The sequence below is a fragment of the Macrotis lagotis genome, chromosome 2 (genome assembly GCF_037893015.1).
Source record: "Macrotis lagotis isolate mMagLag1 chromosome 2, bilby.v1.9.chrom.fasta, whole genome shotgun sequence".
Classification (NCBI taxonomy): domain Eukaryota; kingdom Metazoa; phylum Chordata; class Mammalia; order Peramelemorphia; family Peramelidae; genus Macrotis; species Macrotis lagotis.
In genome coordinates this window covers 245,602,903-245,747,081 of record NC_133659.1, presented here as the reverse complement: position 1 = coordinate 245,747,081, position 144,179 = coordinate 245,602,903, and the positions used below count along the sequence as shown (strand labels likewise).

The 144,179-nt window shown below is 36.5% G+C and overlaps 1 long non-coding RNA gene and 3 pseudogenes across 1 annotated transcript; 3 read left to right on the top strand and 1 right to left on the bottom strand.

Annotated features, from left to right (window-relative positions):
- Nucleotides 1-20,928: 20,928 nt before the first annotated feature.
- Nucleotides 20,929-22,824, top strand: LOC141511536 (sorting nexin-29 pseudogene; annotated as a pseudogene).
- Nucleotides 22,825-61,723: 38,899 nt separating this feature from the next.
- LOC141511535 (uncharacterized) lies at nucleotides 61,724-81,987 on the bottom strand. Its single transcript, XR_012475351.1, has 5 exons — nucleotides 81,909-81,987; nucleotides 81,109-81,202; nucleotides 64,989-65,085; nucleotides 64,300-64,397; nucleotides 61,724-62,910 (listed from the first exon to the last, which is right to left on the bottom strand). It is a non-coding gene; the product is annotated as an uncharacterized LOC141511535 (long non-coding RNA).
- Nucleotides 77,764-78,286, top strand: LOC141511534 (adenylate kinase isoenzyme 6 pseudogene; annotated as a pseudogene).
- An 18,225-nt stretch (nucleotides 81,988-100,212) lies between the features above and the next one.
- Nucleotides 100,213-111,591, top strand: LOC141512153 (nucleus accumbens-associated protein 1-like; annotated as a pseudogene).
- Nucleotides 111,592-144,179: the final 32,588 nt, after the last annotated feature.

The following is a 144,179-nucleotide window of genomic DNA, read 5'->3' as shown; positions in this document are numbered from 1 at the left end:
AATATGAAAAGAAATGACCTGGAAAGAAAGCAGTACATGTACAAATGTATGTGTACATGTACAGTACATGTACGTGTACAAATACACAACAAATATTTTATCCTCTAGTCCAAATGCTGTAACCGACTTTCCCCCTCCCCCTCCCTCCCCCTCTCCCTCTTCTCCCTCTCCCTCTCCTCTTTCCTCTCCTTTCCAGTCAGCAACACAAGAGAAGGTCACTATCTTGGTAATGTGAAGAATCATGCTTCCAATAAGCTCCAAAACAAAACTTGATGATGCCAGCAACAGACACTACAATAAAAGAGCAATGGCTCCTATTAGTTTTGGTCTCTGAGGCTCAATGAGGGCAGAGGCTGGGTCTAGACATTCTGGGTCCCTCTCCTTCCATCTCCTGATCCTTTCTTGCCCTGGCTTCCAACCTTCACCACTCACACACTAAATTATACATTTAAGAATACTTATTCTATTTCCAGGCTTGAACTTGCTTCATTCAGTTTCTAGACATTTTCCTTTCTGACATGACAAATTTTCCTCTGGTCAAGGAGTCTGCACTTATCCTCCATGGTACCTCCCTCTACATTAGACACAACAGGCATACTTGGTCTGTCTAAGCTCTGCTGCCTAGAGTATCTCTCTCTCCCTCACCTGTGGTCTCAGTTTGTACAACCTATGGAGATAAACTGCACATGAAGTTTCTCCCATCAAGACAGAAACAGACAATGTCTAAAAGCTTTTTTGCTGAGCTTTGCTATTCTTGGCTTGCCACATTATTTCCCATGTCCTTTTTAAAAAAGTTTTACAAGTAGTTTCCATGAGATACAGAAAGATATTTTGAAAAGGCTCCCTTTGACCACAATGAAATAGAAAGTTCAGTTTCTAGTAGGATGACTTTTTCACTCATTACCCTGATCAATCCTACCTTTCTGTCAATGAACTGCCCATTACATCTACTCTTCTCTCTTTTCTCTGTAGAAACTTGGAAAAGATGTCAAAGGGCAGATTTGGGCATATTCCCTTATTTCTGACACCCTCACGTGGTCTCATCTTTTTTGGAGACATCAAGCTTACATCAAATTGAAGCTTGCAACTTCACATCTTCCTTCCTCTTCTAAGGACCCACAATGCCTTGATTTTTTCCTTCTCTTTCTCATTTTCATTCTAACCTTCTCCTACATGTGGTCATCAATTCCCATGCTTCCTTATTTGGTGCTTTTTGCTAGGTTAGTCCTTTCCCAGGTCCTCTGTCCTAATCTTTTTATTTTTTAAGGTTTTTGCAAGGCAAATGGGGTTAAGTGGCTTGCCCAAGGCCACATAGCTAGGCAATTATTAAGTGTCTATGCTTGTATTTGAACTCAGATACTCCTGACTCCAGGGCCAGTGCTCTATCCACTGCACCACCTAGCTGCCCTCCTAATAATCTTCTTAACCCCATCTTGTTCTTTTTCTGATCTCTGCACAACCGCACCTCCTCCTCCAGGCTTCCTTAAAGAACCTGCTCATTCATTTCCTCTGCTTCCTCTGCATGACTTCTCAGGTTTTACTTTTATTTTGCCTTCATTTGATTTCGTCTGTCACCTAGGCCCCAAACTCCAGTTCTCCCGCTAAATCAAGTCAATCACTGGCCTTGCCCACAATCTCAAATTTCTCCAGTTTCCTTTTTGACACCTCCTGACTTCTGCAGCATTACTTCAACAACTGCTTGTCCTACAGCAAATGCCAGAGGAGCCTGGCTGTCAGTGCAGCTCCCTGATAAAATTGTTTATTCTGAACCTGCTGTTGGCTCTTGATTTACCTCATTAAAGGACACAAGGGATTGATTGCTTCTGCCTTAAGTTCAGCTGACACAAAAGGCATTCCATGCCTGGTCTTGTGGTCTCTCTGCCTAAAAATTTCTTAAGTATTAGCTTCAGGTGACAATGTTTTGCCATTAGAAAAGACACTTTAGCCATCATCTTTGATTTTGAATGTGATTAAACAGGCTTAGAGAGCTCAACTTCTTCCAGGATAATAAAGATTATTTTTGAGCACAGTTTTGATTTAAATTCAAATCTTTTGACACATCCCTTGCTCTTTTTCATTAACCTATAATAGCTTTTAAAGCTATATAACATAAATGAGTCTTGTATTTTAACTAGTTTCTAAGATTGGAATTCATTCTAAATCAATTTCAGCTTCTAACGTTTTTATATTTTGTTCTATTCATGATTGAGTAATATATACACTATATATAAATATATCTAAATATATATACAATATAAAAGTCAAAATTTTTAAAAATTGCTGATTTACTGAAGAAACTTAGCAGCAGTCATGAAAATATTCAAAATCACAAATGGTAGGTGATATTAAATTAAAGCAACTCTTAGGTTCCTACTCATAGGTATCAGAATGACAATGATTATTATAGATGAAAATATTAGTTTTTTTGTGACTGTTGGAACTCCGGCACACAAATGTCCCATTTGCTGAGCTGTGAATTAGTACAACTTTCTGAAAAATGTATCCCAAAATTCACTCAACCATATAAAACCTTTACTGACTCCATCATAGTTAACAATAAAGGGAAAAGTTTTATAAAAAAAAAAAATCTAGCAAAGAATTAGAAATAAAATGTCTATCTATCAAATAGGAAAAGACTGAACAAATTCTGGTATATGAACCTAATGAAAAATTAGTGTGTCCTTAAAACAATTAGGAGATTTCATAGAAAGTTAGAAGACTTGTGTGAAGTGACATAGAGTTAAAAGAAAAGAATGAGAATAGTTTACACAATAATATAAACAAAAGAAAAAAACTTTGAAATACTAAAGAACCAAAAAACATAATAATGTGAGCAATCAAGCAGTAAAAGACTGTTGAGGTATGTCTACTAGTAAATGTCATAGAATGAGATGAATTTTTATGCTTAATGTACTTTTTGCATCGATTCTATTTGTTTGTTTCAGGTATGATGTTGTAGGAGATTAAGGTAGTACTGGTGAAAGAAAAAATGTAAGAAAAATAAGGGAGGAAAAGGAATTAAAAAGGGGAAGACAGGAAGAAGGAAGGAAAAGTGAGGAGCAAAAGGAAGGCAAGAAAGCATTATGAGCATTTGTTGTGGAAATTATATATATGCTAGCTAGGTACTTGACTAAACACTGGAGATAAGTACAAAAAAATCGATTCCTCTAGAGTTTAAATTTTCCTTTTAGAAATTTAAAAAATTTATTAAGAACTGAAGACCAAATATAATATCTTCATTTATATAGTATAAGAGAAAGAATTGAACCACATTCACATTTTAATCTTTTATTCTTTGTTTTTTGAAATGTTTGCTTTGTCAGTGCATGATAAAAATTAAATTCATGTAAAAGTGCTTATTTGGGGGCAGAGCCAAGATGGGGACAATTGCAGATCCTATCTCCGCTGCTCTCTCATAAATCTTTGAAACTAAGGACTCCAATTAAATTTTCGAGAGACAGAACCCACAGAGGGGCCCAATGAGAAAGTTCTACTACTCAAGGTAACCTGGAAAAGAGCAGAAAGGTTCTGCTCCCCAGGGTCGGAGGGGCGGCCCGCCAGAGGGGTGGACTGCCAGAGCAAAAGAACTTCAGCCTCTGGGGGGCAGCCCCAGGGTGCTGGGAGCCAGCTCACAGCAGCAGGGGAGTTTCCTGACCTACATCCTGGGAACACCAAGCACAAATTGGGGGAACAGCGGGGGACCTCTGCCAGAGCTAGCAAGTGAAGCCCAGCCCTCAGGGCACACAGCCAGCTGCTTGGCCACTGCATTCCAGATCCAGGAAACAGAAGTAGGCAGAGCTGGTAAGCAGGAGCCCCCAGGGCATGAGCCCATTGAACCTAGGGAGGGGAGAGAAGAGAGAGAGAGACTGCCGAGCTCTGTCCTCTGCCCCTGGAACAGGACTCTGGGGCTCTGACCACATTCAGATCCTGATCGCAGTCTAGGCCCCCCCATAGAACAACAGGGCCACCCCCAACCTGAGCCCCAATGGCAGAGTGGGGGAGCTTGTGGTCATTTACAGACCAGGCGGGAAGACAGAGCCTCACATACTGAGATCCTTGTGGGAGTGTCCCTAAAGCTCAGGAAACACCTCAAAACAGGCTTAGACTGGGAAAATGAACAAGCAGAGAAACAAGAGAAACACCATTGAGAAATACATTATCTATGAACCCAAGAAGGATCAATATACTCGGTCTGAAGATGAAAAAGCACCAGCTCCTACATCTAAAGACTCCAAGAAAAATAGAAATTGGGCTTAGGCTATGACAGAGCTCAAAAAAAGACTTTGAAAATCAAACAAGGGAGTTAGAAGAAAAACTGGGGAAAAGAAAGGAGAGAGATACAGGAAAAACATGAAAATGAAGTCAGCAGCCTAGTCAAGGAAATCCAAAAAAAAATGCTGAAGAAAATAGCATGCTAAAAACCAGCTTAGGTCAAATGTATAGAACAGTTCAAAAAGTTATTGAGGAGAAGAATGCTTTAAAAAGCAAAATTGGCCAGACGGAAAAAGATAAGAAAACTCTCTGAGGAAAACAAATCCTTCAGACAAAGAATAGAATTCAGGGAGATTGATGAATTTACCAGAAATCAGGAATCAATACTTCAAAACCAAAAAAAATGAAAAATTAGAAGAAAATGTGAAATAGCAGTTTGGAGCAATATGTTTGGAATAGAATAGTGCAAAATTCAAAAAAATGAAGTTAGTTTCCATGGGCTGTGTAGTCAAAGCAGTACAAACTGAGACCACAGGTAGCAGAGCAAGTCAGGCAGGAGAGCAAGTCAGGAGAGAGGTGTCATGAAAGCTAAGTGCAGGCTCCTTGACCCAGAAAGGAGAATTTCTCAGGTGCAGAAATGAAAATGTCAAATAACTGAATAAAACCAATTCAAGCCTGGGAGTAGGAAAAGATCACTAAGGGTTCATTGCTTATGGTGTGAGTGGAAAGAAATGAAAGCCAGGTCCCTAAGATGATCAGGAAATGAAAGGAGAGGGGTGCAGAGTTGGACCCAACCTCTGCCCTCCTTGAGACCCAGGAGTCAAAAATAATAGGACCCATCACTCTACTCTGGGACTCTACCTGGCACCATCAGGTTTTGTTGTGGTGATTACTGGTAACAGAATAAGAGGAGTGTTAAGGGCTAAGATTCTGAGGATTATCATGGCATTGGCCTTCTGTTATGTTGCTGCTGGAGTGGAGTGGAGTAGAGAGTGGGTGTCTTTATCCTGACTGTGGGAGGAGTGGTTTTGATATATTTTATTCCATATTGCTGAGCTGGGCTCATAGGAGCCATTTGTGACCAAGGAAGAAAATGCTATTTTCTTTCTGTTTGTTTCTTTTCATGTAGGCCATCATTTAAGCTAATTCTTTATTTTTTTCCATTTCTCCAAGCCATAGCTACCCTGCCTTGATCAGTTGCTTGGAAATGTGGGTGACCCTATCTGGTGACTTAGTCTTCATATCACCAAAGCTTAATTGACCAATCTGGGCACTGAAGTCGAGTCTTGCTCAGATAGATGATAAGTGAAAGTCCCCAGAAGCAAATGAACTATATATGCCTAGAAAGATACAAATCTAAAGTTTGTCAGCTTCAAAGAACTAACTTCTAATTTGGGTATCAACAGCCTAACACAATAGGCTAGAGTTGGGAGAGTCAGGAATGACAATGTGAGGGAACTAACTGGAATACAAATATTGAAATGAGTCACATAAACCAGTGCCAACCTCTGGTGGAGGACCCCAGTCAGTGTAGGGAAATATCTGTCCTTATACCAATGGTTATAGTGAGTTGTAGACTTGACAATGAGGGATCACAGCAACAATGAAGAAAGTTGAATTCACAATAGGTCCTCATCAACAGTAACTAGTCTGAGCTTGCACTGAGCTTGTTCCAGTTCAGAAAACAGCTGATACTGGGAAAAGTAATGCAATCATCTTGGAATTTTGCCAGAGGCTGAAGAGCTAATTCTTCTTGTTATGTCAAGTTTAGGTACAATTCTCTTGCTGGATCTTAGTTCAGGAAAATAGGGTGCCTCCTCAAACTTTGAAACTTTCCCCTTTGGGCAAAGAGAGGATTCTGAAAGAATCTCTATATTTCTGGCATATTTAAGGCAGAGGCAGGTGGAACTAACATATCAGGAGAGGATCTTGGGGCAAGAGGAACATCCTCCCTGGGGGGTTAAGATGATCATTCAATGAAATAGGGAACATTTAAACTTTCCTGATGAAATGACAAGTTGAAAAGAAAATTTGATCTTCAATTAAAAGACTCAAGGGAAACATAAAAAGATAAATAGGAAAGGCAAATAATAAGGGACTCAATGATGATGAATTTTTATACTCCTGCATGGGAAGATGATATTGATAACTCTAACTCCTTAAGGTAGTTAAATGGAGCACAAGGCACAGGTGGGAATTGAATTTGAAGGGATAATATATTAAAAAGATGGAGTTTATAGGTGATAGAAGAATGTTCTGAGAGAAAGGGAAAAGTGTCATGAGAATGGGTCTACTTCACTTAGGAGAATCAAGAAAAAACTTTTACTGGAGTGGAAGAGGAGATAGGTGGAGGGGGCACTTGTGGATGGATGGCAGCCTTACATCAGAATTGGCTTAGAGAGGAAGTAATATACATACTCAAATGGATATTGAAATCTATCATACCCAGAGGAAAGTAAAGATAGGAAAGAGATGGAAAAAAAGCCAACAGGGTGGGGTAGATTGTGGGAGGAGCAGTCATCTGCAAAACACTTTTGAAGATGGAATCAGTGAAAGTAGAAAATAGAATAAATAGGGTGGGAGGAATAGGATGGAGGGACATAGAGTTAATAATAGTGTGGGAAAAATATGGAAACAAATTTCTCTGATAAAAATGTCATTTCTCAAACATAGAAAAGAGTCAAATTTATAAAGAATAAGAATCATTCCCAAACTGATAAATGATCAAATGATAGATATAAGAATTTTTCAGATGAGGCTATCAATATGATCTTATTTAAATCATTTTTTAAAAATTTTAATAGCTCACTGTTGATAAGAGAAATGCAGACTGGAAGAATTCTGAGGTACTACCCCTATACCTAGGGGATTGACTAATAGGACAGAAAAAGAAAATGACAAATGCTGGAAGGAATGTAGGGGAAATGAGATATTAATGTACTTTTGGAGTTGTGAAAGAATTCAACATTTCCATAGAGCAATTTGGAACTATGCCCAAAGGGTTATAAAACCATGCCCACCCTTTGACCTAGCAATGCCACCTAGGGCTATATTCCAAAGGAAATGAAAAACAGGATGGAACAGAACCTATGAGAAACTTTATAGTAGCTCTTTTCTTGTGGCAAGGAAATGGAGATTGAGGGGATTCCATCAGTTGGGGGATGGATGAAAAAAATTGTAGTATCTGGTTATGATGAAATGCTATTCTGTTAAAAGAACTGATGAGCAGGATGCTCTCAGTAAAAAACAGTATATGAACAGATGCAATGGGACATGTACTATATAAAAAGTAACAGCAATGTTGCAGGGTGATCAGCTTTGAAGAACTTAACAATATTTTGATCCAAGAGAACTCTGAAAGACTTTTGCTGAAGAATACTATTTATTCCTAAGACAGAGCTGATGCATACTTTTTTTTTTACTTTATTTTTCTTGAGGTTTCTCTTTTGGGGGGGCGGTTATGTTTACTTTTGCAATAGACTATTATGGTAATGTTTTTCATGACTACACAACCTATATCAAATTATTTGTCTCTTTGAAAGGGGAGTACAATGGGAGGAAGGGGGGGAAATTTGGAATTCAAGATTTTAAAAGTAAATATTGAAACTTTTTTGCTTGTAATAATTATAAAAATAAAACATGATAAATATACATAAAAAAAGATTTCTGCTGATGCATTTGCTTTTTGTGTTTGTAAATTTGGACTATTCAGAATTGACTTTTGTGTTTTTCTTAGGATGTTTTCACTTTATGACTTTGGTAGCCTGAATGCTTTGGAAATGTGTCATACTTGCTTGGATTACATTCTTAGGAAATTGGTCCTCATGTACTTTCACTGATTCTGCCTTCAAAGGAGTGTTGAGAAAATGATTATTATCTCTTTCACAAATCTTTCCAGATGGAAAAAAGTCATCATTAGAACTTAAGTTCAGAATAATCTTAGTGTATAGATTTAAAAATTCTAGATGTGATTTTCTATAGAAGGATATTTTAAACTATAGATCTTCAACAAAATCAATGAAAATTGATCAGTACTAAGGAAAGGCAAAAGAATTTTAGAAATACCTCTTTTATTTCTATACACACACATATACTCACATATCCAAAAGAGGAAAGTATATAGTTTTCTCCTACAATAGAACATATATGTCTAGAATAAAAAAAAAAAGGACTGTTGTAGAAATAGTGATGACAGTGCAAAATGGTAAAGGGGGTACATAAGACAACAAATAACTTAATATGATATATTTAAATGAATGGAATCAAATATACTTTATTCCCTTAACTATATTAAAAGAAGAATTGGGATAGAAACCAAGACTCATGGTGTGCAAGTCAGTATGCTCCCCACTTAGAACACATATATGGTTGGGTTTGGGGGGGTCCTCTCTATTTGTACTCAAATAGAGACTTGCAACAAAAGCAGCCTGAGAAATAAAGTTCAGAAGTTTCTGAATGAAATCAAAGAGATATATATATATTCCTGTTGATAGCTTGGATTCATGGATAAAATTATTTTCCATTTTCTTCCCCACAAGAATTTAGCTAGGTCCCATTTTTGTACAATCTCCAGAACATTGGGGATATAGTGGAGACAATGTAAGAAAGGCATGAATGCAGTTTTCTGAGCTTAGGAAATGCAAATATTTTGTAGGGAATCCCCAAACTTAAAATTCATTGTTTTCACAGAGAAGCAATGCTTCTCAACTGTTTGTTGGAATTTCTAATGTTGGGAAGAATTTTCTTTTTCATCATTATAATGTTAAACTTTTCAACTGGCAGTAATGACATCAATTTGTCATAAGTTCCAAAGGGATTATTACTTAAAACAAATCACTCTTCTTAGCTTCAGCAATTTGAAACACTAGTAAATTTCATGAAATTTATCACATCAATTATTTTGAGGGAGGAAGTGGTTTATAAAGTTTATTAATGTTATATATTCATAAGCTAGTCATTCTCAGATTCAAGACCACACTTATATTATTCAGCAGATCTCTGTAATACAAAGATACATGCAGAACTTTACACACAAACATTACAAGCATATACCTGCATAATATAAGTAAAGAGTTTAACAAAACCAGTCAACATAACTGCATTTGGTTTTTTTTTTCATTTTTTTTCTATTACATGCAAAAATAGTTTTCAACATTTATCCTTTTGAAAACTTTCTAGTTCTACATTTTTCTGCTACCCTCTCATCCTTCCCCCACCCCATGACAGCAAACAATCTGATATAGGTCACATGTGTACAATCATGTTTAACATCTTTCCATAGAAAGAAAGTTTCTTGTGTTGGGGGAAAGGTCCACTCACAGACTTCCTCAGATCTCCAACACTTTTTCTGGCTTAGTCATGGAGGTGACACAGAAGTTCTAGGGCTCACAATTTGCCCAAGGCAATGGTGTTGGAACCATCACCACTGTCCTGAGGTGCCACTGGCCTGCTGAGGCAGGACTCAGAGAATTTGATTCCTGATTTTTGCTGTGACTAAGAGCTTCCAGCTCTTCTCCTCCACCCCTGTTTGCACTCATCTCTGCTTCCTGCACTGGACTTTGCTCCTTGGACCAGGCTCTCTTCTGCCTTCTAGCCCAAGCTCCCCCTTCACTAGAATGAGACAGCCATTTCCTGATGTCCTATCAAGGACTCTTAATGCTAAAAAATCTTCCATTCTGTCTTTTTGTGACTTTGGTTGTTCCAAAATCCATTTCAAGGTATGATTAATGTTGTTTCTGAGAGAAGCTGAGAAGAGCTTAAGGAAGTTCTTGGTTTCTTTTCTGCATCTTGGCTGAAGCCACTATAACAACTTTCAAAACCATGAGTTTGATTTATATACCATGGGTTTGATGGATATGATTTAGTCTCTAGGTTTTCTTTGTTTCTTTGATTTTTTTCTTTGATTCTTCTTTCTTCCTTTTCTTTATTTTAATATTAAAATTATTTATTTTTCAAATTACATATACTGGTAGTTTTCAACAGTGATTGTTTTGGCAAGGTTATGAGTTTTCCATTTTTCTCCTTTCCTCCCCCTTCTCCATGACAGAAAGCAATATAATATAGGTTAAACATGTATAAAAATTTTTAACCAATATTATATATATACAAATAACCTATATATATAAACCTATATTATATAACCTACATACATAAATGCTTAACATATATTCATATTAATCTTCTTTTGAAAGAAAAATAAAATCAAAACAGGAAATTTTTTTTTAAATTGTATATAAGACAACTTTTAAAAATTGAAGATTTTTATGCTTAGATCTGCATTTAAACTCAGTTCCTTTTCTGCATTATGAATAAGTTTTCATCAAAAGTTTTTTAGATTTTTCTTAGATTATTATACAACTGAAATGAACAAGCTCATCATATTTCATCAAAGATGAATGTTACTCTAAGTGTGTACACTGTTTTTTTGTGTGTTCACTCAGCATTAGTTCATGCAGGCCATTCTGACATCCTGTCCCTCATCATTTCTTACAGAACAATAGTACTCCATCACATTCAAAAATCGCAATTTGTTCAGGCATTCCCTAAATAATAAGCATTCCTTCAATTTCTTTAAAACTATAAAAGAAGTTGCTAAAATATTTTAGTACAATCATGTTTTTGCCCTTTTAGGGGATCTCTTTGGGGATACAGTCCTAGCAGAGTTATAATTAGGTCAAAAGGTATACACAGTTTTATTGCCCTTTGGACATAATTCAAAATTGTTCTCCAGAGAGCCTGGATCTGCTCACAACTCTACCAACATTACATTAATATCCCAGTTTTCCTATATCCCCTCCAACATTGATCATTTTCCTTTGAAGTAATATTTGCATTTCTCTAATCATTAATGACATGATTATAGATAGTATAGATAGCTTAAATTTCTTCCACTGAGAATGGCCTTTTCGTATGCTTTAACCATTTATCAAGTAGGGAATGACTTGTATTCTTATAAATTTGATTCAGCTCTCCATATATTTTACAAATGAGTTCTTCATCAGAAACATTAAATTGTTTCCCAATTTAGGACTCCCTTGGTTGCATTGGTTTTATTTGGGCAAACACTTTTCAATGTAGTTATAATTTTCCATTTTGCATTTTATAATACTTTGACTCTTTTGGGGGTATAAATTGTTCCCCTCTTCATAGATCTCACAGGCAAACTTTTTCTTGTTTTCCTAACTAACTTGGGATATCACCTTTTATTTCTAAATCCTGTACCCCTTTCAACCTTAAGTTTGTATTGGGTGTGAGATGCTGATCTATGTCTACTTTCTACCATATTATCTTCTAGTTTTCCCAGCAGTTTTTATCAAAAAGTGAGTTCTTTTCCCAGGAGTCCTTGGTTTATGAAATAGTTACATCATATCATATTTATTATATTATAAATATGATGATATATGTTATATTATCATATTATATTACCCATGGCCAAATGACATATTTGATCTGATTTTATTGTGTATGAAAAATATTTTATAGCTTTTTATATAGTTCCTGAGTTTGACTAAAGCAGACTCCCAAGTATTTTATGTTATCTAGTTACTTTAAATTGAATTTCTCTTGCTATCCCTTGCTACTGTGCCTTGTCAGTTATTTATAGAAATGCTAATGACTTCTGTGGATTTATTTTATATCCTGCAACACTGCCAAAGTTGTTAATTGCTTCAAATACTTTTTTAGATGTTTTCTAGAATTTTCCAAATATTCTATTATAACATATGCAAAGTTTTTTTTTATTTTATGAATTGTTTTTTCATTACCTATTCTAATTCCTTCAATTTCTTTTTCTTCCCTTGTTGCTAAAGCTAACATTTCTAATACAACACTGAATAATAGTGGTCATAATGGACATCCTAGTTTCAACCTTGATCTTTTTGGGAATGCCTCTAGCTTATCCCCTTTATGTATAATGCTTGTGGATGGTTTTAGATAGATGCTGCTTATCATTTTAAGGAACATTACATTTATTCCTAAGCTCTCTAGTGTTTGCAGTAGTACTGCATGCTGTATTTTATCAAAAGCTTTTTCAGAATCTTTTGAGATAATCAAATGATTTCTGTTAGGTTTGTTATTGATATGGTCAATTATGCTGATAATTTATTTATGCAACTCTAATACTGAAACAATATTTTCTAATACTGATGATGATTCTTGCTCCAAATTCTACTTGATCATAGTATATTATCCTAGTGGCAACTTTCTGTAATGCGTTTGCTAATATTTTATTTAAAATTTTTGCCTCAGCACTGCTGGGGCATAGCCAAGATGGTGGTTGAAGCTATCATGCTCCCAGAGATTTACCCTACACAACACTAGATGAAACCTCTGGTAAAAAAAAAAGACAAGATCAAGAGGAGTTTTCAACAGTAGACATCAGGTCTGTCACTTTGAGAGAAAAGGAGAGGTAAAGCCCAACTAGGCAGGAGAGCAGAAAAGTCAGTGGGAAGTTTTCAGCTACAGTCCAGTACAGGACCTGACAGCTTGACAATCACATAGGTCCCAGCAGCTATATAGCAAGCCACCAGGGAGGGTCCCAACCCCAAATAAAGTTTGACCCTGAGAACATGGGGGCAAAAGCCAGGACTGCATTTGGAACAAAACACTGCATAGGCAGAACTTGGACATAAAGGAGGATAGAAACCTCTGCATAGACAAAGCCTGGGCTACATAGGCAACATCTTGTCCAACAACATCAAGCCAGGAATCAGAGCCCAGACCCAGAATAAGGATCTGTGGTCTATACTCCCTATAGACCAGCACCATAGCTCAAACGATCAAGATGAGCAAAAAGGCTAAAACAATAATGACCATGGAGAGCTACTATGTAGATAAAGATGATAATAATGCCCCCTCAAAAGAAGAAAGGGATGAAAGATTGCCTATAGGGGAAGTCTCAAAAGAGTCTATGATTGGACTCATATCCAAAAATTTTGAAAAATTGACAAAGAAATCAATTCCTTTTAAAGTGAAAATAATCAACTGGAGAGGCAGGTAGGTGGTGCAGTGGATAGAGCACCAGTCCTGGAGTCAAAAGGACCTGAGTTCAAATGCAGCCTCAGATACTTAATAATTGCCTAGCTGTGTGACTTTGGACAACTCACTTAACCTCATTGCCTTAAGCTGGAAAAAGAATAAAATTTTTCAAAACATAAAATCTACCAACTAGAAAAGGAATGTAACTCATCTAAAATTCAAATCAACCAGCTAGAAAGGGGATACAACTCAGCAGAGTAAAATTAACCAAGTGGAAAAGGAAACACAAAAGCTTGTCAAAGAAAATAAAAACCTAAAAATTAGAACTGGACAAATAGAAACAAATGAATCAATGAGACTACAAAATCCTTTCAAAGTCAAAAAGCTGAAAGAAATTGAAGAAAATGTAAAGTACCTTTTAGGTAAAATAAGCAATCCAGAAGATAGATGTAGGAGAGATAATTTACAAATTATTGGACTACTAGAAAACCTAGATCCAAAAAAGAAATTGGAAAATAACTTTCAGTAAATTTTGGGGGAAAACTGTCCAAATTTTTTAGAGCAAGAAGACAAAACAGCCATTGAAAGAATACACAGGGGAGGGGGGGAAGGAAGGGGAGGGAAATTGTAAAATTCAAAACCTTACAAAAAAGATAGGTAGAAATTGCTATTATATATAACTGGAAAATATATATATATATATATATATATATATATATATATAAAGAATCAGAGTAGGAAGTGACTTTAGACATAATCTTATTCTATTTTCTACTCTTACATAAGGGCATATTGAGGCTAAGTAATAATTATATTGACTTATTTTTTGCATGATTCTATAGTTGATCATAACTTAAAGCTTCTGTCCTTTCATCTTTGTCTTTTTGTTGTAATCATCATAATCCTTCTCCTTATAAGTCAGAATAGTTCATAGTCATAGAATTTGGTTCCCTGAAAAATTAAAAAAAAATAAAGTCTTAGTACTATTAGAAGACCAGATAGACAGATCTATAAACTTTGATTTTCTACCTTTAATTAATTCTCTGTCCATATCTTTTATGATAAAAGGCATACACATTTGTACAATTTGTGTTTTATCCTGGAAATAGCATAATGCTCAAAGGTTTGATGGAATCCATGATTTTATATCTTTATTAAACTTCATGAGAGATACCTTTTGATTCACTCTAGTTCACATCAGTTCTCTATTCTCTGTCAAAATATCAGTCTCTAATCACACCCTTTTGTGGTCCTATTTCTTGTAATCTTATTTCACTCTACTCTCCTTCACTTACTTAAATGCTTCAACCCAACTAAACCAGTGGGCTTTGATTATCTCCATCTTCCTTCAAGGCTTATTTCAGATGCCACTCCTTTAGAGGAAGACAGGGTTGCATTCAGGCACTCATGGGAATACCAGATATATTTGTGTAATTGGTATAGCATACAAATCTATTCTCAGGTCAGACCATTTACCCTTTGGGAAATCAGGAAACTTTCACAGTAACATTTAATGAAGACTTCCTGATAATAGTCAGGCCATGCTTTATACTTAGCCTCCATGTTTAATATAAAGTGTGATTTTTTTAGCTTATACATTATGGAAAATCAGAGAAGTGCCTAAAGGATAGGAAAAGAGCTTGGGAGAAAGATGGAAAAATATATTTTTTTAAAAAAGTACTAAAAGGGGAAAGTAAAAAAAATGGAGAGATTATTTTATTCATCATCCTCTCTGGTCCATTGCTCTGTCCTTATCAACCATCTCCCACATAAATTCACATTTCACTTTCAACAGTTTTGTCTACTACCCTGTTAATGTTTCTTTATGCATGACTTAGATGTAAATCAATCTCTAATTAGTATAAGCAGTACTTAGGCTCCTGGATGTCTCACCTTGCAATTCACTTCACTTTGTTTTAGTTCAATTTGATGTCATTATATAAGTGATTATTCAGGACTAACTACATGAAAATTTATCAAGCTTATCAATTCACAATTTTTTTTGTTAATGTGTTCAGTGTTCTCTTGGTTCTACTCTCTTCACTCAGCATTGTATCCTGTAATTGATTCCATGCTTCTCTAGAATCTGATCATTTATAATTTCTTATAGAACAATAGTATTCTATAATGTTCATATACTTTTACTTGTTCAACCACTCCCCAATTGATGGGCATCCCCTCAATTTCTAATTCTTTGCCATTACAATAAGACTTGCTTTGAATATTTTGGAACATGTGGAATATTTCCTATTTTTCATGATTTCTCCTATGGATAGAGGACTAGTATTAGAATTACTGAGTCAAAGGGTATGATCACTTTTATTGTTCTTTGGCCATAATTCCATATTGTTCTCCAGAATGGTTGAAACAGTTCACAACTGCACCAACAATGCATTAATATCTCAATCTCCCCAACATTAATCATTTTCCCTTTTTGTCATCTCAGCCATTCTGATAGGTATGAGGTGATCACATTATACCAGAGCATACTATTTTCACTTTTTCTAAATTTTTTTTTGTTTTTTTTCCTTTCTGATGTTTTTTTTCCTCTTTTGTTCTGATTCCTCTTTAACAACTTGACTTATATGGAAATAAGGGTAATATGATTGTGCATGTCTAACCTATATCTGATAACTTGCTGGGTTGTGTTCAATGAAGACTAGTACCTTTGTGTGTGGGCTCCCAAGCCATCTTCAGGGCTCCTTTCCACCTTTGATGTCCACCTGAGCCACCTAAATCTCACCTGTGGCTCCAAGAAACTGGTATGGATAGCAGCTACACCCTGGTAAACCATTTCGGCAGGTGGGATAAAACAGGCAGTGGGTAAACAAGGGAGTCTCAAACTTATTGGTAAGTAGTGACAGGTGTCTATCCCAAACATGTGAAATCTTCCCCTCGTGGAATGGACTGAGGAGAACAATTTGTTCTAATGGACATGAAGCCAGCTGAAATAGGTGCTGTGGAGTGCTTAGAGTTTGGTTAGACATTGAAAATGCCAAGGTCATCCACTGCATCTAAAGCCATCACCAATTGTCTTGTCTTTGTCTTGCTATGCTGGATGATGACTTTGGGAGAGAGAGAGAGTGAGGCAGCTGATTTCATGCACCTCTCTCTTAAATCCAATTTATGTGCACAACAAAAGACATCATTCATATCTATTCCTCAGAGTCCCATGATGCCAGCCAAGTGAGGAAGCAGCAGGTCTACTAGGAGCTGTAGTCACAACCCTGCACAAAGGTGGCCTAGGGCCTTTGGGTCATTTCTCCATTGAAAGCAGCAGTGGGATTCGACAGCCCCCTGGGTGACTGAGCAGCCCTTTTAAGGATGTGAACTGCTCACCTCTTGATGTGAAGAATGGACTAGAAAAGGTGCCCTAAAAATTGTCTGCTTACCCAACCCCTGACCTGATTGCCACAGCAGTCAGAGAATCTCACAGTGTGGTTAAGACAAAAATTTCTACAAAAACTTCTTCAAGATTCCACTCACCATAGGTGAATGCAATGTACCCACTCACAGACAACGCAATAGATCTAAAAGAACAACTTACTTCTACAGAACTCAGTACGTATGGTATGCAAATAGTAGCCCTGAAACAAGATTGGCAAATGAAAAATCAGCTTACTGAAATCTGAGCTGGATACATGTTTTTTTCTGAAGTGGTTGAACTGGAAAGGAATGCTGTGATGCTGGAGTAGGTTTTGCAATCAAAATTAATCTATTCCACATTTTTTGAATGACTTCCAAAAGGAGTGAATCACAGGATCATGACAAAGAGATTGCCACTTCCATGAAAATGCCATGCTACCGTCATCAGTGTCTATGCTCCCCATCATGATGAATACTGATGAAGTTAAAGAAAACTTTTATACAGACCTGGAGACCTTGATGATAAATCAAGGTACCAAAAGTGGACAAGCTTATAATTCTGGGTGACTTTAATGCTAGAGTAGGTTCACATTACCAGATATGGCACTGTCTTCCATTTACCTAAATGCAATAAAACTTCGTGAATGCAAACTGGTAGCAACTATTAGACTATGTGGCTATAAAAAGACAGGATGTGAGAGTGATAAAGGTAATGTGTGGTGCAGAGTGTTGGACTGATTACAGACTCATTTTCTCTAAGCTAAATGTTCACATTCAACCAAGGCAAAATGAATACTAGAAGAATTAAAATCAAGAGATTAGATTGTCTCTCTGAGCGAGAGCAGTTTGTTTCTAACTTGGAGGGAAAACTGAGCCAACACACATATGGCAACAGTGGAGCAGAAAAGGAGTGGACAACTTTCAGAGATCTGGTGTACAGCAATGCATTTGATCCTCTGGTCCAGAACACTCTCACATACCAAGACTAGTTTGATGAAAATAGTGGGGAAATACAGAAGCTACAAAATGAAAATGAGAACTCCACAGGGTTTAACAGCAGGATAGTTCATCCATTTCTAAGAATGAATCATTTAATTCCATTAAAAGTCTAATGAAGCTGAGAGAAATGCAGGATTCTTAGTTCAATAAAAAGGTAGATGAAATTCAATTGTATACAGACAGTAACAAAAAAAATGCTTTTATGATGCCCTGAAAGCTGTTTATGGGCCAAAAACATATCGTGAATCTCAAATACTCACTGCTGATGGAGCCATATTGTTTAACAATAGAGACTTGATACTAGAAAGACAGGCTGAACATTTCTGTAGGATCCCACTTCTGGACTCCCTTATCTTTCCCAGGCAAGCATTGGAGGGGCAGGAGACAAGGAAACCAAAGCAAACAAGTTTCTCCCTCAAGTACTCCAAGTGCTCCATTTATTCACCACAATAAAAGTGCTTAAATACCTTTCCAGTCTCTAATCCACCCCCACTCCTATGGTACTTAGCAAAACACAGTTCTGATATTCAAAGGTATCAGGTGATGATAATTTACAGTATTCCCATACACAATGGTTCCCTGCACATTTCCATAGTGTTAACATTTCTTAACAATCAATGCAGAAGCCATTGACTTCTTACCTCAAGTTGAAGTTTATCATCCCTAGCTGAAGTTTCAATTGAAGAAGAGGTTTTGAATGCCATTAGGCTCCTATCAAGTGGCAAAGCAACCTGGTGCTGATTCTATTCCAATTGAGATCTACAAGGTGGTGGTGGGGGGTTCATCCAAGATAAATCTCTATAAAGGTAAATGGAAAAGATTGTCTTATGACAATCACAGGGGTATTTCTCTTTTAGTCATTGTTAGTAAGATTCTTGTCAGAGTCTTCAATAGGTTGATCCTTCACCTGGAAGTTGGTTATCTTCCCAAGAGCCAATGTGACCTCAGAAAGGATAGAAGAACCGTCAATATGGTGTTTGCTACCCTACAACTCCAGGAAAAATGCCAGGAACAGAACAAAAGTCTGCGTACAACATTTGTAGAGCTGACCAAGGCCTTTTATACCATCAGTCACTAGGGCTTATGGAAAATTATGTCAAAGTTTGTTTGCCCAGGGGCATAGGTGGCATAGTGGATAGAGCACCAGGTGGCCTTGGAGTCAGGAGTACCTGAGTTCAAATCTGACCTCGGACACTTACTAATTACCTAGCTGTGTGGCCTTGGGCAAGCCACTTAACTCCACTGCCTTGCAAAAACTAAAGTTTGTTTGCCCAGAGAAGATCATTAGTATTGTACATCAATTTCATGATGGCATGCATGCCTGGTTTCTAGATACTGGATGATGCCCTAACCCAGTCAATAATGAAGTAAAACAAAGATTTGTCCTTGTTCCCATACTTTTTAGCACAATGTTTTCAGCCATGTTATCAAATGCCTTCAATGAGGATTAACATGGACCTCAAAGTCAGCTATGGCACTGATGGCAAATTCTTTAATTTGAAAAGACCAATTTAAGACCAAGGTGGAGTGAATGATCTTCTGTTTGCAGATGACTGTGCACTCAATGCATCCTCTGAAGCTGAGATGCAACAAAGTATTTATTGATTGATTCTCTGCAGTTTGTGCTAATTTTGGTCTAACAATCAGCATCAAGAAAACATAGGTGCTCTATCATCCAGCAACCACACCATCCAAATTACAGCAAATGAAGAAATACCTTGGAAGTGTCATTTCCAAGGAAGTTCACATTGGCAATGAGTTTGACACTAGCATTGCCAGAGCTAACTCAGTATTTGGGAGGCTCAGAAAGAAAGTATGGGAGAGAAGAGATACTAGATTGACTACCAAACTGAAGGTCCACAGAGCCATTATGCTGACCTCATTGCTTTATGCCTGTGAAAACTAGACAGTCTACCAGCACCATGTCAGGAAACTGAATTGTTTCCATTTAAATTGTTTTAGGAAGATTCTGAAACTCACATGGCCGAAGATAACCAAGCTTGAGGTCTTTTTTGAGCTAAACTGCCTAACATTGCAACATTACTAGAGAGTACAACTGCCATGGGCTGGACTTACATTTGCCAAAAAAATACATATTTTATGGAGAACTCACACAAGGCAAGTGCTCACAAGAAGAAGCAATACCAAGTTACCCTGAAAGTGTCATTGCAGAACTTTAGAATTGATTGTGCAGCTTGTGAGACACTGGCACAGGACCTCCCAGAATGGCTTACCCTCTTCAATGAGGGTGCTGCACTCCATGAGGAAGGCAGAATTGAAGCAGCTCAAAAGAAACAGGACAACCATAAGATTAGAGTACCCACCCCAGGTGTTCACATGGATTATTTGTGCCCAATCTGTGGCAGAGCATTCCAAGCTCGTATTGCTCTGATCAGCCACAGTCAGACATACTATAATTTGCCTCAAACATAGTGATGTCATTTTGGTCATCTTCAAAAACAAAGTACAAGATCCAACCAATATACATACTTTTGCACACATACACACACATATATACACACACATATATGTATATAAACCTATACATACATATATATATACATATACACATACACACACATGCCTACATCTATCTATATCTATCTATTATATATATATATATATATATATATATATATATATATATAGAGAGAGAGAGAGAGAGAGAGAGAGAGAGAGAGAGAGAGAGTTTGTAACTATGAGGATGATTTTTATCCTTGGTGGAATTATTTCTATGCTTACCAGAATGCATACAGAAAAGACCTCCAAGGGGTGGTCTTGATGTATAATAATGTTAAAGATAATCCAGGTGATCAGTCCCCATGTTCTGCTCTAGACATAATTGGAAAATGTATTCATTAGTTCCTTGTTTTTTGCATCACTGACAGACATCCTCTAGGTTTGACTTTGCATGGGATGTCATACAAATCATTCAGTATATAAGGGAAATGATCTCCTGCTGCACAGGATCCTCACATGTCTGATCTCTCCCCAGGATCACAAAGCAATGATACCAAAAGACAGTTTCTACTAGAGCGGTTGCTGTATGCTGTTAAACAGTGCCAGATCTGCTTTGGAGGGAGAAAGGAAATAGTGTTAGATGCTGGTAGCAGAGCGATTTGTCTGTGTGCTGAGTTTTACAGCCTGGCTTGAAGAGGAGCTGCGGATTAGCGTTGATGGCAGCAGCAATCAAACAGGCAGCAGGATTCTCCAGACATAGACAGAGCCTGTATTTTGGTACTATGTGAAGTAAGTCCTGAATAAACATGAACTACGGAGCTTCTACTCCCTGAGAAACATCAGCACGGACGTGGGAAGAGGGAGACTTGGCTTCATTGTACCCTCAACAAACACTCCTTGGAGCGCTACATCCACATGCTCCTGGCAGACAGAATTAGATTGAGAATTTTCTATGAGGACTAGGCCTTTGCAATGAAGAATGGTCTAGTATACTTCCTACCATGGAAGCTGGTCTGAATTCTATACTTTTTGCAATCAACATCGACAACAAGGACCTGAATGGGCAGAGTAAGTCTCCGACCTCCTCAAGGAATGTACTCAAAATATGACCTCTTTGCTAAAGGAATCTACCCAAGGTGTGAGCAGTCTTCTTCAAGAGATCACAGCAACCTCTGGTGTCTCCATTCAAATCAAACCAGACCAGGAATCTGACCCTTTATAGGTTGTTTCCAGGAATGTCAATACTGATGCAAAATGTAAAAAAGATAGGAAAAAGAAGAAGGTGACCAATATAACTTTATTTGATGATGAAGAAGATGAGCAAAACTTTGGGGACATTTTTAAAAAGACAACTGGAACAGGAGAAAGCTCAGAAGAGAATTCAGATCAATCATCAGTTAATATCATGTCTACTTTTGAAAGTCCTTTTGGACAAAATTCTAATGGAAGCCAGAGTAGCAACTCTTGGAAAATTGACTCTATATCTTTTCTTGGGAAATTTGAATACCAGAAGCTGGATGTATAGAGTATTGATGATGAAGATATTGAGAAAAATGAAATTGAAGTTTATGGAAAACCACTTGGTCCAAAAAACTTGGAAGATCAGCAGATGCTACCTTAAATAACCTGGAGAATGGCAATGGACCCCAGAGCAACATTCTCACTGGGCCTGAACTTCAATAGAGTTTATAAGCCAGCCCTCCTGTCCAAGGGAGTCCTTTAAGCAACCTCTTGCTTTCCATACCTGTACCAGAATCAATGACAATTAACGAACTGCATCAAGCTATTATGGCCAATGATGAATAGAAAGGATGAATTGAAAGAAGAAAACAGATCATTGTGGAGCCTGCTTGATGGAGAGATGGAACATTCTGCAGTGCTTAGGCAAGAAATTGACAACTTGAAAGGAAAAGTTTCAGAACAGGTGGAATGACATGTAGCAAAGATCCAGGCACTGGCAGGAGAAAATGAAGTGCTGAAAGTGCAACTGAAGAAGTATGTAGGAGCTGTTCAGATGCTGAAAAGAAAAGGACAAACAACTGAAGTTGTGCCAAACCTTTGAAACATTGATGGAGAAGTTACAGTCCCTGAGCAAAAAACCTATAGAAGTCAATGAGGAACTAGCAAGTTCCTATGAAAGAAGGCTCATAGAGGTGGCAGAAATGCATGGAGAACTTGTTGAATTCAATGAGCAACTCCATCAAGCTCTGATTGCTAAGGAAGCTCTTGTATCCCAGATGAGACAGGAACTCATTGATCTTCGAGGATCTGTGCCTGGAGATTTGAGTGAAACATCTGAAGACCAAAGTTTGTCAGATTTTGAAATATCAAACCAAGCTCTGATAAATGTCTGGATTCCCTCTGTTTTTCTTTGGAGGAAGGCTGCTAATGCATGCCATGTATATCAAGTCTATATCAGGATAAAAGATGATGAATGGAATGTATATAGCAGATATGCAGAATTCAGGAGTTTGTATCACAAGTTACAGAACAAATATCCTCAAGTGAGGGCCTATAGTTTCCCACCTAAAAAGGTCATTGGAAATAACGATGTTTGTAGAGGAGAGGAGAAAACAACTATAGAATTATTCAAGGAATGTTATGAACAAAATAATCCAGACTGTTCAAGAGTTTGCAGCCAGGCCCAAAAAAGAGACTCTTATTCAGTTGATGTAGTTTTCATTGACATTACACCTTCTGGAGAATCAGTAAGCAAAGAGTCGGACCAGAGTGGCTTCCCACTTCCCCAAATTATCCCAGAATCATCCAAGAGAGCCATGCAAGGTGGAGCCACAGAGTGGCAACCTCTAATTCTTTTGCAGGCTCCCAGATGCTGGTGCTGTGTACTTTTCAAACTGGTTCAGTGCTTTTGACATGTCTGAGACAGCTGGCTTCTTAGCCTCAGAGGAAAAATCAGTCATGCTACATTAACCCTGGAAAAAGGACACCACCCACACCATGGCTTCTCACTCTGATTAAACAGGTCACCCAGAAGGCAGCACGTGCTCCTTGTCCTAAAGAAAAAGGCTCCTCACCTGGAGATGCAGTAGCATGGTAACTGATTTCCCCTTGGCAGTTGCCTGTTTGATTTCATATTTTCCCAGCTGTGTCTTAAGGCAGTCTGAGATTCACTGCCCTTGGCCTCTTTTCAGGAGAGATGCAGCCAGTGGGGGAGGTGTAAGGAGCACCAGGTCAAGAGATCATATGCCTTTGTTTTTGAGGTGTACAACTGAGATTTTCACTTCACCAGAAAGCTATGATTGAAAACAAGCTCTGACTTTTTCCTTTGGGAAGAAATAGGATGACTGTTATATTGTTTTTCTATGTAATTGTCTTCTACTACCCATAGTCTCCTCACTAGCATTTGGAGGCTCTCTGTTGTGTATGTTAAAAGTACACCATCCAAGTGACCCAAATAGCTTTTTCCAGGCATCCCTTTCCTTATCAGTATGTTTCCTGTAATGCCAAGTAATGCCATTCCTGTAAAGGCCAAGAATTTGTTGGCTTTTTATTTTTAAATCAACTATGTTGTTTTTGCCACTGGAGGTGGGGAGTGGGGTGGGGTGTTAAGGGGGAGGCAGCCATAAATATAGGTCTTTTTTTCCCAAATAAGACTGAAGAGTTTAATAAGAAAGTAATCCAGCCTTGAATGGAATTCTGAGCCTTTTGTGGGGTCCCATGACAGTTTTGTCAACTTGGTTCTTACAGAAATCCTCTATAGAATTAAAACAAGGCTGTTTGGACATTCTTTTGTCATTCAACATATGAAATGGGTTAGAAGTGGCAAGAAAAAATACCTACTAGTCATTGACCTTTGTAGAAAAGGAATGTTTTGTGCCTTAGGATAACTTAAGAGGCTGAAAAATCAGTTAAGGGTCAAAGTTTGCTTGTTATACTGCTCATCTCGCTTGCTATTTTGGATGAGTTCTGACCTAAATATTTTTGACCCTCATTCCCCTTTCTCCCCCACCCCAATCATTTTGAATTTTTATCCCCCTAAATGTATGTGTTTATGGTAGATTTTCCATTATCATATCTTCATTTGGAGAGTCTCCCTATTTCCCCATCATTGGAACATTCAATTAGCCATCAGATTAGGGAGAAGGGACATTAACTCCAGCATGATGTCAGTTACCTGGAACTTGGGAAGAATGTTAAGAATTTCATATATGACCTCAAGAGTTAGGAAAAAGGACTAAAAATCAAGAAAATGTAACCTCCATCAACCAAACCTAACTTTGGGTCATGGTGCTCTGTACTTGTGAGAAAGCTTCACAATGTTGTTGTGTTAATGTGATGCCAAAATACACAAGAAGAAACTCAGTACATCCTAACAAAATCATGAGATGATCCTCCCACTGTCCTCCACAGTCACTGAGATCAGTCTTAAGTAGGAAGTTTCAGAAATTAGAGATGACCCAGGAGAACAGATGGGCTGGAAAACAGATTGTGAAGAATGGTGAATGGGTTTGGGGTACTGTTAGAGAAAACATCAGTAGGAAGCGTAATAATCATGTAAAAATATGGCTGTGATGATTATTAAAAAATTAGCACTGTATTCAGTCTGTAGTGAGTTTGAACTGTAGTCAATCAGTCAATAAACTTTTATCAAGTGTCTCCTATGTGCCAGGAAGTAAGATTAGGAGAAACCTTCACCTTGTTCAAAGAGGCTCTTTCTTTGTATTTCCCAGGGGGCATATTGGGTCTCTTTCCTCCTTAATTAAAAAACAATAGTTATTTGGGATTGCTTTATTATTGCCCTAGATAAAGACAGAGACTGAGATGAAGTAACGATTATAGGAACCCTCCATTTGAGTGATTCACACAGGGATGAATTAAAGTATAGAGAAGAAATTAAAACTTAGATTAGATTTAATTAATATTTCAAAAACACTTGTACTAGTGGATTACTTTACTGTCAGCTTTCTGATTTTAGAACTTGGGAAGAACAGATAGACAAGGAAGAGGAAATGGGCCTTGGCAGGGAGGGAGAAAGAAAGAGAAAGGGAAGAAATAGAAAGCACACCTTTAACCCTGTCCTTGAAACAAAATATTGTCTCAAGTCCCCACCATGTTATCTTTTCTGGCAATATCTGTAGCAGAAGAGCCCCAGGGGCCACTCATCAGCCAAAGTGATCCTGTATCTCTATGCCTTGTTTTTGATTATTTAAAAATTTTTCTCTGTTAAAAATTGAGGTTTTTATTCAGAAACTCTACTTTGAAATATTTAAGAATCAATATCTCAGAAAAGTCCAGTGGCTAAAATACTCATAGAAACCTAAATGTAAAATGACAAATCATTTTTTTCTTGTTTTGGGTGGAATATTGACAAAATTTGTTTACAGTGTGAATCTGTGTTCATCTTCTCCAAACTTCTCACCATAATTCTCCCCCACTAACAAAATCTTATCACCAAGGAGCACAAGGAGCTAAGACAGATAAATGTTAAATGGGTAAAGAATTACGCATGTCGCCTCTATTTTTTAAAACCACTGTTCTTTTTTAGTTCACTAATCACTGGGTGATTTTTTTCCCCTCTCTTCCCATTTTTAAATTTTTTTAAAATCATTCCTATGATGACCCAGAGGAGAACATTAGGGCTCCAAACTGAACTTGCTCTGCCTGTTAGTTTCCAACTTCTTGTTTCAAGACCATGGAGAAATCCTGGAACCATCTTTAGTGTACGGATTGTCCTCTGCTAATTTTAACTCAAAGGCACATATGACACAAAAATTACAGCAACTACACACAGCCTTAACTTCAGAATCATGTATAATGCACTGCAATTATCATTTCACTTAACACTTCATTATTTTCTCACCCATTGCCTCAATTGAGGTTGGGTAAATTGTAAGAAGATGGGGCAGATAGGAATAGAATCAATAGACTGATAAAACAACAAAATTAAAACATAAGTTTATGCATACTGATCACACAGATCATAAGAATGCTCATGGCACCTTGGAACCTGATGTCATAAAACTCGTGTCCTTCCCTCCCCAAAACAATTCCAATATCAGAGCCAATAGGTTTACTGCTTCCCCTGTCACCTTTCTCTGATGCAGGGGTCTATGTTGTAAGTAGCTATTAGTCATGTAACAAAGAAAAAGAAAGGAAGTAAGGAATTGTCCTGTAACATATATAAGGTTCAGATAGGTGTTGGACAGTTCTAAAGACAGAATTAATATTCTTTTTACTAACCATTGCCCCGACCCGCGGGACAGAAAAGTGGGGTGCCGAGGAGGACCCAGCCTGAAAAGGAATGGGTGAGAATAAGGAGAGTGAGACCCAAGGATGGTGGATAAGGTCTGAGTTTATTTGAAAAAAGTACATGCTTATATATTGTAGAGAAGGAACAAGGGAGTTAGCTTAGGGGTGGAGTTGGTATGCCTTGGCCTGAGAGAAGGGATAGTCTGTGGTCAGTTTGTTCTTGATAACGGAGGGTGAGGCCTCTTTCCTTTATCTTGGCCCTTGGTATGCCTGGAATTTTGTTTGCTCGTTTTATCTTATCGGCCATGGGGCTTCTTGGCTCCTGGTATGTCTGGAATTTTGTTAGCTCTTTTTATCTTATGGGGCTTCTTGGCCCCTGGCATGTCCCCCTTTTTTGTATTAAATTTATGGGCAGGATTCCTGTCTTAGGCTGTGCAACTTGTTTTTCATGCTTGGTATCCGTGACCAGGAGGGGACCTTAGCGAGGTCCTTGTTATCTCCAGTAGGATCTGATGTTCCCAAGTCATGGAGTCGCACTAAATCCCGTCATTGGGTATCACTGCAGCCCTTAGGGGGTGCCTTTCCTTGAGCAGATGCACGCATACCAAGGTGGGCGAGGTGTAAGAGCAGCGAACCTCAAGGGTTCCATTTGGAGGTCCTCACAGGACCCTTGGCTTTTCAATTGGTGATATAAAACCGAAACTGGTTTTCCAAGGGCTGAGTCAATTTGGGATTTGATAAAGTTGGTCAGTCTCCTGAAGGCCCATGGTCCAAAAGACATTAGAATTAGGAAGTCAATTAACGGGCCTAGAAGGCTTGGGAGCAGAGTAGAGAGCCAGGGGGATGTGGAAAACCAATTTTTATACCATGCCTCACCTTTCTCTCTCTCCCTTTTTCTTTTTTCCAGGCTATCCTTAACCCTTTGCAGACTGTCTTCTACCAGGCCAAGTTTATCCTTAAAAAAACGGCATTCTTCCTTTAGTGCCACGCAGAGTCCCCCCTGTTGTAAAAATAACAAATCAAGACCACGTCTATTTTGTAATGCTACTTCGGCTAAAGAGGCAACAGAATCTTTTAGGTGTTCTAACCCTGCTTGAAGTTCTGAGAGATCCTTATCAATAGCGGCGCTAAGCTGGGTGTACTGTGCATTGGAGGAGACTAAGGAGGCAATACCTGTACCAGAGCCAACAAACCCAAGTCCAATCAGGACCGCGAGTGTAACTGCTGTCAGGGGTTCTCTTTTGTCTCTGATAAGGGTACCCCTTCCATGTTCCCAAAATTGGAGGAATTCCTCCAGGTAGTGGACAGTTAGGTGAGGAAAAAGGGAGACAAGGACACAATAGTCCTTTTTCTCAAGGAATTGTTTGGTGTCCACAAAGGTGGTTAGTCCTGACGAGCAGGCAAGATAGGTATTAAGAGGGGCTACCGCATATCTATAGGAAGTATTAATAAGGGTACTTTGGTTACATACTGTGTCTAGCTGAGGGGGGGGAGCATTTGTGGGCCAAGGAGACAATTTCCCTGACCGGAGATTTTTGCAAGAGTGAGGCCTTGGGATTCCCCAGTGCCCCATCTGAGATCATCTGTTCTGTTGGAGTGTGTGATGTTCCTGAATTGAGCAATACCTTCATAGAAGGGCGGGGAAGAGGAATAGCAGATCCAGCATTCTTCCAATGAAGAATTCTGTATCTGGGTCAAAGCTTGTACAGAGGCATTAATGAGAGTAAGTATGATATGGGCAGTAGAGGGATCGCTAGCAGGGAGGGTGGGTCTATAAGGGACGGTGTCGAGGGAGACAGGGGTGCTGGGAGTAGGATGGTCCAAGGGTCTGGTATTATAGATGTTAGCATTAGGCCCAATGGCCACTGGTTGGGAGGGTGTGGGGATGGTTTGGGTGAGTTTGATGGTGAATATAGTTCCAGGGTCATATTTAGACTTATATAATCAGAGTCCCCAGGTATATCCCCTTTCCCATCCGCGCGCCTCTTTCCCTTTCGCAGTAAACTGAATTTCTAGGGGGTTGCACCATTGGTTGTTAGTCTGGCAAGAATTCTGAGTGAGGCTATAGTTGGCGGTGACTGTTATAAAGTCTGTTTCTGAGTGTTTTATCCAGTACCCAGTACCTGTTGTTTCACAACCCCACTGTTTGCAGAAATAATCTGCTGGTAGGCCGCAACGTGGGTGGGTCCATGCATATCCGGGGCATACATAGAAGGATAGGCTGGCAAGCTTTCCTCTTCGGTCTTTAGTGAGGCATCCAGTGGGTCCCGCATATGGGCCCCACATCACACTCCATCCTGAATCGTATTGTGAGAGTTGACAAAGGTCAGGGTATAGAGGGGGCCATGGGGCAGTTGAATCTACTTTAGACGTGCTCCAAACACGGGAGCCTCGGGAGTCTTCAACGGACCAGGTATAGTTGAGTAGTCTGTATGAGCAGGATAGCAGTAAGAGCAGGCATAAGATGAAGGCCTTCATGCTGGATCCCTTATCTACAAGAGAGCACAGAGGGAGATTTCTCAGGGGGTTCCCTGGGTGGATTATGTAATTTTACTAGACGCTCAGGTAGCCATCTAGCATTTTGAGCTGATGAATCATAAATACAGGCATGTCCTTTACCCCAGATAAGGACGGGGTCAGGTCCTTGCCATTTGTTGGAGATGGGATCTCTCCACACAGCCTCTGCATAGTTGTGTTCAGTAGTGGGGTGCCAAAGGCGATCTGCTGCAGATTTGGCATTAGCATCAAGGGAGAGGAAATTGAGGACAAAGAGGGCATGGTTAAGAATGGTTTTAGCATTATTAATCTTGGGGTAGAGTGTCTCTGACCCTTTCTGTAATTTAGTAATCATGTTTTTGAGTGTTTGGTGGGCTCTTTCTACAATGCCCTGTCCTTGAGGGTTATAAGGAATTCCTGTAATATGTTTGATACATAAACTCTGACAGAAGTTACGGAAGATGGCGCTTGCATATCTGGGGCCATTGTCTGTTTTAATGATCTTAGGGTTGGGGAGTGTAGCCAAGGCGGCCCGAACATGGTTAATAACATGGCGGGTAGCTTCACCACTCTGGGGGGTGGCAAAAATAAACCCACTGAAGGTGTCGATAGAAACATGGATGTACTTAAGCTTTCCAAAAGGTGCATAGTGGGTGACATCCATCTGCCAGACTTCACCAGGAACCAACCCCAGGAGATTGACGCCGAGGTGTGGCTCTGGGAGCAGGACAAGACACCCTGGGCACTGTTTGACAATTTGTCTTGCTTGTTCCCTGGTTATGCCAAATTTAAGCCTGAGTGTCTGTGAGTTTAGGTGGTGCAGCTTGTGGGCCCGCGTGGCAGCCTCTAGGGAACACAGCAACACAGGCTCATAAGCTACCCCACAGAAACCTGTTCCTTTTCCTAAAAATGGATCTTGAGTTGCCCAATCCACTTGTGCGTTCCCTTCTGTCAGGGGGCCTGGGAGGTCAGAATGGGCATGAATATGACCAATGAAAAAGGGTTGACTTCTGGAAAGTATGAGCGACTGTAACTTGGCAAAGAGAGGGGAGGCATTGGTAGATGGTCGTATATAAGGGACAGTTTCTAAAAGGGGTACCAAGTGGGCAACGTAGGCACTATCTGTGTACAGATTTAAAGGATCAGGGACTGCCTCAAAAGCCCAGATGATTGCAGCAAGCTCTACAAGTTGTGCTGAGGTGTATGGGAAGGTGAGGGAGGTGATCTTCCCATTTACGCTCACTGCGGCTTTCCCAGATGCTGAGCCATCTGTGAAGATGAGATGGGCCTCCTTGGGGGTGTCCTTTTAGTTATTTTGGGGAAGACTACAGGTATTATTTGCAGGAACTGAATAAGTTTGTCAGGGGGGTAGTGATTGTCTATGACCCCCGGGAATGAGATACAGCTCACAGCCCAGTCATCATCATTTAATAGGAGCCAATTTATTTGTGCTGCTGTGTATGGGCAAATGATGCGATCAGGTTCTTTACCAAAGAGTCTTACTGCAGCTTCTCTTCCTCCTTTAAGGAGGTCAGCAGTGAGGTGTGGGTATGATGGGAGAATTTTGGTGGGGGTGGCTGGCATGTGTATCCAGAAAAGTGGATGATTTTGCCAAAGCAGGCCAGTGGGAGAGAGATTTGTGGGAAAGAGCAAAAGCCAGAGAGGCTTTTCAGGGCTATAATATCCTATGTGTTGGTTTTTTATGGCTTGCTCGACTAGCATCAGGGCTGAGCGGGCTTCTGGTGTCAAGGAGCGTGGGGAGGTGGGCTCTGGGTCTCCCTTTAAGATGTCAAATAATGGCTTTAATTCCCCTGTTGTTAGTTTTAAATAGGGTCGGAGCCAATTGATGTCTCCTAGTAATTTCTGAAAATCATTGAGGGAATTCAAATGATCAATATGAATATGGGCTTTCTGGGTCAAGATTTTGTTAGTAAAAAGTTCAAATCCAAGAAATAACTGGGGGGGGTCGGGTCTGAACTTTTTCCGGGGAGATCCGGAGTCCTCTTTTTCCTAGTGCCTCTATAAGTTTCTGAGAGATAGTTACCAATTCTTTTTCCGTAGGTCCCGCAAGGAGAATATCGTCCATATAATGGATGATATAGAGTGAGGGATATTGCATCCTAAAGGGGTCAATAGTCTGGGCTACGTACTTTTGGCAGAGTGTAGGGCTATTGATCATGCCCTGGGGTAAGACTTTCCATTGAAAGCGTGGGAATGGGCCACGGCAATTGGTGATGGGTAGGCTAAAGGCAAAGCGTTTGCAGTCAGCGGGATGGAGAGGGATTGAGAAAAAACAATCTTTGAGGTCAATAACTACCTTGGTAAAACCTTCAGGGATGGCTACAGGCGAGGGAAGACCAGGTTGCATTGCCCCCATGGGGATCATTGTTTTATTAACCGCTCTGAGGTCATGTAAAAGTCGCCAGTTACCTGAACGTTTTCGGATGACAAAAATGGGAGTGTTCCAGGGGGACACAGAAGGTTCGATGTGTCCTGCATCTAATTGTTCCTGCACTAATCTAAAGGCTGCATCCAATTTAGCCTTAGGAAGGGGCCACTGGTCAATCCAGACGGGATGGTCATCTTTCCATGATATTTTTTCTGCCTGTAGTGCAGGGGGACCAGTGGCCCTTATAAAAAATGGTTTTCAAACCCTAATCCCGAGCGCCCTGTTTTTCCTGTAATTTGCAAAGGGAGCGGTTGACCTTGCTTTTCTTTTCCAAGGCCTTGTCCAGGGAGAAATCCTTGAGCAAGCATCTGGCTGGTTACTGTAAAATTAGGGCTGAACATAATGACTCCCATTTGGGAGAGAATGTCTCTTCCCCAGAGATTAACAGGGAGGCCAGGGACTACATAGGGTCGAACAGTACCTACATTTCCTTCCTCATCTTTCCAGGGGAGCCATTGAGAACTTTGTAGGGCATTTTGAGATTGTCCTATTCCTTGTAGGTGGGTCATAGAGGGCTGAAGAGGCCAGGAGGGTGGCCAACTTTCTTTGGAGAGGACTGTGGAGTCCGCCCCAGAATCTAGTATGCCGGAAAAGATCCAGCCCTGAATGGTTAATTTAAGTGTAGGGCGTTCCTGTGAAATGGTTTGAGCCCAAAAAACATCTGAAGACCCTGGGTTGGAAGCTCCCCTCCTTTGTGTAACTGTTGAATATTGGGTTTGCAGGGGGAGCGGGAGTGCTTGGGCAAGGCGTTGTCCTTTCTGAATAGTGATGGAGTTATTAAGAGTGGACGCCATTATTCTAATTTCTCCCGTATAATCATTGTCTACAAGAGAGGGGTGGACAATAAGGTCACCCAAGGTGGAGGAGGCACGGCCAATTATAAGAAAAAGGAATCCCTGGGTGGGGGGGCATAGACGCCAGTGGGGATCATACTGGGACCATCCTCAGGGTTTAATATTGTACAGGAGGAGGAACACAAATCCACCCCTGCACTCCCTTTGGTGGCTCTGCGTAATGGTAGGTGGGCAAGCTGTTCCCCGAGGCTTGCGGGTTGGGGGTTGTTTGAGGGGCCCGGGGCTGGCCCCTCTTGCTGTTTCCCGGAAACGGGACAATGGGTTGGCCTTCAGCGTTGGTGGTGGATCAACAGGTGTTGGCCCAGTGCTTTCCTTTCCTACATCTGGGGCAGAGGGTCTGTGGTTGATTAGGTCTTTGGTAAAAACCTTCTTTGTTGGTGTTGATAATTGGGCATTGGCGGGCAAAGTGGCCTTCCTGGCCACACCTAAAACAGGTCTTAGATTGGTCAGAGTGCTGAAGGGCTGCTCCAACAGCTAAATGAACTGCCTGCGTAAGGGGGTCTATGTCTCTACAGAGTCTTATCATTTCATCTAAGGTTTTGTCTCTCCATTTTCCCCGTAAAATGGAGCGGCAAGTGGCATTGGCATTCTCGTAGGCCAAGCGTCTAACAAGCTGGTCATCAGCCGCTTCCTGCCCTAGGGTCCTCTCTGTGGCTTCCAGGAGCCTGCTTACATATTCTGAGAATTCCTCCTGGTTTCCTTGGACAATTTTATTGAGGGGTGCAAAAGGGGAGCCAGTGTTGGGAAGGGCCCACCAGGCAGAAATGGCAGCACTAGCTGCCTGAGCAAGCAATCCAATCGGGAGATGGGACTGCCGGGTTTCACTAGCGTACTTGCCCTGCCCTGTGAGTTTTTCATAAGCTCCCTTAGAAGTTTTATAGGTAGTTGAAGCAATGGTTTGACAAGGATCAAAAAAATCAGCCTTCCAGGTGAGGAACTGTCCTCATGTAAGTACTGCCTGGACGACCCTGAGCCACTCGGAGGGGAGAAGATATCCCCCACAGGAGATGGCTTCTAGTGCAGAGAGAGTAAAGGGGGCATTAGGCCCATAGGTCTTAACAGCTGTATGTAAGTCTTTCAAACTTTTGAAGTGGATTTTTCTATAATTTAGTGATTTTTGTTCCCCTAGACTATCTGCCTCTTCCCTTTCATCTTCCCTGTTCCTATTCTCCTCTTCCTCTTCTCCTTCGCTATGGGAAGACTCGGGGGGCTCAGCCTCTGCTGCATCGGGGTCACTATCATCTTGGCGGGATCTTGTCATGACAGGGAACGCCATCTGTTTTTTATAATTCATGGCAGCTCCTGCCTTAGAGTGTCTCTGTTTTGTTTTGCTTTCACTTCTGGTTTTTGAATTAAACTGGTTTTTTAAGAGGGGGATTTTAAGGGACCTTTGTAATGAATCCTGTAGGGCAGACAACTCACCGGAGAGCTGCGCATATTGTGTTTGGAGATCTAAAACCTCACGGAGTTCTTTTACTTGCGTGGATAGTTGCTCCCATGCCTTATTGAGTGTGGTCATATTAGGCCCCAGGGGCAGGAAAGCAGGGGCGGTTAGGTATGGAGGGGGAGCGGAGGCTAGGGGCCAGTCTGGGTTATTATATCTAGCAGCCTCTTCCTCAAGTTCTGCCTCATCGCCTGGGTCTGGAGGCTCTGAATCTGGGTCCGTTTCTGGACTGGACCGGAGATTCTTATTTCTTGTAAACACTGGGCAGGTTATGGGCTCCTCTGCTGGTGTTATCTCAGAAGGGAGAGGAGGATAGAGGGATTTGCTTGGGGGGATTTCAATAGCTGCTGAGGGAGATCTAGCTGGAGTTTTAGGGGGTTTCGCTTCCTCTTCTTTCAAAGACTGTACGCGAAAGAGGGCAAAGGCAGGACTCCGCAACTGAAAGAAGCTGTTGTTTTGTGGGGTCCCCGGTGGCGCTTTCCACTATGTCTCTTATAAGACCCCAGTAAGAAAGGGCTGAAACAGGGACGGCATCGGGTCCTTCTATTTTCAATTTCTGATTAAGATCTCTTCCTACTTTCTGCCATTTGCCTGGGTGAGAATAAGGAGAGTGAGACCCAAGGATGGTGGATAAGGTCTGAGTTTATTTGAAAAAAGTACATGCTTATATATTGTAGAGAAGGAACAAGGGAGTTAGCTTAGGGGTGGAGTTGGTATGCCTTGGCCTGAGAGAAGGGATAGTCTGTGGTCAGTTTGTTCTTGATAACAGAGGGTGAGGCCTCTTTCCTTTATCTTGGCCCTTGGTATGCCTGGAATTTTGTTTGCTCGTTTTATCTTATCTGCCATGGGGCTTCTTGGCTCCTGGTATGTCTGGAATTTTGTTTGCTCTTTTTATCTTATGGGGCTTCTTGGCCCCTGGCAAACCATTGTTAGATGGTCATATCTATTCTATTGAACAGATGGACAAAACTAATTCTGAGGACATTTAACATGCCAGAATCTGTAGAATATAAAGACCAGTTACAGTGTCATCTCTTATAAATATCTTAGGGAATTGGGAAGGAGAGAAAATAAATGATTGTTAATTGAAATATAAAATAAAAACAAAAAGTTGCATTTTTTTAAATATAAAGGAACAGTCCTCCACTTCATTTCTCCCAGGTCCTTCAAAGGCAGTCATCTTTACAGTCTTTGTTCAGGACAACAGGGATGAAAAATTATTAATTCTTTAAGGGTTGTTATGGGCAGTGTTATCCAAACTTTTTAAGAACAAATTCCCTGTTGAAAAAGAATATAAGGGGCGGCTAGGTGGCATAGTGGATAAAGCACTGGCCCTGGTTAAAGCACTGGCCCTGGAGTCAGGAGTACCTGGGTTCAAATCTGGTCTCAGACACTTAATAATTACCTAGCTGTGTGGCCTTGGGCAAGCCACTTAACCCCATTTGCCTTGCAAAAAACCTAAAAAAACAAAGAATATAAGTTGGAGATATTCTGCAAAGAGATAGTTAAGGCATATCTTTTGCTCTCTCTACCTTGGGCTCAATAGGAAAAACTGTGAACTCTTCAAGGTTGACCCTCTAGCACATTAATCTTTAATTCAAAGAAATTCAAGAATTTATGGAAAGAATGATAATACTGTACTGAATAGCATATTTTATTCATACTCAATAAGAAAAATATGATTTATGGATTGCCTGATTTAGTAAAAGCAATCAAGGGCATGATTAGGGACAATTATTGTCAATCTTATTCAGTTTTCATTTAATTGAATAAACTACATCACAACATGACCTATGTACCTAAAATTATTAATATTATTATCATCAATATTAGCAGGCCTTCTTGGACACAGTTTCTAAAAATATCATCTATGGGAGATTGTTTTTGTTATTGCCAGGCAAATGTTCTCTGCATCAATATAAAGCAACTCTACTATTTAGGGAAGCGCACACACACACACACACACACACACACACACACACACACACACACAATAGCACCAACTTCATTCACAATAATAATAATAATAATAATAATAAAAAACTGGTAAAGAAGGATTAACTTGACAAAGTTATCAACTTTCTTGTTAAATGGGTTGATAATAACTAGGACAATCAAATTTAAGTTTTTGTTTACAAAAACACGTTGTAAACAAATGTTATCATCTTCTACAGTCTAATAAAAGCATAAATCATGGAGAGAGAATTAATATTGACAAATATTTGGAGCTAAGGCATAATCATAGGAAGCTTGACATAATTCCATAGACTGCAACTTTATTAAAATGAATCCTTATTTATGACCAATTACAATATTGGAGCAAATTTTATTGGAAATTTTTTATTTCTGTTTATGTGTGTGTAGGCACACACACACAGGCATATTGTAAATTAATCCTAATTGGTTTACACAGGTCAAAGTTATAAATATACTATTATTATTATGATTTAGTTATCAGGCCTTGGGACAAGAATAAATATTGTGGACACTGATGAATATTCTCTAACAAAACTGAACAAAACAAAAATGCCTTCCTGAAGAGTCCCATTTCTTTACACAGAAAGGTCATGTAAAAAGCAAAATGGAAGCTTGGGGTTATTCAGATTGTTTGATTCTCCTACTTAGGTACAATTGTCTATCCAGAGAGACCCGAGAATTCAATTTTATTACTTTTGAAATGTCAAAGAAGTGAAAAGTGAGTTCTTCAGTCTTGCTAGCACTGAATTCTGTCTTGAAGGTAGACTTGAGGCTAGACCCAACTAGCTGGTCCCCAAGCTAGCCCCATGAGAATGTCCACATTCTCAAACTTGTGTCAATATTCTCTTCCTCTCAGTTCCTTTGCCCCCAACTATAAAAGTACATATTTCAGGAATTACTTAAAGAATAAAGAAATTCTTCATATAAATTAGCCATATCCTTATAGTAAAGGAACGGTCTTCCAGATTCCTTTCCTTGATTTCTCATTGACCAACAACTTTAGGTGAATTTGCTCAGCTTTTTAATCATTCCTTTTAGCATATGGGTGTAATTCCCTTTCTGTGATATTTTAAAAAGTTACTGTAAACTTATAACCAATAGTAATGGCATGAGCATTATTCCTCTTGGAATTAATTTCAACCCATAGTTGAAACTCCATCTTACCACTCACTCTTTGACAATAATTGGGCCTTTGTTTGGTCACAGAGATGTTGGTATGTACTTTTCAGGTAAGGGGATTTTCTGCCACTGTGTCCACTCTTTCCTCACCTATCATAAAACAAACTCAACTGTTAATGTCAGGCACCTTGGCAATTAGCATATCTAGTCAGAAATCTATGGAAAACCTGTGAAATTGGAACTCAATTTAATGGCTCTTTGAAAATTGACACAAGCAGGGGCAGATAGGTGGTGCAGTGGATAGAGCGTGGGCCCTGGAGTCAGGAGGACCTGAGTTCAAATTCAGCCTCATACACTTAGTAATTACCTAGCTGTGTGGCCTTGGGCAAGCCACTTAGCCCCGTTTGCCTTGCAAAAACTTAAAAAAAGAATTGACACAAGCAGTCTTCTACCAAAGCTTTAATCCCTCAGTTCCACTCATAGGTCTTTGAAAGTTGCTCAGCCCTCCCAGAGCCAAGGAGCTTCCTCATGTTTCACTTTCAATTGTTGCAACTCCTCTCCTATTACTTTCTTCTTCGTGTTTAGATCTTTCAGCCATCATCATGGTCTTGTTCCTCCAGAGCTAGAGAAGCTTCCAGGAAATATACATTTTCATTCTCAACAAAATCTATTGTAATTAACACTTTTCAAAAGTCTTTTCATAAAAAAAAGCCATTAGCCATTACCACGAATAGAAATAGTTGCTTCAGTCTTCTATCAGTGAGGTTTTATACTGCTTTTACCATTTGGCCAATTCTTTTTAAGGTCTTTAATTATTTTGTGTTTGTGCATTTCTGTGCCTCTTTTCTCACAATTTTTTTATAATTTTCTTGACTTGCTCTTATTTCCTTCCCCAGTTTTTCATCTTAATCTTTCTTTATCTCCTCTAATTCTTGATGGGCTTGTGCTCAAGTTATTTTTTTCTTGAGCTTTGCTAGTCACTACTTTTGAGGTTTTCTTTTGGGTTTATGTCTTGATCTTGTCTTTCACCATAGTAATTTATTATGCTCAATCCTTTGTTCTTTTTTTGCTCATTTTTTTTCTGGACTATCTCTTCAGTTTGAACTATTAAGTTGAATGAACTCTTCCTGGGGGAGGATTAACTCTGTCCTAAGCTTTGAGTTTTTTTTTTTCTGCTGCTATTTTCATAACTAGGTCTGGGGGAGTCTGTGAGTTTTGGTGCTTCCAAGGTGATGTGATCTCTTGATCTGCACACTGAACCTTTGTTAGGAAAGGCCCTAATCCTTTGCAGACTTACAAGATGAAACTCCCTAGTGGCCCTGTTATCTGGGAACCAAAAGAACTCCTCTCTTCTCTGGAAGTCAGTATAGGGCATGGAATTGACAAACAACACACAGTCTGTTACCCAGTACTAGCCTAAAGGTCCTCTATAATTTCTTTCTGACCAGGTGCCTGAGCCTCATATAGTCTGACTAAGGCGCTCCCAGAGCTGCTTCTGCTGCAGTTGCTACTCACCAACTCAATGATCCAAGACTGGAATGACTTGCACCTGGGCTCCAGTCAACCCTCAGATCTCTCCTTTCAACCCCATAAGTTATCTTTGACTAGAAAAATGTCTCATGTCAATCTTTTCTTTGTTCTGCCTCTCAAAAATTTAATTAAAATTGTTTGAAAGAGAGTGGTGTAGTGCTTCTTCTACCATCCTGACTCTGTCCTTTGGTTAGTCTTTCCAGTATCCTCTCTGGGGAATGAAACAAGAAATCCTGAGTGTCATGCTGTGAATTGATAGTAGTCTGGTATCCCTATTCAGTTATTTCTTCTGTCATTTATCCACCAATCAACAAGGAAAGAAGGATGGTTTCAGTGCAACAAAATGTACATTTTCATGATGCCAGCAATAAGTTCTAGAGCCTGAGGTGGGGTGGGAGTAGGGGCATCTGTTACACCTGAATCAATAATTTCATTTCCTTTGGTCATAAACATCTTACGCATTCATTTTTGAATTTGACTTATAAATTTATCCTGCATTCACATGTCCTCTTTTACATTTGAGTTTTTGGTTTGATTGTTTTGCCTTTTCCATAAGATGGGCACTTTGAATTTCTCTGAATCCTGTGTTTTGGTACAGCTGCTGTCCTTTCATTAGTACCAAAAGCAATCTAATGGAATTCCTGAGGAAACTATTAAAAGCCATTCATTTCCATTGGGAGGGAGCTAGTAGAACTCTTGACAAGTTTTAAGAAAAAAATATTAAGGTGGAAGCTACAATTTTTTTAAGGATTTCATAATTTACATGTAAAAAAAGGATTTTATAATTTACATGTAAACAATTCCCTTATCCCATCATCATTTATCTGCATTTCTTAAATGTCTCATTTTAGACTCAAATAATCTTCCCTAATTAATGTTACATAATATTTACAATTTTAAAAGTACATGAACTACACCCATAAACATTAGTGCATAAAGTGTTCATTTTAAAATCCCGAGTCTACCACAACACAAACAAAAAAAAAAAAACCTTGCCAATTCATACCTGTTTTGAGGAGGCATTTCTTGACAGCTGGTTCTTTGAATTTATGTGTGTCTCTTTTTTATTTGGGTCTACTTGACCTCCTTCAGGGCTCATCACTCAAATCCTAGTAGAGGATTAGTTGTGAAAATGGTTTGAAATTAGGTTTGAAAAGGGAAGATAGAGGAGCAGAGCCAAGATGGCAACAAGAGCGGATCCAGTCTTAGGCTCTCTCTCATAAAATTTATAAGCTAAGGACTCTAACTAAATTTTCAAGAGACAGAAACCAAAGAGGGACCCAGTGAGGCAGTTCTCCTACTCAAGGTAACCTGGAAAAGAGCAGAATTTCAATATGATGAATACGGTTAATAGTTGAATATACAACTAGTATGATACAGTCTAGAATTACTATTCATTCATCCCAGCCCAACCTTTTGTTACAATTGGAGAAAAATAAGCATCTTTTGGGGAAATTCATTTGTGTTACCATCAGATGCAGGTATAGAATTGTACTTTAAAAAAAATCTATTTGCTTTTGTGCTCATGGATAAGATCAGATCCTTAGTAGGATCTTTTCAGCCTAAGGGACAAAGAGACAACAAAAGTATATAACTAGAATAAATAACTAATTGAAGCATGTGAAAACTTTGAAATTTTCTTGAGAAATTAAGATGGGATAATTATGTATCCATATCTATCTAGTCCCATCCTCTTTAATTCTATATTTCTGAACAAAATTTGGCTTGTCAGCCTCTAATTGGAAATTGTAAGTCAGAATATTAGCCTCTGACCTCCTCAAACTCTGTGTCCCTCCTGTTATGAATCTGAAGACAGGCTCTGTCTGTGTGAAACAGCCTAGTCTCCCTCAAATTACATCTGCAATTAGACTTTTACAGTTGTGTAAATAACTAGAGTAAAAACTATCCAGAGAAGTCAGGAAACTGATCTGGTTATCTCTATAAGAAAGTGAATAAATTCTTATACTTATGACATTTTTGACTTGTGTTGGGTCCTTAGCTATAGGATGAACTGGGCAGAATAGCTTGAACTCAAGAGGTCATGGCTTGATCACACTGTTCTTACTTATTGGCATGTTTATTTAATTTCATTACTATTAACTAACATACCTAGTGTGTTGAGGACGTTTAACAAAATATGATGTATAACCAAGGAGAAGAAAGATATCAAGGAGATTATAGAGTTGGAGTATAAGGAAGAGCTGTAACCCGGAAGCTTCTGGAACAATCCTGGCTCTTGTGGGAAAGGTGGAACTGACTAACAGCATAAAGCTTGTGTTACTGGAACTCTACTGTGCCAAAAGTGGTAGAATGCCAAAAAACTGCAAAGATGAGAAAAAGTCACAAAATCAAATGATTTAAAGATTTGTTGGGAATTTTCAAAGGAAGATTTTGAAAAAAATAGGGATCAAGAGGACCTACTATTACTACATTTCAAAGTCTGTCCTAAAGCATTCTTCATCAAAGTGCTTTGGTCTTAGTTAGAAAAGAAAAATAAGGTAGAAAGACTGGAATTTGAAGGCATTAGAAGCAAGAGAATCCAAAAGTACATGAAACAGTCAAACCTAGAAAAAATGATTAGGAGGAAGATTCCTGGTCCTAGACAGCTGCAAGAAAAACTATAAGTAATTGGTACTAAGTAGATTTATAATGGCATCACACATATGTAAAAATGGGGTACATGATTAACAAATAAATTGTGATGGTAAAAGGCAACAAGGAGACAATGGAATAAGGGCTGAACCACTTGGGAATCAAGGTAGGAGAGCTCCCAAGAGCTCTCCCCTATACCCCTCCAAATATCTTTAAATAATGACTAAACAAATTCTAGAGTGGCAGAACCCCTGTAGAGTGGATGTGAAGCAATTTTCCAGCACAATGCAACTTGGAAGGTAAGCAGGCTAGGTCTGTTGCACTGGCATGAGAGAGAGGACATAGTACAATGGAGATCATGCTTTTGGGGACCAATCCCTGTAATCCAGTAACAGGTAGCAGCATAACTGGGTCAGTGGCAACAGTGACAGTTTGTAGACCTCTCAGTCCAGGAACTGCCAAAGACAACTTTGAAGATCAGCAGTCAAAGTGTGTCCCACCAGTTGGGAATGGAGAACAGTCCAGCTCAAACTCCAACAGCATAGTCTCAGTCCCAGCAGATGTGGAGCAGTCTTTAGGAATCACTAAACCTTCTCTTGGCCCCCCAGACATTAAGGGGATCAGAAAGAGATTGCAGGGATTTCTTTGCTTTCACTGAGACAGCTCTGTTGTTTTTCCATACTTGTATCTGGGTCATAGTCCTGGGACATAGACCCAGGAGGAGGAGGAGGAGGAGGAGGAGGAGGAGGAGGAGGAGGAGGAGGAGGAGGAGGAGGAGGAGGAGGAGGAGGAGGAGGAAAAGAAGCATAATAGAGCTTATTGTCACAAGGGAGAAGGGGGCCTTATCACAGTTCCAGGGCAGATAGAAGTGCTGACCAGGAAAGTAGTTTAAAAAAAATCTCTCCTTAGATCATACCATCTTGGAAGAAGTGAAAATGTGTGGGTTCCTAGAAGTATCTCTGAAAACAGCTACAAATAACCTGAAAAGCACCCTTCACCCTGGAAGCAGAGCCCTACCTTGATTAAGAGTTAGGTGCAAGCCATAGGCTTGGAGAGTAAGCAAACAACAGAAGAAAAACATTTGACCATAGAAATTATTATGGTGATAATGAAGAATAAAACACACACTCAGAAGAGATAGCAAATTCAAGAAAAATTCCATTCCCTGGAAGAACTCAATAAAAATTTTTGTAAATCACATAAGGGAGAGAGAAGAAAAATTGGAAAGAGAAATGAGAGTGATTCAGAAAAATAATGAAAAATGAGTCAGTGGGTTGTTGAAGGAGACCAAAAATATTGAAGAACATAGCATCTTAAAGACCATATTTGTTAAATGGAAAAGGAGGCACATAAACTTCTTGAAGAAAATAATTCCTTAAAATATAGCACTGAGCAAAGGGAAATTGATAACTGTGACAAATCCAGAAACAATAAACCAAAATCAAAAAGGTAAGGCTATCTCAGTGGAAAAACAATTGACCAGGAAAATAGAACTAGGCGAGAGAAGTTAAAGCTTCTTGGACTACCTGAAAGCAATGATCAGAACCTAGACATGATTTTCAAGAAATTAAAAAGGAAAAGTGCACTGATATTCTAGAACCAAAACCAAAGAAATTGAAAGGATCCACTAATCATCTCCTGAAAAAGATCACAAAATGAAAACTCCCAGGAATGTCAGAGGCAGATTTCATAGTCATCCTATCCCAAGTCAGAGAAAATATTACAAGCAGGAATAAAGAAACAACTCAATTACTCTGGAGTCACAATCAGGATAACACAAGATTTAGTATCTTCTATTTTTAAAAGATTATAGGTCGGGGCAGCTAGGTGGTGCAGTGGATAGAGCACTGGCCTTGGAGCCAGGAGTACCTGGGTTCAAATCTAACCTCAGAAACTTAATAATTATCTAGCCGTGTGGCCTTGGGCAAGCCACTTAACCCCATTGCTTTGCAAAATATAAAAGAAAAAAGATTATAGGTCTTGGAATATGATATTTCAGGTGGTGAGGGGAGTTTGGATTATAATAAAGAATCAACTACTCAGGAAAATTGAGCACACTCTTTTATGAGAAAAGATGGAAATTCGGGGGCTGCTAGGTGGCATAGTGGATAGAGTTCCCAAACCTGAAGTCAGGAAGGCCTGAGGTCAAATTAGTTCTCAGACACTTTAGTAATTACCTAGCTGTGTGATCTTGGGCAAGTCACTTAACCCGATTGCCTTGCAAAACCCAAAAAAGAAAAAAAGAAAAGAAAAGATATATATACACACATGTATATGTATTGTATATGTGTATATGTGTATGTGTATATGTATATTTATATTCAATGACACAAGGTACTTTTAACTTTTTTCTGATGAAAAGATGGGCAAAATTGGGCAGAAAATTTGATTTTCACATATAAGACTCAAGTAAAGCTAAATAGGTAAATGAAATCATAAAGGACTTCATGATGTTCAACTGTTTAAAATTCCTACATGAGAAGACGATACTGATAACTTTCAAATTTTCTCATTTTTAGGGCAGTTAGAAGGAGCTTAAATAAAAAGAGCCCAGGTCAAAGTTCAATATAAAGAGATAATATATTGAAATATGTGGAGCTAATTAGTGAGAGAAAAAATATGGAGAAAAGGAGAGTGGGGGGGGAATGGAGTAAATATTTCACATAAAAGATTCAAGAAAAAGTTTTTTTAGTGGAGTAGAAGAGGGGTAAGGTGACAAGGAGTGAGTCTTCCTCTTATCAGTATTGGCTCATAGAGGGAGTAACATATACATTCAACTGGGTATAGAAATCTATTTTATCCTTCAGGAAAGTAGGAGGAAAAAGGGATTAGGGAAAAGTGGTTAGTGATAGAAGGAAGAAGAGACTCTGGGAGGAGGTAGTTAAGAAATAAAACACATTTGAGGAGAGACAGGGTCAAATGAGAGGGAGAGAATAGAACAAAGATGGGTGGACAAATAGATTAGAGGAAAATATAGTTACTAAAGTTCCTGTGAGGGGGAGAAGGTATTGATACAAGTTTCTCTGATAAATGTCTCATTTCTCAAACATAGAGGACTGAGTCAAATTTATTAAATGTCATCAAAAGGTAGAAACAGTTTTCAGAGGAGTTCATCAATTCTATCTATGATCATATTGAGGAAAAATTTGCAAATTCACTATCTTTGGAGAAATGTAAATTAGAACAATTCTGAGGTACTACTTTGTACTTATTGGATTGACTAATAGAACAGAATCAGAAAGGGATAAATATGGGGGATAATGTAGGGGAAATGAGACATTAATGCAATATTAGCTGAGTTGGGAAATGTTTCAACCATTCTTTAGGCCTATTTGGAAGTATGACAAAAGGGCTATGAAATGATGTATATCCTTTGACCTAGCAATGCCACTAGCAGATCTGTTTTCCAGAAGAGATGGAAAAGATTTATATGTATAAGGATATTGATAGCAACTCTTCTGGTGGCAAAGAATTGGAAATCGAAAGGATGCCCAAGAGTTGGAGAATAGCTGAAAAAATTGTGGTTTATGATTGCTATTCTGCTGTAAGAAGGGATGAAATTGGGGTTTGATTTGGGTATAGAGCCTGGTATGGAGCCAAGATGGCAGAGAGAAGCCATAAACTCCTTTAAGCACTCCTGGGAAACAACTTTCTCAGCTTCCCTGAGAAACAACATGAACCAAAACCAGATTCTGGAGTGACAATCTCCATAAAAGAAAAGAGCAAAGTATTTTCCAGTTTAAGCTATCTAGGAACAACTTCAAAAATGGTCAGGGAGTGGAGAGCTGTGCAGGCAGGGTATGGAAGAAGCCAGTTGAGGTTCTCAGTCACAGCAGAGATCTATGGTTGAGGTCTCCAGTATTTCAACAACACAGCAGTTCAACTGGGAGGGCTCTTGCACAGTGATGGATTGAGTACCCAGATTCCATGGGTAACCAGCATAACTGGGCTAGAATCCTACCTCGTGAGCAAGCCTAGAAATCCCAACCAGGAACATTTGTGAGCAAGCCCCTACCCCAGGAGCTTTGGGGGTCACCCCTGAGACCAAGGAGCAGAGCTCAAAATGAATAGGAAAAGTCAGGGAAAAGCCATGATAATAGAAATCTACTATGAAGATAAGGAAGATCACAATATGTGAAGCCCCAGAGGTAATATGAATTGGGTTTCTAATTCAAAAAAGACCTCTTGGAATTGCTCAAAAATGATTTTAAAAGTCAAGTAGAAAAACTGGGAAAACCAATCCAAGAGAAATTCACCATATTAATAAAAGGAAGTGCAACAGTTGCCTGAAGAAAACGACTCCTTTAAACATTCAATTGAGTAAATAGGCAAAGAAAACAACTTTTTTTTAAACCAAAAATATTTATTTTTGAGCTCCATGCAAAGAAAATTTTCAACATTCATTTTTCTGAAAGGTTGGTTGATCCATATTTTTCTTCCTTCCTACATTTCCTTCATCCAATCCTTGACAGCTAGTCATAATTCCATATTAGCCATGTCTCATAATTACCATTTACTTGGATGAAATTGTTGATTCCTTCTAGAATTTGTGGTTTGATCCACTGGACAGCTAATCATATTTCCATATTAGTCATGTCTCATAATTGTCATTTATGTGAAATTGTTGAATACCTTTAGAATTTGCTGTTTGATCCACTCATTCTTTAGAATTGGGTTTCTAGTTTCCAATTATTTTTCATTTACCTTTCTATTGACCTTTAATACATACAAGTTTTATTGCATCATGATCTGAAAAGGATACTTTTAATGTTTGCTTTTCTGCATTTGATAAATATTTATACTCTAATATATGGTCAATTTTTATGTAGGTGCTACATACCACAGTGAAAAATGTGTGTTCCTTTCTATCCTCTTTCAATTTTCTCCAGAGGACTATTTTATATAATATGCAAGATTGTATTCACCTTTTTAATTTTTTTTGTTTATTTTGTGGTTTGGTTCATCTAATTCTTAGAGAGAGAGAGAGCTCCAGAGTCTGCATAAATAGTTTTGCTCTTTATGTCTCCCTGAAACACATTTAGTTTCTCCTCTAAGAATTCGGATGCTATAGTACTTGGTGCATTATATGTTTAATAATGGTATTCTTTCATTGCTTGTGGTACCTTTTAAGGAGATGTAATTTCCTTCCTTATTTCTTTTACTGAGATCTATTTTTCCTTTTACTCCCCCTGGATATATATATATATATATATATATATATATATGTATGTATATATATACATATATATATATGTATATATATATTTTTTTTACTTCTGTTGAAACATATATTTTGCTCCAACCTTTTGCCTCTACCTTGCGAGATTTTCTTGTAACTATATTGTAAGATTCTGGTTTTTATTTCATTCAGCTATCATACACTTCTGATTTATGGTAGAGTTCATTCCATTTACATTTACACTTATTAATTATATTTTTCTCAATGCTATCTTTCCACATTTATCTACTTTTCCTTTCTCTTTATCCCTTCTTCCCAATAGTGTTTCTTATTGCTGCCTCCCTTAATCTTCTCTTCCTTCTATTAGCCCTCTTCTCTTTCCCCTTTGATTTTTTGTATTACTTTAACTTTTAATTTTTAACTTCTTTACTTTTACTTTCCCCCTTTCTTTTATTCAGTTCCTTCTTTCCCTTTCTTTTCCCTCCCCACCCTACTTCCTTCTAGAGTAAGATAAATTTCTAAACCCAATTGGAAATGTAAAGTATTCCCTCTTTAGGTCAAAAGATTTATGATGCTCACATAGCTACCTTCTTTCTATCTACTATGCTATGACATTTGTGCCTCTTCATGTAGCATTATCTTCTAAAGCCTTACCTTCTCCCAGTCCTCTTATCTTTCCTAGTAGAGTATAATTCTTATGGGTTGATTCATTGATTAATTTGTAAGCAGAATTAATTTGTAAGCAGAATCACTTCATAGCCATAGCCTCTGTCCAAGTGCTCTCCTGTTAACTGTCCCATTAAAAATGCAATACTCAAAAGCCATAAGCATCAGCAAACTCTAATTTATTCCCATCCACCCTTTCCAAATGCATTCCTTCCAACTCTTCTCATATTACCACAATCCTCATGAGTTAAATTATCATGTAAGGCATAATCACTTCATTTATACACACATATACCCTTTATACTCCCTACAATTATCCAATTAGAAATACAATATTCATTAGTTAAAATATGAGCTAAAGTACCATCACATTCTTGATCAATTTATGCCCGCAATCACTGTCTAATTAGTATTCTTTGAACAATCCTAAGAGAAATGCAATTCTCAAGAGTTACTAATATTGTCTTCTTGTGTAGAGATGTACACATTTTTCATAAATGGTCAAAGGATATGAACAGACAGTTTTTAGGGGAAAAAAAGGCCAAGCTAATTACAGTTGTGAAAAAATGCTCACATTCTTCATTATAGTAACTCAAATGAAAACAATTGAGGGGTATCTACTACTTCAAAACTATTAAATTGGTTAGTAGGATAAAAAAAGTAAATTATGTATGTTGGAAGGGTTATGGATGTAACTGGAATACTCGTGCACTGCTGCTGGAGCTGTGAACAAACCCAACCATTCTGGAAAGCAACTAAGCTCATTGAGTTATAATATTGTGCATGGCCTTTGATTAAAGATTAAAGAAAAGTTTACTAAACACGTATGATGTGTTAGTCAAAGTACTGAACTCTTTAGAAATAAGAAAGAACAAAATCTGAATTTCCTGTCCTCAAGGAGTTCAATAAGAAAACAATACAACAAATGCTTTATATTGTAGATGTATGGAAAATAAATGGAAAATAATCTCAGAATAAAGGAATTGGAAGTGTGGTAGGGTCAAACAGGGCCAAAGGACTGAGCATCAATAATGAAAGATGACTTCAAAAGGGCTCTTTCAGAAAGTAGAGGGTGGAGGATGCAAAAGTCAAGAGGTGGAGTTGAAAATAGAGAATATTTGAGACAGAGGGAGCAAAGACTAAGAAAGAATGGTTGCGGGAGGATTTTGTTTGGGGTAGAGCAAGGAGCCACAAGTTCTCTGGATCTTTCATTTTTTAATGATATTTTATTTTTCCAAATACATGTTATGAAAGTTTTTCAACATTCATTCATATGCATATTTTTAAGTTACAAAATTTCCTTCTACCCTCCCTTTCCACCCCCTTTTCCTCAGCAGTGAACAATCAGATTAATATTATACACACACATTTGTGTTAAACATGATTAAAAATAAGTCATTTCTGGTATGAGGAATTAGGATTAATGGAAAGCAATTCTTAATATATTTTAAAAGATGAATGTAGTGTTCATCAGATTATGAAGGGTTTTTTGTTTTGTTTTTCTTCATTTTGGTGGGGATAGCATCATCCATAGCCAGTTTAATAGGGTTATCCTATCTCTGAACTATCTGCCACAATGTTATTGTTAAAGTGTATATTGTTCTCTTGGTTCTCCTCCCCTCACTCAGCATCAGATCCTATAAATCATTCCACACTTCTCTATCATCCTACCACCCATGTTTCTTACAGAACAATAGTATCAATAATATTGATATGCCATAACTTCCCATTTGATGGGCACTCCCCTCAATTTCTTATTCTTTGTCACTCTGAAAAGAGCTGCTATGAATATTATGGAACATGTGAACTTTTCCCTTTTATATGAATTTTTTTGGATAAAGACCTAGAAATGGAATTGCTGGGTCAAAGGGTATGAACAGTTGTTCTTTGGGTATAGTTCCACATTATTCTCCTGAATGATTGGACCAGTTCACAACTCAATCAGCAGTGAATTAATGTCCCAATCCTACCACAATCTCTCTAACATTATCATTTTCCCTTTTTGTCATCTTAGACAATCTAGTTGGTGTGAGGTGCCACCTCAAGGATGTTTTAATTTGCATTCTCTAATCAATAATGGTTTGGAGAATTTTTTCATATGATTATATATAACTTTAATTTATCCATTTGAAAATTATCTGTTCATATTTTTTGACCATTTATCTTTGGTAAATAACTTGTAACCTTTTAAATTTCATGTAGTTCTCTCTCTCTCTCTCTCTCTCTCTCTCTCTATATATATATATATATATATATATATGTATATATATATATATATATATATATATATATGTGTATTTATCAGCACTCCTAGTTATGAAGACTGCCAGCTTTCCTTCTAACTTTAACAGCATTGATTTTATTAGTACATAAAACCTTTTTAGGGGTGGCTAGGTGGCGCAGTGGATAGAGCACAGGCCCTGGAGTCAGGAGTACCTGAGTTCAAATCCGGCCTCAGACACTTAATAATTACCTAGCTGTGTGGTCTTGGGCAAGCCACTTAACCCCCTTTGCCTTGCAAAAACCTAAAAAAAACCCCAAAACCTTTTTAATTATAGTCAAAATCATTCAATTTTGCATTTTATAATGTACTCTAATTCTTGTTTGGTCATAAATTTATGCCCTTTCCATAGAGTATTTATTGTCTATTAATTTATCTATGGTGTTGCCCTGTATGACTAAATTTTGTACCCATTTTGACCTTATTTTGGTATAGGTTTTAAGATGTGGCTCTTTGCCAAGTTTTTGCCATACTATTTTCCAGTTTTCCCAATAATTTTTGTCAGATGGTTAAGTTCTCATCCCAGAAGCTAATGTCTTTGGTTTTGTCAAATGGTGTATAACTGTAGTCATTTACTATTTTTTTTTTAGGATTTTGCAAGGCAAATGGAGTTAAGTGGCTTTCCCAAGGCCAAACAGCTAGGTAATTATTAAGTGTCTGAGCCAGGATTTGAACTCTGGTACTCCTGACTCCAGGGCCGGTGCTCTATCCACTGCGCCACCTAGCTGCCCCAAATTTACTATTTTTTTAACTTATCTTAATACACTGATCCATTACTCTATTTCATAAGTACCACCAGGTAGTTTTGATGATTACTGCTTTATAGGATAGTTTTGGATCTGGTAGAGCTAGTCTACCTTCCTTTACCAATCAATTCCCTTGCTATTCTTGACCATTTCTTGCTCCAGATGAATTTTGTGGCTATTTTTCCTAGTTCAGTAAAATAATTGTTTGGTAGTTTGATTGGAATGGTTCTGAAAATTTAATTTGAGTAGAATTGTCATTTTTATTATATTAATTTGACCTAACTTTGAGCAATTGACATGTTTCCAATTATTTAGATCTGATTTTATTGGGGTGAGATGTGCTTTGTAACTGTGTTCATACAGTTTCTGGGTTTGTCTTGGGAGGTAGATTCCCAAGTATTTAATGTCTACTTTTATATTATATGCAGTTTTTCTCTCTATCTCTTGCTCTTGTGCTTTGTTGTACATATATAGAAATGCTGATGATTTCTCTGGGTTTATTTTATATCCTGCTACTTTGTTGAATTTGTTAATTGTTTCGAAGAGTTTTTTTTAGATGATTTTCTTTGGTTCTCTCAGTGTATAATCATATCAACTGCACAGAGTGAAAACTTTGCTTCCTCATTACCTGTTCTGATTCCTTCAATTTCTTTTTCTTCTCTTGTTAAAGCTAGAATTTCTGATACTATATTGACTATTAATGGTGATAATGGGCTTCCTTGTTTTACCCTGATCTTATTGGAAATGTTCTGAGTTTATTACCTATTACATATAATATTTATTGATGGTTTTGTTTTAAATAGTTAGTACTTAGTATTTTAAGGAAAACTTCATTTATTCCTAAACTTTCTACAATTTTTAATAGGAAAGGATGTAAAAAAGCAAGTTACAAATGTGTAGCCTTCCAAAACACTACAATAGTTATGTAAAAGTAAACATACAAACACACTCATACACACACACACATACACACACACACACACACACACACACACACAGAGAGAGAGAGAGAGAGAGAACTCAGGAAAAATAAAGTGAAAGAAAAAGTCTGTATTAAGACATAATCAGTTCTGTCTTTGGGATGGGTGGCATACTTTATCATAAATCCTTCAGAATTCACTTGGGTCAAAGTACTGCTAGAAAAAGTAGGGCATTCACAGATGATTATCCTGCAGTATTGTTGCTACTTTCTGTAATGTGCATTTCCCATTGAATCTGTTCATGTAAGTTTTTTTTTTTTTACTGAGAGTATCCTGTTCATCATTTCCCATAAAAGAACAGCATTTCATCTCAATCACATATCACAATTTGTTCAGACACTCCCCAACTGCTGGGTGTGCCCTCAATCTCTAGCTCCCTGTCACCAGAAGAGGACAGATATATATCTTCATTTACATAAAGATTCTTTTCCTCCCATATCTCTTCTGGAATATAGATAAAGTAGAGGCACTGCTATGCCAAAGAGAAGACATGGTTTTATAGCACATTGAGCATAATTCCAAATTGCTCTACAGAATTGTTGGGTCATTTCCCAACTTTTCGAACAATGCATCAATGTCTCAATTTCCCTACATCCCTCTCAACATTTGACATTTTCTCCTTCTGTCCTATTAGCCAATCCAATACTGAGATAGGACATGTTTAAATAAAATATTTATTTAGATTTCATTGATAACCTCATCTGAAAACTGTTCATAGTGCTTGATCATTTATCAATTGGGGAATGGCTCTTACTTTTTTAATTTAACTCAGCCCTGTACCTCAGTTCTGAGGTCTTCTTGTATTTTCTTCCATTCTTCCATTTCTTCCATTCCACCCCTCCCCATTTATTCTATTCTGGTTCTCCTTTTACCCCGTCTCTCCTCAAAAGTGTGCTGCATCTGACTACCCTCCCCCACAATCTTCCTTTCTCCCATTCCTTTCCTCTTCTCTTTTCCTCTAGGGTTAGATATCTATACCCAAATGAGTGTCTATGTTATTCCCTCTCTGAGCCACTTCTGATGAGAATAAAGACTCACTCACTCCCCCTCACCTTCCCCTTATTCTATTCCACTGCAAAAGATTTGTCTTTCCTCTTTTATGTGAAATAACTTAATCCATTTTATGTCTCCTTTCCCTTTCTACCAGTACATTCCTTTCTCCTCCAATAACTCCATTCATTTAATATACCTTCAAATTCAACTCCCACCTGTGCCTTGTCTCCCACCTGTGCCTTATGCTCCTTCTAATAGCCCTGATAAATGAGAAGGCTCATATGAGTTATCAGTTCCATCTTCCCATGCAGGAATATAAGCAGTTCAACATTATTAGGTCCCTCATGACTTCTTCCTGTCCACACATTCTGTGCTTCAACCGAACTTTCTTTTTTTTCTTTTTTTTATTAAAGATATTATTTGAGTTTTACAATTTTTCCCCCAATCTTGCTTCCCTCCCCCACCCCCACCCCACAGATAGCACTCTGTCAGTCTTTACTTTGTTTCCATGTTGTACCTTGATCCAAATTGGGTGTGATGAGAGAGAAATCATATCCTTAAAGAGAACAGAATTCTCAGAGGTAACCGGATCAGACAATAAGATATCTGGGTTTTTTTTTCCAAATTAAAGGGAATACTTCTTGTACTTTGTTCAAACTCCACAGCTCCTTATCTGGATACAGATGGTACTTGCCTTTGCAGACAGCCCAAAATTGTTCCCATTGTTGCACTGATGGAATGAGCAAGTCCTTCAAGGTTGAACATCACTCCCATGTTGCTGTTAGGGTATACAGTGTTTTTCTGGTTCTGCTCATCTCACTCAGCATCAGTTCATGCAAATCCCTCCAGGTTTCCCTGAAATCCCATCCCTCCTGGTTTCTAATAGAACAATAGTGTTCCATGACATATACCACAGTTTGCTAAGCCATTCCCCAATTGAAGGACATTTACTGGATTTCCAATTCTTTGCCACCACAAACAGGGCTGCTCTAAATATTTTTGTACAAGTAATGTTTTTACCCTTTTTCTTCATCTCTTCAGGGTATAGACCCAGTAGTGGTATTGCTGGGTCAAAGGGTATGCACATTTTTGTTGCCCTTTGGGCATAGTTCCAAATAGCTCTCCAGAAGGGTTGGATGAGTTCACAGCTCCACCAACAGTGTAATAGTGTCCCAGATTTCCCACATCCCTTCCAACAATGATCATTATCCTCCTGGTCATACTGGCTAATGTGAGAGGTGTGAAGTGGTACCTCAGAGAAGCTTTAATTTGCATTTCTCTAATAATTAATGATTTAGAGCATTTTTTCATATGGCTATGGATTGCTTTGATCTCCTCATCTGTAAATTGCCTTTGCATATCCTTTGACCATTTGTCAATTGGGGAATGGCTTTTTGTATTTAAAATATGACTCAGTTCTCTGTATATTTTAGAAATGAGTCCTTTGTCAGAATCATTAGTTGTAAAGATTGTTTCCCAATTTACTACTTTTCTTCTGATCTTGATTACATTGGTTTTATCTGTGCAAAAGCTTTTTAATTTAATGTAATCGAAATCATCTAATTGGTTTTTAGTGATGTTCTCTAACTCTTCCTTAGTCATAAACTGTTCCCCTTTCCATAGATCTGACAGGTAGACTAGTCCTTGATCTTCTAATTTGCTTATAGTATTGTTTTTTTATGTCTATGTCCTGTAACCATTTGGATCTTATCTTGGTAAAGGGTGTGAGGTGTTGGTCTAATCGAAGTTTCTTCCATACTAACTTCCAATTATCCCAGCAGTTTTTATCAAAGAGGGAGTTTTTATCCCAGTGGCCGGACTCTTTGGGTTTATCAAACAGCAGATTACTATAATCCTCTCCTGCTTTTACACCTAGTCTATTCCACTGGTCCACCACTCTATTTCTTAGCCAATACCAAACAGTTTTGATGACTGATGCTTTATAATATAATTTTAGATCGGGTAGTGCTAAGCCACCTTCGTTTGCATTTTTTTTTCATTAAACTCCTGGCAATTCTTGACTTTTTATTTCTCCATATGAATTTACTTACAATTTTTTCTAACTCATTAAAGTAATTTTTTGGAATTTTGATTGGTAGGGCACTAAACAGATAGTTTAGTTTTGGTAGAATTGTCATTTTTATTATATTAGCTCTCCCTATCCATGAGCAGTTGATATTTGCCCAGTTATTTAAATCTGATTTAATTTGTGTGAGAAGTGTTTTATAATTGTTTTCAACAAGATTCTGAGTCTGTCTTGGCAAACAGACTCCCAAATATTTTACATTGTCTAAGGTTACTTTGAATGGGATTTCTCTTTCTAGCTCTTCCTGCTGTTTCTTGCTAGACATATATAGAAAAGTTGAGGATTTATGGGGGTTTATTTTATAACCTGCAACTTTGCTAAAATTACTAATTGTTTCTCAACTGAACTTTCTGTTCAGCTCTGGTCAGTTCATGAGGAAAGTTTGAATGACCCCTTTTCCCCTGGGGTGGTTAATTCTTGGTTATCATTCAATATTTTTGCCTTCTAGAATATCATATTCTAAGCCTTATGATGCCTTAATGTTGAATTTGCTAATCTTGTGGTATCCTGACTATAGCTCCAAGTTATTTGAATTGATTCACAATATTTTCTCCTTGACTTGGGAGTTCTGTACTTTGGCTATAATATTCATGGAAGCTTTCATTTTGAGATCTCATTCATTTAACAGTTGGAGGCTACCTCCTATTCTTATTAATTTGATTCAGTTCACTATTTCAAAATGAGTCCTTTAGAAGGAACACTAGTAGTAAAATTTATTTCTCATCATTTTTCATTTGTTCTAATTGTGCTTGTACTGGTTTTACTTGTGCAAAAATTTCTTAATTTAATACATTTTAAATAATCAGTTCTGAAATTTATTATATGCTCTATCTCTTCTTTAGTCTAACTCTTCTTTCCATTCTATAGACTTGACAGATCGACTATTCCTTTTTCTCCTTATTATATCACCCGTTAAAAATCCAAATCTTGACCCATTTCAGAATTGGTGTAGGGTGTGAGAGGGTAGTTTGTTCCTAGCTTTAGCTGTACTATTTTCCAATTTTCCCAGCAGTTTTTGTCAAATAGTGAGTTTATTTTTATCCCAGAAGCTAATCTTTGGGTTTCTCAAAAAAAGTAGATTACTATAGTCAAGAAGCAGTAGCTAATCTATTCTATGTTCTGCTTTTCTATTTTTTAGTCAGTTACATATAGTTGTGATGACTGACACTTCATAAATATAGTTTAGGCTACCTTTCTTTACATTTTTTTATTGATTCCCTGGATATTCTTGAGCTCCAGTATAAGTTGTTTTATTTAGGTAGAATTTGGCAGGACTCCTTCACCTTTTTTTTTCAATATGTTTACATGGAATTGGTGTCAATTCCTCTTTAAATGTTTGATAGAATTTACTTGTCACTCCATCTGCTCCTGGAGATTTTTCTTCTCTATTTTATTTCCTCTTCTGTCAATCTGGGCAATTTATATTTTTGTAAATTTACATCTATTTTAATTTGATCATCAAATTTATTGGCATCCAATTGGGCAAAATAACACTGAATTATTTGGCATCCAATTGGGCAAAATAGCACTGAATTATTTAATTTCCTTCTCATTGGTGGTGATTTAACCCTTTACACTTTTGATACTAGTAATTTTGTTTTTTTTAAAACCAATCTTTAGTTTTATTTATTAGTTCAATAGTTTTCTTAGTTTCAATTTTATTAATTATTCCCTTGATTTTTAGAATTTTTTCTTAGCTATTTAATTGCAGACTTTTAATAAAATTCTTTGAGATTTTTAGCATCATGCATGAATTTATATTCGTTGATCTCTTATTTTATTTATATAAGCTTGTAAAGATATAAAATGTTCCCTAATAATTACACATTATCTGATTTTTCTAATTTATTTTCTTTTTCCTCTCTCTTTTTTCAAAATAAAGCCTGTGATGCTCTCTAAGAGGGATGTGGTACAAGAGATAAAGTTGCAAAATTTTTTAGAATCTCTAATCAAAACAAAAGAAAACTACATGATTCCAAAAGTCTAGACAAGAGGTGATAGGAAACTGAAATCAGGGAAAGTTGTCTTCTAGTGAGTAGAGAGAAAAAAAATAAATGCAATAGAGGAAGATGTGACAAGATTTCAAAACTAATATGATGACATATAGAAAGAAGTGAGAAAGAGTTAAGAGATAGATATGACTATGAGTGCATGAGTATTGAATGAAAGGACAGAAGACAAGAGTCTCTAATAGAAGTGATAACATTTTATGGAGTGGCAAGGTTCTGGGAGAAGAAAATTTGGATATGTTGAACATGGTTAATAACTGAATATGCAACACATTAGATACAATCTAGAACAATTATGCATATACCCCAGCACAGTCTTTTGTTACAATTGGAGAAAAAGAAGCATCTTTTGGGCAAATTCCTTTATGTTGCCATCAAACTTAGGCATAGAAGTCTATTTTTTAAAGAGTGAAGTTACCTTTTGTGTTCATGGATATGATTAGATCCCTAGTAGCATCTTGTCTGCTTGGGGGGGGGGGGGAGACAAAGGGACAACAAGAGTGCATAACTGGAGTGAATAACTAAATATGTCATGTGAAAAGTTTGAAATTTTCTTGAGAAAATAAGTTGATTACATATGCATATTACATTGCATATATCTAGTCTATGTTATTCACTTTAACTCTATATTTCTGATGAAAAATCAGTTTATCAACCTCTTATTGGGGAAGGCAGTTTCTGTTTGCATGAAACAGACTATTCCCCCTGTAACTGCACCTGCAATTTGACTTTCAAAGTTATATAAACAATCAGAGTAAAGACCTGAGGAGGCAGAAAATCAACCTGGTTATCTCTATAAGAAAGTGAATAAATTTTTATACTTATGACATTTTGGAAAGGGAGAAATACCAATGTTTTATATTTATATATCATATCTGATAAAAACATAAAATATCAAGCCAAAAGAGGAGACAGTACTCCTGTTGCAAATTGGATCTTTGCCAGTACTCACATGGAACAGACTTGAAGGATGGGTTAGAGAATGTAATCAATGACACCTTTATGTACTATTGTGTAACCTGATTGGTTAGCTGCCAAAACTGTGTAATCCTTTCTGAGATTTCTATAAATAGTGTTTCCTCATTAAGTTCTCTGGATATGTTGAATATGGTTAATAACTGGATATGCAACACATTTGATACAATCTGGAATAATTATTCACACACCCCATCCATTCATGGGGTTGGTAAGATCTTAAGAAAATAAAATTTCATGGATAAAACTTTTTTATTATTTCATTTTTAGACTAAGAAAATTGTGGTTAATTGTGAGAAATTATTGTGTTAAGCAATTCTACTTCCACAGATATTACCATATTGCTGTATTAAGCAAAGTCTGCACATAGAACTGCAAAATAAGGAACATAATCTTGAAGAATGCTGTACTAAGTAGATGAACATATTCTGTGTCCCATGTTGGGCCCCTAGTTACAGGATGAGATGGGCAGAATAGCTTGAACTCAAGAGGTCATGCCCTGCTTAACTAACTACATTACTATTAAGGGATACTTCTCATATGGTGACAAAAGATAATTAACATAACAATAGATGCATTCCTGGGAAGGTGGAACATATCAAGTGGTTATGGGGTGGGAGTATAAGGAAGAACTGAAAGCCAGGAGTCTGGACTAATCCTGCTGCTGGTGGGAGGAGTAGGGCTGAACTAAAAATATAAAGCTTGCTCTCACTTCTGTACTGAGTGTGGGTTCCCTCCAGGGTACCACACTTCCTTCTCATGAGAACCATAAGAATGTGTTCTCTTTTATTCATTTCTAGGACACATCAGGACTCTGATCAGCTTGCAAATGGGGAATCAATGAGCTGTGGATGCATGTTTAGGCTGACTCTGCAATCTTGCTGAGTGGGTTCCTTTCTTAGTTTTCCACTAATGGGGGCTCCTCTAGAATCCTTGGGACTCCTAGGTGGTCCCAGGGAGCAGAACCCCAGAAAGAATCCTCCTGGCCTCTCCTGGGGGCCCTCAGGGTCTAGAGACTCCAGTCTTTGCTGAGAGAAGTGAGTGAACAAATACAGGCAGGACAACAGTGATGGTAGTAGACCACACAAGATAATCTATCAGACTGGGTAGGAAAAGTAACGTTTAGAGTACTGCCTTGTTGGTCTGGTTTTATATCTTAGATGGACCAGTCCTTACCAGGACCCTCAGAAAATCCTCAAGATGGGGAATTCAAGCTCTAAGAAGAAGGATCTGGGGAGGGAGAGATACTTCCAGATATTCCCTAAAACAATGCATTGGGGATGGTGTTAATTAATTGGGGTATCCACGCACCCCAGGACATTTTGCAGGAGTTGAGGGACCGTGAGTATAGGACACCTTCTAGCAAGGGCTTGGATAATGACAGCCAATTAAATATTTGGTTTTACTGTTTGGAACCACACTACTGGGAGTCAAGTGATGAAATAGCAACATAGGGAAATAAGGGAAATTCCAGATAATTGCACAGGTACTAGGAGTAAGGATAAAAAAAAAAACGTTCCAAAGATGAATGGCAGAGATGTATTTGTATATGTGTTTAAATTGTGTCTTTGTCCTGTCTTTGTCTGTACTCTGACCAATTTTAGCTGTCTAGTTTTCTGACTCCCAGGATAGGGAACTCTCCTTCCCCCTTTTTCTTTTCAATTTTTCCCCCCCAAGGTAAAACTTGTTTAAATGTTAAACTCTGGGAACTCAGAGATAGGTGAGGAGGATTCTGTCTATCCCTTGGGAGAAAAGAGAAGTTTCTTTAGATCTGCAGCTCCCTTGAGTGTTGTGGGGGTTGGGTGTGCAAGGAAGTCTCCCCCTCCCCCACCATCCCCTCTGTCTCCTCTGTCTGATCTAAAGCTGGACTTGTGGGAGCTCAGCTCAATCTGGCTCTGAGGGAGGCTGTATGCAGAAGCCTGGGGAAAATACTTTTGATAGGAAAGTTGTGCTGTGAATAGTGGGATTCTTGCTATAAATTAATGCCTGTACCTCACCATAAAAACTGATGAAAGCAAAATCATTTATCAGCAGCTTGCTTATGTGGCTAAAAGTAAGTCATTGGTTCTGGACAAGATCAATATGTACTAAAATCAGAAAAAGTAAATATTCAATTGTGTGAATACAGTTTAAAATCTAGTTAAGCAGTACATTAAGAATAATATGAAAGGGAAATTTCAAAAATGGATTTTAAGAGACTTGAGAAGAGAGTAGAAAAAATTTAAAATTCTGATGTTAATCACAAAACACCCTATTTGCTTCTAAAGTTATGACCCAAACTGGGTTTTCTCAGACCAGGCTTAATTGATCTGAGCTCATCTTGTTAAGACTTTAACTCTAAACCTGACTTTAGTGGAGTGCCCACTTGTGGAAAGAGGGAAGGAGGGGGTAGGAGACTTCAAGGAAAAAATACCACAAGTGTGATATGTGGTTGGGAAAGGAAGAAAGTAACAACAACAACAACAACAACAACAACAACATCTCAGAGGTTGGGAGATACATTTATTGAAAGGAAATAATATTTAATGAAGGCCTCTGCTCTGACCACAGGGCCTAAAATGTTCTGTACTCCTGACCCTCATTCTGTTTTTAAAATTAACCCATTTCTGAACTGGAGGTTTGGGAATCACTCTGAGGTTTTAAAAGGGGAGTTAATCTTGTTACATTCTGAGAAAATTTGTACAGAATGGGAGGAATTAAATAACCCAGTTTGTTAAATTGGTTTGGGATTTTAAAACTCTATTGAAATACCTTTAAGTTAAAGGAAAGTGGTACTGTGTTACTAAGGAGAAAAATATATAATTATGTTATTAAATGTAAGTGAAGAAACTTAGAAATCTATCTATGACATTTAATAATTATTATGTTATCAGGGATATTTACTGAATTCTTTTGGGAAGAAAAACACAGGAAAGAGTTTTGTGAAGACATTTATAGAGGGGCTTATTAATTCTGTAATTCATTTTAATGTTAAACCTAATAATAACAATAATAATTGCATTATTTTGGATGGAGTTTTGGAAGAGTACTGGATTTCTCTGTAGAAGGTACTCCTAAGCTTTTATCAGACTAAACTGTTGGGAAGTTAAAACTATATAGTTGATAGTAAACTAAATGAACTGAGGTTTCTTCTAACGATTTAGTTCTTTGTCATTGGATTAACCATGGCATAAATAAGAATTACATTGGGATTTTATTTATGAGATTAGATTCTTGCAGGATCTGGGTAAAGAAGCTTAGAAGACAAAAAATAAAAGATATTGGGATATTCATTTTGCTTTTGTTCTAAGGGAATGAAATGTTAATAAAAGAATCTTCTGTTTAATTTAAGTTAATAATTGTAAGTTTAATTTTAAAGAAGTCAAGAATGTGGATTTCTCTCATGGTAACTGCAGACAAATGATGGGGGGGGGGGCTCTGAAGGATGACTGAACAAATAGTAATTGTGTGGTACCACTGTAAGGTTTATCGGTTATGTGATATTCTTTTGTAACTGCAGAGAGATTATATTTATTTGGTTACTTGTTGTAATATTAATACTTGGAATTAACATGTGATTGCTTTGAAGGGTTAATAAGGGAAATATCAAAAATTATGAGCTCTTCTGGGATCTCTGAAATTTTAAATTATGTAATTAACTTGTTACCAATCTGTGGATTTAATGTAATAATGGAAGAATTCTTTTGTACAATCTAGTAATTCATGGGATATTCTTACTGCCATTTTGTTATATTGGAACTATTAACACATGTTGGGAAATTTAAAGTCATCTTGTTCTAATGGTTTGAAAGAACTCTGAAAGTAATGATTTGTATGTTAAACAAGTTTTATGTCAAAAAATTTTCCAGTTATATATACATATATATATATATATATATATATATATATATATATGTAAATTAGGATTATTGTGGTTGCATATCCCAAAACTATGGCTGTTTGCTTTGAAGTAAAAGCACCTATCTAATATGAAAAAGATAAAAGAAAGATAATTTGATATTTTTCTGTAACAAAATTTAGCTAATTTCTGTGTGAGAATTTAGGAGATTATAGACAATCTCCTAAGCAAAGGAGGTGTTTATTTATTTGTTGTAAAAAAAAATGGGATAGAAGGGTCTCTAGACAAGGGGAATTTGATATATCATCTTTGTGTAGATATGATTTCAGACAAAGGGATATGAATCTGTAAATTATAGGCCTCCAGTATGAGGCATGAGGAGCTGAGGTAGGATCAACCATAATCAGAATTGCTGGTTTTAACAAGGACCCAGAGTTTTGGATAGGGGATTCATTAATTAGGACCCCATCAAGACTATAATTGAATTTAGTGAACTGGACTCACTTGAAGTTCTATCAACATAAAATTACTATTTTAGATCATGGGACTTTTAATCAATTTTCTCTTTATGTCTGATACCAGGATGGTCAGCAAAAAGGAAATGTTACTGGGCCAATGAGTTGTTGGAGCTAAGAAAGTTAATGCGCTGAAATATTTAGGATAGGATAGATAGGATAAACAGTTGAAGGGGTGGCTTGAGGTTGGACCCTTTCTAACTTGGCCTAAGACATTTGACTTCCCACATGAACTCTGCCTGAACACTGACATTCAAAAAATATATCTATAAAGGAAATGTCCTTTGATGTCCTGGATTTTAATAGTAAGTCACCTTGAGCAAGCCAGATAAAAAAGTTTAATGTCAATTGGATTTAATAGCCAGGTAGGTTAAGTATGTGACTCCATTTAACTGCTGTTAAATATATGTTTAGATAGGAATTATGATTCCTTAATTTTTATGTTAAGAGGGGTTATTAAGGAAAGAAGAAAAATGGGAAATTTTTAGGATAATTACAGTTTCAAGGTCTAGTTTAAGAAAAGGAATGTCAGATAAGTACATCAGAAAAAGAAAACCTATTGTATATTTGGGAACATTTTGGGAAGAAACAAAAACTTCATTTTTCTTTAAGGACATTTGAGTCATTATTGCAATGAGAGAAAGGTTTTAAGGAAAGGAATTTAAGTCAGATTAGTACATCAAGAAAAAGAAAACAATATATTTGGGAACATTTTGGGAAGAAACAAATATTCATTTTGGCTAAGGACATTTGAATTATTGTAATGAGAAAAAAGGTTAAGACTGTTTTTATTTTAAGACCTATGCTGTGTACACTTTGCACTAAAATGACTGTTAAATGTAAATGTTACAAGCTTAAGTTAATGTGGTAATTCTCAGTGAGTTTACTCATATAATGAAACAGTTGTGGATGTTTATTGTATTAAAATGAAGTATGTATGTCAACTTTACAGTGAGTAAAGCAAAATGTAAATGCTAATAATAATAAGCTCCAGAATCTTATTGTCTTGTGATGGAAACATGTGTTTTGGTCTGAGCAAAATGTTAAGCAGTTTCTTTACCAGAAGAGGTCCCAAGTCACCCAAGATGGAGAGGAACAGATCTGAAGATGTAGAAGGGCATTAGATGTCTAGAGGGGAGAAGAGGAGAGGAGAGACAAAGGACCAATTCATCTCCACCATCTCTCACCTATACACTGCATAGTCAGGGGATCTGCCCCTTTTGATAGCTATAACTTCCCCTTGATTCTGTACATATGACACCCTTTCCCTCTCCTTATAGATAATGGTTTTAATGAAAAGGAGGAGGAGAGGCAGGGTGAAGATGTACTCCACTGAGAGAAAAGAAGGTTGAGATTATTGGGTGGCATGGTTATATCCTAAATGGATTAGTATACCCTATCTAGGGAAGAATCTTAGCTCTGATTTAGAGAATGGGGCATTGGTAATGGTGGAAGGAAAATCCAGCTGACAGAAATCCTTGCTCAGTCTCTTAGAGTGGCTAACTGTTGGACTTGTGGTGGTCCACAGCAGTTTGAGAACTGACCTTGGGTGCCAGTCCCCCTAGGTCCCACTTAGAGTCTAAGCTCCTGGTCAGAGCTGCACTGTGGCACAGGATTCTGGTCCAGAGGAGAGAAACACCAGTGGCATATAACTGAGTCAGTTCAGGGTGACTATTGTTTATACCAGTCTGGACAGGATATTTTCTTGGGCAGTAGTAAATTTCTGTGGACTTCTGTCTGGAAGCAGGACACACATAGTCTGGATTGCACAACTTACAGAGATAGGTAGACTGAAGATACGTGAGATGTAATGATGACACCTGGGATCCCTTGTCAGGATGCAGTAAGGTCAAGAAAATTGTGATTGCCACTGCATATACCCATCTGCCAAGAATTGGTCAGAGAGTTGTTATCCAGACTTACGGGCCTGTTACCTGGGCACAGGATGGGAGTTACACCTATGGAAACCCAATTCAAATCCTGATTAGATTCCAAGCTGTGGAAACAATTACCAATTAGATAGCTAGGATCTTGAACTTGCTGGGTAGTTAAGTCATGAAAACTTGGAAGAGATTTATTCAACATAGAGTTGTATTAGGCAATCTGGTGATTGCAGAAGGATAAGTTTGTAGTAAATTGAATCTATCAAATTGCTGCCTAAAGATTGATGACAAGTTGTAAAAGGAATAAGCAGGGATGTCAGAAAGTTGGCATGTGTTCCTGTACAGACCTGGAAAATAGGACAGATCAATGTCTCTGATAATGAGGAAGTAAAAATCTTGATAGAAAAAATCAGTAGTCATGTCAATAACAAGAATTGTGATTTAAGAAATCACTAATAAGGCATGAAACCCAAATTCTTATTAATAAAAGAAAATGGGGGGGCAGCTAGGTGGCGCAGTGGATAAAGCACCGGCCCTGGAGTCAGGAGTACCTGGGTTCAAATCTGGTCTCAGACACTTAATAATTACCTAGCTGTGTGGCCTTGGGCAAGCCACTTAACCCCATTGCCTAACAAAAACCAAAAAGAAAATGGGGCAAATTGTGAAGAATACGAAGGGAGATTGTTAGTTTACCTCACAAAGACTGGAGTCTTCCAAAATTGGTGCCACTGGGCAAATATTTGAGTGTTAAGACAAAAGACTTAGGGAAAATGTATTGGGGGGGGTTGTATCAATGGTTGTGACCCCAGCCAATTATTGGCATGGAGAGGGAGGAACTAGCCTTTCAAAGTGCATATAAGACCTAGTATTTATGGAATTTGGCATCCCTCTCCCCTTGAGAGAGTTGGCCCTTTTACTAAGATGCCTTAATAAAAGCCATTTTCAATCACTCTGGATTAAGTATTCATGAGCTATTTATAACAGGACCAACAAGGGGTATGGGGAAATGTGTATTTTCTAGTCTAGAAATTTCTAATATGATGTGTTATTACAGCCATAATGTTTGGGCTGCTTTCTACCATATGACCTAGCTAATGACAAAGCAAAATTAAAATAACTATTATATACTGAGGTCTGTTTTACAAGAGATTTTAAGAGAAGAAGAATGTCTGCATGAAGAAGAATCTTCTCTTAAAACTGACCTATTCCAAGTCTAAGAGATTTCCAAAAGACCAGAATACTGCATTAGGATATGTTCTAAGAATACAGGCCAATTCATAAGATCTCTGAGCCCTAAGACATGATGACCTGATGAATCAGATAGCAGAAATGGGTTACTGAGAAAGAGACTGTTAACATGGAACTGTATTAAAGATGATTGTACATGTATAACCTATATCAAATTACTTGTTGTAGAGAGGGGAAAGGGAGAGAGACATAAAAATATGGAGATCAAAAGCTTACCAAAAAATGAATGTTGAGAGACTGACTGTTTAACCTTTCCTTTCGCTCCTTCTGTTCTTCGTAAGACCTTCTTACAAAGAGGACTTCCCCAAAGGTTCCTGTCAATGCATGGGGTCAGTTTAACTTCTCATCAAACTATTTATATCATGATAAAACATTTAAAATTCTTAATTAACATCCTGAGGAACTAATTAGGAACTTTAGGTCTTTTTTTATCCTATCTTGATATGTCAAGTGTGAGATTTTATAATTGTCAACCAGTGGGTCTTTTGATCACTGAGACATCGCTGAATAATTTATTGATTACATACTAGCCTCAGGGACAAATCAATTAATTGTCTCTCAGAATTTCACTCATCACATAATAATTATTCTGGGGACAATTTTTAAGCTATATAACTATTGCCACTGGATAGGTACAGCATTATCATGCTGACAAAACCAAACTTCCCTACTTCTGAATTCCTAGGAACAAGCAAGGATTTTTGTCTCTCTGCAGAAATATTGGTTTTGATGTTTTGGGTATCTCACCAAAACTGTCAACCACCCCAAGTTGTGGGTATTGCTTTGATGCCTCTTCCTCCCTCACTACATCCCACGGTTTTCAGTGGGTGGTTCACAAACAGGTCCTGAAGACATCCTTCTGGAACACAAATGAATAAAAGACACAAAAATTTAATTTCTCTCACCTTAAGACACGTATCTTTGCTTTCATTGAGAGAATTGATTTTTCTCTCTTGCAAAACTGTTTGAAATTCCTGTCTTTTCTTCTTGCTTAGGATTTCTCTGGAAAACAAAACAAAATGGGGTATGGGTTTCCAGTGGAGAGAACTCTAAAGTTCTACTCAATTTCATTCCTTAAAATCTATATTATTATTAATAACTTAACTGTGATTCTTTGTGTGTTCTCTTTAACATTTTGTCATTCTCTTTATATCTTTTGTCTTTTAATGGAAAGCATATAGATCCTTCATGAGTGGTTGCTATAATAATGCATAGACTTTTATTCTGGTTTTATTTTTATGCTCACTAAATTATACAGATCTTTTATAATTTTCTTTTCTTCATATTAATCAATTTCAATTCCTAGTATTATTCTTCTATTTGAGTCATGTAGAATTTCTTCAGACAGTCTCAACTTGTCAGACATTTCAGGCAACTCCAGGTTTTGGGAGTAACAAAAAATACTACTAGAAATATTATATGAATATAACCTCTTTTTTCTTTATACAAATTTCATTTCATTTGATTATACACACACACATACATATAGGGGTGTGTGTGTATGTGTGTGTGTGTGTGTGTGTGTGTGTGTGTGTGTGTGTGTGTGTGTGTGTATCCAATAAACGAATAACACAGGCAGGTAGGAATATACTTTTTTAAAAAAAATTGGCAGGGGCAGCTAGGTGGCACAGTGGATAGAGCACTAACCCTGGAGTCAGGAGTTTCTGAGTTCAAATCCAGTCTCAGACACTTGATAATTGCCTAGCTGTGTGGCCTTGGGCAAGCCGCTTATAACCCCATTTGCCTTGCAAAATCCTAAAAAAAAATAAAAAATAAAAAAAAATTGACTAGAATGCTGCCAGATTATTTCCTAAAGAGATTCTACCATTCTGAAATCTGAAGTAGTACATGAGGGTTCCACATTCTACACCAAAATGATACATTTGAACTGTTATTCAAACTGGCCTTGTCCTCGTTTATTATTTTGATGTCAATGCCTTCCCATAGAAACAAAAAAATTTAAAAAGAGAAATAAACTACTTTCCTAAAGTTATTCAGTTAAACTTCTGAGTTGAGTCTACTTAGAACTGATGTTCTGATGATGAATTTTTGCCAATTGTTTTCCTTTTCTATATGGTATCATAAATTATGGAGAGATACAGAAGGATAAGAATTGAGATAAACCCTCTAGATTAGATCAGAAGTCATGGCTGACAACTTTGTAAAGTAAAATTCATTGGTGTCCAAAATGACAAATTGAAAGTTCCAGAGATAACCTAGGTTATTATTCTTGACCAGATGAAGAGAGAGCACATTATCTGTAACTAAACTGTGAAAGATTATCATTCTCTTATTAATTGTATGCAAAAATCCTTTAACTAAAAGAATGACAAATTAAATGTAATGGCAATAAATGAAGTTTTGCAGCCAGGTTTTGCTAAAGAGTTTATTTTATTAGTATATTTACTTTGCATCATATAATATAATATCTTTAATATGGAATTAATATTTCTTGATCTATATATTACTGATCAGAAGTTAAGCCTCTTAATCTTTAACTAAGGGTTACAAAATACAGTCTGCTATGTAAGGCCTGTATCCTACAATGTTGGCTTACACCTATGTCAATACTATCTGGTTATCTCAATGTTAGTAGTACCTAATCAACAAACTTTAGGATAAGAGACATCTTGGATGGGCAGAGAGAAAAATGCTATTGTTATTTGTAAACATTTACCCCCTCAGTATAAGTGGAATTCTTGTCAATAGGAATTTAAGTAAATATTATGAGATTTGTGAGAATATTGTAAAACCATGTCATCCATGTGAAATCTCATTGGTTGGCCACCTGAAGTTTCATTATTCTTTGTTCAAACTATATAAAAATTCCACCAAATAATGGGTAAGTGTTGGTGTTTGCTAGAATGCCATCCACCCATGGGTTCTGGTAGGAGCCCAGATAATTAAATTTTATTTATAAAACTAACTTTGTTGTTTCATTTCAGCCAAAGAGAAATTATGGTTAACAGTAAATGGTACATAGGATCTAGGCTTGAATTTGAAAAAAGGATAAACTTTTCCTCTACACAAGTCATCATCAATGAGATCCCTAAGGGGGGGGAAAAAAACACTAGGACCATTTTAAGCCTGGAATGAGTGACTTGTCTAAAGGTGAGATTATTATTTTTCAAACTCAAATTGCACTAGTTGTGAACTGTGTTGTTTTATGAAATCTCTGGGATTGTTATTGAGGGTTTTGGGGCAATTTTTCATTTTGGTGAGATTTTTCCTTATTTTTGGTTTCCAGCCAAAGGGGGGTGTCCGGGTTATTTCTAGAGCTAAGGGAGGTATCTTGGTTGGTTAAGATTGCTCAGTGGATCGGGGGCAGCTAGGTGGCGTAGTGGATAAAGCACCAGCCCTGGGTTCAAATCCATTCTCAGACCCTTAATAATTACCTAGCTGTGTGGCCTTGGGCAAGCCACTTAACCCCGTTTGCCTTGCAAAAAAAAAAAAACCAACCTAAGATTGCTTGGTGGTTAGATCTCTTTTTTATTTTTTGGTATGATAAAAATGTAAAGGAATATTTGCCTGCCATCTTATGTCAAGGGTCTGTTATATGTTTATAGTTATTGTTGATTAGTGTTGAAATATGGGACAAACTAAATCTAGGATCAGAGATCCAGTAGAGAGAACTCCTGCCAAATAGCTATTTAAAAAATTTTTAACTATTCATTTTTCTGTATTTCTTTCTCCAATTTTTCTGCAATGTATATTGATTGTTACATTGTTAATTCAGAAAATCTGTTATCTATGCATGTTTTGAAGCTTATTAATGGAAAAATTTTAAAGAAAAAATTGTTTCTATGTGTTATGTTTCAGACCTTTTGTTGTAAAATCACCTGTGCAATATGATTAATATTTTGTGATTTTTTCTCTATAATATTTATAATCAAAATATGACATTTCTCATCCTTTAGTTTAACGAAGTTTTGAGATGGATCTCTGTCTGATTATAGAAAATTGCTATAAAAATGTCATGAGACTGAAATTGGTTTCCTATCTTAAGTCTGAAATCCATGTATCAAAGGAAAAGGCTGGGGCAAGAAGAAGGAAAAGTCAGAAGGAAAAGTCAGAAGGAAAGAAACTCAAGAAGGGTTTTGTTGAAATTTACAGGTGAAAAAGGTTTGTTTTGGGGTAAGAGAGTGGAAGAAATGGTTTTTCAGGCTGATCTAAGACTGGATTTCTTCCTGACTCAATTTCCCACAAATGTTACATTTCAGGAAAAAAAATGCCTCTCACCAGACAGAGAGTCTGGCTTAAAGCACTTGGCTACCTATACAACCTCCACCTGGAACAGACATCTAAAATATGTAAGGGATCATTGTCCTTTCTTTTATGCCTCTGATTTTTATGGTAAATTGCTATAATTATGTCAGACAATCAATATTAAAACCAGGAAATCTCTGTAGCTACATCCTAAGCCATACAACTTCATAAGGTTATTTCAGAAGAAATGGACTTGAAGGCTGATGTGTGCTTTTATATATAGAGAGACTATGTGTATATATATATAAAACCAAGATTACCCCCTTTTGAATCTCTGTAATTTGTTTTTATTATTTATGATTCTATTACTCATTCCTGTTATAGAACTTACTTGTCCATGGTTCTGAGAAAATCTAAAGTCTACTTATATTCATTATCTTCCTGAATTTTTCTATGATTGATTTATGAATGACATTGTCAATAAGATCAAAATGGGAAAATGTATAATATGATATTCTTTAAAATGGAATTAATATTTCCTTGATCAATATATTATTGATCAGAAGTTAGTCTCTTGGGGGCAACAAGTTAGCACAGTGGATAGAGCAACAGCCCTGGAGTCAGGAGGACCTGAGTGTTCAAAACTGACCTCAGACACTTAATAATTACCTAGCTGTGTGACCTTGGGCAAATCACTAACCCCATTGCCTTACAAAAAAAAAAATACCCCCCCCAAAAAGTTAATCTCTTAACTTTTAACTAAGGATTATAAAATGCACTCTCCTATGTAGGGCCTGTCTCCTACAATTTTGACTTACACCTGTGTCAATACTATCTGGTTATCTCAATGTTAGTACCTGATCAACAGACTTTAAGTGACATCTTAGATGAGCAGAAAGAAAATCCTATTGTTATTTGTAAACATTTACTCTTCAGCATAAGTGGAATTCTTGTCAATAGGAATTTAAATATTATTATTATTATTATTATTATTATTATAAGATTTCAGAGAAGACTATTGTAAAACCATGTCATCCATGTGAAATCTAATTGCTTGGCTGTCTAAAGTTTTATTATTCTCTGTTAAAATTGAATTAAAAATTCCCCAAAATGTTGGGTCAATGTTGGTGCTCATTTGAATGTCATCCACCCATGAGTTCTGGTAAGATCCTAGAGCATTAAACTTCATTTATAAAACTTTGTTGTTTTGTTTTAGCCAAAGGGAAATTATGGTTAACAGTGTACAATACACAGATACTCATGCACACATATAAACACATATATATATATATATATATACACACATAAGTATGTATGTATATATACATATATATGCATGTATGCATAATTTTTTGGATGTATGAGTATATTTTTCTAGTAAAGGGATTTGCTCCTTGCTGAAAATGTGGGCATGAATCTGAAAATGATCAATTTATAAATATATAATATTTTCAGAAACTTTCTAAACTACTTATGGCAAAATAATTGATATGATTTTCTGGATTTTTATTAATCCTTAAAAGTAATGAAGCCAAGAGAGGGATCTTTCAAGAAATAGCAATTTAAAAAAAAATAGTGCAAAGAAATAGAAGAGAGGCATCACCCTTCCGCAAAATATTTGCTCTCATATTTTGGGATGCTTAACAAAATTGTCAGAATCTCCCAAGTCAGAATATTGTTTTGATGTCTTTTCTACTTATTTCTCATTAAATGCAAGTGGGCCCTGAAGAAATCCTTGTGGAATTAGAATCTCTCTAACCAGGAGCCATCTCTCTTTTATTTCACCTTCCAAGCTCTGTCCTGTGTCACTCCAGCTTATTCTTTCAGGCTCCAGTTTTCTATTTCCCTGGAAAACCAACATCGTATGTGTTTTAAGTGGGAAAGAATGGTATCATGAATCATTAATCTTGGCTTTGATTTCTTCATGGTATCATGAATCTTGCCTCTGACTTCTTATAGTTCTTCCAATTATATAGTTGCATAAATTAACTTTACAGAATTTGTCAAAATCTATGTAATACTGAGGACAACTGTTTTTGAAAATTTCTTAATATTTGTTCTCATGTGCCCCCCTTGTCAATTTGTCACTACTTGTATAACATTTCTCTTTTAATTCAAGGAACTTTAGTTCTTTAGTCCTTTGTGGGTACAAATTATTATGTATTTTTTTTCTAGTTTCATAAAGATGTTTCTAGAAGTTGCCTTTTTTAAGTTTCATAGAGATGTTTCTAGAAGTTCCCTTTTAAACAGATCACTTTTCCTGGCATTATTCTTTTTGTTGATCATCCAGAATTGATTTTGAAGATACTTAATCTCAACTTGTCAGGCTTTTCAGAGATCTCCAGATTTTTGGAATATTTAAAAAGTACTATTAGAAATGTTATATTTCTTTGATATGACATATCTCTTTGATTTCACTTTCCAAGTTCTCTTTTTTACTTAATGCATAATGTACTAGATGATGGGATCTTAGTTCAGATACATTCTTATTTTCCTTAACTGAACTAGGACATTGTCAGATTGTTTCCTAAAGTGATTCTACCATTCTGAAATCTGACTAGTAATACATGAGAGTACCTTGTTCTGCATCAAAATGATGCATTTAAACTCTCATCCAAACTGTCCTCTCTCACTTATTATTTTGACATCAATGTTTTCTTTTACTTTTAAAAAGAGAAATAAACTTTTTTCTAAAGTAATTCAGAGTCAAACTTTTGAACTGAGTCTACTTGGAACTGATGTTCTGATAATTTTTTGCTAAATATGTTCCTTTTCTAACTGATGTCAAGGTAAAAAGAGTTGTTGCAGTCAACAAAGTCCAGGAGAGTAGTAAAAATCACTCCTTAGATCCATACCACCTTAGAAGAAGTGAAAACTTGCAGGTCCCTAAAAGCATCCCTGAAAACAGCTACAAATAACCCCAAAAGTATCCTATACCCTCAAAGCTGAGTCCTATCAAGAAATAGGATCAAGACACAGGGCTTGGGAAATATGCAGAATCAAGTCATAGGCTTGGGAAATAAGCAAACAACAAAAAGAAAATCATCTGACTATAGAATGTTATAATGATGATAATGGAGAGCAAAACATACACTCAGAAGAGATAGTACAGCTAAAACTTCTATGTTCAAGAATTTCATTTCATTGAAGTAGACAAAAAAAAAATTTAACAACCTAACATCTCAAAAAATCAGACTGGTCAAATAGAAAAGCAGGAACAAAAGCTCCTTAAAGAACTTAATTCCTTAAAATATAGAATTGAGCAAAAGGAAGCTAATAACTATGACAAATCCAGAAACAATGAAACAAAGACAAGGTTAAATATCTCATCGGAAAAAAAAATGACCCAGAAAATAAAACCAGGAGAGATAATACCTGAAAGGTCATGGTTGAAGCCTAGACATGATTTTCAATTAATTAACAAGGTTGAGTGCCCTGATATTCTAGAACCAAAAATCAAAGGGTAATATAGAAATTGAAAGAATCCATTAGTCAACTCCTGAAAAAGATCCCAAAATGAAAACTCCCAGGAATATCAGTCAGATTTCATAATCATCCATCCGAATTCAGAAAAAAAATATTGCAAGCAGACAAAAAAAATTCAATTACCATGGAGCCACAATTAGGATAATACAAGATTTAGCAGTTTCTGGATTAAACGATTATAGGGTTTAGAATATGATAATCCAGAAGATGAGAGGATCTTGGATTACAACCAAAAAACAATTATCTATCAAAACTGAGCATCTACTTTCATGGGTAAAGATGGAAATTCAATGAAACATGGGCTTTCAAACTTGCTGATGAGAAGACCAGAGTTGGGCAGAAAATCTGATCTGCACAAATGAGACTCCAGTGAAGCATAAAAAGGTAAATGAGTAAAGGAAATTATAAGGGACTTCATGATGTTGAATCAAACTTTCTCATTTATTAGGGTAGTAAGAAGGAATATATATATATATATATATATATATATATATATATATATATATAGAGAGAGAGAGAGAGAGAGAGAGAGAGAGAGAGAGAGAGAGTAGAGGTGCAGTTTAATATGAAGGGATAATAGAAGAAAAATATAAGTCAAGGAGTTAAGGAGTGAGAGAATAATGAATTGAGAAAGGGAAAGGGGTAGGTAGAATGGAGTAAGCTATTTTACATAAAGGAGTCAAGAAAAAACTTTTATAGTAGAGTGCAAGAAGGGGAACATGAGGGGGAGTGAGTCTTACTTTCACCAGTATTGGCTCATAGAGGGAATAATATACACATTCAACTAGGTATAGAAATCTATCTTACCCTACAGGAAAGATCAGATGGAAGAAAAGCAGGAAGTAATAGAAGAGAGAATAGATTCTGGTAGTAGTCAGAAGCAAAACATTTTTGAGGAGACAGAGAGAATACAATAAATAAAGGTGGGTAGGGGAATAGGATGGAGAGAAATATACTTGCAATAGTACCTGTGAGGAGGATGAGGTATTGACACAAGTTTCTCTGATAAATGTCTCATTTTTCAAACATCGAGAACTGAATAAATTTACAAAAAAAAAGAAATGATCAATTTTCAGAGTAGGTTATCAATGCTGTCTATGGTTATATGATAAAAATGTTCAAATTCACTATTTTTTTGAGAAATGCAAATTGGTACAATTCTGAAGTATTACTTTTTAACCTAATGAATTGGCTAATAGGACAGAAGCAGGGAGTGACAAATGTTGGAGGGATTGTAGGGAAAATGAGACATGAATGCATTGTTGGATGAGTTGTGAAATGATTCAACCATTCTTTAGAGCTATTTGGAACTATAACAAAAGGGCTATAAAACCATGTATATCCTTTGCCTTAGCAATGCCACTACTTTCCAGAAGAGATGAAAAATGAGAAGCAAAAGGATTTATTTGTATAAAAATATTTATAGCAGCTCTTTTCTAGTGGCAAAGAAATGGAAATTGTAGGGATGTCCATCAGTTTAGGAATAACTGAAGAAACTGGTATGTAATTGCTATTCTGCTATGAGAAATGATGAGTAGGGTGTGATTTGGAGGTGGAGCCAAGATGGCAGAGAGAAGCCAGGAACTGGGATTCCCTAAGAAATAGTATTAATCAAGACTCTAAGTAGATTTTTCAGTGACAATTCCCACAAAAGAAAGAGAAGAGTCAAGGAGCAGAGAGCAGCACAGATGGGATATGGACGAGGCTACCCAAAGAGTCTCAGTCACAGCAGAGGACAGTGGCTGGGTCTCCATAGTCCATCTGCACAGCAGTCCAGCTGGGAAGTCCCTAGCTCAGGTGCATATAATGGATTGGAGCCTAGGACCTCATGTGCAATCAGCACAACTGGGCTGGAAGTCAGCTTAATGGGCAAATCCAAAGATCACAACCTGGACCATTTGTGAGCAAGCCCTACCCCAACACAGGAAGCTTAGGACAAGACTCCTGGGACCCAGGAACACAGATTAAAATGAGTGAGAAAAGTCAGATACAAGCCATGATGACAGAAATCTACTATGAAGATAAGGAAGATTACAACACCATCTCCACAGAGAAACACAGAAAAAAAAGTACTAAATGTGCAGACCCAGAAGGGAATATGAATTGGTCTCCAGCTCAAAAGGATCTCTTTGAAGAGTTCAAAAAGTATTTTAAATATCAAGCAGAAAAATTGGGAAAATAAATGTAAAAGAAATTCAACATCTTAAAAAAGGAAGCACAAAAGTTGCCTGAAGAAAATAACTCCTTTAAAAATACAATTAAAAGGAAAAAGAAAACACCTTTTTTTTTTAAAACAAGAAAAGATGTTTATTTTTCAGGTACATGCAAAAAAGTTTTCAACATTCATTTTTTAAGTTTGGTTGTTCCACATTTTTCTCCCTCCCTCCTCAATATTGGTTATACATGTTCAATTATTTTAAGCATATTTCCCTATTTGTTTTGTCTGATCACTGTCATTTATTTAGATGAAATTGTTGATTACTTCTAGAATTTGTTTTTTATCCATTCATTCTTTAGAATTGGGTTTTTAGTTTCCAATTACTTTCAATTTACCTTTCCATTTCCATTTCTAGTACATGCAATTCTTGTTGCATCATATTCTAAAAAGGATGCATTTAATATTTCTGCCTTTCTGTATTTGTCAGGTTTTTAAGCTCTAACACATAGTCAGTTTTTGTGCAAGTGCCATGTAACATAGAGAAAAATTTATATTCCTTTCTATTCTCATTCACTTTTCTCTAGAGGATATCTTATCTAACTTTTCTAAAATTCTAAAATTCACCTTTTTAAATTCCTTCCTATTTTGTGGTTTTGTATAATCTAATTCTGAGAGGGGGAGCTTAAGATCCCACATTAATATAGTTTTGCTGTCTATGTCTCTCCAAAATACATTTAGGTTTTCCTCCAATTGGATAACATAATTCAATTGTTATTTGGCTGCTATAGCACTTGGTGCATTATATATTTAATACTGTTATTATTTCATTACCTATAGGATTTAATTTTCTTCCTTATTACATTTAATAAGATCTATTTTTCTTTTTGCTATCCCTGATTTTTTTTTTACTTCTATTGAGGCAAAATATGCAAGGTTGGCTCTCTTTCTACATTAGGCCACGTGCTCGTGGCCTAGACCCACTGGAGAAACCTGGGCCTCTATGCCATGTGATCAAGCTATGTCGACCTTTATAGTTGTCTATTCTCTCCCTCTTAGGCAGATCTCCGGGCTATTTTTCATTTCACTTTCTGTCCCTCGTTATTTAACCTTTCCTTAAACTGCTTGCTGTCAGTTTTGCAGTCTAGTATATTAAATCCTGAGTGGTTTTAATATTCCAGGGCTATATGTGAATTCTATCACTTTTCTGGGCCTCTCATCTAAAATTGGCAACACCAATCCCCTGGCAACATTTTGGCAAACCGAGAAGAGACTTTGAATCTGGCCCTGGTCCTGGCCCTCTTCAGTCTTCTTGGAGGTGAGAGAAACTCTGAACTAAGCCATCTTTCCCAGATCAGGCCAAATGAGGGGCCTGCTCTATATTGGGTATGGTCACTGAAGGCGTGCTGTGAATTGTGGCCTTTGGGGCCAAGTAGCATAATTTATCTCATGTATTATGAGAATACATGAGAAGGACTTTTTTTGACTAAAGAGTTTCATTGGTATCACTGAGAAGTAAATTGGCTGCTTACAGTCTCTCTTTCCTCTCTCCCTTCACTCCTGGAGGATAGCAGCTTATCTATGTCTCAATCTATGTTTCTTCCTGTCTCTCACTATCACTGTCTGTCTCTGTCTCTCTTTCCCTTTGAGAGAGAGGAATAAAGTGCTCTCTTCCTCTTTGCAACCTCCCCCCACCCACTGACAGCTGTGGGGAGGGGGAGGGGAAGAATACTTACTCCCAGGGTCCAGAAGCCTGATCCTTGCCTCAGCTGCAATGCATTTCTACCCTATGATCCAGTAAGTTCCCAAACCTGGTCAAGCCCCATGGCTAATTTATGGAATCCTCATACCTTTTCCCATCCCCCATCACGTTAAGGCTTTAACTCTAGGCTGCTCATATGTCTCAGAGTTCAGACTGAGGACCCCCCACCTTTCAAAGGGATGACAGCAAGCAGACTGATTTTAATGCTTTATGTTAAACTGACTAGAAGAAAATAAAAGTGAAGAATTATAAATAGGAATTGATAATCCAAAAGCTAATTTATGTACTCTTTCTGGGACTGGGAAACCCAGATTCCATTTTATTTAAGCTCTGTATTAATAAGTGAAGATCTCTGCAGTTGGGAGACTTAGAGGGCAGAGCCAAGATGGCAGCATGAGGCTAACATGCTCCCAGAGCTTTTGCCTATCAAAGATAAATGAAGCCTCTATTCTGACATTCAATCTAGATATACCACCAAGAGAAGATTAAGAGAAGCTTTTAGCAGTAGATGTAATTTGCTTATTGAAGAATCCCTGGAGCCAGGTGCTGCACCAGTGCATTTAAGTCAACCAGAAGAGAAGCTGCTCTTCTTTACCCTACTTTCTCCTTGCAAGGATGACTCTCTCTCTCTCTCTCTCTCTCTCTCTCTCTCTCAGAAAGGCCACATACTCTAGCCTAGGCCCAGTGGAGCACCTTGGGTCTCTATGCCATGTGGCTGAACCAAGTTAGCCCTTATAGCTGTCTATCCTTTCTTTCTTAGCAAAGTCTCCTGGCTATTTTCCTTTTCACTTTCTGTCACTTGTCCTCAAGCTGCTTTCTGCTTCTCCAGGAGGAAAAAAAATTAATCTGTCCAAAATTCCAGGGCTATATGTGAATTCTATCACCTTTCAAGGCCTCTCAATCTTCAATCCAGAGAATGATATGGAACCAAGCCCACTGGGGTATGATTCTGTGCATAACCTTTGAACCAGTGATGATTAATGAAAAAGTTATTAAATATTTATGATGTGCTAGTCAAAGTACTGATCTCTGAAGATACAAAGAAAGATACAAAACATCAAAAGTTTTATGTTGTCTTTGTATGTATGATAAATGGAAAATAATCTCAGATGAAAGGAACTAGACTGGATGGAAAATGGGCTGGTGTAGTTAAGGATTTTAAAACTCAAAAATAGTGTTTTCATTGAATAGAATCTTGTTGAATTGAAGAAATATAATGAGACCTATTTTATTAAAAGATGTTTTCTGTAGCATAAAATGAATTGAAATAGAGGGAAAATAGAGGGAGAGCTCTTGAAATCACCTGGGGATAAGATGAAGAGACACAGCACCAATGGCATGATTGAGGGAGTGGAGAAAAGGAGAAGTATATGGAAATAGTATCTAGGAAATTATTTAAGATGAAGATTGTTTATTCATTGAACTTATGGGAACTCAATGATTACCAAGAAAGTTTTTATAGAGGGGACAAAGAAGAGAACAACACCTTGGAAAATATACCCATACTTGGACTGCTTGGACATAGATCCCACAAAAGAGACTCTGTTGGACTGAGAAAACAAATAGGAAAAGCCCCAGGTGGGAGCAATAGCAGAAGAGAATGATCAATGGTGTCAAAGTTTACACAGAGATCAAGAAAGGTAAGAACTAAGTTAAAGACTTTGAGTTTGCATCATACGTCCTCAGTGGGACCTTTGAGGAATAAAATGCAGGGATGCTCAAGTTCAAAGAATTCAGAGCAAACTGCAATTCCTTTAGGAATTGATATAGAATGATTCACTACAAGAACACCTTAAACTAAAAAGAAAAAAAGAAGGTGGAATGATTGGCACAACAATTCAAGAAGAATGACCTTCCAGGAGAACTGAGTGATCAGTGGTGTCAGAGGTTATGAAGAGATCAAGAAAGATAAGAGTTGAGATAAAACCTTTATCTTTGCACAAGAAGTCATAACTGGTAACTTTGAAGAGAAAAATTGAGAGATGTACAAAAGGACAAGAATAATGAATGCAGGCCTACTGCTCCCTCATGGAGGGCTGGAGACTGGGGTGGAGTTGATGCTGTGGCGACCATGAGGCTGCCCAACATCCTGCTCATGGGTAGACCAGGGGTCGGAAAGACCACACTAGGTAAAGAACTTGCATCAAGAACAGGACTGACATACATTAATGTGGGTGATTTAATGCAAGAAGGGCAGTTATATGATGGCTTTGATGAAGAATATGAATGTCCTATTTTGGATGAAGACAGAGTAGTTGATGAATTAGAAAATAAAATGACCGAAGGTGGAATTATTGTTGATTATCATGGCTGTTACTTCTTTCCTGAATGATGATTTCATATAGTTTTTGTGCTTCAAACAGATAATTAGATAATTCTGCATTATATTGAAGACTTGAAAAGGGGGATACAGTGTAAAGAAACTACAGGACAATATACAGTGTGAAATTTTCTAAATTCTCTATGAAGAAGCCATGGCCTCCTACAAGGATGAAATAGTGCACAAACTGCCAAGCAATGTACCGGAAGAACTAGAGAGTAATTTTGATCAGATAATGAAATGGACTGAACAGTAGATGAAAGATAATAATTGAACTTTGAAGGCAAAGCATGGAATTTCCAGGTTTTCTACAAAATATTTTCTTGATGAATTCTTCCTCCAGTTGCATGAGTTGCAAGAAAATATTGTACAAGTGGCAGGTGGATAATATATAAGGTTGAGTTATGACTAAATTTTTTTTTCACCATGAGAAAACTGAAAAAACCCAAATAAATGAATGAGATAGTAAGGATTTTTAAAGTTTAGAAATATTCAACATTCTCATTTATTTTTGGTTACCTGCTAAGGAGTAAGCAAATTTGAGAAACTAGGTGGAAATTTTTAATAATTGACATGAAAAATAAAAAAGACTAGGAAGAACTGCTGACTTTATAAATAAAAGAGACTAAGGATAAAGCTATCAACATTACTTTAAGTGTTCTATTGGTGGTGAATGTTTGTTGTTTCTTAAATCTTGGAATTGGTTATAAATTAGGATAACCGCAAAGAAAATGGTGAGGCCTTTAAGAAAATGCATTTTTTTTTGTATTTTTAGTGGTTGTTTAGTCTCTTCACTGAGCTCTTTTGCCTATAAAATCACTGCTGATGCTAGTAGCACTGATATATATCTCTTCAGGAAGAGTAAGTTGATCACATTTTCCATATATAGATGGGAAATAGCAAAGTCTTCTTGCACCATGGAAACTGTAAATATAAATTTATTAGGTGACTAATTTCAGTCTTGCTAAGTAAGTTCCGTGAAAATTCATGTGATAATGCTTTTCTACCATATAGGTGGTGGTAATTATTAGATAAAATTTTAAAATATAGTGATTGTGTATTTCATGAGGATGCATTTAACATTGACAACTGACATTTTCCCTTCCCTTTTTAAAAGTATATTTCTATGCCTTATTGATACATTCTTGGACCATAGAGCAGGTCTTGTTACTTTACCTATGCTACTCTGCACTCCTTCCTTTGCCTTTCTGAGAAACAGCCCTTTCAAAAATCACCTTTGCTGCCTGTAACTTCAACCAGAAGGTGATCCAATTCATTAGTGTTTTTGTGAGAGAAAGTCAGATTCATTGCTGATAAGGATCTGAATATCCAACTTGCTTTTAGGCCAACTCCACTTGGACATATTATTGCTTCTTCAGTTTAGGCCTTCCAAGAGGGCACTAGATTTATAATTAGGAGGAAACTGAGTTCAGATTTTGTCTGATATAAATCATGTAACCCTGGGGAAGTAAGAAACTCTGAGCTTTGATATCGTCTTATAAAAAATGTTAGCTGCACAGTGTTATTGTAAGGAAAGTGATTTATAGACTTAATAGTGACATAGAATTAGGTTATTTTTCCCAAACTTGGTCTCCCATTTCTATTTTTGTTTGTGATGCCAAAATTCACCCTCTTTTCTATGTTCATTTGCAAAGTCTTGTCAGTTCTACCTCTGACATCTTTTGGATCTCCCCTTCTCTATACTTGATTACCATCATAGGTAAGCATGGGCCATTGCAAAAAGCCTTCTGCTTCATCTCCCTCTTCAGGTCATTATCCTTCTCTCATCTATCCACCACATCTACCAATGACATTATTTGCACCCCTGCTTATTAGAACACCAGAAATTTGCTGTTGCCTTTAGGATCAAATATCAATTCTTTTTTTTTTTTATCAATTCTTTTTGTCATTTAAACTTCTTCCTAACCTAACCAATATAACTTTCATACAATACCTCAGGTGAGTATTAAATGTCTGAGGCTGGATTTGAACTCAGATCTTTCTGACTCTAGGTCAGTGTTCTTTCCATTGCACCACCTAACTATCCCTCCCTTACTGACCCTTCCACAAAATGTGCCTTTTCCATTGAGTATCCTCAAACCTGGAATGCATTCCTTAACCCTGGTGCTTTAATTCCCAGTTTCCTTCAAAACTCTAAGCACCACATTAGAAGCCTTCTCTCTTTCCCCAAGTTACTATTGCCTTGTCTCTCCACTCCCTTCAAATAACCAATTTATGTATCCCTACATATATGTGTGTGTGTGTGTGTGTGTGTGTGTGTGTGTGTGTGTGTGTGTGTGCTCTCTTCCGTGAAAGACTGTAAACTGGAGGAAAGGAGCCCTTTCATTTTTGTCTTAGCAACTAACACAAGGGCCTAGCATAGCAGTACTTAATAAATTCTTTTTAAAAAAAGAAGAAAGAATGCAGAGCAACCTAGGAAATTCTTTAGGAGTAAGGCAGAATCAGGCAAGTAGAATAATAATTAAAAATAAAAGTAATACAATACAATTGAAAACAACCATGATGATCACCATTTTCTTATATAGTGTATTGTAAAATACTACCACTACCCATGAAAAAAAGCCACATAAAATACAGTTTTTCTCCCAGACAATATTGGTATGCATGTATTTATTATGTATTTGCATGTAGGTATATATCTTTGATTTACATGCAACCACTCAGTGGTGAAAATGTGGACACGAATCTGAGAATGATCAGATTATAAATGCATAATATATTAATTATCTTCATAAATACTATTGGCAAAACAATTGATATGATAATTTTCATGATTTCTATTAAGTTTGAAAGTGATGAGGTTAAGATGAGGGATTTGTTTGAAATTACAGTAATTTTTGAAATGATAGTACAAAGAAATAGGAGAGAGGCATCACTCTTCTGCAAAACATGTATTTTCAAGTTTTGGGATGCCCAACAAAACTGCCAGAATTTCCCAAGTTGGGGACAATGCTTTGATACCTGTCCTACATCCTCATCACTGAACTCCCAATTTTCTGGAAATTACATGCAAATGTGACACAAGAAGACATGTGGAATATAAATGAATAAATGCCCCACTAATTGGACTCTCACCTGGTACAAATTCTTTTGAATTTATTCTTCAACTTCACTGTTTCCTCTTCCCAGAAGCTTGCTCTTTCCAACTCCTGGTATTTTAATTTAATCCCTAGAAATACAAAACACAAGAGTGTATTAGTTTTAAGCAGGGAGAGTGCAGACTTGGGTATCTAGAATATTGGCTAATATCCCAATTCTTCCATATATGGTTATATATATACATATATATATATTCATATATACTTATATATATATATTTGAGTGAATTAGTTATAACAGATTTCATTTGTTGAAACATATTGCAACTTTTTATTGACAGCTTATCAGTTATTTTCTTGTGTCCTATTTAACATTTTATCAATTTCTCTCAAATATTTGTATAACATTTCTCTTTTAATTTGATGCATATTCCTTTGTGAGTGCTTACTGAACTACTGTGTATTCTATTATGCTAATACCATTTTAAGCTTATATAAATTCATAGAGATTTTTCTAAAAATTCCCTTTTCTTAATACTGATCAATTTTAATTCATGGTATTCTTTTTTGTTTGTCATTTAGAATTAGAAGACAATCTCAACTTGACAAGTTTTTCAGGCATCTCTAGGTTTTGGAATAGCAAAAGAATACTACTAGAAATGTTAAATGAATAGCACTTCTTTTTTTGCTTTATGCATATGCCCACATATTCCCAACAAAGAAATGATAAGGCCTTATGTCCGATATACAGTTTTTTTAACTTGACTAGGTTACTACCCCATTGTTTCCAAATCAGTGTTACTAGTCTGAAATCCCACTGATAGTAAATGAGTTTACCTGATTCTCAGGAATTCTACTGGAGTCAGAGTATCTTGTCAGGAATATTTTTTTCTTTTGAAGCTTCATTATTTTCCTTTGGAAAAGAAATATTTTTAGCAAGAAAGAAATAAAATATATTTCTTCTGACTATCCCCTCCTTCAGTCTGCAATCCACTGGACCAACACCTCTCTCCCTTTCTCTCCTATTTTTCTGAAGGTTAAGATGAATTTCTATACCTTGATGGGTGGGGTAGGTTAGGAAAATAATACACATTCCTAAAAAAAATTCTAAGATGAATTTTTGAAATGAATATTCTGAGAATTTGTTGGAGATTTTTTTGTTTTTGGTTTTTTTTGTGTTTCTGGAAGAAAATATTTAAGAAGGAGGTAACAGTAATTTATTCTACAACACTTCCCAGGCAGAAACTGTGTGAGTGAAATATTGATATGGAAATAATTCCAAAGAGTATGATCTAAGAAGTAAAAATGAGTACCAGTTCAGAATTATGTAGACAAGAAACACGATCATGGATAAGCATGCCAAGAAGCACAAAAGAACCATTGTCCAACATAGAGACAGAATAAGGAAATCCTTCTGACATATCTGCAACAATTTTTCTAAATGCAAATTGCATTTTCTAAATGCAAATAATACTTTAGCAAGTATTACCCAGTGAAGACATGTGAAAAGAGAATTCCGCTCTTCACTCTTTTACAAAGGTAAGAAGTGGTACAAGGCATCACAATATTACCTATATTATCTAACATTTTTCAGTGCATTGAATAGTTTTCCTAATTGTTTGCAACTCTTCCATTTCTTTTAAAATATTTCTTGAAATAAAGGTAGGAAACTGTGAAAGAGTATTTGTGGTGATGATTTAATAAACAAATGCTAGTCATATTATTTTTAACAAATATTTTTGTTTTTCTGTTTTTGTTCTTGTTTTTTTCAATAGTCCAAGAGTTGATAGATAACTGAACTATGCTACACAGTGTTCCTGTGAGTAGAGACAAAGGTATAAATAAATGCCAGTGATGATTCTATGAGACACCAAGACTTCATCAAACAAAACAAAAGTCTGAAAAAAATATAAAGTAACTTATAGTAGAAGTCAATGACCTGAAAATAAAGCCAGGGGAGATAATTTATGAATTATGAGCCTTCCTGAAAACCTTGATCAAAATTAGAGCCTGGAAAATACCTTTCAGGAAATTATAATGGAAAACTCTCCTAATATCCAAAAACAAAATGATAAAATAGTCCTTGAAAGAATTCAGAGGTTACATTAAGAAAAGAATTCAGAGATCACATCTAGAAAGAAATACCAGGAATAAAACTATAAGCAATATTGTAGTCAAATTCAAGAATTTCCTGCTAAAGGAAAAAATACTACAAGCAACCAAAAAAGAAGCAATTCCAATATCAAGGAGCCACAATCAGAATTACATATGACCTATCTGCTACAACATGGTATTTCAGAGGGCAGAAGACCTTAGGTGACAACAAGGAATACCCTGCATAATTCAGCATATTCTTTCAAGGAGAACGATGAGATTGGAAATAGCGAACTTCCAAAATTTTCTGATAATAAAACCAGAATGGAACTCAAAATTTTATCTTCAAATATAAAGTTCAAGTGATGCATTAGAAGTAAAAGGGAAAGAGGGGGAAAATGCTAGTCAAGATCATTAAACTATATAAATCCTTACATGGGAAGATACTTGAGTATAGTATTTCTCTTATGATTGTTTAAAGAAACATGCTTAGAGGGTATGGATATAGGATGATCATGAAAGTGTTGAGTCTTTAGTCAATACCATAGTTAATGAAGATTGAATATAGTTGTAAAGACTGTACTTGGAAGATATGGGGATGATGATGTTTCTGAAGTAGACCAAGACATCTGTGAAGTAATGCTATGAGACAAACACATGATTGTATATTTGACTGAGTGTGTGCTGTGCTAAATCACCAGGCTAACTTTCACCTCCAGAGCCATCTGGATCCAATGGTCATGGAATCACATGACCAGAGATACCCTGAGTCAGAGACAATCACGACTGGGTGGTTTGTTCAAGGTTGCACAGCTAGTAAGTGTCAATAGTTGGAGGTCAGATTTGAACTCCCATCCTCCTGACTCAAAGATCAATGCTGTATCCATTGAGCCACCTAGCTGTCCCGATATGATTTTAAATGTATCATGAAGTGATGTTGGATTATGAGAATTGTATTTTCTACTGGGACAGAGGGAGGGAGTATACTTAAGAGCATCTGTCCATAATTAAATCATAAAGGAATCTTACTTTACTAGACTCTTAACTTTTTTGTCTTTAAATGAGGTATTTAATTTTTTTCCAATTACACGTTACTAAAGTTTTGCGATATTCATACATATACATATGTATATTTTTAAGTTACATAATGTCCTTTTACCATCGCTTCCCACTCCCTCTGCAGTGAAAAGTCTGGTGAACATTGCATATACACATTTGTGTTTAACATCTTTACAGATTAAACATTATTGGCATGAAAATTCAGGATTAAGGGGAAAAAAGAAAACCTTGAGATAGGAAAGAAAAATGTGAGAGAAAATTTTGAAAAAGTGAATGTAGTGTTCATTCAGACTCAGTAGGGCTTTGTTTTGTTTTGTTCATCTTCCTTTGGATGTGGATAACATTATCCATAGCAGATTGCCCTAGCTTTCTGAACTGCTGAGAGGAGCTACATCTATCAAGGCTGACCAACTCACAATGCTGTTGTTAATGTGTACAATGTTCTCTTGGTTCTCCTCCCTTCCCTCATCAGTTCCTGTAATTTGTTCCATGCTTCTCCATAATATTCATATACCATAACTTGTTCAGCCAATTCCCCAGATGATGGGCATCGCCACAATTTCCAATTCTTTGCCACTACAAAATGAGCTGCTAGGAATATTTTGAAATATGTAGAATTTTTCCCATTTTTTTTATGATTTCTTCTGACTATAGGCCTAGTATTGATATTGCTGACTCAAAAGGTATGAACAGTATTTTTGCCTTTGGACATATTTCCATATTATTCTCCAGAATTTTTGGATCATTCAAAATTCCACCAAACATTCAGTAATATCCTCCCACAACCTCTCCAACTCATTTTTCCTTTTTTTTTCCATCTTAATCAATCCATTGTGAGGTGGAATCTCATAGTTGCTTTCATTTGTATTTCTCTAATCAGTAATGATTTGGAGCATTTTTCCATATGATTATACATAGCTTCACTTTCTTCACTTGAAAACTGTCTGTTTTATTGTTTGGTCTTATCAAATTGGGATTGACTTATAACCTTATAAATTTGATGCAATTCCCTAAATATTTTAGAAATAAGACTGTGATCAGAACCCCTAGCTATGAAAATTATTTCCCAGATTGCTGTTATACATCTATTTTGGTAGCATTGGTTTTATTAGGGCAAAATTTTTCAAATTTAATATAGTCAAAATTATCCATTTTGTAATTTGTAATGCACTCTATTTCTTATTTGTCATAAATTTTTTGCCCTTTCCATACATCTGACAGTTAGACTATTTCTTGATCTGTTTGTTTAAATCCTGTATTCACTTTGACCTTATGTTGGTATAGGGTGTGAGATCTAGATTCTTTACTTAAAGAAGGTTGTAATACAAGAACAGAGTGAAAGTTTTTACTTAGAAGGGCAGGGCATAAACATATCATGAAGTTATCTTTCTTTATTCCATATTTTAGTTAATGAGGGAGAGAATGTATAGGTCATAAAGCAATTTTGGTTTACTTGATACTATATCTACAATTAGAGGAAATGTACTTAAAAGGGGTTGGGTATAAATGGTTCACAAAATGATGTTGCTTCACATGATACTTTAGATAATGAGAATTGCATGCCCATAAAGCATACAAGAAGGCAAGGTATGAATTAAATTTAATTTGATGTTTTTTTATGAATCTTGAGAAATGTATGTCTAATGGGACAGAAGAGGGGTGTGTACTTGGACAGAAACTATGAGGCAATTTTACTAATCAATTAGTCAATCTATCAACTCTTGAGACAGGTATTTCCATCATCAGGTCAGATAAAAGGAGTATATTTTCACAGAGGAGTTCTATATTCAAGACAGGGTTAAAACAATAAAAAACAAAAAAGAAAGATTATACTAAGAGAAGTCTAGATACAGGGATCTAGTATAGTAGAGGGAAAGAGGGTGACAACATTAAACAAATCCTACTCCCAACAAAGTAGATCAAAGAGAGAATACCATACATTTCCAATTGGGTATAAAAATTTATCCTACCCTAAAAAAGGAAGTGGAAGTTGGGGGGAGGGGAAAAAAGGGAAGAAGGGACTTATAAAAAGTTAAAATTAAAAAAGAAAAGTTGAAAACAGAAAGGGTATAAAACATTGGTGGAAAGGTTAAAGGGAAAGGAAAGAGAAAAGGATAAATGGGGAAAGACAGCATGGAGAGGGAATACAGTTAGTAATCTTAATTGTAAGTGTGAATGAGATAAACTATCCCATAAAATGGAAGCAGATAGAAGAATGGATTGAAAATCACAACCCTATAATATATTTTTTAAACTCATCTGAAGAAGAGAAATACACATTCAGGGAATGTGGAACAAAATGTACTATGGTTCTATGGAAGTAAAAAGACCAGGTACAGCAATCTTCATCTCAAAGCAAAAGCAAAAATAAATCTCATTTAAAGGGATAAGGAAGAAAACTTCATCTTCTTGAAAGGAACCACAGGTAATAAAGTAATAACACTATTAAATATATACAAACCAAGTGGTATAAGATCCAAATTTGTAGAGGAGAAGCTAGATGAATTACAGGGAGACATAGATAGAAAAACTATAATAGTTGGGTACCTCAACCTCCCTCTCATAGAATTAGATGAGTCTAACCAGAAAACAAACAGTAGATTAAGATGGGAATAGAATAAAAGGAAAAAAAAACAGCCATGATAGACCTCTGGAGAAAACTGAATGGGGATAGAAAGGAGAAATATTTTTTTTCTCTGCAGTACATGGCATCTATAAGAACAATGGTCATATAATAGAGCAATAATAATTTTTAAATGATAGCTAAAAGAAATATGAGGTAGTTTTCACCCTTCTGCAAAAACAATAGGTTTCATCTCTTAGGATCTCCACCAAAATAGCCAGAATCTCCCCTATTGGAGACATTTTTGAGGCTTTTCCTTTTCTCCTTTAACCCCGTTTTCTGCAAGTTGCATACAAACAAATCATGAAGAAATTTTGGAATGCAAATGGATTAATAAGTCTTGAATTGGACTCTCTCTCACTATACTATTAATTTCTTTCATTTTACTTCTTCATTTCAGGCCTTCCTCTTCCCAAAATCTTTCTAGTTCCAGATTTCTTAATTAAATTTCCCTGAAAAAACAAAATCAACAGTGTATTTGTTTTAAGTAGGACCAGTGTTAATCTGAGTATCTAGAATACTGACTTCTATTCTAATTCTTCCAATTAGTTGAGTAAACTAGTTATAATAGATTACATTCACTAAAATCTATGTGATACAAATTTTTTGACAGCTTCTCATCATTTGGTTTGTTTAATATTTCATCAATTTATCATTATTTGTATAACATTTCTCTTAATTTGAAGTGTAGTCATTCCTTTGTAGGTAGTTCCTAAATTACTCTACAGCCATTATTTGAATCTATTTTTCATATATACATTCTGATGAAAATAGTCAACTTTTCATATAGTCATATTCTGGATCATTCAAAATTCCACCAAACATGCATGTGAAATAATAAAATTTCAAAATAATTAACTTTACAGGCATCTTCAGCTTTTTGGAATAATAAAAGAATATTACTAAAAATTATATACATATATATATATATGTAAATTTCTTTTTGAAGAATCTGGTCTACTCCCAACAAAGGACTGAAAGAACCTTGGGCCAAGTATATTCATATAAACACACACACACACACACATATAAACTTGACAAGGATTGCTCTGCACTGTTTCCCAAGACATGCTTCACAAATTAGAAATGAGTGTACTTGATTTTCATGAATGTTGTATAATTGTTGTTGTTGTTCCCAGTGATTAGCAAGAAACACAAAATATATATCCCTTCTGACTAGCACCTGCCCCAATCTGCTCTCCCACCTATTATCAATCCACCTTTCATTTATTTCCTTCCTCTCCTACTTTTCTATAGGTTTAGTTGAATTTCTATATTCAACTAAGTGGGTATGTTATGAACATAAAATACATTCTTTTAAAAAGTCCATGTCAAATTTGTGAAATGAATGAACTGAGATTACTCAGTATGTTCTGTTGAAGTTTTTTGGGTTTTTTTTATTTTTTGTTTCTTTTCTGGCAGAAAAGATTCCAGAAGGATGTAACAGTGATTTATTGGAAAATTTTGACAAAAATTACATGCAAACTATATCCTCAAGCATTCCTCAACTAAACACTTTATTCCTAATTTTAAAAAAGGAAAATAAAAAAAGAAAGGAACATGATAGGAGAAAGGCTAGAATATGAAGACTTGAGAGAGAATCCAGAAGTACATGAAAAAAAGATAACAAGAATATAAAATGTAGGAGGAGGATTAGTGTCCCAGACAAACTACAGGAAAAATCTAATAAGCAATTGGCACAAAGTTGATATAGAAATGTGTCTTGCATAAGTTTGCAAGGGGTATATGATTTATACAGAAATGGTGATACCATAAGCCAATTAAGAAAGCACTGATTAGTTTACCTATTTTGGCCACAAACATAATAAATGCAACTAAAAAGTAGGAGGAAAGCAGAATACAAATCATTCCTTAATTGATAGTTAAATATTATGAGCAATTAGTTTTCAGACAAAGAAATCAAAGCTAACCATGACACAAATGCTCTCAATCGCTACTGATTATAGAAATTCAAATGAACACAAGAGTAAGGTATCTGACTCAAGTTTATCAGATTGGCTAATATGACAAAAAAGGAAAATATAAATGTTATAGCAGTTGTGGGATGACAGAGACACTCACTCATGTACTACTGTTACAGTTGTGAACTGATTCAACCATTCTGGAGAACACTTTGAACTAAGCACAAAGGGTTATAATATTGTTCATAACCTTAGATTCACCAATGTCCCTGCCCTAGATCTTTAAAAAAAAAAGAAAAGAAAAGGCACCTATTTATATATTAAAAACATTTCTATCAACTCTTTGTGAAGTTGGCTGAACAACTTGTGGTAAATGGTAGTAATATAATATTGCCGCACTATGAATATGACAAACATGATGATTTAAGGAAAACGTGGAAAGTTGAACTGATACATAGCCACAAAAGCAGAAAATTATTTTAAAATGATGAACGGTGTGTCACTTAGCTCCTCACAGCAAGACAATCATCTAATGAAATCCAAAAGAAATCATGATCAAACATGCTATTCAGCTCTAGAGAAGGAAATTATATTATCTGATTACAGACTGAACCATGCTATATTTTCTTTCATTTTTTATCTCTTTTCTTTCTCTCTTTTTAAAATTTGAATCTTCTTGGGCAAAATGACTATTATGTAAATGTTTTATATGATTGCATATGAATAAACTATCTGCTTGCTTAGTGACTCAGGTTTGAGGCAAATGGGGAGGAAAGATAAAATTTGGGACTAATGATTAAAGGAAAAAGCACAATGGTACTTACACAAAAACTGACCTTGTATTAAGCATAAAAACCTCATAATCAAATGTAAAAAAAGCAGAAATATTAAATGCATCATGCCAGTAAAGAGCCATGGAAACAGCGACTTAAATACATTAAAAACTAACAATATTAAAGTATGAATCAAAATGCACACTATTACTACATTGCAAACTCCATCCTAAAGTATTCCTCATCCAAACTCTGGTCAGATAGCAGGACAAGATGGCAGACAGAAACTTGGAATGTTCTTATGCTCTCCTAGGTTTCCCTCAGAAAGGACCTTAGCCAAACCTCTAAAAAGATTTTAGAGGGAGAGATCCCACAAAAGAATGGAGTAGAACATGGTTCAGCAAGATCTGTCAAGGGGAATCTGAGTGTACCCAGGGCAGAGAAGAGAAACCCAACACCCTAGAGGCAGGGTAAGGTGAGATCCTTGGCAGTGGGGGAGATCTTTAGCAGACACTTTTGCAATTTGGACTCAGGTCTGCTATACAGTAGCCTGAGAGAGCTCAAGCACGGGTACCCAGGACCCCCATTTAGCTGGCACAACTTCTGGGTTCCCATCTGGGAGGATCTGGTGTTCAGGCACAAATTGCTCAGAGACAGCCTCGGGTGTTCACACCCCTCATCATGGTCAAGAGAATAGGTGGATGACATCCCCAGACAGAGTCTCTGGCATTCTTTGGCCAGATGGCCTAGCCCAGACACTGGGATGCCAGTAGAGAGCCTAGAGACAGTCTCAGGCATTCAAACTGCTCCCAGTGACCCAGGGAGTGGGTAAATATATCCCTAGCATTGGTGTTCCAGACAGAGCTTCTGGTATTTCACACCAGTGGTTAACTGAGCTACCTCCTGGAGTTCCTAGCATTGATGGTCCCAGGCCAATAAGCAAGCCTCTAACATTTTTAATAACAAAGATCTGGGGGCAAGACCCTCCCCCAATACAAGCATCTTGGAATAAGAACCAGTAACAAATCCCAAAATGAATAATGAAAATCAGAGAAAAGTAGGGTCTATTGAAAGTAACCTTGGTCAAATTATGGAATGCTATTGTTCTATAAGAAATCATAAATGGTCAGAATTCAGAGAAGCTTGGAATAAATTACAGGATCTGATGGTGAGGGAAGGGAGCAGAAACAAGAGAACAATGTACACGTTAGCAATGTACACACAGCACTGTGAGATGACCAACTCTGATGGAAGCTCCTCTCAGCAGTTCAGTGAGATAGAACACTCCCATTAGACTGGCAATGGACAATGCTGTTGCCATCCAGAGGAAGAAAAGCAAAACAAAACAAAAGAAAGTCATTCAGACTCTGATGAACACTACATTCACTTAAAAAAATCTCTTATGCATTTCTTCCCTTTAATACTAATTCCTCATAGCAAAAATGACTAATCTGTAAACATGTTTAACACAAAATGTGTGTACGTACAATATTATCCTGAGTTTGCCACTGAAGGAAGTGGGTGGGAAGAGAGGTTGGAAGGAAATTTTGTAACTTAAAAATATTCATAGGCATATGGATGAATGCTGAAAAACTTTCATGAAATGTACTGAGAAAATAGAATATCAATTAAAAAAGTTAACTTGGAGATAAGGATGGACAACAAAACACTGCCTCAGAAATGGAGGGCAAAGGAGTACTAATGGGAAATTTTGGGGGAGAATAGGAATTGATCTCTAATCCAGGAAAAGATTTTCAACATCAAATGGAAAATTAGAAAAAAGAAATACAGGAGAAAATTAAGATCTTGCAACAAAAAGCATCAGAAGAAAAAAATCCTTAAAAAATACACTTGGGCAAAGGCAAAAAGAAAATAATTCCTTTTACAATACAATTGGGAAAATAGAAAAAGACACTAGCTCCTTTAAAAACAGAATTGAGCAGGGGCGGCTAGGTGGCAGAGTAGATAAAGCACCAGCCCTGCAGTTAGGAGTACCTGGGTTCAAATCCAGTCTCAGACTCTTAATAATTACCTAGCTGTGTGGCCTTGGGAAAGCCACTTAACCCCATTTACCTTGCAAAAAGCTAAAAAAAAAAAATAGAATTGAGCAAATGGAACAGGAGATGCGATTCAAAGTAACTTCAGACAATATAAAATACTTGGCAGTCTACCAAGGCAGACTCAGAAATTTTTCAAAATAATTACAAAATACTTCTCACACAAATAAAACAGATTTAAATAGCTGGGCAAATATCAACTGCTCACGCATAGGCCAAGCTAATATAACGAAAATGACAACTCTACCCAAATTAAACTACTTGTTTAGTGCCCTCCCAAACAAAATTCCAAAAAATTACTTTAATGAGTTAGAAAAAATTGTAAGTAAATTCATATGGAGAAATAAAAAGTCAAGAATCTCCAGGGATTTAATGAAAAAAAGTACAAAAGAAGGTGGCTTAGCACTACCAGATCAAAAATTATATTATAAAGTATCAGTCATCAAAACAATCTGGTATTGACTAAGAAATAGAGTGGTGGATCAGTGGAATAGACTAGGTGCAATAGCAGGAAATGATTATAGCAATCTACTGTTCGATAAACCCAGAGTCCAACTATTGGGATAAAACTATCTCTTTGATAAAAACTGTTGGGAAATTGGAAGTTAGCATGAAGAAACTTAGATTAGACCAACACCTCATACCCTATATCAAGATAAGATCCAAATGGATACAGGATCTAGACATAAAAAACAATATTATAAGTAAACTAGGAGATCAAGGAATAGTTTACCTGTCAGAACTATGAAAGGGGAAGCAGTTTATGACCAGGGAAGAGATAGAGAATATCATTAAAAACAAACTACATAATTTCAATTACATCAGATTAAAAAGCTTTTGCACAGACAAAATCATTATAACCAAGATAAAAAGAAATGTAGGAAACTGGGAAACAAATTTTACAACTAGTATTTCTGACAAAGAACTCATTTCTAAAATATATAGAGAACTGAGTCAAATTTTTTTTAAAAAAACATGCCATTCCCCAATTTACAAATGGTCAAAGGATATGCAAAGGCAATTTACATATGAAGAAATCAAAGCAATCCATAGTCATATGAAAACTTGCTCTAAAACACTATTTATTAGAGAAATACAAATTAAAGCTTCTCTGAGGTACCACCTCACACCTCTCAGACTGGCCAATAAGACCAGAAAGGAAAATGATCAATGTTGGAAGGGATGTGGGAAATCTGGGACACTAATACATCACTGGTGGAGATATGAACTCATTCAATTTTTATGGAGAGCAATTCAGAATTACACCCAAAAGGCAATAAAAATGTGCATACTTTTTGATCCAGCAATACCACTACTAGATCTATGCCCTGAAGAGATTATGAAAAAGGGTAAAAACATCACTTGCAGAAAAATATGTATAGCAGCCCTGTTTTGTGGTGGCAAAGAATTGGAAATTGAGTGAATGTCTGTCAGCTGGGGAATGGCTTAACAAACTGTGATTTATGTATGCAATGGAACACTATTGTTCTATTAGAAACCAGGAGGGATGGGAATTCAGGGAAGCCTGGAAGGATTTGCATGAACTGATGCTGAGTGAGATGAGCAGAACCAGAAGAACACTGTATACCCTAACAGCAACATGGGGGTGATGATCAACCTTAATGAATTTGCTCATTCCATCAGTGCAACAATCAGGCACAAATTTGAGGTTCTACAATGGAGAATACCATCTGTATCCAGAGAAAGAATTGTAGAGTTTGAACAAAGACCAAAGACTATCACTTTCAATTAAAAAACACTTAACTTACTATGCAATTTTGCTAGCTCTTATACTTTTTCTTCCTTAAGGATATGATTTCTCTCTCATCATATTCAACTTAGATCAATGTATACCATGGAAACAATGTAAAAACTAATAGATTGCCTTCTGTGGTGGTGGGGGGAGGGAAAATTGTAAAACTCAAAATAAATAAATAAATAAAGTTAAAAGTTTAAAAAAAAGAAAGTGATTGGGGCTGGGAAGAAAGGAGAGAATTGGGAACTCAAAGTTTTACAAGCAAATGTTGAAATTTGTTTTTACATGTGACTTGGGGAAAATAAATTATAATATATTGAATTAAGGGAGGTAGAGGTAGAGGAAGAATTGAGAGTAGAAATGAGAATGATGTAGAAAAATCAAAAATCAGCAGCTTGGTGAAAGAAATACAAAAAATACTGAAAAAAATAATGTTAAAAACAAGTTTAGGCCTAATGGAAAAAGCAAAAAAAAAAAAAGGCAAATAAGAAGAATGCCTTAAAAAGCAGAATTGGCCAGTTGGAAAAGGAGATAAAAAAGTTCTCTGAAGAAAATAACTATTTCAAATGCAGAATGGAACTAAAGGAAGCTGATGACATTGAAAGAAATCAGGAAGAAATAAAACTCTTCCAAAAAAGCCAAAAATTAGAAGAAAAGGTGAAATATCTCACTGGAGAAACAACAGACCTTGAAAACAGATCCAGAAGAAATAATTTAAAAATTATTGGGCTATCTGAAAGCCACAATCAAGAAAAGAGCCTAGACTTCACTTTTCAAGAAATAATACAGCAAAATTGCCCTGACGTTCCAGAAGCAGAGAGTAAAATAGAAATTGAAGGAATTCACCAGTCACCTCCTGAAAGAGATCCCTAAAGAAAAACTTCCAGGAATATTATATCCAAATTCCAAAACTCCCAAATCAAAGAGAAAATAATAAAAGCTGCCAGAAACAAGCAATTCAACTACTGGGGCTCCATAGTCAGGATTACACAGAATCTGGCAGCATCTACATTAAAGGCTTGTAGGGCTTGGAATATGATATTCTGGAAGGGAAAAGATCTTGGTTTACAACCAAGAATCAACTACCCAGCAAACTGAACATCCTCTCTCAGAGGAAAAGATGGACTTTCAATGAAACAGGGGACTTTTAAACTTTGCTACTGAAACAACCAGAGCTGAACAGAAAGTTTGATCTCCAAGTACAGGACTCTGGTGAACCATAGAGGGGGTGAACGAGAAGGACTAACTAAGAGGAACTTAATGATACTGAACTGTTTGTATTCCTGTATGGGAAGAAGATACTGATAACTCATATGAACTTTCTCATTTATAAGTGCTGCTAGAAGGAGCATATATATAGACAGGACACAAGAAAGAGCAGAATATAATGGTATAATATAGTAAAAAGATGGAGTCAATGGGTGATAAAGTAAAGTACTGGGAAGAAGGGAAAGGAGAGAAAGAAGGAGCTAAAAAATTTCACATTAGAGTCAAGAAAAAGCTTTTTCAATGGAGTGGAAAGGGGGGAAGGCAAGGGGGAATGAGTGAGCCTTCATTCTCATCAGAAATGGCTCAGAAAGGAAATAACATACACACTTAATAGGATTAAGAAATCTATCTTATCCTAGAGAAAAAATGAGAAGAAAGGGATGGGATAAGGGGGAATGGGGGGAGGGAAGGTGGGAATAGGTGATAGAAGAGAGGGAAGATTGAGGGAGAGGGTACTCAGATACAACACACTTTTGGACAGGGCCAGGATGAAAGGAGAGAAAGAATAGAATAAATGGGAGTGGGGAGGAATAGAGTAGAGGTAGAGTAGAGGTAGAGCTAGTAATAGGAGTTGTGGGAAAAATATTGAAGTAACTTCTAGGGGGACTTATGATAAAGAAAGCAACTCACCCCAGAGACACAGCCGTTGGAATCTGAACACAGACTGAAGTACATTTTTTTTCTCTCTCTCATTATTCTTGAGGTTTCTCATCTTCTTGGGGGGAGGGGGGTTTATGTTTACTCTTATAACAAAATTATTGTATTAATAGTAATAATAAATTAAAGTTCACTTGCAAAAAACAAAAAATACACACAAAGGAAGTCCTACTGGCATATCTTAAAAATGTTTAATTTATTTCTGTTACAAAATGCAAAATGATTTGCAAATTTTAGGAGTAAGCATGACCTATTGAGTTGTTGGGAGAAGAAAATCTTCACACTCTTACAAATGTATAACATGGCACAAGCACAAGGCACAAGGTCTTTTTATAGGACAGAATGAATTGAACTGAAAGAGGAATCAAGGAAGGCAGAGGTTTTTGCAATCACTGGGGTACAAGGTAAATAGGCCTAGCAACAATAGCCCAAGCAAAATAGAGAAACACTGAGGGAGTAGAAAAAAGGAGGTACAAAAGAGAAATATTATGTAGGGAGAAATGACTAGGCATGGAAAGAGACTGTTTACCTGCCATGTTGATTCACTGTACTCATAGGAGAGTTGGATTATTAGGAAAATACAATATATTTCTAAAAATATTCTCAATGATGAAGTTGTGAAATGACTAAACTTATATTATTCTAAAGTAGTTTCTGATGAAATGTTTGTTTATTTTTTCTGGCAGTAAAGATTTCAAAAGGAAATAATAAATGATTTATTTTTCTTCTCTTCCAAGGCTGAAACTGTAAAAGTGCAACCCAGATGTCAAACCATTTCCAAAGAGTATGGTCTAAGCATCAATGAATGATCAATTTAAAAGCATTTTCATTTTATAAAAGTTAAGCATTGTACAAAACACAATGTATAAGCAGTGAAAGTAAATCCTACTGATAAATCTATAAGAATGTTTTTTTTTCTATCTACTTGCAAGCAAGTTTTACTATTTTAGGGGCATAGCCCAGTGAGTAGATAGGAGTAGAAAATCCCTCTTCTCACTCTTTAATTAAGTTAAGATATGGCACAAATGCTGTAATATTATGTATAATTTCAAACTTTTTCAGCACACTGACCTATTTTCCTAATTTTAATCCCCTTCTACTTATCTTTTATTGTTTTAAAATATTACTTGTAATATTTCTGGGAATCTATAAAAGGGAGGAGTGACACTAGGAGTAATTCAATTTATTTCCTAATCAAATATTATCTATCCATCTATCAGATAACCTATACATATATCATATAGAAATATATTTATTTTTAAAACAAATTTTATTTTTTCCAGTAGCCCAGGCAACAGTTGACAGAACACTGAACCCATGGTATACAGCGTTCCTATGAGTATAGCCAGATATTACAAGGGTAAATGTGACAAGATTTGGTAAGTGATATGATGATGGTTCATATATAAGATCAGGAAGCACAAAGAATCTGAGATGACTCTGAGCCCAGAGACCTGGTTGACTGGAAATAAGGCATTATTCTCAATAAATGCAACAAAGTTTATTGGAGGGAGTGGTTTTAGTGCTAGGTGATTAGGATGTGTTGAGGATGAGATTGATGTCAGTTCATTTTGTCTAAACTCAAGTTAACTGATTCTGTTCAAATCTATGGATTAGTGAACCTTCTTAAGAGAATTACTCTTCACCCAAAGGGACCTGAAGAAATCATCAGGAAAGAGGAAAGAAAGGGGTAAAGAGACATTATACTGGCCAGAATGCTGGGGGACATGCAATCTTATTGAAAGGAAAATGAGCAAAATAAAGAAACACAAACTTGGTAAGAAAGGTACAGCAAAGGGAGCAGTATCAGGAAAAGTAGAGCAGAAGAAAATTTATAAGTGTTAAGGAACTTCCATTGTACCAAAAGTAATAAAGAGGGGGCGGGGAATATAGACATAAAAAAAAAGCCATAAGATCAAATATTTAAAAGATTGTTGAGGATTTTCAGGGGGAATTTCTGAAAAAATATTTAGGCATGAAAAAGGAACACTAGTGCTACACTGGAAATGATACTCATAAAGAATTCATCATCAAAACACTTTGGGCATATTTTTTTAAAAAATCAAAAAGGGGGGAAGGAAGATGTGGGAGGAAAACTGGAATATGATATTAGAAGCAAGGGACCCAGAATTCTATGAAGCAAGGAAACTGAAAATACAATGAACAAGAGGAGGATTTCTGGTCCTAGAAAATCTGCCATAAAGAAAAACAAAACAAAACTGATAAACCATTAGGCTAAAATAGATTTAGAATTTTATCATACATAAGGTCAAAAGACACATAAATGGGAATACTACAAGTCCATTAAGGGAGCTTGAAATAGTGTACTTGGTCAAATCTATGGATAAGGGGAGAAATTAAAATCAAACAAGTTATAGAGACTATTACAAAATATAAGATGGATAATTTGGATTATAACAAATTAAAAAAAATTGCACAAACAGACCAACGCACTCAAAAATAGAAGGAAAACAGAAAATTGGGGGAAAATTTTAAGCAAGTATTTTTGATTCAAAAAAGTCCTCATTTATCCAATATAGAATTAGCTGAGTCAGATTTATATTACAAGTCATTCTCCAATTGGTTAAATGATATGAATAGTCCAAGTTTTCAGACAACAAATCAAAGCTAATTATAGTCATGAAAATTCAAATGAAAACTATGATGTATGTACCTTAAACCCATTAGATTGGCTAACAAAAAAGGAAAAATGATAAATGTTGAAGGGGTTACAATCATTCTGGAAAGTAATTTGACACTAAACCCAAAGGACTTTAATACTATGCATAAACTTTGATCCAACAATACTACTGCAGGCTGTTTAGTCTAAAGAATGAAAAAAGGAAAAGAATCAATTTGTACAAAAATATTTATAGTAGCTCTTTTTCGTGGTGCTGAATTGGAAATTGAGCTGTGATAAATGGTCGTAATGGAATATGATTTTGCTATAAAAAGATGCTATAAGGAAAACATGGAAATATTGGCATGACCTGATACATAATAAAGTGAATAAAACCAAGAGAACATTGTATCCACTACAAGCAATTATTGTTCAATGATGATTTGTGAATGACTTAATTATTCACAAAAGACCCCAAAGGACTTTTGATAAAACATGCTATCTACTCCAAAGAAATGAAGATATTAGAATCTGGTCTGAAGCATGCTTTATTTTCTTTCTTTCTTTCTTTCTTTCTTTCTTTCTTTCTTTCTTTCTTTCTTTCTCTCTTTCGTTCTTTCTCTCTTTTTTGTTTGGGTCTTCTTGTGAAATGTTTTATATAATTGCACATGAATCTCCTGTATTAGCTAGTTTACTGATTCAAGATGGGGAGAGGAGGGAAATATAAAATTTGAAGTCATTATTAAAATAATAAACACATTTGGTAAAAAACTTTACTAGCAAAGAGAATTTTAAATGCTAACCCAGAAGTTCTTGATTTTACTGAATCAGGAAGAAATATAATCTAATATGTATTATCACAATATTTTTTTGATAGGTACTTACTGTTATCTGAAGATGAGGGGAAGAGGATCTTCATTCAAATAAGGACTGAGTCATTCCCCAGTTGATAAATGGTCAAAGGATATGACCAGACAGTTTTCAAATGAAGAAATTAAAGCTATCTATAATCATATAAAAAATGCTCCAAAACACAACTGATTAGAGAAACACAAATTAAAACAACAATGAGGTATTATCTCACACCTATTAGATTAGCCAAGATGAGAAAAATGGAAGATAATCAATGTTGGAGAGGTTGTGGGAGGATTGGGACATTGATGCATTGCTGGTGGAGTTGTGAACAGATCCAAGCTTTCTGGAGAGTAATATGGAGCTATGGCCAAAGAGGAATAAAAATGTTCATATCCTTTCACCCTGCAATTCCAATTCTAGGTCTATATCTAGAAGTAATTATAAAAAATGGGAAAAGTCCTACATGTTCTAAAATGTTCATAGGAGCTCTTTTTGTTATGGCAGAGAATTGGAACCTGAGGGTTTATCCATCAATTGGGGAATGGCTAAACAAGTTATGGTACATGATTACCATGGAATACTATTGTTCTATAAGAAACCATAAATGGTCGAACTCTAGGGGTTTTTTTAGGTTTTTTGCAAGGCAATGGGGTTAAGTGGCTTGCCCAAGGCCACACAGCTAGGTGTTTGAGGTCTGATTTGAACTCAGGTACTCCTGACTCCAGGCCTAGTGCTCTATCCACTGTGCTACGTAGCCGCCCCATATGGTCAAACTCTAGAGAAGCATGGAATGACTTGTGGGATCTGATGCTGAGTGAAGGGATTAGAACCAAGAAAATAACATACATATCAACAACTACATTATGAGATTAACAACCTTGATGGAAGCAGTTTCTCTCCATCCAGAGAGCTACAACTGTATCTGACTGGTTATGGACTCTATTATCTCCAAGCAGAGGAAGAAAAACAACAGAAAACACAGAGAAAAAAAAAAAACCCTTCTATTCTGATGAACACTTTATAAAAAAATTATCTCTTATGAATCTCTTTCCCTTAATTCTAATTCCTCATGCCAAAAATTAGTAATTTGACAAAATATGTATGTAAAATGCTACCCTGACTATTCCCTGCTGAGGGAAGAGGGGTGGGAAGGGAAGGTGGAGGAATATTTTGTAATTTCGAAATATGCATGTACATATGGATGAAAATAAATTTAAAAAAGAAAAAAATAAGAACTGAGTGATTAGACACATAGGAACATTGTTTAGGTAAAAATAACAAGACTTGGCAGGAGAATTTTTCCATGGAGTCATTTTGCAATGAAATTATGGGAACTAGAAGTTATGAGGACAGAGGATGACAGTTGGGGCACACTCCCCTGATGAGGAACTTGTCTAGATTTAAATGCTCTTAAAGGAGACAAAGATAGACTGCTCCAGGAGATGGGCAATGTGGGATGCCCACCAAAGTAGACAGCATTCCCCAAGGTGAGAACATTGCTTTGTGCCCTTCCCACATCATCTTCATTACATCCCCCAATATTTTGGAGGTTGCAGAAAAATGGAATGTAACTAAATGCTTATAAGAAAAAAATTCAAGGGCCGGGTAGGTTGCTCAGTGGATAGAGCTGGAGTCAGGAGTCAGGAGTACCTGAGTTCAAATCCAGCCTCAGACACTTAATAATTACCTAGCTGTTGTGGCCTTAGACAAGCCACTTAACCCCATTTGCCTTGCAAAAACCTAAAAAAAAAAAAAGAAAATTGATATCTTGATTAAATGTTTATCATACATATTGTCACTTTGTTATATCTAAAAATTTCTAAACCAAAATGAAATCTTGTTCAGAGATAACTTTCAGAATTCTTTTCAGGCTGCAGGTATTACACAATCATATGGATCTTTCCCATAGACTGGCACTTAAATTTCTTACTAATTGTCTCTTCTCCACTTTTCACTCAATCTGTCTCATATCTGCTAAATCAGTCAAAAGTTAGCAGAATCCTTACACTGATATTTCCCTTATATTTTAAGCATATTTTATGGTACTTATTATGTACCATAGACAATGAAGTAATTTCCATACTAGATATATATACACCAAGTGGTATAGCATTCAAATATTTGGAGGAGAAACTAAATGTGATACAGGGAAACAAAGACAAAAAAACTATACTGGATAGGGACCTCAACCTACTTCTCTCAAAATTGGATCGCTCTAACCATTAAATAAACAAGGTGGGAAGTGAAGGAAATGAATAGGAATGTTAGAAAATTTAGATATGATAAAACTAGAGAAAATTGAATTGGGACAGAAAGTAATGATCTTTTTTTTTCAGCATTACATGATACCTATGCAAAAATTAACCATGTAAAGAGCATAAAAACTCATAATCAAAGGCCGAGATGCAGAAATACTAAATACATCCTTCTCAGATCATGATGTAATAAAAATCATGTGCAATTAAAGGCCATGGTGGAATAAAACTCAAATTAACGGCAAACAAATAACCTATTTTTAAAGAATGAGTGGATCAAACAAAACAATCACATAAATAAGCAAGAATTTCATCTAAGACTGTGACAATAAGCAGACAGTGTACCCAAACTTGTGGTATACAGTTAAAACAGTTATTGGAGTTAATTTTATATGTTTAAATGATTAAATGAATAAAATAGAGAAAGAGATAAATGAATTGTACATGCAACTTAAAAAAGCTAGACAAATAAGAAATTAAAATTCCCCAATTAAATGCCAAATTAGAAATTTTTAAAATAAAAGGAGAAATGTAGAACATCTAAAGTAAGAAAACTACTGTATAAATAAATAAAACTAAGAATTGATTTTATGTAAAAATCAAAAGATAAACCTTTGATTACTTTGATTACAAAAATAAAGAATAAAACCAAATGTCAGTATCAAAAAGGAGAAAGGTAAATTCACTACTAATGAGGTGGAAAAGTAATATTTCAAAAATATTTTGCTCAACTATACGCCAGTAGATTTGACAATCTAAGTGAAGTGGATGAATATTGACAAAAAATATAAAGTGCCCAGGTGGAAAGAAGAAATTAAATACTTAAATGACCCCATCTGAGTAAAAGAATTGAACAAGACATCAATAAACTCCCTAAAATAAATCTTCAAAAGTGGGAGGAATTTGAAAGAGAATTCTACAAATCATTCAAGGAACAACTAGCTGCAATTCTACATAAATTATAAGAAAAAACAGAAGGAGTTCTGTGAAATCCTCCTATGACACTGATATGATGCTGATAAAATGGAAAGAGTCAAAACAGAGAAAGAAAAGTGTAGACCATGTACCCTAATGAATTTGGATGCAAAAATTTTAAATATTAGCAAAGCAATTATTACAGCAAATTATCACTAGGATAAATCACCCTAACCAAGTAGGAGTTATATCAGGAATGCAGGGTTGGTTCAACATTAGGAAAACTATGAGCATAATTGACCATATCAATAACAAACCAACAGAAATCATTTATTTCAATAGATGCTGAAAAAGTTTGTGACAAAACACAGCACTCGTGCTATTAAAAACACTAGAGAACACAGCAATAAATGGAATGTTCCTTAAAAGGATAAGCGATATCTATCTAAAATCAACAAACATAAGTAATATAGATAAACTAGAAGCATCCCCAATAAGATCAGGGAGAAACAAGGAAGCCTGTCATCTCCACTATTGTTCAATATTGAATTAGAAATGTTAGCTTTAGTTATAAGAGAAGAAAAAAAGAAATCGAAGAAATTAGAATAGGTAATGAATAAACAAAGCTTTTACTCTTTGCAGATGATATGACGGTATACTTCAAAAATCCTAGAAAATCACCTAAAAACCTACTTGAAAAAATTAGAAAATTTAGCCCAGTGGTAATATATAAAATCAACCAAAATAAATTATGATTATTTCTATAAAATACTAACAAGACAGAGCAGTAAGAGATAAAAAGAGAAATTCCATTCAAATTTTCCTGCCAAGGCAAACTCAGGAACTAAATAAAAACCGCTATAAAACATTTTTCACATAAATAAGATCAAATCTAAACAGTTGGGCAATGTCGACTGCCCAGGGTTGGCCCAGCTAATATAATAAAAACGACAATTCCACAAGGATGCCTGTTATCACCACTGTTATTCAATTTTGTATTAGAAACATTAACTTTGGCAAGAAAAGAAAAAGAAATAGAAGGAATCAGAATGGATAATGGAGAAACCAAACTCTCCTTCTGCGGATGCCATGATGGTTCACCCAGAGCACCCTAGAATATCATCTAACAAAGTAGAAAACAACTTCAGCGAAGTCGCAAGATAGGGAACAATCCCACATAAGCGCTCGGCATTTCTCTGTCTTACTCACATCGCCAGTAGCAAGAGATACAGAGCGAAATCCCATTTAAAATACCTTCAGGTTCTGCCGCTGAGGAGGAGGAGGAGGAGGAGGAGGAGGAGGAGGCGGGGAGACCCGGACATGGCACCGGACTGCCAAGGCGGCGGCGGTTGTGGGCGCCGAGACGCGGGCTCGAGGAGGACGCGGGGCCTGTGACTAGAGCCGGGAGCCGACAGGCGGCCCAGGGCCCTGCCCACCACGGCGCAGCACCGCAGGCCCGAGCCAGCCGGTGCAGCCCCGACGCTGCTCCCCCTAAACTTTGCTCGGCCTCCTCCCGGGAGGGTGGTGACCTCGTGGGCGGAGGGAAGAGGGGCTTCCCCCACTCCTCCTCCAGCTGCCGCCGTCGTGGCTCCGGCCCTGCAGATAGAGATCCCCAAGTGAGCGCGGGATCCACAGGGGCTGCTGGTCTCTACTGCGGCAGTCAGGGGTGGTGAGAGGCCGGGCTTCCAAGGCCCGCCAGGCGGTTCTGGCCGCCAGCTGCGCCACTTCCCGGACCTTTTCAGCCCCGGCGGAGCGCGGTGGCCGAGCTGTGTGTCCGCCGAGCTGTGTGTCCGCCGGGCCCGGGCCTTGCCCCGGCGTCCGCTCCATGAGCGCCTCCGCTGGAACGTGGGGGACCAGTCCTGCTCATGGGCACTGCTGCCGGCCTCCGGGTCCAGGAGATCTTAGAGAAGGGCACAGAACTTTTCCCCGGCTGTAACTCCCGGGGCCTTACAAGAGGAGGAAATGCCGGCGTGAAAGCCATGAATCCCGTAGCCCAGACCAGCTCGCAGTGTGCCAGGCCCGGTGTCTCTCCAGCCGGATGCAGCTCAATGCCTGCCTGTAGCAAGACAGTGGCCAGAAAGAGGGTGGCGGCAGTGGCAGCCGCACAATGGCCAAGTTCTCCAGCCCAGCTGGAGCAGCTGGCACAGCAACCTCGACAGCAGCAGGTGCCCAGGGCATGGCACTGACTTCAGTGCCAGCTGGGAAAGCGGATATGGGAGCGGGGCCAGCATCAGAATGGACCAGACTTGGGACATCCTGCCCCACACTAGTGACAGCCCCCATTCCCATGTCAGTGAGGAGGACGAGGTGCAGCATGATGAATGTAGGCCAGATGGCAGACAAAGCGGAGGCCCAGCAGGAGGAAGTATCCTCCGAGTCCAGTAACTGAGTCCTGGGTGCAGCAAGACCTGGCCTCACTGACCACAGAGTCATCAGATTGGCAATTGATGCCACCCAAAGCTCTACAGCGAAGGTGACCTGCTGAGAGCTTGTAACAGGCACCAAAGTATACATCACAATGGCTGGCACGTCAGTGCAGGCACAAGTCGGAGTCTTCCTTCATGGGCTCCTTGCCTTCTTTTTTATTTTTTTTATTAAAGATATTATTTGAGTTTTACAATTTTCTCCCCAATCTTACTTTCCTCCCCCACCCCATCCCCCACCGAAAGCAATCTGTCAGTCTTTACTTTGTTTCCATGTTGTACACTGATCCAAATTGTGATGAAAGCGAAATCATATCCTTAAGGAAGAGACAAGAAGTCTAAGAGGTAACAAGATCAGACAATAAGATATCTGGTTTTTTTCCAATTAATTAAAGGGAATAGTCCTTGAACTTTGTTCAAACTCCACAGCTCTTTATCTGGATACATATGGCACCCTCCTTTGCAAACAGCCCAAAATTGTTCCCGATTGTTGCAATGATGAAATGAGGGGTTAAAAACATCACCCCCATGTTGCTGTTAGGGTATACAGTGTTTTTCTGGCTCTGCTCATCTCACACAGCATCCATTCATGCAATCTGAAATCCCATCCCTCTTGCTTTCTAATGGAACAATAGTATTCCATGACATACATATACCATAGTTTACTAAGCCATTCCCCAATTGAAGGACATTTACTTGATTTCCAATTCCTTGCCACTACAAACAGGGCTGCTATAAATATTTTTGTGCAAGTGATGTTTTTACCCTCTTTCATCATCTCTTCAGGGTACAGACCCAGTAGTGGTGTTGCTGGGTCAAAGGGTATGCACATTTTTGTTGCCCTTTGGGCATAGTTCCAAATAGCTCTCCAGAAAGGTTGGATAGGTTCACAGCTCCACCAACAGTGTAATAGTGTCCCAGATTTCCCACAACCCTTCCAACAATGATCATTATCCTTTCTGGTCATAGTGGCCAATCTGAGAGGTGTGAGGTGGTACCTCAGAGAAGCTTTAATTTGCATTTCTCTAATAATGATTTAGAGCAATTTTTAATATGGCTATGGATTGCTTTGATCTCCTCATCTGTAAATTGCCTTTGCATATCCTTTGACCATTTGTCAATTGGGGAATGGCTTTTTGTTTTAAAAACATGACTCGAGGGAGGGGTAGGTGGCACAGTGGATAAAGCACCAGGTCTGGAGTCAGGAGTACCTGGGTTCAAATCCGGTTTCAGACACTTAATAATTACCTAGCTGTGTGGCCTTGGGCAAGCCACTTAACCCCATTTGCCTTGTAAAAATATATATACATATATATATATATGACTCAGTTCTCTATATATTTTAGAAATGAGTCCTTTGACAGAATCATTAGTTGTAATGATTCTTTCCCAATTTACTACATTTCTTTTGATCTTGGTTACAGTGGTTTTATCTGTGCAAAAGCTTTTTAATTTAATGTAATCGAAATCATCTAGATGGTTTTTGGTGATATTCTCCAACTCTTCCTTAGTCACAAACTGCTCCCCTTTCCATAGATCTGACAGGTAGACTAGTCCTTGATCTTCTAATTTGCTTATAGTATTGTTTTTTATGTCTAAGTCTTGTAACCATTTGGATCTTATCTTGGTAAAGAGTGTGAGGTGTTGGTCTAATCTAAGTTTCTTCCATACTAACTTCCAATTATCCCAGCAGTTTTTATCAAAGAGGGAGTTTTTATCCCAATAGCTGAACTCTTTGGGTTTATCAAACAGCAGATTACTATAATCATCTACTGCTTTTGTACCTAGTCTATTCCACTGGTCCACTACTCTATATCTTAGCCAGTACCAAACAGTTTTGATGACTGATGCTTTATAATACAATTTTAGATCAGGTAGGGCTAAGCCACCTTCTTTTACACATTTTTCATTAAGCTCCTGGAAATTCTTGACTTTTTATTTCTCCATATGAATTTACTTACAATTTTTTCTAACTCATTAAAGTAATCTTTTGGAATTTTGATTGGTAGGGCACTAAACAGATAGTTTACTTTTGGTAGAATTGTCATTTTTATTATATTAGCTCTCCCTATCCATGAGCAGTTGATATTTGCCCAGTTATTTAAATCTGATTTAATTTGTGGGAGAAGTGTTTTATAATTGTTTTTCAAAAAATTTTGTGTCTGTCTTGGCAGATAGACTCCTGGGTATTTTATATGGTCTGAGGGTATTTTGAATGGGATTTCTCTTTCTAGCTCCTCCAGCTGCATCTTGCTAGACATATATAGAAAAGTTGAGGATTTATGAGGGTTTATTTTATAACCTGCAACTTTGGAAAAATTGCTAATTGTTTCCAGGATTTTTTTTGGATGATTTCTTAGGATTCTCTAGGTAGACCATCATGTCATCTGCAAAGATTGAGAGTTTTGTCTCTTCCTTCCCAATTCTAATTCCTTCAATTTCTGTTTCTTCTCTAATTGCTGAAGCTAACATTTCTAATACAATATTGAATAGTAGTGGTGATAATGGGCATCCTTGCTTCACCCCTGATCTTATTGGGAATCCCTCTAGCCTCTCCCCATTGAATATAATGCTTGTTGATGGTTTCAGATAGATACTGCTAATTATTCTAAGGAACAGTCCATTTATTCCTATACTCTCTAGTGTTTTTAGTAGGAATGGATGCTATATTTTGTCAAAAGCTTTTTCAGCATCTATTGACATGATCATATAATTTCTGATAGGTTTGTTGTTGATATGATTGAGTATACTAACAGTTTTCCTAATATTGAGCCAACTCTGCATTCCTGGGATAAATCCTACTTGATCATAATGTTTATCCTAGTAATAACTGGAATCATTTTGCTAAGATTTTATTTAAGATCTTTGCATCTATATTCATCAGGGAGCTAGGTGTATAATTTTCTTTCTCTGTTTTAACTCTTCCTGGTTTAGGTAACAGCACCATATTGGTTTCATAGAAAGAGTTAGGCAGAGTTCCATCTTTCCCTATTTTTCCAAAGAGTTTTTATAGAATTGAAACCAATTGTTCCTTAAATGTTTGGTAGAATTCACTTGTGAATCCATCAGGCCCTGGAAATTTTTTTTTAGGGAGTTCAATGATTGCTTGTTGAACTTCTTTTTCTGAGATAGGGTTGTTTAGGTATTTAATCTCTTCTTCATTTAACCTGGGCAACTTATATTTTTGTAAATATTCTTCCATTTCACTAAGATTATTAAATTTATTGGCATAGAGTTGGACAATATAATTTCAGATTATTAATTTAATTCCCTCATTGGTGATGAGCTCACCTTTTTTTCATTTATGATACTAGCAATTTGGTTTTCTGGGGTTTTTTTAATCAAATTGACCAGGGGTTTATCAATTTTATTGGTTTTTTTTTAATAATACCAACTTTTGGCTTTATTAATTCAATAGTATTTTTGTTTCAATTTCATTAATTTCTCCTTTAATTTTTAGAATTTCTTATTTGGTATTTAATTGGGGATTTTTAATTTGTTCTTGCTCTAATTTTTTTAGTTGTATGTTTAGTTCATTGATTTCCTCTTTCTCAAATTTATTCATGTAAGCATTTAAAGCTATAATACATCTCCTGAGAGCCGCTTTGAGTGAATCCCATAGGTTTTGGTATGTTGTTTCATTATTATCATTATCTAGGATAAAATGGTTAACTCTTGCTATAATTTTTTTTTGGTCCACTCATTCTTTAAAATGAGGTTATTCAGTTTCCAGTTGGTTCTGGGTCTATATCTCCTTGGTCTAATATTGCATATGACTTTTATTGCATTGTGATCTGAGAAAGATGTATTCATTATTTCTGCCTTTCTGCAGTTGATTATTAGGTTTTTATGTCCTAGTACATGGTCAATTTTTGTATAAGTTCCATGTACTGCAGAGAAAAAGGTATATTCCTTTCTATCCCCATTCAATTTCCTCCATAAGTCTACCACATCTAGTTTTTCTAACAATTTATTTACCTCCTTAACTTCTTTCTTGTTTATTTTATGATTCGATTTATCTAGATCTGATAGCAGGAGGTTCAGGTCTCCCACTAGTAGAGTTTTGCTGTCTATGTGTTCCTGTAGTTCTTTCAGCTTCTCTTCTAAGAATTGGATGGTGTCCCATTGTGTGCATATATATTCAGTATTGAAATAGCTTTATTGTCTATGGTACCTTTTAGGAGGCTAAAGTTTCCTTCCTTATCTCTTTTAATGCTATCTATTTTTGCTGCTACTGTGTCTGAGATAAGGATTGCTATCCCTGCTTTTTTTTACTTCAGCTGAAGCAAAATATATTTTGCTAAAACCTTTTAACTTTACTCTATGTGTATCTCTCTGCTTCAAATGAGTTTCTGGTAAGCAGCATATTCTCGGATTCTGGTTTTTAATACACTCTGCTATTCACTTATGTTTTAAGGGAGATTACATCCCATTCACATTCAAGATTATGATTACTAATTCTTTATTGCCCTCCATACTTTCTTTCCTCTGTTTGTATTTTCCCCCTTCCCCCTCCCTTTATCCATATTCCCCAGTATTTTGTTTCTGAATACCATCCCCTTCAGTGTGTTTGCCCCTCCCCTCTCTTTCCCCTTTCCCTTTTTCCCTTTTCCCTTCCCTTCCTTTTGTTAGTTCCCCCTTTTTCTCCACCCCCCTCCCTTTCTCTGTCCCCCCTCCCCTTTTCTGCTTTTAATCCTTGAAAGATTGGATGTTTTTTAAGTTAACTAAGTATGTGTAAATTGACTTTAAGCCAAGTCTGATGAGAAGAAGATTCAGGTATTTCTCATCTCCTCCCTTCTTCCCCTCTATTACCATAGGTATTTTGTACCTCTTAGTACAGTGAGATTTACCCCATTCAATCCCCTCCCTCCTCTGGTCTCCTTCCTGTCCCCCTTTTTAAGGAGGTAGTGTTTTTTAGATCATCTTATCTGAGTCATAGAAAATTCTGAGTATCTACCACTTCTAGTTATGTACATTCTGTCTAATAGAGTTAAAATTCTTGAGAGTTATTAGAGTCTTTCTCCCAAGTGGGGTTAAAACCTGTTACATCCCACTAGATAGCAGTCTCATGGATAGGTCATGAATGTCCATCACTTCTGGCTAGTTATATTCTCTCTGCTAGAGTTACAGTTCTCAAGATTTATGAGAATCTTTTTCCCCATGCTGGAATATAGCCAGTTTCACCTTACTGGATAGCAATTTTTTTTAACTGCACCCCTCTTTTTTTACCCTTTTCATATTTCTCTTGAACCTGCTGTTTGATGACCAAATTTTCTATTTAGCTCTCAATTTTTGGAATTCTTCCATTTTTTTTAAATGTCCATCTTTTTCCCCTGGAAGAGAAGGCTTAGCTTTGTCAGATAGTGGATTCTTGGCTGCATTCCAAGATCCCTTGCTCTTCGAAATATCTAGTTCCAGGCCCTTGGATCCCTTAATGTTGATGCAGCCAGGTCCTTCGTAATTCTTACTGTGGCTCCTTGATATTTAAACTGTTTCTTTCTGGCTGCTTGCAGGATTTTCTCTTTTATCTGATAGTTCTGGAATTTGGCCACAACATTCCTTGGTGTTTTCATTTTAGGATTTCTTCTGGAGGGGAACAATGTATTCTTGCAATATCTACTTTGCCCTCTGGTTCCATGATATCAAGGAAGTTTTGCATCACTAGATCCTGTAATATTAAGTCCAGGCTTTTTTTTCTCTTCAATGTTCTCAGGAAATTCAATAATTTTCAGGTTGCCCCTCCTCGACCTATTCTCAAGGTCGGTGGTTTTGCTGTTGAGGTATTTTACATTTTCTTCTATTTTTTCTATTTTTTGGTTTTGTTTAACTGGCTCTTGCTGTCTCATGGAGTCATTAGTTTCTGCAGACTCCATTCTTTTTTTTTTACCTTACACAACTCCTTTTCCAATTGGTCCATTCTATTTTTGAAAGATCTTTCCAGTTGACCAATTGAGGTTTTGAGAGAATTATTTTCTTTTTGCATTTGCCCAATTGATAATCTGAGAGATTTATTCTCATTTTGTATTTGTCCAATTGTATTTTTTAAGGATTTGTTTTCTTGTTTCAAGGTATTAATTGTCTCTCCCAAATTTTCCAGTTGATTTTTAAACTCCTTCCTTATTTCTTCAAGGAAGTCTTTCTGTGTTGAAGACCAGGTCGTATTCTCCTTCTAGGTCTCTCTGAGTTAGGGTCATTCCATTCCAAGAATTTTTCTATGGATCCACCTTTCTGCTGACCCTTCTTCATTTTGCTAAGACCTTGAGTTGGGGAGCAGCTGGTTCACAGGGGCATGGGATCACTAGAGGCTTTACTCACTGAGTGCAATTTCTCTGGCTGGCCAGTAGGAGGTGCTGGTTGCTTTCTCTGGAGTGTCTGTGACCTTGATTGAGGCCTTCTCCCTTAGCTTGAAGGGAGGAGTTGGAGCTAATGAGTCCTTTTGCCTGCAATCAGTGGTGGGCTTTGCCCTGGCCTGAGGTCATTCCTCTCTTGATTATCAGCTGGGCTGTTTCTTCTGCTCACACACCTGTGCCTGAGGCAGAAGTAGTCTGCTATTGTTTGTTCAGGGAAGAGGCCTCAGCAGCAATGGAGTTGTGGACTCAGAGTTCCTCAGACCAGAGGAACCCAGGGATGGTGTGTCTGCAGCTATCTTGCACCAGAGCTCTCCCCCCAGCCCTGTTGGCAAGCTCCAGAGGGTCAGCGTGCCCCTGCTCCCTAGTTGACTCAAGCCCCTGCCTTCTAGCCCCACTGCTGATCCAGCAGGTCCGGCTCTGGGACCCTCAGACTCCGGGCTCCAATTCAACTGCTAATCTGACTGATACGGGGCTGATCTGCCCTCTGCGTCCAGACTCACCCACCTGAATTCGTCCAGTGCTGCTGAGGGAGACAAATCCTGAGGTAAATGTTCTTTCTCCTGGCTTTTCTTTCTGGGTTTTGTGGGTCAGATTTCCTTTAAGAGGTTTGTTTCATATGATAGATGGAGAAAGATCAGGAGACTTTAGAACTGTGCCTGTCTTCTCTCCACCATCTTGGCCAGAAGTCCTCCTTGCCTTCTTTTTTGACAGGAACACTCTAACAGTTGTGGCACATGAATCCAATTTTCCACCAATGACCCCAGCTGAAAACCCTTGGACAGCCAAGTCCTCCATGCTTCCGGGTTCTGCTGCCAGAACCTCATTCCCAACTTTAAAAAGAATGAATTGCATGCCATCACAGAGGACATGTGCACCAATGCCTGAAGAGTAGTGCATAAGAGCTAGTCCCCAAGCAGAAGTTCCATAAAATTGAGGGCTAAACATACATCTCCTTCATCAGTGAGGCAGGAAGAGTGGGGCCTGATATAATTGGTGTGGAGCAAGGCTTTGTGAAGTCTGCCATGATGATGATGCTGGGCTTTCAGCTGAAATCCTCCTGTAACCTTTCCCCTCTCCCTTGTCCTGCCTGGTTTGACCTGTACCCCCTTTATCTCCCTTGACCCCAACTGCAGGCTGCCCTTTGGCAAACATTCCCTCTGTCATTCACCTGGTACTTCTGTTTATTCTTTGGTTAACCTCCCCTTCTGTCCATGATCCAGTTAAATAAAATCTTAGCAAAACAATTACAAGTTATCACTAGGATAATACATTATGACCAAATAGAATTTATCCCAGGAATGCAGGATTGGTTCAATATTAAGAAAACTGTTAGTATAATTAATTATATCAACAACAAACCTATCAGAAATCATATGATTATATCAATAGATGCTGAAAAAGTTTTTGATAAAATACAGCACCCATTCCTACTAAAAACACTAGAGAGCCTAAGAAGAAATGGATTGTTCCTTAGAATAATAAGCAGTATCTATCTGAAACCATCAACAAGTATTATATTCAATGGGGAGAGGCTAGAGGCATTCCTAGTAAGATCAGGGGTGAAACAAGGGTGCCCTTTATGACCACTAATATTCAGTATCATATTAGAAATGTTAGCTGCAGCAATAAGAGAAGAAAAAGAAACTGAAGGAATTAGAATAGGGAAGGAAGGGACAAAACTCACTCTTTGCAGATGACATGATGGTATACCTAGAGAATTCCCAAAAATTATCTAAAAAAACTACTAGAAATAATTAGCAACTTTGGCAAAGTTGCAGGATATAAAATAAACCCTCATAAATTCTCAAAACTTCTATATATGACTAGTAAGATGCAGCAGAAAGCACTAGAAAGAGAAATCCCATTCAAACTAACCTCAGGCAATATAAAATACCTGGGAGTCTACCTGCAAAGGCAGACTCAAAAACTTTTTGAAAACAATTACAAAACATTTCTCATACAAATAAAACCAGATTTAATTAACTGGGCAAACATCAACTGCTCATGGATAGGTCAAGCTAATATAAGAAAAATGACAATTCTACCAAAACTAAACTACTTGTTTAGTGCCCTACCAATCAAAATTGTAAAAAATTACATTAATGAGTTAGAAAAAAATTGTAAGTAGATTATATGGAATCCAATAATAAAACTAAATAGGTGATTTTGAAAAAGTGGGCAAAGAATTAAAATGAAAAAAAAAACAGTGACTGACTGCGTAGAGGATGAAGAAGGGTGGAAAGGCAACCAGGAGCTTGGAAGAACAAAGTATGAAGAGAGTCAGAGGCTTTGCTTTCTAAGGGTAGTCTTTCAAGAGGGCAGGGAGAGACCACAAATCCCTGAAGCCCACTCCAAAAATACTACAGGGGCTGACTTAAGTGGGGGGGGGGGGGGGAGTGTTTGCCATGAAAAAAGCAGTCTCTTAGTAATTCTCTTGCTTGTAGGAACATGGTTTTCCTTTACTGGTACATATTTTTATAATGTGTGTGTGTGTGTATACATATATTATATATATAATTATATATATATATATATACATATATATAATCTGAGTCTATATACATGTATAATTTCTAGGTCTATCAGTTTCTCTATACATAGACATACATATGGAGAGAGAGAGAGAGAGAGAGAGAGAAGATCCTTCTGAGTAAGTTTTAAAAAAAAGTAAATGAAACAAAACCATATTTGCCATTCTCCCAGTCACTCTCAGTGCCTGTAATGAAATGAGAATGGGGCAGGAGACCAGAGACATTTTCCATTTCATCCCAATCACATGACCACACAGTCCTCCTGGATTTCTACTCCTTGATGATATGTGCTCCATGGGAAAGAAATGGTGCTGAGGGGATTTGGGGGGCGGGTGGGGGGGGAGAGAATGGATCAGACAGCAGCTGTGCAGTGATCCCAGTTCCCTTTTGGCAAACTGTTTAAGGGGGTGGGGAGAGATTGTCAAAGTCTCTCCTCTGGACCTGGGACAGGACTTTTGTGCTTTGTCCATATTCAGACCCTGGTCACAGTCTAGGGGGTCCCCTATTGCTAGGGAGCAGTCACCCTCCTCCAGGGCAGAGGGGTGTGTTTGTGTTCATCCACAGACCAGAGCACAGACCAGGAGAGTATGACTTTGAAGAAACTGAGATTCTTGTGGGGTTATCCCAATAATACTCAAAAGCTTGGGAAGCAACCCAAAACCAGGCACAGGCCAGGGGAAATGAGGAAACAGAAAAAAAGGAACCATAAACAATTGTTTTGGTCCCATGGAGGACCAAAACATATACTCAGAAGATGAGAATGTTCCAGCTTCTGCAGAAATATAGATGTTGGTCTTAGGGGGCAGCTAGGTGGCAAAGTGCATAGAGCACTGGCACTGGAGTCGGGAGTACTCAAGTTCAAATCTAGCCTCAGATACTTAACAATTTCCTAGCTGTGTGGCCTTGGGCAAACCACTTAACCCCATTTGCCTTGCAAAAACCTAAAAAAAAAGAAGTTGGTCTCAGGCTATTTCAGAGCTCAAAAAAGATTTTGAAAATCAAGTAAGGGAGGTAGAGAAAAAATTGGGAAGAGAAATGAGGGAGATACAGGAAAAAACATGAAAACCAAGTCAATAGCTTAATCAAGGAGATCCAAAACAAATGCTGAAGAAAACAACATATTAAAACTTAGTTTAGGTCAAATGGAAAAAATAGTTCAAAAAGTTAATGAGAAAAATACCTTAAAAAGCAGAATTAGCCAGATGAAAAAGGAGATAAGAAAGCTCTCTGAAGAAAACAAATCCTTCAAATATATAATGAAACTAAAGAAAGCTGATGATCTTGTGAGGGATCAAGACACAATAAAACAATATGAAAAGAATGAAAAACTAGAAGAAAACATGAAATATCCCATTGAAAAAACAACAGCTCTGGAAAACAAATCCAGGAGAGACAATTTAAAAATTATTGGGCTACCTGAAAGTCATGATCAGGAAAAAAGCCTTGACTTCATTTTTAAAGAATTTCTACAGGAAAATTGCCCTGATATCCTAGAAGAAGAGAACAGAATAGAAATTGAGAAAATCTACTGAAAGAGCTTAAAAAATAAACAGGAATATTATAGCCAAGTTTCAGAACTCCCAAGTCAAAGAGAAAATATTACAAGCAGCCAGGACAAAACAATTCAGATATTGTGGTGCTGCAGTCAGGATTACCCAGGACTTAGCAGTGTCTACATTAAGGTCTTGTAGGGCTTGAAATATAATATTCAGGAAGGCAAAAGAGCTTGGAATGCAACTGAGAATCAACTACCGAGAAAAACTGAACATCCTCTTCTAGGGGAAAAGATGGACTTTTGATGAAACAGGAGAATTTCAAATGTTCCTATTGAAATGTCCAGAGCTGAACAGAAAGTTTGATCTTCAAGTATAGGACTCAGGTGAAGCATAGAGAGAGTGGACCAGAAGGGTAAATTATGAGGGATTTAATGATGATGAACTGCATGTATGCCTACATGGGAAGAAGATAATGATAATATTCATATGAGCCTTCTCATTTATTAGAGCATTTAAAAGGAACTTTTATAGTCAAGACTCAGGAGAGAGCTGAATTTGAAAGTATAACATATTTTTAAAATGGAGTTAATGGGTGAAAAGGAAATGTACTGGGAGAAAGGAAAGGTGAGGTAGAATAGACTAAGATATTTCATGTAAAAGAATCAAGAAATCGGGGTGCCTAGGTGGTGCAGTGGATAGAGCACCAGCCCTGGAGTCAGGAGTACCTGAGTTCAAATCTGGCCTTAGACACTTAATAATTACCTAGCTGTGTGGCCTTGGGCAAGCAACTTAACCCCATTGCCTTGCAAAAAGCCTAAAAATAAACCAGAAAGGGACCCCAGAATAAAAACTCTAGGGACCATTAGCTAAATTCCAGAATTCTCAACAAAAGTAGGAAATCCTGAAAGTGGTCAAAAAGAAGCACATTAAATACAAATGAAGTACAATCAGAATTACATAGGACTTTTAAACTTCAACATTAAAGGATCAGAGGGTCTGGAATTTAATATTTTGGAGGGCAAAGTATCTTGGATTACCAAGAATGAAAAGTCCTTCAAAATTCAGCAAATTCTGTCAGGGGAAAAGATGGACTTTCAATAAAATGTGATAATAAGATATTTTTTCTGGTAATAAAACCAAAATTAACCAGAAAATTTAATCTTCAAATACAAGACTCAAGAGATGTACAAAAAATTAAGTGGAAAGTGTGAAAACACACTAGTCAAGAACATTAAATTGTATGTACAATCCTACCAGATAACACTTATAACTCTTGAGAATTGTATTTCTCTTAGGGTTATTAAAGAGATGAATATAGTTGAATGGATTGTACTTAAGAAAATATGGGTATAAATGAGACATGAAGCAATGTTGATTATAAGGGTGGTGTTTCTTATGGAGAGAGAGGGAAGAAGAGTACTTTAAGGTTCTTTCCATAAATCAAAGAAATGACTTACATTATTACATACTACAGCAAGAAGTGTTGTTCTGTAATAGGGACAGAGAGTAGGAACTTACTTAGAAGGGTTGGGCATAAATAGATTAGTAAGTAATCTTGCATTAATTCATATTTTAGTTAACAAGGATTGGCGTTCTAAAGGGACTGTGGGAAAATATGTATTTAGAAGGACTAGACATGAAAAGATTACGAGGTGATTTTGTTTTGCTTTATGCTTTGGCTATAATTGAAGGAAGTATGCTTGGGAGTTGGGGAATGGTAGTATAAATGCTTTGTGAAATAATTTGGTTTTGATTGTGTGCCTATGGAGGATACTTGAAAAGAGGGGGAAATATAAATCAATTAGAATTTTATGTGAATTGTGACTCCTAAGAAGTATATTTCTAATGGGACAGAAGAAAGGAGTGTACCTACTGACTATGATGCAATGTGACTTATCAAACAATCAATAGATTAACCTTTGAGAATGGTACTTCTATTAAGACAGATAAAAGAAATATATTTGGACAAAGGAACAAGGAACTGGGTTAAAATAATAAAGACATAAAAAGAAGTACTATAATAAGAGAAGCTTAGGCATTAGTGGATAAATAATACCAGGTGAAGAGGCACAAAGGCTTTTATGGTTGGGGGAAGAAGGGAGAGTGTAAACTCTGAGTAAAGAGAGGAGATTAACAGACATTTCCAACTGGGTTTAAAAATATTTTCTACTCTACAGGGAAGTTGGAGGGAGAAGAGAAAGAAAGGAGAATAAGGGACTGATAAAAGGGAAGGAGAAAGTAAAAGTAAAGGTAAAGGTAAAATTTATAAGAAAAATTAAAGGTGAAAGGAAGAAAACATTGGAGATGAGGAATAAGGGGGAAGAAAAGAGAAAAATATAAATGGAGAAAGAGATTATGGAAGGAAATTAGTAATTAATATTACTAGAAATTACATAGAAATTAGTAATTAGAATTAGTAATCATTTCTATAAATCTGAATGGGATGAACTCTTCCATAAAATGAAAGCAGGGAGCAGAATAGATTAAAAATCAGTATTCTCAATATGTTGTTTATAAGAAACACATTAGAAGCAGAAAAATATACACAGAATAAAGGTAAAAAGGCTGGAACAAAATATATTATGTTTCAGTAGAAGTTAAAAAACAAAGGATAGAAATTGTGATTTCATCATTTGTGATCTCACAAAGCAAAAAAAAATAGATTTCACTGAAAGCAAAAAGGAAGAAAACTACATCTTCTTAAAAGACACCATAGGCAATGAAGTTAAATCATTATTAAACATATATTCATTAAGTGATCTAGCATTCATATTCTTATAGGAGAAAGTGAATGAAGTATAGGGAGACATAGATAGTAAAATTATTATAGTGGGAGACCTCAACCTTCCCTTCTCAGAATTAGATAAATTTAACCATAAAGTAAACTAGAAGAAAATTAAGAAAGTGAATAAAATCATCAAAAATGTAGATATGAGATCAAGGTACAACATGGAAACAAAGTAAAGACTGACAGATTGCTTTCCATGGGCGGGGTGGGGGGAGGGAAGTAAGATTGGGGGGAAAACTGTAAAACTCAAATAACATCTTTAATAAAAATAAATTAGGAAAAAAACAAGAAAAAATGTAGATGTGATAGATCTTTGGAGAAAGCAGAAAGGGGATAGAGAAATATAATTTTTCCCTGCAGTACATGACATTTATACAAACATTGACCATGTACTGTGCATAAAACCCTTAAAAATCAAATGCAGAAAGGCAAGAATAATAAATGCATGCTTTTCAGATCATGATGCAATAAAAATTACATGTAATAAAGGACCATGGAAAGATAATCCAAATATTAATTGGAAACTAAATAACTTAAAGAATGAGTGGATCCATCAACAAATCATAGAAACAATCAATAACTTCATCCCCCAAAATGAGACATCTTACCAAAATTTATGTAATGTGGCCAGAGTAGTTTTTAGACAATATTTTATATCTCTAAATGCTTACATGAATAAAAGAGAGAAAGAGGAGAGCAATGAATTGGGCATGCAATAAAAAAAACTAGAAGAAAAGAACAAATTAAAATCCCCTATTGAATATCAAATTAGAAATTCTAAAAAAAAGAAGAGATGAATAAAATTGAAAGCAATAAAATCATTGAGCTAATACATAAACTAAAAGTAAACTTTATAAAAAACAATAAAATAGAAAAACCTTTGTTTATTCTGATTTTAAAAAAGAATACCAAATTACCCCTATCAAAAATGAAAAAGGTGAGTTTACCATGAATGAGGAGGAAATTAAAGAGATAATTCAGAATTATTTTGTCCAACTGTATGCCAATTAATTTGACAACCTGAGTGAAATGGATGAATATTTATAAAAATATAATCTACTCAGATTTACAGAAAAATAAATAAAATATGTATATAACTCCATTTCAGAAAAAGAAATTGAAGAAACCATCAATAAACTCCCTAAGAAAAAGTTTCTAGTTCCTGTTGGATTTATAAGTTAATTGTCCCAAACATTTAAGGAACATGAACTATTTTTAAAAATAGGAGGAGTTCTGCCAAATTTATTCTATGACACCAATATGGTACTGATATCTAAATCAGGAAGAGCCAAAAGAGACAAAGAAAAATTATAGATCCATTTTCCTAATAAACATTGATGCAAAAATATTAAATAAGATTACAAGTTATTACTAGGATAATAAACCATGATCACCCAGGATTTATTCCAGGTAGACAGGAATGGTACAATATCAGGAAAACACTCAACATAACTGAACATATCAATAACAAAAACAACAAAAAAATTATTTCAATAGATGCTGAAAAAGACCGACAAAATACAGCATCCATTCCTATTAAAAACACTACGGCAAGCCACTTAACCCCATTTGCCTTGCAAAAAACCTAAAAAAAAACACTAGAGAGTGTAGGAATAAATAGAATTTTCCTTAAAATAATGAGTAAATAAGGTAAATAAATAAAATAATATCTATCTAAAACCATCAACAAATATTATATATATATGTATATATATATATATATATGTATATATGTATAAAATGGTGATAAAGTAGGACCTTTCCCAATAAGATCGGGGTGAAACAAGGATGCCCATTATCACCATTACTATTCAATATAGCATTAGAAATATTAGCTTTAGCAATAAGAGAAGAAAAACAAATTGAAGGAATTAGATTTGGCAATGAGTAAACAAAAATTTCATTCTTTGCAGTTGATATGTTCGTATACTTAGAGAACTCTTGAAAATCAAGTGAAAAACTACTTGAAACTATTAACAATATCAGCAAAGTAACAGGACATAAAATAAATCATAAGTTATTAGCATTTCTATATATGAACAACAAAAATCCATGGATAAGAGATAGAAAGAGATATTCCTTTTAAAGAAATTTTAGACAACAAAAAACTTGAGAAATCACCTCCCAAGACAAGTCCAAAAACTGTATGAGCACAATTATAATCACACATCAATTACACACAATTACACATGAATAAAATGATACCTAAATAACTGGAAAAATGTCAATTGCTCAAGGTTAGGCTGAGTTAATATAATAAAAATGACAGTTCTTTCTAAATTAAATTACCCATTCATTGACATACCAATCAAACTACCAAATACCTATTTTACAGAGCTAAAAAAATAGCAACAAAATTCATTTGGAGTGAGAAAAGGTCAAGATATCAAGGGACTTGCCAAAAAAAAAAAAATGAGAAGGACAGGGCCTAGGTGATCAGATCTTAAGCTGTACTGTAAAGCAATGTCATCAATACTGCATGATACCAGTTAAGAAATAGGGTAATGGATCTGCAAATTAGAATAGGTACAAAGATACAGTAGTGAAAACTATAGTAATCAATTGTTTGTCAAATGCAGTGAGAGCTTCTAGGATAAGAACTCTATTCCACAAAACCTGCTGGGCAAACTGAAAAAAATAGTATGGCAAAAACTAAGTATATACCCATATCTCACACTGTATTCTAAAATAAGATCCAAATGGGTATAGGATTTAGACATTATGGGTGATATCTTAGACCAACTAACAGATCAAGAAATACTCTTATGTGTCATATATGTGGAAAGAAGAGAAATTTATGCTCAAACAAAAAATGGAGTTCATTATAAATTTCAGAATGAATGATTTTGACTATTAAATTAAAAAGTTTAACTATTCATAAAACCAATTCTCCCAAGCATAGAAAGAAAACAGAAAACTGGGAAACAATTTTCATAGCTAGGGGTCCTGACAAAGGTTTCATCTCTAAAATACATAGAGAATTGAATCAAATTTATAAGGTTACAAGTCATTCCCTAATTGGAAAGTGGTCAAAGGATTTGAACAAGCAGTTTTCAATGGAAAAAATTAAAGTTATATATAATAATATGAAAAATTGCTCAAAATCGTTGATTAGAGAAATGCAAACAACTATGAGGTACTGCCTCACACCAATCAGAGTGGCTTGGAAGACAAAAAAGGGAAAATAATCAATGTTAGAGAGGTTGTAGAAAGACTGGAACATTAATGCAGTGTTGGTGGAACTTTGAACTAGTCCAACCATTTTGGAAAGCAATATGAAACATTGCACAAAGAGCAATAGAATTGATCTTACCCTTTTGCACAGTGATAGCTATATGAGGCCTATATCCAAAAGATCATTAAAAAGGGAAATATTCAAAAATATTTATAGTAGCTCTTTTTGAGATAGCAAAGAATTGGAAATTGAGGGAATGCCCATCAATTGAAGAATGACTGAACAAGCTATGATATACAAATGATATGGAGTACTATTGTTCTTTAAGAAATCATGAATGGTCCAACTTTAGAGAAGCAAGGAAAGAATTTCATAATCTGATGCTGAGTGAAGGAAGTAGAACCAAGAGAACATTAGGCACATTAAGAACAACATTGTGAGTTGATCAACTATGACAGATGCAACTCCTCTCAGCAGTTCAGAGATTTAGGACAACCCTGGGAAATCCATTATGGACAATCCCATCCATATTTAGAGGGGGGAAAATATATCTCAAAATTTGAGTGGATATTATGTTCACTTTTTATGAATCTTCTTTTATATTTTTCCTTTCTATTCCAAGTTTTTCTTTTTTTCTCTTAGTCCTAATTTCTTATATACAAAATGACTAATATTTAAACATGTTAAACACAAATATACATGTACATCTTTTACCTATATGTTCATTGCTGAGAGGAGGGTTGAATGGGAAAGGAGGGTGATAGAAAAATATTTAACTTAAATATCAAGTTGTTGAAAAACTTTCATGATATGTAATTGCTAAAATAAATTATTGATAAAAAAAACAAAGGTAGGAGATAGCACAAGCACAGAGCACAAGATCTTTTTGGTAAGATAGTATGTGTTCAAATGGACAGAAAACTGTTGAAGGGAGGGGTGCTTATATTCACCTTAAGACAAGGTGAAGAGACCCAATACCAATGTAATAACCAAGGGGGTAGAGAAAAGGAAATTTTCAAGAGAAATGTTATATCAGTAGAAATGACAAGGTTGGCAAGTGGTTATTTATTTACCTGGCATGTTGATTCATTGAACTCATTGGAGCTCCTTAAGATTACCAAGCAATCAAAAAGGGAGAAGTTGAGAGAAAAAGAGAACAACACCTTGCAAAATACACTCATGTTGAGGACCATTGCCTAGATGTAGATCCTACAGAAAGAGTGTCCAATGGATTGACAATATAGAAAATAGGAAAAGTCCCAGATTGGAGCACTGGCCCAAAAACCCAGAGAAGAATCCCTGTCCAAAAGTACAGAACAATCAATGAGGTCAAAGGTTATGTAGAGTTCAAGAAAAAGAGAACTTAAATAAAGTCTTTAGGTTGCACAAACTATGAAGAGAAAAATTCAGTGTTGTTCAATAGGACAGATTCAAGGAATATAAAGCAACCTAGGAAATCCTTTAGGAAGTAATCCAGAATGAAGTAAGGAACATATCAATTAAAACATAAAGGAATATAAATTAAAACAATGATGAAAATTCACCATTTTCATATAAATTGTATTGAAAAATCCTAGCTCTATTCAAGAAAACAACAAATAGAATACAGTTCCCATATAGGTGGAATGTATGTCTGTATGTATTATATATTTGTGTGTATGTATGTATCTTTTTATTACATGCAACTGTTCAGTAAAATAAAAATGTGGTCATGAAGCTGAGAATGATCAGGTTATAAACATTTAATGTGTCAATAAACTTTATAAAATACTTCCCTAAATAATTGATACTATGATTTTCACAATGCTTGTTAGTTCTTGAAAGCCATGAAGCTTAGAAGATGAATTTGTTGACATTCTGTAAAATATTTATTTTTGTGTTTTGGGAAGCCCACCAAAAGTGTCAGAATTTCCCATTGTTTTAATGCTTTTCCTACACCCTCCACACTAAACTTCAAATTTTCTGGAGATTGCACACAAATGGGCCCTGAGGAAATCTTTGTGACATCAAAAGTTGATCAAGGACTCATAAACTGGACTCTTTCTAACTTTTATACATTTCTTTTTGAATTCACTTGTCAAATGTTCCATTTTTCTTTTCCCAGACTATTCTTCCCAACTTCAGGTATTTTAATCCAGGTTCTCTGGAAATACAAAAACCAGTGTCTGTTTTGAATAGGGAGAGTGTTGACTTGAATATCTAGGATCTTGGTTTACCTCCCAGTCCTTCCAATTATATAGTTGAATGAATTAACTATAATAAGATAGAAATCTATGCCATTCTCAGAACCTTTTTTGACATCTTATTATTCTCTATGTCCCCTTTAACATTTTGTCAGTTTCTTACTTTGTATCCCATTTCTTTTATAAATTTGAAGCACATGAGTTCCTTTGAGGGTGTTTACTAAATTAGTGGGTATTTCTCTATTCCATTTTTAATGCTTACATTAATACAGAGAGATGTTTCTAGAAATTTCCTTTTCTTTGTCCTAATCAAATTTAATTGCTCTTATTGCCTGGAATTAGATTTTCAAAATGATCACTCTCAACTTGATGGGTTTTCAGTCACTAACAAAAGAATATAGCCTTTTTTCCCCCTTTATGCATAATGCATTTCTTTTGGTATAGTTCCAGTAAAGGAATGATAGGGTCTTAGGTTAGGTATGTACTTATCCTTTTCTTTTTAATGTGATCATAATGCCATTTTGTTTCCATAGAGAATCTGCTTTTCTCAAATCCCACTAGTTAGACATAAGTATACTTTATTATCAGGAATTCTAATGCAGCTAGAGTTTCATAAATAATATTTTCACTTTCTGTGACAATTTTTCTCATTTGAAGTTTAAATGTTTTCCAAATGGGAAAAGAAAATATTTTAGCAAGAAATGAATAAAATATATTCCTCCTGACTTAACTCCTCTCCCAATCCCACTTCAGTTATTCCCTTCCCCTTTTATTTTCTGAGGCTGACAAATTTCTATACCAATTAAGTGGGATTGTTATAAAACATAATCTTAAAAAGTTATCAAAGTCTAATTTACAAAATGAACAAACTGAGACTATTCTAAAGTATTTTCTTTTTTCAAAAATAAGTATTTTATTCATATTTCCAAGTACATACTATGGTAGTTTTTACCAGTCAGTTTTTCTCCCTCCTTCCCTTCCTTCCTCCCTACTCCTGAGAGAAAGCAATCTGATATAGGTAAAATATTTTCTGATGAAGTGTTTTGTTTTGCTTTTTCCTGAAAGTAAAGATTTTGGGAGGAGGTAATACCGATTTATTCTGTAACTCTTCCAAGGCAGAAACTGTGAAAGTGCCACATAGATGTGGAAACATTTCCAAAGATTATATTCCAAGGAACCAACAGTTTAGAAGTATTTTGGCTACTTAACTTTGTAAAGGCTAAGTATCCTAAAAAACACAAAAGAACCATTGCCTAACTCACAGGCAGAAAAAGAAAATTCTACTTATGTAGGAATTTTTCTTTTATCTTTACAACTCAATGCAAACAATTTTGAAAATTTTAGGAGCAAGCATGACCCAGTGAGTGGATGGGAGAAGAGAATCCCTCTCCTCACAATTAATTAAAGGCAAGAGTTGCCACAACCATTGCAATATTATCTATATTTTCAAACCCCTTTAGCACATTGACTCTCTTTTATTCTTTTAAAATTTTACTTGTTATATATGTGGGAATCTGTGAAAGGGAGAAGTGACATTAGAAGTAAGAGAGATCCTCATTCACCAAAAGGGAAATGATGAAATCAGAAGGAAAGAAGGGGAAAAGAGAGAGAGAGAGAGAATATTGGACATCACCTAATTTTATTGAATGGAAGATGGAAGGTGAGCAAAATAGAGAAATAAAAGGTGAACAGCTGGGTAAGAAGGGAGTCAGGAAAGAGTACTGTCAGGAAAAGTAGAGCAGGAGAGAATCTGTATGTGAAAAGGATACTCCATTGTGCCAAAAGTGTTAAAGAGGGAAAAAAAATCACAAAGACTTAGAAAAAGTCATAAGATCAAATATTTAAAAGATGGTTGAGGATTTTCAGTGGAAATTCTTGAAAAACAATTAGGGATCAAATGAATCTCCACTATTGCTACATTGTAGACTAAACACTAAAGCATTCATCATCAAAACTCTTTGGTTCTGGTTAAAAAAAAAGAAAAAGTTTAAAAAAAGAAAGATGAGGAGGAAAGGTTGGGATATGAAGATATTAGAAGCAAGAGAATGCAGAAGTGCAAAACAAGGAAATTGAGACTATAATGAAGAGAAAGAGGATTCCTAGTCCTCATCAGTCATAAAAAAACATGGACATGGCCAATATGGGAGCAATGTCACTAAAACCTAGAGAGAAAAGTCTAACCAAGAGAATATGATCATTTAGAATTGCATCATAAGCTCAAAAAGGGTACATGATTTATAAATAAGTGGAGTTTGGAATAATTTAACTGGTCATATCTCTGGAAAGGGAATAATTTAAAATTAAATTAAGAATCAAAAATCAAAATATATAGAGAACATTACAAAATAGAATATGGATATTTTTCTTTATAGAAAATTTAAAAGATTTTGCACAAACAAAACTATGCAACCAGAAAATAGAAGGAAAGCAGAAAACTGGGGGAAATACATATAGGTATCTTTGATTTTAAAAAAGAGGCCTCATTCCTTCAATATAGAGTTAATTGATTTAGATTTATAAGAATACAAATTATTCTCCAATTGATCATTGGTCAAATGATATTACTAGACAGTTTTCAGACAAAGAAATTAAAGCTATTTACAGTCATGAAAAAATTTCTAAATCACTAATCTGAGAAATTCAAATGAAAACAATTGTGAGGCACCGACCTTAAAACAAGCAGATTGGTTGGTGTGAATAAAAAGGAAAATGATATATGTTGGAGGGGTTGTGAGAATATTGGGACATTTATACATTGCTGCTGGAGTTGTGAACTGATCCAACCGTTCTAGAAAGCAATTTGATGCTAGGGCTGAAAGGCTTAAATACTGTACATAAACTTTGATGCAGTCTATGGAGTTTATTTCTATGTCTCCATTGAGAACCTTTTGAATTTTCCCAGGTTGCTTTTTTTTGACAGCTCCTGTTTGATTTCAATTTCCCTGGGAAAAAATTAAATCAACAGCATATGTTTTAGGTGGGAAGTATACTGACTTGAGTATCAAGAGTCTTGGATTCTATCCAGTTCTTCCATTGATATAATTAAGTTTTTTAGGCATCTTAGATTCCATTTACTGAAATCTATATAATATAGACAACTTATTAGTTTTTCTCTCATGATTTCCCCCAGCTTACCATTTGGTAATCCAGTACTACTATGTAATAGTTCTCTTTATATTCTAAGCCTATAGATTCCTTTGTGGGAAGCTAGGAAATCTATTAACTGGTAGTGTGTGTGTGTGCGTGTGTGCGTGCATTTATACAAATTCACAAATATTTCTAGAACTTTCCTTTTTATGTTCATACTGATCAATTTTAAATCTTGGTATTATTGCTTTATGTATAGATTCTAGAATTTCTTCAGACTGACTCAACTTGGTACACATTTCAGGTTTCTTCCAGGTTTTAGGGAAATCAAAGAAAACTATTATAATTGTTATATGACTATAAATATTTCTTATTTACTGAATCTATAATGCATACCATTTGGTATTGTCTCAAATAAAGGATGACAGACATATACCTGGGGAACACACTGTTATTTTTGTAACTTGATGGACAAACTAGCAAATTGTTTGCTAAAAGACATCCTACCATTATGAAACCTCACCACATGAATACATGAATTTATCTCTTTCTTGACTGAGATGTGGAAGATGAATCATTTTTAAAATGTTATCCATGTTGATGATGTTTTCCTTAGCAGGGATACTTTTTTTTGGTAGCTTCACTACTTTCTAGCAAAAATGGAATCTTTTTCATGAAGAAAAAGTAAAAATATCCTTCCAAAAAAAATCAAAGCCAAAATTTTTAAATCTCTAAGCTAAGAATATTCTGAATGTAAGTTGTGATGATGACTATTTTTGAATCAGGAAAGATTTAGGAAAGAAGTAACAATCATTTTCTCACCACCCCTTCAAAGGCATTAACTTTGCAAGTGTCTTGTGGACCAATTTCCAAAGAATGTAATGCAAGCAAGTCAGAGTCATCTTTTCCAAAGCATTCAGTCTACCAAAGTCATAGAGAGAAAACACACTCAGAAAAACAAAAAAGTCAATGCCCAATAGTCCAAATTTACAGACACAAATAGGTAGCATCAGTGGGAACCATTCTTTAATCTCTGCAACTCAAGAAGATAATTTTGTAAATTTTAAAGAGCAAACATGAAGCAAAGAGGGCATGTGAGAAGAGGTTTCTTATCCTTGATTCCTTTGCACAGATGAGGGTTACAAGAGACTGGAATATTGCTTATAATTTCACTTTTTTCAGTAATTTTACTATTTTTCTAATTGTTTCCATTTTATTCTTTTTTTCATTTCTGTTTTAAAATATTCTTTTTTTAAAGTGTGTGGAAAGACCTATACAGGAGGATGGTATCTAGGCAAATCTGTAGATTTTTCAATAAACAAAAATTATCAATAAAATTTTGATTTAAAAAATATTATGTTTTTTTCAATAGTCCAAGGAAGAGATAATAGGACCCTAGGACAGAGAGAGTTACCATGAATAGAGAAAAAGGAATAAATTCTGGTTAAGTTCCTGTTATTATAGTGCTTACAGAGGTGTAAATGACAAGATCAGATCACTGATAAAATGACATTTATGGAGAGGGAGAATGAAGAGTCAGAGATGACTCTGAATGTATAGAGTTGAGTGACAGGACAGAGGCCAGTGTCCATACTTTTGCATGAATAGAAACAATCCAGTTTGAAATTCATTGTGAAAAGATTTTGCATTCCATTCTTAGAGTTACAAAATTAACTATTTCAGATATATAAAGAATTAATATGACATGATTGATCATTAATATTATCTTTCTCACATTCAGTAGATAATCATCCAATAAAAAATAAACAGATGGTTTTCTAAAGAAGAAATAAAGTCCACCAAGAATACTAAAAAAAATACATCAGGAATGGGATGGAAAATGACAATCAAACAAATTAAGTTTTTAAGGTCATGCTAAATTGGCAAAAATAATAATAATAAATAGGAATAAACATGATGGTGAAGTTGTGGAAAAATAAACTAACTTGACACATTTCTTGGAGAAGTTAAAAAGTGTTTTAAAGTTGTGGAGAAAATATCTGAGATTATTTAATAAAGGTTATTAAAATAATCATGTCCTTTGAATCATTGATCTGACTTCTGGGTACATATAACTCAAAGAAAAGAGAAAGGTTCCAAACACAGAATCATATTTTCTTGGTGGGAAACAAATGGATGTCTAGTGATTTTATATTAGTAGAACAAATTGTGTCACATAAATATATTATCTTCAAATGTTTAAGAAGGATTTATAAAGCATTTTATCATCTGTTATTCACTGAAATGAACTCTGGTAATCCTGGGAAGGTAAAAATACAGTTTGCTGTGCTCAAGGAGTTCATGTTCCATTAGAAAATACCACATAAAAATTATGCATAATAGATGTATAAATATGTAGAGCCAGTTGGCAAAATTTTATCCACTGATGCAGACTAGGTGAAAAAGGATAATAAATATTTCACAGAATAGCAAAGTAACATAAGTGAAAACAATACTTCAAGAATTGCCATTCTCTCATTGTATTGCAAAATGCAGACCTGAGACAAGAAAACAAAAAGTGAAATGCTCTTGGCTCTGCTTGGTAGCAAGACTTTGGGTGACAGAAGTAAACAATTGTATATTTTATCAAATGCAGTGAAGTAAACAGAAGTGTTCAACAGTGTGTTAGTCAAACTTCCATGTGTATATGTGTTTATATGTTTGTTTGTATTGCCTTCCATCAGTTCCCCTGTCACATAGGTCCCAAACACCAGAGGCCTCCTACTAAATCAAGTCAGTAACCTGGTTTACCCCAAAACTAAAATGCTCCAGTTTCTTCATTTAGCCTCCTGACTTCTGTACCACCACCACGAGCCTGGCTATGCTGCTCCCTGACATGCTCACTCTTTTTTCTGACCCTGTTACTGGCTGTTGACTTGCCTCATTCAAGAACTCAAGCTTCTAAGGTACAGCTAACACAAAAGGCACCCTATGTCTGAAAAGCTGCTCATCAAGAAATGAGGTCAGGATTCAACACTAAAACATTGCCATCCTGAATCAATGTCAGCAGAACTCTTGTGATTAGTACTGGGAAGTTACTATGACTGCTCTCTTCAGTTCAAAATCAAACAGTAGTCAAAAACTAGCACTCCAGAGTGTCCTAAAGAGCACATTTTCTATTCTGAACACTCCACTTAGCACATGATGAGCAGAAGATGTGGGGACACATTTGGAAGACCATTTAACACAGGAGATGGGTTTTAAGTTTCTTGTTGGTCAAAGAGAAGAGGATTCACCTGGTAAAACTGAGAGGGCCTTCACCAATCCCCTCTCAAAACCCCAAACCAAAGAACAAAGATGGAATTAATCATGGAAAGAGGGGTGATGGAGTGATCAGTGAGAATCAGAGAATATTTTTTTGGGACTCAAACCCTAACTTGTCACCTTTTTGCAAATTCAGGGAAATGGTTTCCTCACTGATCTATCTCCAGTCCTTTCAGCCCTTATGCTGAAAAGCAGTAAATATGGAATTAATAACTTGAGGCCCACCATGGTGGCTACCTGTGGTACCCTGGGCCATCCTGAGGTTATCTATAGAATATTTTTCTTCCTTAGAGAACTAAGCTTTTCTAAAGCATGGAGAAAAAGATAGTCTGTGGCTCTGTTTGCAAGGCACATACCCACAAGATGTCATTTGTTCACCTTCTTAATATCCCATCTTGATAACCAAGAATATACTGATTAGAATCAATAGCTAAGGACAGAATATGATCCTCCCAATAGAAGTCTTCCTTAAACTTTGAACTTTGGGAGATACAACTGTATAGTAGACTATCTCTTTGTGAAGCAGCAATTGCAAGTCTGCTAAAAAACTGCGTTCAATTCATTTATCCATATGTTCACAACAAAAACATCTACTTTTCTAAGCCCCTCTTTGAGCTTCAGACCCAATGAATGAAAGTTCCCTCAAGGACCTAACTTCTTGTGCAGCATGTCCTCCTTGCCCCAAGGCCCTCTCTTGGCATGGTAGATTTTGTCTTGGAATTATTGGCCAGAGATAGTGATTATTTTAGTGATTTATTTGCCAAAAGGGAAAAATGTAAAAATATGTCCCATCAATAAAGCTGTAGCTGAGCTTTGCATAACACCAAAGCTTTGCACTCAGTCTCTGACAAAATCATGATGACTTGTATTGCTTTGCCTCTGGTCTTTACCAATCCCCTTTTAAAACTCAAAGCAAAGAGCAGGGATGGAATTAGCTGTGGGAAAAGAGTTGATAAAAGTGACCATTGAGAATCTGAGAGAAAACTTTCATGGGATTGAAACCCTAACCAGCCACCCTTTTGTAAATTCAGAGAAATGGGTTCCTCATTGATCTGTCTCCAGGAACAATGACCCTTATGCTAAAAAGCAGTACAACATACAAGAACAAACTTGATAGGGTAACATAGTTGAATTTTCCCTTACAAATTTAGGTGCTATATACATTGGAATCTGCATCTTGAATACTTTTCATTACTCATCTTTTAAGCAAAATGCAGTGTTCTTTATCTGTCATCAATTATGTTTTAACAAAAAGCATTTTATTTTTGGGGAGATAGATGAGAAAATCCCATAAGGTGTGTATGATTTTTTTATAGGCCTCTGGTCTTTAATTTCAAACTATTAAGATTTGTTACAAAATGTTAGGTTTATCCTCTTCTATTTTGCATATTTCTCCAAGAAATTGGTTTGCCTTTGATATTAGATATCTCTTCTCCAGCTGTAATATTCATTTTGCTTCAACTACATTTAGATATGCTCCCAGAGAACCTCCTCCTCTGCTCAGTTTTGCCTTTAAATTATTTTCCCCCACTTTTGAACTCTTTCTCTACTCTACCATCTCAAAGTCTGTGACCTTGCCCTCTTCCAAAGTTCCATTTCACAGCTTTAGGTGCACAGTGATTAGGTTCTTAGTCTGAGTCAGGAAGAACAGTTCTAATTTGGTCTCAGAAATATGTTAGCTATGAAGACCCTGCCTGAGTCATGTAAATTATTGGACTCACTTTCCTCAATTGTCAAAATGGAAATAATTTCCCAGGATTCTTGTAAGGATCAAATATTTGTGCCTGACCCATGTGTGCTTAAATGCTCATTTCCTTCCTTGCTTTCCCTGTATTCTTGGAATCTCACTTGAATTAGCACCAGTGTAGAGCTCCCTTCATCTCCTTTTTGCTATGATCATATCTTTTTCTACTCTCTCTTGGAAGCATACAAAGGGAGACTGATTCAGTGGAACCAGTGTGTTAGAGCAGGAATCCTGTCCTGAGTCATAAGGTTGTGAGCCTCTTGCCATGTCATAGCTGACAGACATCTCCATGGTGAACCTCTGACCCACTTCTACACTGGGGAGTTCCAACGCAGGTTGAATCAACTATACAGACTTTTAGGAAGGACAGCTTCGCAAGGGTAATGGTTTATAACATTTCTAATGAAGGTGGATCAGGGAATAAGGATTGGTCATTCCTGCCTCCTTTACTCCCTCTTCAGTCCCTGTGATTCCCCCCACAACATCCAGATATAAAGAGAGTCAGGAAATCTGGGATTGACATCTGGGGGCCAGTCTTCTTTCCACACAAACCATCATTTATATTCTGTGGATATACAGAGTGAAGAACCCCCGCTCCACAGACATGCCTGCAAATAATCTTTACTTGTTCTCATCCTTGACATCTTCTCTCCTACAGCTCAGGCTGACTTCTCCCCAATTCCTGTAAACTGATAAGGGCAGAATATCCTCCCTCTGCTTGTTTCTACCCCCATTGGGTTTGTGTGCCCTTGTGAATTCATAAATTTCCTTCTCCTGGGGAAGGTGCCAGCTACTTATTGGATCTGCATTTTCTCTGAACCATAAAGTCAGTGATGAGGTTGAGTGTGTCTTGTGGTGTGATATCTAAATAATTACAGGTCTTACACTATAAGCCAAAGAAGCAAGCGTTTATGGGTGGGGACATGTCACAGTCCTCTATAGAGGAGACAGGGTGCTTAACTGGACAAAACCATGGATTTAAACAAGGTAAGAAATGCTATTGCTTTTAAGCAGAATTATATTTATGGGAAGGTATTTGTTGCTATGAGGGTGACACATTAGCTGAGGACTTTGGTTAAAGAACAGGACCAGTTTGAAGGAGCACACACATGTGCCCAGAGCAGACCCAGAGCAGGTCTCTCCTCTTTATGAGAGAGGTTTTAGACCCGTAACATTCCCATCGGATAAATGTAGAGAGAGCAAGGAGCTCATGAATGAACTAAAATAACAGGATCTATAATGATATACAGTGAATAAGTTGACTTTCAAAAGTGCCAGAGTGGATGAACTCCTGGAGCAGAGAAAATCATCAGGCAGATAATATTTATAGTAGAAAGTCTACTTCCAAATTCCTGTTTACCAGAGAACTCTCTTCTGGTTGTCTTTTTCATGTTTCACCTCTATTACTTTGAGTTATTTTATCCCTTTAAGAATTTTCTTTCTAACCTCTGGATTTCTGAAGTTGACACTCTGAAAAGAAAATTGAAAGTAGTTTTCAAACAAGTTTAATATAGACTCTTAAATTTTAATAAGCAAAAAGTTATTGCCTTTGTGATGATAGAAAAGAGTACTTTTTGGATGCTTTGAGAGACAAAGAAAACATTCCCCCCAAAACAAAAGGAAACTTTCTAGCTGCTTTAGAAACAGTCAATCCTCAATATATATATAGATATAGATATAGAGACAGAGATAGAGATAGAGATATATAGATATAGATATAGATATAGACATAGATATAGATATAGATATAGATATAGATATAGATATAGATATAGATATAGATATAGATATAGATATAGATATAGATATAGATATAGATATAGATATAGATATAGATATATATTCAGTACAGAGAAAAACTCTAGATTTTACATAGAACTGACTGAATTGTAACAAGTCAGAATTTGTGCCTGGGTGGAAAGCAAGCCTAAGATCTAAGCTGTGGGATATGAAGTCATTTGTAGGGCATTTGTTCAAACTTGTCTTTCTCAAAAATTAAAAGCCATAACGTCTTTTTATCTAGAAATCTCTTGAGGGTCACATAGTCTGAAACATAATAACTGAAATCAGAAATGCCTCACATTCAATTTCTCCAAAATGCTTAAATTAACCTGCTGTTTTACACCAAAATTTGGCTCAATCCCGGCCCATGGAGAAAATGCCTGCAGCCTTTTGTTTATCTTTTGAAAGTAAACAATAGATTCTCTTCCCAAGGTGTACTTGAGGCCCCAAGACTAAAAATTTGAAATTTAGATTTGTTCCCATTGACAGCTGAAATTTTGAACAACTATAGTTGTCTATTCTAGTTTATCTTGAAACCTCTTTAAAGGAACCTTGATTTTGGTGATTCTAAATCAGAATTTGGAATCCATTGCCCACAGGTCAAAAAACAGCATTGAAGCACTAGAATTTGTCATCTTATAGAGTCCAAGATGGCATGATGAGGAAAAAAAGCTCTGGCTTCAAATAGAAATCCTGGGTTCATTTTCCACCTTTGATAGTGATTCCATGTGGCCCATTTGGGCAAGTCCCTTAATCTGACGGGTTCATTTTCCACTTCACATCACAAATATAAGGAAATCATTTGGATTAAATGACTCAATTGAAGCCAATTAGTTGGAGTCCACTCAGATTAAGCTGACTATGAAATCTTTTTGTAGTCAATGTTAGATCTGCCATCTTCTCATCCTATCATCTCCATATCATAAAATAATGGTGAGATATTGGCTCAATAATTATACAGCTTGACAATTTCCTCAGTTAAATTACTAGAAGCATCATTTTTTTAGGCTTGTTTTTTTTTTTGCAAGGCAATGGGGTTAAAGTGGCTTGCCCAAGGCCACACAGCTAGGCAAATATTAAGTGTCAGAGGCCAAATTTGAACTCAGGTACTCCTGACTCCAGTGCTGGTGCTCTATTCACTGTGCCACCTAGCATCATTTTAATGAAAACATAATGACTAGTAGTACTCAGGAAGACTATTGTAGAAAATTCATATTTAATGCCTGCTTGCAATAGTTTTACAACAGTTAAGAAGTGTCAGATGTCATGAATGGTTTGCTTAAGAAACTTCAGAACTCTGATTTCACTAAGTCTCTAACTGTCCCTCTTATTTTTTCCTCTTGGGCAAAGAAAATTGGCAAAAAATAGTAATTATTCCATATTCAACACTACTAGGCTTAAAACTAAAAGGAATGAAATAAGAACAATACTGTAAGCATACCATTCTGTCATTAAATTTTTAGGAAAAGCCTAGCCCTAGCACAGGAAATGGAAAATGAAATACATGCTTCTATTGGTAGAGGTTGTCAACCACAGAAACAAAATATTTCATATTCTTTCAGATTCAGTCATCTTGGTAAGTTTTGCTGAACTGTTTTTTGCTTATTGTGTTTCTGTATATTTGTATGCATATATATATATATGTATGTATATTGATGTATGCATATATATTTGTATTATAGGGCATTGCTTAATGGTGAAAGGATGGGGAATAAATCTTAGGATAACCAGGCTATAAATACATAATATCTTAATAAGCTTTAAAAACTACTCTCATCCAAAAGAAATGAGTTGATGACTTTCCAAATGTTGTTTTCAAATCTAGAAATTCAAACCATCATGAATTTTTAAAGAAAACCAAGAAATGGATGACTAGTGATCTCAGTAAGAAGGAAAGACATGATTATCAAGAACCAATTTGAGTTCACATAATTACACAATTGCCTTTTTTCTTTTTAATATTTCATTTATATTATGTCAACTTCATGGCCCTAACATTCACAGTTGTAAATATTTCTTTATACCTTGCCTTTCATAAGTCAAATTCTTTGCCCACATAACCATTGTCAATCCACTCAACTCAGGTTATCCTTTGGTGTACCTGGCCTATTTTGTCCTCCTCTATGCCTCCACCCATTACAGTTCTCACATCTGAATTGCCTTTTCTCCCTGTTTCTCAATCCAAATTGCTCAATTCCATCAAACCTGTTCATGAGGGGGCAGTTAAGGTGGCACAGTGGCTAAGAGTGCTAGCCCTAGAATCAGAAAGATGACTTCAAATTTGACCTCAGAAAATACTTATTACCTATGACCTTGGGCAAATCACTTAATCCCATTGCCTCCCAGAAACCAAATAAATAAATAAATAACAACAACAAAACCTTTCTAAGTTAGGAAAAAAAAAACTTTACAGGATGAACTATCTTGATGATTATCATCAATTCTTATTGCCTCCACTGAGAAATTCAAAATGAATACTAATATACACAATGAGTCATAATGGGAATCTTATGTCTAGAAAAGTAAATACCCTAGTGCTGGGAATTGGAATAGATAGTTTCAAAGTTTTCTCTGAAATTTTAAGTTCTGTGTGATTAGGTTACTTCATAAACCAGAAAGAAGCCCTGAAAAATAATGTAGTGCTTACCAAAGACTGAAGGAGATATTTTTCATCCTTAAGTTCAGTGGTTGGAAAGAAGAAGCACCATGCATCTCCCATGCAAATTATGGGATCTTGACAAAACAAGATATGGTTTTTCAATCAATAAGAATAAGTTCCCCTGGAACTTAACTTTTGGCCACACAACTTAGAATCAAAAATGAATAATACCTATTTCTCATGTCAATTGAAAAGAATAATGATACTAAAGCATAATGGTTTCCCTCTCAGAGATGTTTACTCTTTCTAAGCTCTTGGTACATTTCCTTTCACTCAATTCTTTCTTCTTAGGGATGTATTTCTTTTCCTTAACATCATTGATTTCCTGTAGGAAAAAACTTTTAAAACTTTAGAAATAAAACATATTTCTAATGAAAATAAACATCAAATTTCTAAAATCAATAACCTAAGGCACCTCCTCTAAATTTTGTTCTGGATAATGTTTGGTTAACTGTGTTTTTCATAATTTTCATACAAAAAAGATTTCTTTCAAAACAAAACCTATGAAAAGTGCAATATGGACGGTGAACCAACTTCAAAGAGTGTAGTTCAACTAAGAAAGAATAATTGGTACAAAAAATTTTCAGGTTGCCTCCTTTATAGAGGGCAAACATTTTTAAGGAATACTAAGTAGTCCAAAGTGACAACAACAGAAAGGAAATTCTCCTGATACATGGGCAGGAATTTTTCTTTTACATCTCATTGTAGCTAATTTAGCAAGCTTTCAAGAACAAGAATGTCTGAAAGAGGATGTGAGAAGAGACTCACTTCTCTTCCTCCTTTGCAGATAAGGATATGCATGGATTTGAAATAATTCCTATGATGCCATGCTTGTTTCCCATGTACTGAATATTTAAGCTAATGATTTTCTTTTTTCTTCTTTTTTCAGAGTTTTTAAATATTTCTAATAAAATATATGGGGATTACTGTGAGGGAGGAGAGATACTAGAAAAAATACTAACAATTTCTTTTTTTTTGAAGTTATCAATAAGACTACTTACTTTTGAGGAAAAACAATGCTAGTTCAATAATCCAAACAAGAGATGATAGGACTTTATTAAGAAGAGTTCCTGTGAGTAAAGAGAAAGGAGTAAATGACAGAGATGTTATAGAGGTAGAAGTGCAAAGATTTGATAACTGATATGATATATAAAAGTGAGGGAGAAAGAAGGGTCACAAATGACTTTGAGCTCAGAATACTGGGTGATTGAACTGAAGGTTCTGTCCTCAATTGAAATATCAAAGCTGATTAGAGAGAGAGACAGACAGACAGAGACAGAGATAGAGAAATAGACAGAGACAGAGATAGAGACAGAGTCAGAGAGAGACAGAGACAGAAATAGAGACAGAAAGAGAAAAACACAGAAAGAAAACCTAGAGAAGAAATCATAGCCAGTGGTCTCAAAAGTTGTAGGGAGAGCTCAGTCAAGATAAGGGAGAGAAACCAGAAACTTCCTAAAGTTCTCCTCAACTTCCCTCAGAAACAATATTAATCAAGTCTCTAAATGGATTCTATAGCAACCAAACCGTCAGAAAGATAGATTGGACCTGTATTAAAATAAGGCCAAAATGGGTACAGGATTTAGATATAAAAGGTGATACCATAGATAAATAGACCAAGAAATACTCTATCAGATCTATGGAAAGGGAATAAATTTATGATCAAACAAGAATTACAGTACATTATAAATTACAAAATGAATGATTTTGACTATATTAAATTAAAAATTTTTTGTACTAATAAAATCAATGTTGCCAAAATTAGAAGGAAAGCAGAAAGTTGGGAAACAATTTTCACAACTAAGAGCCTAAACCAGCAAATGAAATGCACTTGACTCTGCTTATTAGCAAAACTCTGGGTGACAGAAATAGACTGTGAATTCTGTCAGATGCCGTGATGCTGGGAGAAGTATTGAATGCTGTGTTAGTTAAGCTTCTATATATGTATGTGTTTGTATGCCTGCATGTTATATGACTCTGCATATAAATATGTAATTCAAATGCTTGGTAACACAAGTTTGTCTATAGAGAATGGAGAAACAGCTGGTCTGAGACTGTTTAGAAGGCACACTCACAAGATATCATTTATAAGCCTTCTTACTAGCCAACCTCAATATCACCCTGAGGAAACTAATTACAACAAATGGAGTGAGACAAAATGTGTTCCTCCCAAAGAAAATATTGCTTGAACATGGGAAAATTCTATTGATGCAGGGAATTATGGGCATAGGAAATATTGTAATGGAAAACAAATTTTGCAATTTTTTTGCACTGTTAAAATCCTGTCATCTTACTGATCCTTATTACCTCTGTACTGTTAAAATGCATCCCCTTGCCTTGGCCATGCTCCCACTGGTGGGCCAAGTTAGATGACACAGGCACAACAATCATCAAGTCACATGAAATGATGTGTTGGATTTAAAGGTCAAGCCCTTTGAGACAGGAAAGACTAGTGAATTCATACATTGCCCATGTGCAATGAGTATTATCTTAGCCATTCCTTGGATCCCTCCAAGGAATTTGAAGTGACATGTTTATTGGAGAGTACCTGGAGTCAGGTGCTAAATCACTCCCCAAGTGCCACTCTTGTCCAACCCACCATGAAAATGCATTTAAGTGAGAGAACCCTGAAGAGAAGCTGCTTCTTCCTTCTTTCCCCTACCAGGATGTCACTCTAAGCTAGAACCACATGCTCCCAGTCTAGGCTGCTGGACAACTATGGTCTCTTATTCTTTCCTCCCTTACACTCAGGCAGTCTCACCTAAAACTTTGTTTTTCAACCCAGTTAGGTTTCCTGGTTGCTTCCCTTTCACTCTTTCCCTCAGATGTCTTGCCTAGTACTTTGTTATTCACCCAGTCCTCAAGCCACTTATAATTAGCTTACTTTGCTGGTTCTTCAGTAAAAAAGGTTTTAATCTGTGATTTTTGCAGGCTTGTGAAATAAATTATTTCAACTCCAGGACTAGGAGAGAATTCTTTCATTTTCATAAGAGTTTTTAATCTTTATTGGTGGCACAAACTTCTCTGACAACACTATTGTATGTTAAACTGTCTTAGTGAAGCAGTAACTGGAAAGAGTTTACCACGTCTTCCTTTCTCATTTCTTAATTTCAATCCTTGCCTTCCAGCTATTTCCCTCACTTTGAAATCTAGTTTATCCTTTCCTTTACTACAAACTCTCCTTTTCTAGGATCCTCTTTTGAGTTCCAGATCAAAATGATTAATTGTTCCCTCCTTGGGCACCATTAGCTCATGGCCCAACTGCTCTCTTGTAACAGTTAGGCTTCTACCCCTGTCCATTATTGGTCAGAATGCTAAAGGTTCTTTCAGAACTGTTCCTTAGGCCATAAGAGAGAAAGTCAAGATATGAGGAAACACTGAGCTAAGGGCCAGCAAGAAAGCTGTTCCTGACCTTGACATAATGAAGATTTGCCCTCACCTTCTGCCAAAATCACATAATTGTAATGAGTTGCAGCTGTTCTCTGACCTGAACATCCTCAGGACAAGCTCAGACTGGTTCTTGTCCTGAAGCTCTGCCATGAAGCCAATTTGACTCATTCTTGCTCTTTGTTCTCTCTCATGTTCAGCTCACTGGAACCATTGCTATAAGGACATAAATTTTCCCATATTGGCTCAGGTCCAAAAGTTGGGACTGGCCCTGTCCACATGGGTCTCATTTCAATTCTTGCCTCCCAGTCCTTTCCTTCATTTTGAAATTAACCTTTTTCATTCCTGACTCTCCCAAATTAGCTTACTGTGTAAGGCTCAGGTCATCTGCAGATTAGAGGCTCTTTCAGTGTGGTAGACAAAACTTAAGATATGTATCTTTCTGGGTATATATAGTTCCATTTGGTTCTGGGGATTTCCACTTATCTGGTCAAGATCAGTTTCAGGCTCTTGGCATCAGGGCCAGGATTTGTCTATTAAGCTTTGGTGATTTGAAGACCAAGCCATTTACTTATCTGGGACTCCTAGGTTTCTCCTTGTCCTCCATATAATACAAATCCTGAATACCTGAAAAAGGCAGGTTATATATAGACTGGAGAAAATGGAACATAAAAGGCTTAGTTTAGTTGATGAATCCTACAGAAAGAAATGACCAAGAGAGAAAGCAGCAGCATCTAAATCTTTGGCCACAAATGGGTCCCAGGAGCTTAAGTCAGCAAGAGAAACTAAGACACACCAAAACTACAGTTCCTAAAGTCACCAAAATAAAAAACTCTTTCCTCTCCCCTCCATTCTACTCAAATTAACAAAATAAGGCCAATGCCCTTGCAATTCTCAGAATTATGACTCTTAGCAACCCCTTCATTCTGTTACCATAAAGTTCAATAACCACCATAAGAGTTGATGGAGACAGCAAGAGATCCTAGGGTAATAAGAGCAATGACTCTTATTGGCTTTAGGCTCTGGTGCTCAAGTATTTGGACCTAGATACCCTGACCCCCTCCTTCCATCTTCTGATCCTCTTAGAGCCCTGGCTTCCATCCTTCATCAGTCACACCATTAGCAATGCACCCTAAGTGATCTTTTTCTGCTGCCAGGCTTGAACTGGCTTCATTCAGGTATTTGATATCTTCCTTTCTTGCACCTAACAAATTCTCCTTACTTATCAAGGATCCTCACTTAGCCTCCATGACACCTTTTTCCTGACTTGGTCCATCTATTGCTCTCTTGACTAGAATTTTTCTCTGCTACCAAAGGTCTCAATTTTTACTCTTCTGATTTCACATCTCCTGGAGACAAACTGAAGGTGAAGATTTCTCCCAGAAAGACAGAAACATACAATGTCCAACAGAATTTTTTCTGAACTCTCCTTTGTCCTCTCTTTTAAGTCATAGAACAACCAGTTTTCTTTAAGAACATTGAGTTTAAAAAAAGCCTCCATGGTACCAGAATGTAATTAGAAAGCTCACTTTTTTGGTGGGGTGACTTCTTTACTCATTTCCCTAAAGCAATTCTTTCTTTCAGTCAGAGAAACACCTATGGCATCCATTGTTCCTTCTTTTCACATTGGAAACTACCTGAAAGTTAGTAAAAGGGCATCTTGGGCATCTTCCTTTATTTCCTGAGACACTCACATGGTTCCAGTTTTTCAGACATCATCAACTGGTAGCTTAAAATCATCACTTTTTATTTCTCTTCTCAGGACCTACGAAGTCTTGATTTTCTCATTTCCTTGTTAGTTCATGTTCTGGATCTGGTTGTCATTCCTATGCTTCCTTGTTTGGTGCTGTCTGCTAGAAACTGGTCCTTTCCTAGTGCTACCATACTACCCTTCTGCTTAGCACTGGATCCTGTTTTATATTTGGTCTCTGCACAGCAGCACCTCCTCTACCAGACCTTCTGAAAGAGGCCTGCTCACCCATTTCCTCTGCTTCTTCTGCATGACCTCCACCCTGTTTTTTTTATTACTTTGCCTTCCACAAATTTTACCTTATACCTCAGTTCCAAAATTCAGAATTCTCCTGCCCAATCAAATCATTTACTGTTCATGCTTACAAGTCAAAAATCCTCCAGTTTCCCTCATTCATCTCCTGACTTCTGCAGTACAATTTCCAAAGTTGCTTCTCCTATAAAGAGCTCCAAAGAAGCCTGGCTGTCAATATTACTACCTGACATGCTCCTTTTTCTTTCTGATCCTGATGCTAGCTCCTGATTTGCCTCATTCAAGTACTCCAGGCATGGATTGCATCTGCATTTGCTGCAACTGAGAAAAAAGCATCCCTTGCCTGAAAAATAGTTCAACAAGAAATGAGGTTATGATCTAAGTCATTAAAAATATTGCTTCCATCAATATCAACAAAACTCCTGTAATTGGTACTGGGAAGTTACTATAGGTGTTCTCTGCTTCAGAATCCAACAGCAGTGAAAAACTAGTACTCCAGAGTGTCCTGAAGAACACACTTCTTGAGGAATTTTTTTATTCCAAATACTCCATTTAGCATATGATGAGCAGGAGATGTGAGGACATATCTGGAAGATCATTTAACATAGGAGATGGGTTATAAGTTTCTTGATGGATAAAGAGAAGAGGAATCACTAGTAAAATTAATTGCCAACTCACTCTAAAAACACCAGCAAAGAACAAGGATGGAATTAGTTGTGGAAAGAAAGGTGATATAGTCAGTGAGAAACAGAGAGAAAACTTTCACCACACTTAAACACTGACCTGCCACCACTTTGCAAAGTAGGGAAATGGTTTCTTCATGAATCTCTAGAACAATGGCCTTAATGCTGAAAAGCAATACAATCTGGAAAAGAGAAACTGAGGTCCACCAAGGGATTACTTGGTCATTCTGAGGTCACCCATATAATATTTCCCACTCTCTTATGTCATGTTGGCTTCTACCTGCCTCTGTATTATCGGCCAGAAATGTAGTTTCTTTCAGAACTCTAGAGACATCCTATTTAACTTAGATAAGCTCCAGCAAGAAAACTATACCTGAGCTTGGCATAACAGTAAGGATTTGCACTTGAGGTCTGGAAAAATCACATGATGATATTGCTTTTCCCAGAACCAGGTGTATTCTGAACTAGGTCAAACTCAGACCTAAGTTCTGATCCTGACTCCCTGCTATGAATCCAGCTTGCTTCAATTGTTGTTATCCTTCACTGTCAGGGCTGTAATTCATTGAAATCATTGGTAAAAGGAGATCTCCCCACACTTGGTGTCCCCCACTAGGAGCTGGCCCTAGCACATGTGTCTCATTTCAATCCTTACCTTCTAGCCATTTCCATAACTTTGAAATTAAACTACTTTTTAATTCTAGACTCTCCCTCTAGCCCACTATGTTAGGCTTTAGAGATCCCCAAAATAGAGGCTAGTTAAGTGAAGTTGAAAACACTTTCTTGTATCTTTCTATGCATACAAAGATCTCTTTACCTCTGGGGACTTCCAGTTGTCATTTGTCTGGGCAAGATCAGTTTTAAGGCAGGTGATCTCAAGAATGAAAAAGTTTATTGGTGTTGTGAAGAGTAAGCCACCTGACAGGATCTCTCACTTTTCTCTGTAGTCACTACATAATACAAGCTTTAAAGAGCTGAACAATCACAGTACCTATAGCCTAGAGAAATGAAATAAAGTCTTAGCTTAGCTAACATATAAAGAAATGACCAGAAGAGAAAGCAGCACATACCTCTTTCTCCACAAACACAAAACTAAACTCTTCCTATAATTCAAAACAATGAAATCAACTCTCCTCTCCACTCCACTCCACTCCTATCAGAAACACAACAGAAGGGCAACACAATGGTTATCTCAGAATCATGGCTCTTTGCAACCCCTTCATTCTCTTACTATGGATTTCAATTACCAATACAACAAAACTTGATGGTTCCAGCAACAGAATATAGTAGCAAAGGCAATGGCTGCTATTGATTTTGGTCTCTGGGCTTGAGGGGGCAGAGCTTGGGCCTAGACACCCTAAATAAACTCCCTCTCCTTTCATCTCCTGATCCTTTCTAGGACCTGGCTTCCATTTCTCATCAGTCACACCATAAGTAATACACCTAAGTGATATTTTCCTGTTGCCAGGTTTGAACTGGTTTCATTCAGGTTTTTGACATTTTCCTTTCTGTACATGACAAATTCTCCTTGAATCAAGGATTCTGCATTTGACTTCCCCAACAATTCTCTCTGACTTAGGTGATCCACACTAGTGCTCTCTCCTGCCTAGGGTATCTCTCTGCACTGCTTAGACTTCACAGCCCATAGAGATGAACTACAGGTGAAGATTCTCCCATCAAGACAGAAACAATGTCAGAACTTTGCCATCCCTGACTTGCCACCTTGTTTCCTATATCCTCTCTTTTAAATCCTAGAACAACCAGTTTTCATTTGGAACAGAAAGAGTTTTTTAAATAGCCTACACTGGACCAGAATGAAAGTGAAAACATTTTTCTGGGGTGGTTTGATTTCTCATTGTCCTAAGCAATCCTATATTTCTACTAAGTAATTATTCCTGGTACCTATTGTTGCTTCTTTTCTCACCAGGAACTGCCTAAATGTTTGCCAAAGAGTGAATTTGGGCATCTTCCCTTACTTCCCAACACCTTCACATGGTCCCATCATCAACTGGAAGCTTACTACTTCACATATAACTTTCTCTTCTCAGGACCCACCAATGCCTTGATTTTCCAGTTTTCTTTTTCATTTTTCTTTCTAGGCCCTCTTCAGATACTACCCCCCATCCCCCACCTTCATTAGTTTCATGACCCAGGAAAGTAATCCTGATACTGAATACTGAAGGAGATTCTTTGTCCTTAAGTTCAGTGGATGGAAAGCAATGGACATCCATTGTCTCTCATGCTATCATGGAATCTTGATAAAGATTACAAATAATTGTTCACTCAGTTGAATTAAGTTTCCCTGGATCTTGACTTTTGATCCCACACTTTAAAATCAAAAGAAAATATATCTTTAGCTACTTGAAAAGAATAAATAATATTAAAATGTCATTGTTTTCCTTCTCAGAGATGTTTACCTTTTCAGACGTGTTGGTACATTTCCTTTCACTCAATTCTTTCTCCTTGGTAAGTTATTTTCCTTCACATCGAGTTCTTGTAGACAAGGAACCTTCTGAAAGAGAAATAAAATATTTCTAAGGACATTGAAGATCAAATTTGAAATCAATAACCTAAGGCAACTTTGTGATTTTTTAAAAAAATTTATGCAAGAATGATTTCTGAAGAGATGTGTTTTTCTCAATAACCCTTCCAAACCAATCCTGTTAAAGTACAATTTGAACTATGACCCAACTTCTAAAGAG